A 144,179-nucleotide genomic window follows, 5' to 3' on the forward strand; every position below is an offset into this window, starting at 1 on the left:
TGGTTTTGCTGTTCTTGGAATATTCTCTCACCTCAGAGACTTTACTTGTGCTCTTTCTTCCTTATCCTTGCTTCTCCTCATCCAACTATCTACTGTTTCACTCCAGTACTTTCTACTTTCCACCTATTATCAGTTTAAAAATATATATACATCTCCTGTACCTTCTATTCAAAACAGCATTTCCTTATCACTGTTTTTCTTATCCTGAATTATGTTTCCTTTTACAGTACTTATAAATTTCTGACATTTCACATACATATACATTCACTTATTTTCACCCTTCATTGAAAGCTAACTCTATTAACCCAATTTTTAAATTTTCTCACAGCCAGAACCATGCTGCATAGATAAGTGCTGGGCATATACTAGGAGCTCAAATATATTTTACAAAAAGAAGAATTAATGAATATAGCCTCCTTTATGCCTCCCTCACCCCTTCTCCCACAGTCTTTCCTTCCTTTCTTCTGTTCTTTCCCTCTCTCATCATCAAAGGGCTTTAAATATTATTGTTAAAATAATTCTACTAAGACCATGAGTCAATTGGGGTTATTTGCTGATTACTAATAGTAAAACCCCTTTGAAGTTAAAAGAACATTGCCAGAAGGGAGGGAGTGTGGGGATGGATGGAAAAGATCAAGGGGAATATAGTCAATAATATTATGATGAGTGTGCCTTGTGACAGATGATTACCAGAATTTGTGGGCTGATCACATCATAAGACATAAAAATGTGAAATCACTATATTGTACACTTAAAATGAATATAACTAATATAATATTGTATAACAACTATACTTAAATAAAAAGTAAAATAAGTAAATAAACCAAGAAGAAGAAGAAGAAAAACATTGGTAGTAGAGCCCTATCTTGAAAGCATATGAAATTTTGTAAGGGAAGAGAAGCTATAAGGGAAAACTCTTTAACATTGCTGGAAAGACATCCGTATATCTATCAGTAGTTACTTATCTACTATACAAATATTTATATTATACTTTTATTTGTACTAATTTCTATACTTGGCCTGTAATCCTAATTTTAAAAATTAACCTTTGGTATTGGGCATTAAGAAATTTAACCTTTGGTATTGGGCATTAAGAAATTTAAGCAAATCCATTAAATCATATAATTCCTTAAAAAATCTTTAGGATATATATATATATATATATATATATATATATATTACTGACATTAGAATTATTTGTATAATTCCCTTATAGTAAATACCTATGAATAACAAATGATGTAATCTTTCTAGGCAGTTAAAGAATAAACTAATATCTGTAATGTAACTTTGCAAGTATATTTTTAAGATAACAATTCTACATGTCCCTCAATTTGAACACACTTTGAAGGTACAAAACTCAGGCTACCTGTTTGTGTCCTCTTCCCATTAAGCTTATTGCAATATTTCAGGTTCCTTGGTGTTTCAGATGAAGTCTGATACATCACATTGTATCTCTCACATTGGAAACATACTTTGATTATTGCTTACTTTACTCACCGTTGCCTTTTTCTCTCATACATCCTCTTCTTTCAGTTCATTTTTTTAAAGGAAAATGAAAAAGCTAAAAACTTTCATATTTGTCAAGTATAATTGTACTAGAGGCCCGATACATGAAATTCATGCAAGAGTAGGCCTTCACAGCCCCGGCTTCGTCCGGAAGGTCGTCTGGATGGTCGTTCTGCTGTTTGGCCTTTTGGTCGATTTGAATATTACACTTTTATTATTATAGATTTTCTCTTCAATGTTTACTTGGATATAAAGGCAGTTAATTATATCCATTAATTATATGACTTTTCCCTAAGAGTATTTTAGGACCATAACTACTTTTAGTTAAAGTTTAATTTCAGACCATCCTTTGTGGTTACTTTAGATCTCTGAGTTTGTAAGACCACCATGCAGGCCTTCCCTGAGCTTGTCAGGTTAGCATGTGGCCCCTTTCGTCCACAGGATTATGAAAAAGTATGTGTTGGTTTCAATGTAAAATCTACCAAAAATAAAATTTCAATCAGAAGTTTATTCATATACGTAATACAAACCAATATGTTTTTCCTATGAAAAATATATTAACCACACACCAAGAACTTAACATAAACTCTCTAAGCACTTGTTTTATTAATATTTATAATGTCTTAAAATGGCAAAGCATATATATGGACAGTAATGTCAAATTTCAAAGGGACAGCTCAAAGGTTTTAAGTGTTTTGTGTAGTACCTGATAGTTGGCATGCACTCAAATCAATTTACTAGCCAATGCATACATTTTCATCACTCATAAAGATTGATGCCAAGCCATGATTAAAATAAGGTATGCAGCCCTGGAAGCTTATAGAAGTTGACACACAACCCAGAGACAAGTCAATACTAATCGAGAGATTTAGGAGCATCGTATATTGTTACTGCCAAAAGAAGCCTCATTAACACAGATAAGAAACAAAGTAATGTGCTGTTATGATTGTGCTTAACAGACTACAGTCAAAAGGCTGAAGTAAAGGGAGTGGTAATTCAAATTGAACATATATATTTTTACCTAACTAAATAATTTTTTAGTTATTCTAGATATTGACCATTTCAGACAATGTAGGGAAGTAAAAAGAAATTAACATCTGCAACAAATAAAACAATTAGAAAGGTGTTTTTTTCTACTGGGAGTAAATATGACTGAGTTCACTCATTTTAACATCGTATATTGTTCATTGATTCATTTCTTTCAACTACCAGAAGATGATGGCATACAGGACAATTAAATTGAGGCCATGGCATGCTCTCTAGCTTGCTCAAGCCAGGTTTATATTAACAGGAATGAAATAAAAGAGACAAAGCAGCAAAAATGAAAGTAAGGACAACAGACACCACTAGGTTAATACAGTGATTCTGTGAACCACTGAGCTTCTGGGGCTATGTTCTAGTCAGACATCACACCCAAAGTTCCAGAGCAGTGATTTCCCGTGTGCCACAAGTACTTTTAAAACATGCAATACCTCAGTATTTAGTCGGGGGCACTGACTTCTTTCCCCTTAGATTGTCAAATAAAGAAATGACAACAGCCAACACAACAATAAATACAGGGTGTCCCCCAAAATGTATACTTATATGAATAATTATAAAGGCAGTGTTTACTAAAAAAAACATTTTATTTTCAAAATGTAATTAAATCTATAGACATTGTGTATACATTTCAGGGGAGAACCTGTATGTAGTTTACATAATAGAGTTGCATCTTATTGGTTACATTGCATAATAAGGGTGTGTTTGATTGGTTAATTCCTAGTACCAGAAATCCTTATATTCAAGTGTAGGCACCTGATTTTTTAAAAAGTCACTTTGGAGAAAAAAGAGTAGGTAATTACTTTTTTTTGGTAAATCAATTAAAATTATACCTTCATTCATCAGATCAGCAAAAAAATGTATTTTTGGGTGTGCCACCAAATGTTAGTAAGTAGTTTATGTGTGCCATGAGATGAAAGAGGTTCAAAATCATTGATCCAGAGGAATATCTAATCTAATAAAAGAGAAACATGCAAATTTACTGCACCTCTGCTACGCCAAAGCCACGCCCACCAGCCAATCAGAGCGATTAATGCAAATTAACCCAACCAAGATGGCGGCCAGCAGCCACGGAGCTGGAGCAAGCAGGAGGCTTGGTTGCCCCAGTGATGGAGGAAGCCAAGCTTCCCGCCTGCCCTGGCCAGCTGTAGCCTCCGCTCAAGGCGACAAAGTTTCAATTATAGAAGATAAATAAATCCCAGATACCTGCTTCCAGCCAGCCTCCACTGGGAGCTTGGGTGGCTGGGGGCTGTGGCCAGCCTGCAAACAGCCATCAGCCCCTCACCCAGGCTGGCTCGGCACTCCAGCAGGGACCCCCACCCTGAAGGGGGTGTGGCAAGTTTGAAAACAGCCCTCAGCCCCTCACCCAGGCTGGCCAGGCACCCCAGCGGGGCCCCCACCCTGATCCGGGACACACTTCAGGGCAAACCAGCCAGCCCCCACCCATGCACCAGGCCTCTATCCTATATAATAAAAGGGTAATATGCAAATTGACCCTACCAGCAGAACAACTGGGAATGACTGGTCACTATGACACACACTGACCACCAGGGGGCAGATACTCAGTCCAGGAGCTGCCCCCTGGTGGTCAGTGCACTCCCACAGGGGGAGCTCTGCTCAGCCACAAGCCAGGCTGACAGCTGCCAGTACAATGGTGGTGGTGGGAGCCTCTCCCGCCTCCTTAGCAGTGCTAAGGATGTCCGACTGCAGCTAGACCTGCTCCCTGCTGGCAAGTGGACATCCTCTGAGGGCTCCCAGGCTGCCAGAGGGAGGTCTGACTGAAAGCTTAGGCCCAATCCCCTGGGGAGTGGGCCTAAGCCAGCAGGTGGACATACCCTGAGGCATCCCAGACTGCAAGAGGGCACAGGCCAGGCTGAGGGACCCCCCCCCCACCCGAGTGCACAAATTTTTGTGCACCAGGTCTCTAGTCTTATATAATAAAAGCTTAATATGCAAATTGTCCCCTCAGGCAGTCATTCAACTGGGAGTTCAACCAGGAGACCGGGAGTTCTATCGCTTGCTATGATGTGCGCTGACTACTAGGTCAGCAGCGAGAAACATGGCAGGCATTGGTGACGTGGTGCTGACAGCAGGTGGTAGTGGAGGTGCTGCTGGCCCGGATGGGCCCTGATGAGAGCGAGACCGTGGTGGGATGGTGGAGCAGGTGAATGGGTGGCACCAGGCCACGGCGGGTATGAGCAGGGGTTTGATCACCCTGCCGATTGCCCCACAGATGGCAACCAGCAGCAGCAGTGGGGAGTGGGGCCACCACGTGGCTCTCAAACCCTGAGGGAGCAGGGTGGGGCACCCAGGCCAATCAATTGCCCCACAGATGAAATGGTGGAGCAGGTGAGAGGGCAGCACCAGGCCAAGGTGGGTGCCAGGCAGGGCTGTGGGGCTGCTGGGCTGTGAGGCTGGGGGCCTGAGCTGGGGCTGTGAGCCTGGGGGCACAAGCTGAGGCCTGATCCCAGTAGGCCAGCCGAAGGGACCCCACAAGTGCACAAATTCATGCACCAGGCCTCTAGTTTAACTAATAAACTAGTAGCATAATGCTTTTGGTTTAAGAGCTACTTAATGAGCACATAGAAGCAACTGAGTTTTCAATGTATTTTGGGTGCAGCATTTAATCTGCTCCAAAGCTGCTGGAGTGATAAGTGTGACAGAGTACATGTAGTTGTGGCAATGTGCTGCTGTTCAATTTAAATGGCATGGCCATGCATCTATGTCAACAGCTTGAGAGAGAGAGAGAGAGAGAGAGAGAGAGAGAGAGAGAATATTGGGAGAGGGAGATATTACTTATCCATCTCTCAGGAACCCATCCATTTCCAATCAGGCATAGCCGAGCTCCCAAGCTTGAGAACTGAACCTATAAACTTGGAGCTCTGCTACTCTTTAAAATAAATCCTGGAAGTGTTTCTCTGCCCTCTGGTTGCAGGAGAGGAGAGTTAAGAAAACCCTCTGGCTTTTCACACTTCACTTCCAATTGTTGATAAATTGCATGTCATTGTTTTTCTCCATTCTGAAATTTTTCCAGTAACAATCATGCAATTTCATATTCCTCACAACTACAACTTTCCAAAAATACTTCTCATATACCTAGACTAGTGTGCCTTTCAGTACATTCCATTCTTCTCATGTCTCAATAAAAATCTTCATCATTACAATTTACCAGGGACTTTTTATGCTCCATCCAGCCATGATAGCTAGCCAGTGTGAGATTCAGTCCCAAACACCATTCTTCAGAGTGCTTCCTCAGATCACTTCTGGCACCCACAGTCTTGGGTCAGTGTTTCTATAAATAAGACTCTGAGGTAAAGATTTGCATCCAGAAAGTTTATTGGATGTCTCTTGGTATCAAGAAATAATTGGCAATGATAGAAATAGAACTGAACAGAGTGAGAACACCATAATGTAGTACCAACAGAGATCTCAGACAATCTCACAGTAAACTCTGAACAACCTTCAGAATAGGCAGCCAGGCTGGGTTTATATAGCTCCATATGAACCAGTCTTCAGATGTTGGCAGCCCTAGGGTGTGATCACATCATGTAATGCAGCTCTCCCTCCGACTCCCAGAAGTGGGTCTCTCTGATCCCCCAATTAAGCTGAACATCATCATTAACTACAACTCCAGAAACTGGAAGAGTGAGTGTCTTGTACCTGAATTTGTGGAAGACAATGCAGCACACAAAAGTATATCATAGATTAATTTTCTTCTCTTTGTTTGTGTAATAAACAGCATTCATTGGACTGCATACATGGCTAGAAGGTGAATTGTAGTAGTCTTCCCTTATCTATGGGAGATACGTCCCAAGACCGCCCCCGCCCCCAGTGGATACCTATAACCACAGATAGTACAAAACACACACACACACACACACACACACACACACACATATATATATATATATATATATATATATATATATATATATGTTTTTCCTTTGCATAAATGCTATGATTAAGTTTCATTTATAAATTAGACATAGTAAGGACAATGAATAATAGTAAAATAGAATAATTATAACAATATACTATAATAAAAATTATATGAATGTGATTTCTTTCTCTTTCTCAAAACATCTTAATGTACTATACTCACCTTTCTTCTGGTGTTGATGTGAAATGATATAATGCCTATGTTATGAGTTGAAGTGAGGTAAAGGATGGAGGCATTATAAGGTAGAGTCAGGCTACTACTGACCTTCTAATTATATGGCAGAGGGAGGAGCACCTGCTTTGGGTAGTCCTAGATCATTCAGACATGAGGATGTTGAAGGTTGGATGTCAGGAGCAAATGATGATGGTTGGGAAAATTTAATATTTTCAGACCACAGTTGTCTGTAACTGAAAGCTCAAAAAGTAAAACCCCAGATAAGAGGAGACTAATGTATATTTTGAAAATGTGTGTGTGCTGGTGTAAAAAAAAAAAACCTGGTTATGGCTCTTCTTTTAGAAACTAAAAAAAAAACAAAACAAAAAAAAGTGGTAGGTATTTTCAAATCTTAAAGATTTTTATTTCTCACTAGAGGCCCGGTGCATGAATTTGTGCACCAGTGGGGTCCCTCAACCTGGCCTGTGGGATCAGGCCAAAACCAGCTCTCTGATATTCCCCGAGGGGTCCCAGATTGCAAGAGGGTTCAGGCCAGGCTGAGGAACCCCACCAGTGCAAGATCAGGGCCAGGGAGGGATGAGGGAGATTGGCCAGCCAGGGAGGGACCACAGGAGGGCTCCAGGGTGTGTCCGGCTTGTTTCGCTCAGTCCCGATGGACTGCACTCAGTCCTGATGGGCAAGCTAACTTACCAGTCAGAGCATCTACCCCCTGGTGGTTAGTGCATGTCATAGAGAGCAGTTGAGTGGCCTTAGCATATCTATAATAATAAAAGCATAATATGCTAATTAGACTGGACAGCCAAATGACCTTCCGGACATCCTTCCAGATCTCTGCAATTTCATTTGAAATGCAATATTATGCAGCATGTTATACCAGTAACACCCTTCTTGAAGGGTACAATAATATTTTTATTCCTACTACTATTATTTCTGCCACTACTGCTACTATTATTACTACTGTACTGCTATTACTCCTATTACTGCTACAACTGCTAAGTCTACTGCTACTACCACCTTTATGTCTGTGAGTAGATAAAAGACTGTAAATCTCTAATTCATTATACAAGGCTATGAATTTTCAATGTGATGGCTCAACATGGCTTATTTTCACTAGTGTGAATGGGAGGGAAGATGTTTTCATTTATTTGTTGGCTTTTGTATTTTATATAAATCAAATAAAAATACAGCAAGCTGTAAGCAGTATCATTGGCATGTTAAGTTGCTTCTTGATGGCTGATTAATATTTACCATCATATGATTCTGTACATCATATTTATTTACTGCAACATAGTTGTCCAGAGTTGTCCTAGACTTTACTACAATTGAGTTTTCAATTTTTATTGCTGCCTATGATACTAGCACTCCTAGCCTCATGATGCTGAGTACTTCTTTTTTAAATTCTAATTTTTTTCAACATCATAAAGAAAGAAAAATATTGTTGAACATCTGAAGGAGACATAGTGAGAAAATCCATGGGTCACATGCCTGTAATAGATTCAATCAAAATATCCATTATCCTGCAACTATTAAATGTATCTTTAGTATTATGCAAGGCTGTTTTCTATTCTATATCTTTTTTCAGAAACAGCATATGAATCCAAAAACAACCAAAACTATTTTAAGGGGAATATACCCTCTGCTTTAGAACTCTATATGTAAATATCCTAATGAGAAACCTCATATCACTAATAGTATCCTTTTTTGCAAAGCAAATGCATACATTTCCAAGATTTCTTATAAAATGCGAAATGTGTACACTTTCTATAAGTAAAATTCATCTTTTTGCTATTTTTATTTTTACCTTCAAACTAAGGACTGTGGAGCTTTTATTCTGGTTTCTACGTAAATTTTGTGAAATTATTTCTGGAAAGAGTCTGAGCGTCATTGCTCAGTTTCCTTTGTAAGGGAGTATGCTTTCCCAGGTAATGTTACCACAGTAGGGAAATTTCCCCAAGCCTTTAATATCCGTCATGATAGCAGTCCTCTAATATTTCTTAACCCATTTTTGTCAATAAATGTCTTCAAGTTCATAAAGATTGGCATGGCAGACTGTAAATTCAACCTTATACTGCAGCAACCTACTGAGTCATCCATCCAGTTTGCCAATAAATGCTCTCATTTTTAGGGCCACAATCATAATAGAACCTTTCAGGAAAAACACTGATTTACATTCTGTGCCTTGTGGTGAGCATTTTGATATCAAGAGCTCAGCTGACCATTAAGCAACCAGCCAAACATGAAAGAGTTTAGCCTTTAATCACTTATTGCCATGGCTAAAACTAGACAAAACTCCGACTACGACTGTCCCAATTCCATTTGACCTTATGGAATAATGCACTGGTTGAGGTTCAGATGGATGGATGGTGGTAGACATGGGGATGTCTCACTGTTGAGGGAAGCCCAAATCAAAATCTCCAAAAACTTAGTGGATCCTGAAGTATGAGGAAGAAGGTGTAGGAGTGGAAAACACTGGGTACTGAGTCAGAGTAGGAAACGTATCTTTTCGCTTTCTCCTTCCCTTCTCTCATGAGGGGGCCACAGAAGAGGTGCTTGAAGATTTCCACCTAAGACCTCAGATAAAGAGACCTAAGGATAAAACATACAAATTGGGCTAAGAAGACAAATCTGAAATGAATGGTCTTGATGGTAATTCCCCTTAGAAACTGCCATCCATCAGCTGTGCGGCAGATCCGGTGTGTGTATCCCGGGGTGGAGGGCTAGTTTTCCCCCATAAGGCCTGCCAGGGAAAGCATTTATAATTAGCTACGATCGGACCTGAAAAATCACACACGGAGTTTTAACCTGAAGCTAGATTCTCCACTTGGCATTTGAGTGTGCACATTCCTCACGTGTTTTTCAGTAATGTCCAATCGGCTTCCTTAAACCTGGGGTTCAATATTTATACTAACTTTTAAGACATCTTATGGCCACAACTATCCAGTGGCTCCGAGCATCTCCTTCAAGAAACTGCCTAGCCCTAGCCGGTTTAGCTCAGTGGATAGAGCATCAGCCTGCGGACTCAAGGGTCCCAGATTCGATTCCAGTCAAGGGCATGTACCTTGGTTGTGGGCACATCCCCAGTGGGGAGTGTGCAGGAGGCAGCTGATCAATGTTTCTCACTCATCGATGTTTCTAGCTCTCTATCCCTCTCCCTTCCTCTCTGTAAAAAATCAATAAAATATATTTTTTTAAAAAAGAAAAGAGAAACTGCCTAAGCAGTAGTTTCAGCAACTGTTTCTCAACTTCATAAAATAGACTGTTGTTTTACCATTTTGAAATATGAGTCAGATGCTCATTGCCATTCTTTGAAAGGCATCTCAGTATTTAATTTCAAACACATCATATATTCCACAGGGAATAATACCTATTACTTGCTCTCTGGTAACAATTTCAATAATTTATTGTGTTTTCTGTTTGTTGGCTATAAAAACCAACAGTAACAAAAAGAAAAGAAAGTATTTTATAAAATTAAAGGAAGATTCTAACCACAAGAACTTTATGAGTTTTATGGGGATGGCGGTCCTTGGATTTTAGCAACTAAAACTTCAATTTACCTTCCAGATAAGCTAGAAGAGTGACTCACTAGGTTTGTTCCCCAGTTTCTCACAGGAATAATTAAGTTGGTCTGTAATGTGTCATGAACTAAGTGAAGGTATGGATCTGTGCATGCAGAAATGAAAAGTTCCCACCATAAGGGCCTGTGTCAAAGATGTAGGACGAATACCTGAGCAAGCAAATGTGTCTCCACAGTTCTCAAACCTGAATCACAAGCTGTGATCTCTTCTCTGAGATCAAGATATAAATGCCTCATTAATTTTGGGTGTTTATATTTGTTTGCTTCACAACATGCCCCAAACTAAATTTTAATTTCTCATTGCTACCTCTCACCCATTTTTACCATCATCTTGTGGAAACCCCAAGCTGTTTACAGTCATGTCACATCTATTTTGCAGGTAATGACATGAAACATATAAATGTATTTGCCATTATTATCAAAATATTGCCAAAATAAGATTGATTGAAATGTCAAGTACATGACCCTGAAACCTGAGCCATACAGAAAAATATTGTGAACATTAAAATTAACTCATTAAAATTAAAGTGAACTCATGAAAATTAAAATATCAACTCCTAAAAAATGATTTTATAGTGGTTGGACTGTGTATTTAATCGCTGGTTATTTCAAACTGAAGTAATTACATACTTATCAATGAAGTATTTTTTTTAGAACGAGTGGAAGGGAGAGAGAGGAACATCGATGTGAGAGAGACACATTGATTGGTTGCTTCCTGCATGCACCCTAACCAGGGCTAGGAGCCTGCAACTGAGGTTCATGCCCTTGACCAGAATCGAACCTGGGAGCCTTCAGTCCACAGGCCAACGCTCTATCCACTGAGCAAAACCAGCTAAGAAGCAGTTAAATATTAATGTTATTTTTAATCCAACTAGAAGTTCTGGTCATGCTATATCTGGTTATTTAAAATCATCACTTAAAAATAAATAGTTTAAAATATGAAATAGATTCATATTATTAGGTAGGGAGGAATTTATATTTTTCTTTTTATAGCAGAAACTTTACAGAATACTCAAAAATTAAATAATGCTTGTTACTTCTGTGAAATAAAGTTCAGTATTATTATCAAAATAATACAGTTCCTCTTGAAGATATTTAGAAGGGACTCAGAAGAGCTACTTTGGAGTCAGTGGTAAATTGCACATCTCAAGACTGCTATTTTGAACATTAACCCCTTAGGAAATTATAGTGCTTATACTGTGTGTGTTTTTTGTTTGTTTTGTATCATTGACAAAGGATTTAAAAATAACCACTTTTGTCTATCTAAATTTTTATTTTAGGGAGATAATCAAATAACTGCCTTTGTCTGTTTGATTTTATCTTATAATAAAGATTGCATAAAGAATATGAAGCAGGAGCACAGGATTTTCAATAGATTTGGGTGCATAACTTGCAAATTTTACAAATGCTTAATAAAGGAAGAATTATGCAAATTCTAACATTTCTATCCCTCTCTCAATTCCTTTATTTTTACAGAGGGAAGGCCTATAAATACCTAAATGAGTTTCTTCTTCAGTCTTAATATATGAAGAAAATCTTTCTTTTTTTTTTTTTAATATATTTTTATTGATTTTTTCCAGAGAGAAAGGGAGAGAGATAGAGAGTCAGAAACATTGATGAGAGAGAAACATCAACCAGCTGCCTCCTGCACACCTCCCACTGGTGTTGTGCCCGCAACCAAGGTACATGCCCTTGACCGGAATCGAACCCGGGACCCTTCAGTCCACAGACCGATGCTCTCTCCACTGAGCCAAACCGGTCTTGGCAAGAAAATCTTTCTTTACAAATTTATTTATCTGTCCGAGTTAAGAGAACAAGAAAGTTCATAGGATTAGGAATAAAACCCAAAGTGAGCATAGGTATTCCCGTGGTTTTACATGTATACACACGTGAATTTTTAAAAAATATACATTATATTCTAACTAGAGACCCGATGGATGAAATTCATGCAAGAGTAGGCCTTCCTTCCCCTGGCTGCCGGCACCAGCTTCCCTCTGGCACCCAGGACCTGGGCTTCCCTGGCAGCCCTGGGCTTGGAAGGTTGTCTGGAAGGATGTCCGGTCTGATTAGCATATTATTCTTTTATTTTTATAGATGATCCTGTATTTTCAAGTGAATAAATTTAATTATTTAGATGTAAAAATATTACCTAATATGAAACTCTCACTTGCTTTCATTTTATATTCTGCGACCTTTAATTTAGTCATTAAATATGACCACTCTATATTTAACTGCTCAAAACTAGATCTTGTTTATTCTTTTATTATAACAGCTTTATTGAAATATAAGACATATTCTACAACATTTACCTATTTAAAGTGTACACGACAATGGATTTTAGTATATTTACAGTTATGCAACCATCAATACAATCGACATTAGAACATTTCAATCTCCCCAAGCAGAAACACTACATCAATTAGCAACATACCCATTGCCAAGTAATCTTTCTGTCTTCATAGATGTACCTATTCTGAACATATTATGCAAATAGAATTATGTAATATGTGAAATTTTTGAATAATGTTTTTCATAGCATTACATTTTCAAGGTTTATTCATGCTTTTGCATATATTTGCATTCTATTTATTTTTATTTTATATTTATACGCCACATTTATCCATTCATCAGTTGATGGGCACTGTGTTTGTACTATGTGAGTTAAAAGAAATTTGGTCATTCAGATGAGTAAACTATATTTCTCATATATTTTTGGTCTTTATACACAATTCCTAGCTCATATCTCCCAAAACCCTATAAATTTTCTAATTGTTGAGAGTGATAAAGGAGTCTTTGTTATGTAAATGAAGTGCCTTTTGTATCCGCCCTGAGGATAATGCTGTTGCCAGGAGAACCAACCATGTGATTAGAGGATTGGAATTTTCAATCCTAAAGGGCCTGTAGGTCAAATCAATCACCAAAGGCCAATGATTTGATCAATCATGATTATGTAGTAAAGTCTCCATAAAAATTCAAGAGGGCAGGTTTCCAAGACTTTCCTGGTTGGCAAACATGTAGAAATTGAGAGAGGTCATGGAATTTTCATACCCCTTCCCCATACTTTACCTTATGTATCTTTCCCATCTGGCTGTTTCTGAGTTGTACCCTTTTATAATAAACTGGTGATCTAGTTAAGTAAAATATTTCTCTAAAATTCTGTGTGCTGCTCTAGCAAATTAATCGAACCTGAGGAGGAGTTGCAGGAACATTAGTTTTATAGCTAGTTGGTCAGAAGTACAGGTAAAAACCTGGATGTATGAGTGGCATCCAACACCTAAGGAACCTTCAGTGAATAGTTCATCTGTTAACTACCTAGGCTTTCCACTGGTGTCTGAAGTGAGGTGGGGCGGGGGGGGGGGGGGCAGTCTTGTAGGACTAAGCCTTAACCTGTGGTATCTGATGCTCTCTTGGGTAGATAATGCTACAATAATTTGACTTCTTCAACACCCTGCTGGTGCCCAAGAATTATTTGTTGATGTGGGAGGAGCCCTCACACACTCAATTGGAATTGGGTCAAGAACCACAAAGAGGGGTGTTTCCACATTTGGCTGCTATGAATAACGCTGCTTTGAACATGTATGAACAAGTTTTTGTGTAGATATAGTTTTCATTTCTATTAAGTAAATAGCAAATTGCTGAGTTTTATGGTAACCCTATCTTTAACATTTGAAGGAATCACCAGATGATTTAATTAAGTGGTTGCATCAATTTACATTTGCATCAGCAGTGTATGAGGATTTCAATTTCTCCACATCCCATCAACACCTATTATTATCATCATTATTTTTATTACTGTTATTATTACCATCCTAGTGGGTGGGAAGTGCTCTCCTATTATAACTTTGATATGAATGTTACTGATGACCAAAGATGTTGTGTACATATTATATGCTTTTTGCCATTTATATTACCTTCTCTGGAGAATTGTCTACACACAATTTCTATATTTAATTGTTTTGTAATTTTGTCTTTTTAATTTAGGGTTGTAAGTGTTCCTTCCATATTCTGAATACAAGTCCTTATGAGATATATAATTTGTATGCTTCCATGCAGCCTCTTTTTCAGCCTTCTTTTATCAAACAGAAAATTGTAGAGAAAAATATTACATGATATACGTCAGCAACAATTATAGATTTATGTTGAAAATATTTCAATATATCAAGATATGTAAATGTATACAAGTTCAAATTATGTGTTCATAATATGTTTTGAATATTCAAAATTAGCAATTATGGATAACAATCAATAACATTGTTAACTAGACATTAAGGAAAGAGAAGAATGTATAATAATAACTAAATTGGTCTTAACTCTCTGTATCATCCCTTACCTTAGATAGTTGATAGTCAAATAAAATAAAAGTACAATCACTAGAGGAGGCTGGGGTAAAGTCAAAGGGGGAAAGAAAAGGAGACATATGTACTACTCTTTGTAATATTTTAAGCAATAAAACAAAATTTTTTAAAAAGTACAATCACAATAGCCATCAGTATTTGTTTGATATTCATTATAAATAAAAATATTCTAATAAATATAGGTAAATGATACTATTTAATGAATCCCATAGATAAGCAACATCATTTTCACTTTCTTTTTTTTATAGTGAATGTTATTTCTTTTTTTATATTTTATTTTTATATATATTTTTTTTTATTGATGTCAGAGAGGAAGGGACAAGGAGAGGGAGAGAGAGATAGAAACATCAGTGATGAGAGAAAACCATTGATCGGCTGCCTCCTGCACACACCCCCACCAGGGATCAAGTCTGCAACCAGGGTATGTGCCCTTGACCAGAATTGAACCTGGGACCCTTCAGTCTGCAGGTCAACGCTCTATCCACTAAGCCAAACCAGATAGAGCATTATCACTTTCATTATACAGAGAGGGAAAATGAAAGATCCTAGTCAATGCTCCACTGCCTGAAAGCAAGAGATAATATTCCAGAAGTTGAGAAATATTTCTCTACTCTTGGTTGCATAATAGACACTATTTGGAATCCAGATTAAGAAATCATTTGCAAAATATATTAAAGCCTATAAAATACATATTATACTTTTAGTATATCAATTATACATTGATGAACTTAATACTCTGAGTAAAATTCTACTGTATTTATTTGAGGGTGTCATTTTTGTAGATGACAGATCTACACCAGATTAATTTATTTATTAAATTAATTTGTTTGCCATACATAAAAATATGTATTCCTTAAACTCATAACATGCTGCATATATCTTTTTTATTTTGGCTGGTTTTCTTTAAAATGTCTAAGTTTAGGTAAGTAGTATTCCTAAATATAAATCATAGTATGATACTATGTTGCAATTTAGATTAAATTATCTATTAAAGACACAGAATGAGGTGTTTATTTCAATCTATTTTGTTAGATTTAAAAGAAAAAGACAATGAGAAAGGGATTCAAAGGTCACTATTTTAATCTAAGTTTCTTAAAACATTCAAAAGAGAGTCAGTTAAGTGATTTTCTTTAAAAATCCAATTTATTTTGAAAGTCTCTGCTTTCTGTGAATTTTAAAAACAGCTTAATTTTCACACTGTGTTGTCAGCCTTATTAGCTCATTGTGTTAAGATGCTAAGGAAATGTTATAAGGGAAATTATGTTCCAGATTCTTAAGCTATTTTTTAGGGAATCATAAATCATTCTCATTTTACTGATAAACAGTTTTGCATTAATGAAATATGTTTTCAACTTTGACCTGTTGTGGCCATTTTGATGAATGTCTTCTTATATATTATCTTAGTTTTGATGTACAAAATTATTTTCAATAGTTCACAGCTATTGATTAATAAACAACTGATTTAACCTACATAGTGAAATATATATTCTCATTTAAAAACAGAAAAATTTGCCCTAACCAGTTTGGCTCAGTGGATAGAGCGTCGGCCTGCGGACTGAGGGGTCCCAGGTTCGATTCTGGTCAAGGGCATGTACTTTGGTTGTGGGCACATCCCCAGGGGGTGGGTGTGCAGGAGGCAGCTGATTGATGTTTCTCTCTCATCAATGTTTCTAACTCTCTATCCCTCTCCCTTCCTGTCTGTAAAAGATCAATAAAATATATTTTTTAAAAATTAAAAAAAATAAAAACAGAAAATTTTCTTATTAATAATATTAAGTAACTAATTTCATATTTGTATTTTAGAAAACTATTTTCTTCTCTGATGGCCTTATTATATTTAATTATAAAAATTTCACAGTATTTAATATATTTAATTCATATCTATGCTTTTAGTCCTAAATATTTTATATTCCCTGATAAAATTAGCATAAAATGCAAAATAATTTGAAAATTATTTTATACTCAAATAAAAAATAGTACAATAACAACATTAAAAGTAAAACAGGTTATATTTCAAGTAAGTTGAAATAATGTTATACTATTACTTTTTCATACTTCAGTTGCACATGGAGAAAAGCTGAAAGTTGTTATTTTTCTAATTATATGTTAAGCAAACAGCAAATATTAGAAATATATAAGTATTATAAATAATTTTGAGCAAGTGCACTAGATCTACTTGCTTGACACCATAATAAAATCCAAGATATATTAGATATGTCTTGCTTTTATAAAGCTGAAACATCCTATATAATAAAGAGGTGATATGCAAATTGAACATCATGCCCTCGCACAAGATGGCCACCACAAGATGGCCGGCAGGGGAGGGTATTTAGGGTCAACTGGGCCTGCAGGGGAGGGAAGTTGGGGGGGACTGGGCTTGCAGGGGAGGGCAGTTAGGGGCAGCTAGGCCGGCAGGGGAGGGCAGTTAGGGGTGACCAAACCAGCAGGGGAGGACAGTTGGGGGCAATCGGGCCAGCAGGGGAGCAGTTAGGCATCCATCAGGCTGGCAGGGGAGTGGTTAGGGGGTGATCAGGCTGGCAGGCAGAAGTGTTTAGGGGAAATCAGGCAGGGAGGCAGGTCAGCAGTTGAGAGCTAGCAGTCCCGAATTGTGAGAGGGTGTCTGACTGCCAGTTTAGGCCCGATGATTGGCAGTGGGTCATCCCCCAAGGGTTCCCAGATTGGAGAAGGTGCAGGCTGGGCTGAGGGACCCCCCCACAGTACACAAATTTTGTGCACCGGGCCTCTAGTAATTATATAAAAATACCTCAATAAAATCTGTGTATTCTTTGATAGACTAGCCATATAATCATAATATACTTTTTTTCATATTTGTTAAGCATAAAATGTTATGAAAATCCCACTTAAACAGGGATTTTACTCTACAATTAAAAATAAGAGTAATTTTCTGAGTAGTCTTGGATATACATAGATATGAAGCTCATGGTCTTTGGTGGACATAGATAAGTGCATAATTATGAAACTGTGTAGTTAAAAATGGTATTAATTGATACAAAGAAAATGAAGATATTACAAATAAGTCAAGGTTAGCTGAATGGATAAGAAAACATGACCCATACATATGCTGTCTACGAAGCACTCACCTCAGAACAAAGGACTCACACAGAATGAAAGTAAAGAGATGGAAAAAAAATTTCTAGGCAAGTGGAAATGAAAAAAAAAGCTGGGGTAGCAATACTCATATCTGACAAAACAAACTTCAAAGTGAAGACCAAAACAAGAGATAATGAAGGCCACTTCATAATACTTAAGGAATCAATACAACAAGAGGATATTACTCTCGTAATTATTATTCTCAGTCTAGTGTGTGTTTTCTAACTTAAGGGAAGTCAACATTTTACAAATAAACCTCAACTACTTGCTTTTGCTTTTAGAAAAAAACAAATTTCTGAGGATTTTTTCACAAAAAAATCAGAAAAGTTGAGTCACAGCATTAGAAGCTAATGTAAACGCAGATGTAAAACAGCATATTTGTGTATCTACTTGTAAGTTGTAAGAATTAATTGTGTAAGAAAGACTGTTTGCAGTTATTGTAAATGCATCTGTGTAGGGAAAAACAGGATCTTGGTCACAGGGCAGGCTAGTAGGAACTGCTGCCACTTGAAAGCCCATGAGAAGGTTATTGGCTCAAATGTTCATGACGTAGTGATATGTAAAGAACGCAAAGATATCTTGATGAAGGCCTTGTATTTGTGTGGCAGAGTGAATAGAGAGACATCATGATGGTGAAGCTGACCTTTAGACTCATGTATTACACTGTACTCCAAAAAGGGAGGCCTTTTATAATCAAAAGGCATTTATGAGAAGCAAATTATGCAATGCAAACACACCTGGATTTTTTCTCTTTTGGTTGGCATGGAATCACAGTTGGGAAAACATTCACTCTTCTCCAGGATATGGCCAATAGCTCTTCAATCATTCCATGTCTTTTAATAAGAATATGGCTTAATTCTCCAACCAACCAATGAGAAAAATTGCAGGTGGGAAGGGCTTGAAGAACAAGAATGTACCAGGAAGCCTTGTATCAGTATTGGATAAGAAATGCTGAGGTCACCTCTGGACTAGTCTCACATATCTTAACCCCTGGGAGAAGCAAGTGGTTATAATTACTCTCATTCTCTCAAAGAGGGCTTTCCTTCCCAGTGTCTCTTTGTCTATAGCTCATTGGAGTCAGAGATTACTCTCTTACTGCATGAAAGAAAAATAGATGGCCAATCCACTAAAGTATTTTTAAAATCAATCAGAAAGTTGTTTATCCATTTGTCAAATATACATTTTCAATAATATTTATTATATTGATCTAAAGTGGTAGTATGATTCAGGCAAGCCTAGGTGTTTCTGCATATAACATCACTTTTTTCTTGCATAATGCTTATGGGGAGGGTACTGTTAGCACCTGGTTTTACAGATGAGCTAGGTAATCTCTAGATATTAAGTTGTTTAAAAACTACTTCCTCAATATGTTTTGTGTAAATTCATGCATTTCCATTTTAAACACAAGCTCTGGTAGTTACAAAACATTCTCTCTTTTCCTTTTTCTTGTACTTTTGGGTAATGTTTCACCATCTCCTGGAGATCAAAATGTGCAATATTCCCTAAGAAATTTTGATAGTCAAAACAAAATGTATTTATAATAACATGCCAAAATAATTCAGGGAAAAGACTGAGTGTGAAATTAAAATTCAATCCTTTGCTTTCTTGGCAAAATTACTTGAAACACTCTACATTACAGAACATTTAGGAATAGGGTAGTATACTTCATAACAAAATTATGTTTATCTGTACTAAATTTGCACATATGTATCACAATTTCTATTAATCGTTGTTTTCTCCCCTGCCAATATAAATTTATTTAAAAAGCAACACACAGACACTCACACTTAGCTATTTTTTAAACTATTACCTAGGCAAAATCTTTGCAGTTTTGCTATAAATTTATTTCCATGAAATCCAGTTTAAAAGTTAATACATAAATTCAAAATATTTTGTTTTCAAAATGAAACCTTTGAAACATTTCTATTGTTTCTTAATTACAGACATTTCAGTAAAATTAGAAGTCCTTTTTCAATTCTTTCTTATTCCCTAATTCAGTTCCTCTTAACAAAATGTGTACTTTTTGGCAGCTCAATTCTCAGCTACAAACCCACTGGACCTCTGATTTCTCATAAATTAACCTCTCTCCAGGCCTAAAATAATCACACATTTCCTCAATCTTTAAAATGTTTTTCTTTTACTTACTCACTCATTTGCAAATAGTCCTAATTTAATTTCACTTGAAATTTTCCTACTGTAGGCCTTGCTACGCAGAATGTCCTGACTATATCCAACTTGTAATATAGACATTCATAGCACGTTGCACTACTCATCTGACTCTTGGCAAATTAACAAATTAGTTTCATTGTTAAACCATATGCTCTCGAGATCAATTTATCTTGTGTTCTCCCTTTAATGTCATAAATTTAAAATCGTGTTAAGTATATAGTTAGTACCAACAATTATTCTAAAGAATATGTGTGACCATTTATGGACTCAGTACATGACAATTAATTGAAATCCATATAGATGGCATGAAAGTAGTAGCTAGAAAGATTAGATAGATAGATGATAGATAGATAAAATTTGGAACATAGTTGTTCAAGTAATTTGGATTCAGTAGCATAGTTATATCTATAATCTACATTGCATGATTTTTCTGATTTGCCTACATATTTAGATCTCCTAATATCCTATTTCTTCATTGATAATACAATATCTATTCCTTTTATAAATTTTTTTTCACCAAGATTTCAATTGGTCAATTCTTGTAAAATGCTTTACCAATATAAAGGTAAACTTTCAGTAACCATTAGCTAACGTCACCATATTCTGAGAAATCTAGATTTAATTTTCATAAACAAAGAAGCATGTGTCTCATATTTTATGAAAGTAATAGCATAGATAAAAATTTAACAAATGTGAAAAAATAATAAAGACAGAGGCTTAGATTATATGTAAACACATTGAGAAGATACTGGTAGCTTTTTTTTCTTCTGTTTTTGTTTTATTTTATCTGCTTTATTCCTTTTTCTCTCATTCTCCACTCTCATTTTCTTTTAAATAAATAAAAAAGTTGATTCTATATTAATAAGGAATAAACTATATGAATTCCTGTGATGGCATAGAGAGACCTCCGGCTGATACCTGTGATTGCTCCAGGTTTGATTACTCTCATGAAAAGAATGAAAGGAAGTTAATAAAGGAATCACTTTCACAGACATCCTATGGCTCTTGGGTTTGCATACGTAGCATAGCAGAAAATATAAAAGAAATTAGAGAGAGAACATTTCAAAATGTGGGTTGGCTTGGAAGGAAGCTAAAAGGAGTAAGGTAAGGAAGGTGTCACCTCAGCAGTTTGTTCCAGGCACATTTTATTTCCCAGTGATATGTAGGCTAAATCATAATTGTATGGTGTGCATACTGTAGCCAGCTTCTCTCCCTTGCTTTCTGTTTTTGTAGATAAATTATTTTCTTACATATTTAAAACATTAGTCAAAAGTATGAGCTGTTCAAATACAAGTTACCTGCTTATTTGTAAGTATGAGTACTATGAACTCCTTTTCAGTGGTTTAAGTCTCTTAAATGAACATTATAAGCCTAGAACAGTGATGGCGAACCTATGACATGCGTGTCAGAGGTGACACGTGAAGTCATTTTATTGGTTGATTTTTCTTTGTTAAATGGCATTTAAATATATAAAATAAATATCAAAAATACAAGTCTTTGTTTTACTATGGTTGCAAATATCAAAAAATTTCTATATGTGACATGGCACCAGAGTTAAGTTAGGGTTTTTCAAAATGCTGACACGCCAAGCTCAAAAGGTTCACCATCACTGGCCTAGAACATTGTGTATGCATGTATATGTGTGTTCGAAAAGCTCAGTATCTTGGATGAGCTGATAGATAACATTTGAGTATTAGAGTGATATATATAAAATAACTTCACAGTGTCAAATACAAGACATGATGTAAATGTCTTCAATTACATTGCTCTTTTTCAATTGGGATGAACAGCTCAAATTTATATTAAATTTTTAAAAAATAATTTCAAAAAACTGCTGCAAATATATTTATAACAATCAATAGTGTTCCTTACACAATGTATTACTTTAATCACATCTTTTAAAAAACCCACTTACTACGCTGCTGTAAAAAGAAGGAATTCTTACCTTTGCGACAGCATGGATAGAACTGGAGAGCATTACGCTAAGCGAAATAAGCCAGTCAGAGGAAGATAAATATCACATGCTCTCACTCAATTGTGGAATATATGAACAACATAAACTATGAACAAAAATAGAACCAGAGTCATAGAAGCATCTAACAGACTGTTCAACCTATGAGAGAAGGCATGGGATCAGGGGTAAGAGATCAACCAAAGAACTTGTATGCATGCATATGAGCATAACCAATGAACACCGGGGGGGTTGCCATGACCTGCACAGTGAGATTCAGGTTCTGAAGGAGGGGCCGACACACAAATGAGAATGCTATACCAGAAATATGAATTTGGAAGGCATGGGGGGCCAAGTAGAAACCTCTTTCTTGAAGAGGCACCACAAGACCCAGTCCTGTCTCCTTTTTATTCACTTCAAATACAGGCAGATCAAAGGTAAAGTTTGGTAAACAATGTAAGGACTATCAGGTCAGGAAATTGCCTCGAGCCATTGTGCCCACAGCCAGGCAGTTTTGTGCTGATATTCAGCCCTGCTGAATATCAAAGTCCATTGGCCTTCCAATGTCTCTTTTTGCACTTTTATGCTAACTGCTGTTTGCTTTATCCTCTGGCAGGGGGTGAGGACATGTGCTAGGCTGTGGGGGCGGCCAGGGAGAGGTCAATGGGGGAAAAAGGAGACTTATGTAATACTTTAAACAATAAAGAATTTATATTAAAAGAAAAACACTTAAAAAGCCATTTAATAGGTAACTTTAGTTCCACATATAATCAAGTTTCTTTATTATATTCCTACTAGTGTCCCAGTGCACAAAAATTTGTGCACTTGGGGGGCATCCCTCAGCCCATCCTGCCCCCTCTAACAGTCTGGGGGCCCTCACAGGATGTCCTACTGATGTCCCTGTGGGGAGCGGACCTAAGCCGCAGTCTGGCCTCCCTCTGTGGAAGGCAACTGACCCATCAGGTATATAGATACTTTCTGAAGGCAGCACAGACTCCTTCCTTATTTCTTTCCTCTGTGGTTGGAGAATAGGGGACTAAAAGGTAGAGACAGAACTGTGGCCGGGCCTGGGGCTCTTGTAGGCAGCAGAAAGAAGGAGAGGGCTGGGGAAAGTCTAGACATGGTTTTCTTCAATTGTCCTCCCTTCCTCCAGGCCCCTCACTCTGTTCTTTCCTTGTCATGGTGGACGCTTGGGACTCAGACTGACAGGAGCCCAGCAATGGTGGAGTTCAGCCCTCTCACTTCTCAGCTGAACATATAAACGCCTCACATTCCAAGTGGAGCTGTTTTCAAGTGGCTAAAGTGCTGGCAATTCATGCCTCCTGACCTTTCCCCTCTGAGGCTTCCACCATGGGTCAGTTGCAACCTTCACCGAGACACCGAAGCAACTCTGCCCTGGTACTTCTGCACCGGCCCCTGCACTCTTCCTTGAGGTCTCTGGGCCCACAGTCTGAGCTCAGGGAGGTCACCCAGAGCCCGTTGCCCCGGACAGGTGGGGCAGGGGGGCTAGCTTAAAGAGCTGGAGGAAGATGGCAGAGTAAGAGTTGGTATGAACCAGCACCTGCTTAGCCAGACTTCCTAAGCTCCCCACTGGGCCCAGGCCGGGCCCCTTCCCCACACCAGGAGGATCCCAATTGAGGTCCCCTCCCTGCACCCAGCGCTCTCCTCCCTGTTCTACCACTGTGGGAAGGGAGCAGCTCACCTGCTCTGGACCCTGCCAACCTGGCAGGCTGAGGCACAGGAGGTGCAGCCTAGGGTGCTGGTGGCTGCGAGCCTTTTCCCCCACCCTGAAGCATGGGGCGGGATTGCAGCAGCTCACAGCCATCCCTGGACACCATGCATGGAGAAACTGCTCTCCACTGGGCCACCATCCACCGTCCTGAAGGCAGCCCACGTTGTGCCAGCCCCTCATGCTGGTCAATCAGGGAGGGATGCGGGATGCAAAATTCCGCCTCTCTCTCTCTCTCTCTCTCTCTCTCTCTCTCTCAGTGGGCCCCGGGTCTCTGGTGGGTGGGTGAGGGCTCCGGCGAGGCAATCTGCACGGCTTGCATTCGCCCCAGCCCGCCCCCTGATCGCATTGGGACATGTCTCCTGCTGCATTCCCAAACCCCTGGGTGCCCCTGCCCAGCACTGCTCTCGGGCCTGGGTGGGGGTGAGGGACATGGAGCACCATCCTGAAGGCAGCCCTTACTGGCTTGGAATCACAGTGGTCAATCAGGGAGGGATGCGGGATGCAGATGGCCTCGCCTGAGCCCTCCCTTGCCCACCGGAAACATCCCAATGCAATCTGGGGGCGGGCGGGGGCTGGGGCAAGGCAAGCGGTGCCCATTGCCGCGCCGGAGCCCTTGCCCGCCCACCGGTGGGCAATCAAGGGCTCCGTCAAGGCATCTGCACTGCTTGCCTTCGCCCCAACCCATGCGCATTGGCACGTGTCTCTAGTGGGCAGGCGAGGGCTCCGGCGAGGCAATGGGCAACGCTTGCCTTGCCCCAGTCCCCACCTGCCCCCGGATCGCATTGGGATGGGTCTCTGGTGGGCAGGCTTGGGTTCCGCGTGGCGATCCGCACTGCTTGCCTTAGCCCCAGCCCACGTGCATTGGCACGTGTCTCCAGTGGGTGGGCAAGGGCTCTGGCGAGGCAATGGGCACTGCTTGCCTTGCCTCAGTCCCCACCCGCCCCCAGATCACATTGGGACGTGTCTCTGGCGGGCGGGCAAGGGCTCTGGCGAGGCAATGGGCACCGCTTGCCTTGCCCCAACCCTCGCCAGCACCGCCGGATCACAATGGGACATGTCTCCAGTGGGCAGGCGAGGGTTCGGGCGAGGCATCTGCACAGATTGCATTGCCCCAGCCCCCACCCGCCCCCCAGATCGCATTGGGACATGTCTGCAGTAGGCAGGCAGGGCTCCAGTGAGGCGATCAGCACTGCTTGCCTTCGCCCCAGCCCCCTCCGCCCCGTGTTGTATCTTTTCTCTGGTAGGCAGGCTAAGCGATTGGCACCACTTGCCTTGGCCCCAGCCCCCGCCCACGGATGGCACACGGGAGTGGACCCCTGTCTCTGGTAGGTGGGCCAAACGATCGGCACCCGCTTGCCTTGGCCCCAGCCCCCACCAGACCCAGATCGCACACGGGGGTGGGCCCTGTGTCTCCGGTGGGCGGGAGAGGGCTTCGGTGCAGTGATCAGCACTGCTTGCCTTGGCCCCAACCCCCGGCAAACCCCATGGCAAACGGGGGCCTGGATGGTGGCTTACGCTGTCCTACCCTGCCTTCAATATGCAAATTAGCCACCATCTTTGTTGGCGGTTAACAGCCAACTTGGCTGGCAGTTAATTTGCATATCGTCCTGATTAGCCAATGGGAAGGGTAGCGGTCGTACGCTAATTACCATTGGTCTCTTTTATTAGATTAGATATTATACTTATCCTTGACTTTGAGAGACAGTGAAAGGTGAGTGTTAGAAAAGTACTAAATTATTCTTTCTAATTGAATATTATCCAGGGCAAAGTTGTTAAATGTCAACCAACCTGTATATTTGGAAGTGAAATTAGTGAAAGAAGACTAGGATTAATTTATGTTTCACTTGTCTATTTCCCACTACCCTTTGCACACATGTATATATGGCAGTTATTTTAGTATGTCTTATTTATTAATCTGTATCTATAAATATATGATGAGCTCCCCAAGACTGCAATTGTCTATCATTCATTTTTGTAATTCAGTGCCTACTATATAAGTACTCAATAAATATTGCTTTTCCAACTAATAGCTTAATGTAAATTAGTCTGTTAAAATATTTAGTACATTTAAGATAATAAATTTGAAGATTTAAAGAGAATAATTTATTCTTATGTTTATAAGAGAACATTTCTGGATATTTCCTTTCAGTATTCTCTTCATGCTACTTCTGTTGAGAAATTCAGAAATTAAAGAATAACTGTGCCACACACCAACTGTGCTCATTTGATTCGATTCTGATAAGAAATGATGCATTGTGTAAAACATCTTTATCAGCATGAGGCTGTTTTTTACAATTTGGCTGTATTAAGAGTTGTTTCTTTTGAAATGGAAATGAACTCATTATTTATCAACTCTTGCGGAGTTGTACTTAATTCCCAAAAATACAACAATGATAATTTAAAGTACATTTTAAATCATGCTTATGAAACCATTTTCCTTTGTTTCATTTTAATATCTTAACTTGTATATTGCGTATTCATTTTGCTTTCATACACAATCTGTTTTAGATTTGAGAAGCAATAAAGATGATCAGGTTGAGAATGTTTCCAGGCATTGGATATGAATAAAACATTCATTAGATTATATGGATATCTAGTTATGCTTAAAATTTAGTGAGGAAAATAGGTCATTTACATAACATGTAAAGTAGTGAGACATAAATGTTATGCTTCATAACATAAGGCAATAGTTTTAATGGACTTAAAACAATGTATTACTTAAATTGCATCAGGTCAACATGGAATAATAAGTGTGGCTGGATTTATCTTCCTGCCTGAAATGAATACTCGAACAAAATATGTTACCACATTTTTTCATGACATTGGCCTCTGGTTAACAAAGGGCAGTGAAGCAAACAATGTCTTGAAAGAGTTTGCCGGCCATAGCACAGAAAGGAGCCCAGCAGAGTCAGATGAGAAGACACAGATGAGAGTCTGGGGTGACCAACGTGGCTGAAGGTCACAAGAGAATAATAAAAAAGAGGAATTTGCACAGAAGAGATTTTTACAGATGCAAAGATGGTCACCCTCAAGAATTCAGGAGAGTGCTAATGTGAGGAAATCACCTAAAACCAGGGGAAGACAACAAAAGTGATTGAAGAAATATCACCTTCACTTGCAAAAGACCCCGAACAGCAGCTATTCCTACAAGTTAAAGTAGAATGGAACATATTTCAAGTCACATGGTATAGAATATTTAGACCTAGCCAAGAATAATAAAACCTTCTCTGGTATTGCCTAACAAAGCTTAATAGCAAGCTGCAGTGGGGAAAAATAACTGTCATTGTCGATCTTGAATTTGGTTGTTTTTGTTGACATTCTGAAGCTGAAAGAAAGCGGCATCGTCAACAAAATATGTCTGAAGACCAACTATTGGCACAACATACCTCTGAAGCTGGCTAAGTACTGTAATGTTTGGGGATGTTTCAGACAGTTGTCTCTTAAAACAAATATCAGATCAGAGGTTTCTGCTTATAGTGAATGGTTAGTAAAACTTGGAGATGGCAAACTTGATAAGAGTTTTCATTTAAGAATGGTTATTATTGAAATCCCCCATGAAATGATTTGTAGCGGATCTATTATTGAAGCTGCCTTTGGAAATAGTATATCTATAGATAATATTAAAGATATATCTAAATGTCCAATTCTTTGTCCTAAAAATGAGCACATTCATAAATTAAATGAAGAAATTTTGGATATACTCGATGGAGATTTTTACACCTATTTGAGTGAGGATTCCATTGATTCAACAGATGATGACGAAAAGGAAAATTTTGCCATCAAATTTCTTAATAGTATTACTCCTTTGGGAATGCCATGTCATAAATTAAAATTGAAAGTAGGTGCAATCATCATGCTCTTGAGAAACCTTGATAGTAAATGGGGTCTTTGTAATGGTACTACATTTATTATCACAAGATTGCTACCTAACATAATCAAAGCTGAAGTATTAACAGGATCTACAGAAGGATAGGTTGTTCTGATTCCAAGAATTGATTTGTCCCCATCTGACACTGGCCTCCCATTTAAATTAATTTGAAGACAGTTTCCCATGATGCCAGCATTTGTGATGACTATTAATAAATCACAAGGACAAACTCTAGATAGAGTAGGAATATTCCTACTTGAACCCGTTTTCACACATGGTCAGTTATATGTTGCTTTCTCTTGAGTTGAAAGAGCATGGGATGTTAAAGTTAAAGTTGTAAATACTTCATCACAAGGGAAATTACTCAAGCACTCTGAAAGTGTTTTTACTCTTAATGTGGTATACAGGGAGATATTACAATAAGTTTAATCAATTTATCAGTCATTGTTTATATCAATGTTGTTTTTATATCTTGTTTTTATTGTTTTTATATCATGTTTTATTGTTTTTATATCATGTCTTTGTTCTTGTTATATCATGTTGTTATTGTTTATTTATTAATCAATTTATATATTATTTTTACATACATTTTACTAATTTTATTTCATCTCTGATGCTTCTATTACAGAGAAAGGGTGAATAGCAATATTAAAATATTTCTTCTAATTAATTTCTTTTCAATGTGCATGAATCTGTGCACTGGACAACTAGTATTTATGATAATACAAAAGCATCCAGTACACCATAAGGTAATATCCACAGTGGTTAGCATCTAATAAGAAACAACTAGTTAGACACACACACACACACACACACACACACACACACACATAAACACAAAACAAACAACAACAAAAACACAGAAAAAATACAACTCATAATGAGGATAAAAATTGATTTCTCAAAATTGACCACAACTGACACAGATGTTAGAATTATCCAACAAAGATATTAAGACAGTTTTCTAACTATATTTCATATGTTCAATAAGCTAGAAGAATAATTGTGTTCAAAGAAAGAGGAAAGTTGCCCTACCTGGTTTGGTTCAGTGGATAGAGTGTTGGCCTATGGGCCAAAGTGTCCTGGGTTTGATTCTGGTCAAGGGCACATACCTTGGCTGCAGACTCCTCTCTGCTCAGGCCCTGGTGGGGGCTTGTGCAGGAAGCAACGAAGCAATGTGTCTCTCTCATATTCATATTTCTCTTTGTCTTTTCCTCTTTCTTACACTCTCTCCAAAAATCAATGTAAAAATATCCTTGGATGAGGAAAGGAAGGAAAGAAAGAAAGAAAGAAAGAAGAAAGAAAGAAAGAAAGAAAGAAAGAAAGAAAGAAAGAAAGAAAGAAAGAAAGAAAGAAAGAAAGAAATTGGGCTTCTAGAAATAAGAATGACAATGTCTAAGATTAAAAAAAAAAAAGACGCTAGTTAGGCCCAGTTGGTTGAGCATCATCCTGTGCACTGAAAGGTTGCCAGTTTGATTCCAAGTCAGGGCACATGCCCAGAAGTGGGCTCCAATCACAGGGGCAAGGCCAATCAATGTTTCTCACACAGATCTCTCCCCGCTCCTTCTTCTCTCTATAAAATTGATAAAACCATGTTTTAAAAAAATACACTAGTTAGGATTAATGAAAGAGGACATTTAATGAACTTCAAACAAAGAAATAAAACTATTCAAAATGAAACACAAAGAGAAAAGAAGTTGAAAGAAAAATTATCAGGGAATCCATGAACTATGGAACAACTTTCGGAGGCTTAGTATATTTCAAATTTGAAAAAAAAAATAGTATAAAACTGCATGTCTAAGTAACTCAGAGAACTCCAACCATAAGAAACATGAGAAAAACTACCTAAAATCACTCCATAATCAAAACAGGTACTAAATTGAAGCAGGGGGAGATTATAGTCCAAGGCAAAAGGATTCATAATGCTTATCAATTCCAAGGCAGGTTGTAAGTACACTATTCCCGCTGAGCCAATTAGAGCAAAAGAATACTCTTAGCTATCTCATTCAGTTAGGATTCTCACTAAAAGGGTAAATTGCAAAAAATGCACAGACTTGTTTTCTTGGAAAAAATGATCCTGCTGATATACACATATTCACTAAAGACCCCACCTGAATAATCTTTTAAAAAGTAATGATTCTATATGAGTGAAATCTAATGAACAAAATGAACTAGTAAGCAAAATAGTGATAGACGCATAGAAAGCAGGCTTACAGCTGTGGAGGGAAGGAGGACTAGGTAGCAGGGGTGGAGGAATTGAGCAAAAATAAGAAAGAAAGAAAGAAAGAAAGAAAGAAAGAAAGAAAGAAAGAAAGAAAGAAAGAAAGAAAGAAAGAAAGAAAGAAAGAAAGAAAGAAAGAAAGAGAGACTCATGGACAGAGGCAACAGTGTGGTGACTGCTGGAAGAGGAGTAGGGTAAGGGGGGTGGAGAAAGAAAGTAGAGGAGGCTATGGGGTGATAAATAGTGAAGGATTGTTGCTGGTGAAAATGGGGGTTTTCTGTTGCCAGAAGAATTGGGGTTCTTGCAATGTCTTGAAGAAAAGCATTTTTGGTTACCCACAAGGGAGGATGAAGTCTGGTGGTAATATTTATTGATGTTGAGAAATCAAAAGAGTTCCCATCCCATGTTCCACCTCTGTCTGTCTTGCCATGGCAAATCAGGGTCAGAATAGAGCAAATGGCTTAGCCAGTGCGACTCAGTGGTTGAGCATGGGCCCATGCACCAAGAGGTCACCAGTTCAGTTTCCCACACATGCCCAGGTTGTGGGCTTGTTTCCCAAAACAGGGCATGAAGGAGGCAGCCAACTGATGCTTCTCTCTCATCTATGTTTCTCTCTCTCTCCCCTTCCCTTCCTTTCTCTCTAAAATCAATAAAAACATTTTAAGAAAAAAAAAGTAGAGCAAATGTCCAGAGATACTGTGCCATATTAAAGCTTAGTTCAGTCTAGCATTTGGCAAGCTTAACTTGCATTCCAGGCTGCAATCCATTGCTTTATTGCTATACCCAGGCTCCCGCCTGAAGTCTACATTTAGAGTCTGCATGGCCAATGGCCATATGGCTGCTTGGGTCACATGGCTACTAGAAAGAGAATAGGCTAGCACTGGGGGCAAGCATGGGTCAGGAGAGAGAGAGAGAGAGAGAGAGAGAAAGAGAGTGAGAGAGAGAGAGAGAGAGAGAGAGATCTTTGTATCCTGGGATTATAACCAGGAGCATTTTCAAAATAAACTTCCCAAGTTTCTGTGGGCTTCCAGTGGGGCCCATCCCCTAGCCAATGATCTTTTTCCCAGGTTAGACTGGCAGTCCTCTATGGTTAAGTTCCTCCCCCAAAGCCATTTGACTTTACTGAGCATATCTTTATCTCCCCATGCTCCCTCCCTTACACACAAATCCAGTACTGGAGACTGGAAGAGCGGGATAATAATCCCCCTGGAGGGACAATGCTGCAATTCCTTGGGGTGTGAAGCTAGAGCTCCAGGCTCAGTGTCCGCAACTGAATATGCTCAACAATGTCTGACTCCCTTGCTCTCTTTTTGTTAATAACTAGGTAACCCTGGTAGTGGACGGAGACTTGACTTGGGGTGGTGAACAAACAATACATGTACAGATGATGTGTTATAGAATCGTGCACCTGAAACTTGTATAATTTTGTTAACCAGTGTCACCCCAATCAATTCAATAAAAAGTAAAAAAATTATTTTAAAAATATGACTCTACACCCTCTGATGGCTCAGTTTATGGGCTGTTGACTACAGTTATCACTGCTGTGTAGCTTGTAGGCTGTGTTTAAACTTCTAGTTATTTTTTTCAGACACCCTGAGAGAAGTACTACCAATAACTTTAGTAGGATGTTGGATATAAAGTTACTGAATTCTATATTTCCAACAATCAAGATAGTACATCGCTAACACAGATTCCTGGGTTTGAAGAAAGTAGACTGTAATTTCTTTCTTTCAATAGTAAATATTGGCCAAAATTTCTAATTCCACGGCTTAGTATCCTCCTCTGAAATATCAAATGTCAATAGAAACAGAACTTATTTAAAGAAAGTGAAAACTGCTTTTTTTTTTTTCAAAGATGGTGAGTTATGACATTATAAGTAACTGCCTTCCAACATTAGGATGTTTATGACAAGGTCATGGTATCTTTCCAAGCAGATGAAGATTTGAGGGTAGGATACACATAATTGAGAGATTCATAGCATCCAGTTTATTTTTTTTATTCCTAAATTGTACTAGTGCTATACATATTTCTCAGCAACAATACACATGGTGGTTTTATCAGGCCTGGCCCATGTGTTCCAAATGTTCTGTGGGGATCTTAGGAGCTTGTCTTGCCCTACTTAGCAAGGCTGAGATAACATCCCTGCAGGCTCATCATCATATTAAAAAAAAAATAGCTATTAACTCAAATATGGGCAATAGAGGGAGCTGCATTCCAAGATGCCCCCCACAGCAAAATATCAGCTTGAAAAGAATACAAAGCACCACTGAGTGCACTCATTAAATAATGATCCTAATGGAACATCATATTCATCAACAAGCTCTGAGCATGCTTGCTTCACAAAGGATTACAGATATTGTAGCAGCTATGGAATTCAATCTTTCTAAAGGTGGCTACGGTGGGGAATATACATACTTGAGAGGTAGGCCCAATAAATAACTTTATGATGAATTTGTGCCAAGCCTAAAAGTTATAGCAGAATGTCACTAGATGTTGTAAACTTTAGCATTGTTCTCTAATCTTCCAGGTATTACAGACTAAAAGGGAATTTACTTTTCCCCATGGTGCTTTTGTTGAAGGTTGAAAAGAAATGAGTGGTACGAATTGGGGAGCATAGAAAAGCAGTGTTATATAATGGCATCTGAATGCCAGTGCCTTCAATAGCTCTACCACACCATCTAAAACACAGTTATCTCCAAAACTCAGATGGAATCCAGAATTTACTAAACAATGGCTTCTATTCATCCTCTCTGTTTGGAAAATGTTAGATACATGTAAAAATGTTTCTTTTGGGAATGAATAAAGAATATGATGCACAGATTTCAATTCTTGTTGGTTTATTGAGCATTTAGAATTTTTATCACAGCTATTTGTTACAGTAAATGGCGTCTGAATTTACTCACCAAATGAAATTAAAACCAGATCTATGTAAACAACTATTCCTGAGATGAAAATATGTATTTGAAAGCTGACTTGAAGCCCATTTTAGTACAACACTTATGCAGTGATAAAAAGAAGTAAATATATCCTTAGAAAAATTACACATTGAATTAAGTGTCCCCATTAACATAGGATGATGAAGAGAAAAAGAATAATAAGCTGGTTTTAAAAAAATGTTTGAAGGTCTGTAAAAAGAATGTTAGAAGGATATTTTGTGAGGTGAGATTAACTGAAGTCAGAGGATGAACTGAGAAGGAAAGAGTTATATTGGCTAAATACACAAATAATATTCAGAATTATAGCAGTAAAAACACAAAGAATTAGGGAACATGAGGCAACAAAAATAAAAGAGGTAAAATGTTTAAAATGACATAAATAATATGTATGGAATTAAATAATTTCTGGACAACACTTAACCACTCTTCAACTGTTAAGAAAATGATGGAAAGTAATTTAAATTAAGAAAATTCTCAAATGAGTATCCCTGAAGATTAGTAAAATTTACTTTAAAATTTAGATAATTTTTTAAATTGCTGATGGAAGAATTTGAATGAGACCAGACTGAAGACAGGAACTGAGGGACCAAACACTAATAAGAGAAATAAATTCTACTTAGGAGAACTTAAAACCTACATCTACCCCATTTGGGGTTGTAAATAAGTCATAACACAGACTTACATTTCCTGAAGTCCACTACACAATAAGACCTAGGTTACATTTACAGAAAGATCTACCCTGGTACATGAAAATTTACAAGTGAAAATGATACCGGAACAGGGAACTGTGGTTATTCCCAGGATCGTGTCTCACGGAGTCAAAGAATGCAATCGAGGACCAGAATAATCAAACAAGAGATATAGGATTTATTCAAGAAGATACAGACTCCTGGCTCAGAGAGGGGGCCCAAGAGAGGATTGCCACTGAAGCTCACATGTCAAAGGGTTTTATCTGCTATGGATCCACGCTTTGTCTACCCATATTACTCTCTTATGGCTCCTTCTATCTTTCTTGTCTAGCAACAATTTCAAAATCCACCCTGTGCTCCCCTCCTTCTTTTCTCTTCCTCCCCTCTCTTGCAAGATTCTGTGCTTGCAAGATAAGCATTCTTGTCTCCTGACATCCCGTTTTCTGAAAGATAAATATTCCTGAGGTTTTGGCTAGCTCCAGTGGTCACCTTTGCACTTCCTCCTTCCTGAGCCCCTCTCCTATCTACCTACTTGCTTCTAACGCCTCTCAGATGGAGTGTGGGCTCACAGACTGAAGGATCATGGTTTGATTCCATCAAGGGCATGTACCTCGGTTATAGACTCCATCCTGGCCCTAGTTAGGGTGAGTGTAGGAGGCAACCAATCGATGTGTCTCTCTCACATTGAGGTTTCTTTCTCTCTGTCTCTCCTCCTCCCTTCCACTCTCTAAGAATCAATGAAAAAAAAAAAAAAAAGCATCCTCAAGTTTTAAATAAAAATTAAATTATATTAAATAAAAATTTGGTATTCAGTTTCTTGGGAACATGGATTACAACAGAATTTGTATTGAGTGGTAAACTAAGGTTGGGTTGGACATCTTTGCAAACCTTTTCATAAACCCTTTGACGTATGCACAATTTTTCCAATTTTACAGAGTAAAAAAGTAGTTAAGTAATATTTGAGTGAACAGTAATGCTGCCATGCTTAATTTATACTGGGCAACTAAGGCTGTGTGGAACACCTTTATAATGGCTTCATGGTGTAATCTAATAGTTGACATCCTGAGGGATCAAATCTACAACAGTTAGAATTGATAACATTTTTAAATAAAAAGCATGGAGTTAAACATATTATGAATAGTAATCTTTTTAATTTATTTTTTCTCTTTATTTAAATTTTCTTTTTCCATCACCACTTATGTCCCCTATACCCTCTTCTACCTTGAGAGTAACATTTTTTTAGATTAAAAATGTAACAAATGAAATGCTTTCTCTCTCAGGTGGCTGGCCTATAGGCTAATAGCTCTTGCTGTAGATATGCTAATTAACTAGAGGAATACTGCTTGAGGCTTGAGCAGCCTTCTTGCGAGCAAAGAAGTGGTAAAATATGCACAAAATAAAGATTCATAGGAGTCTCCATAACTGGACTCTGATCAGTAGGAGTCAATGGACCAACTGGGAATAAACGGATTGAGAAATTTTGCACTTTCTTGAATCCCTTTTAATGCCTTCCTGTCTGTGGCCAGCACTTACCACCCACCCCCCCCGCCCCCTTCCCTTAATAATGAAAGATGTCTCAAGTCCAGACTGTCTTATGATGAATTTGAGAATTGGTCCTCCCATGTTCTTTAGGTAGGCCTTCTCAATCAATAAAGTTTTTCCTTGCTCCAAACTTTGATCTATTGGGTATTGGCCTTTCTTTTGAAGCATCAGCCACAAGTTCCTTGGGCCTGTAACAAAAATAGAAATGCAAACACATTCAAATCCATTTTTGGTTACCTATACTATTATTTCCTAAAAGATTCATAAAACCCATTAACATTCTTGCCTTTGAGATGATGTGATGTTGTATTGGTATGGCATGGGGCTCTCTATTATGTCATTTTATAATATTTTGTACTATTTTCTGTTACTAGATGCATATATCATTGTAATTTATTCACTCAAAAGGGATGCTGGGTGGCACCCAAAAAAGCCAAGGAAGCCTCAACACGATACTTGGTTTAAAGATCTTGTTGCAAAACAAGAAAGAATTTGAGAGCATGACAGAAATATTTAGCAAAACACAGTAAATTTATTAAAGCAATAGTAGGCACTCAAGAAGTGAGAGGGGCCCAACCGGCATGGCTCAGTGGCTGAGCATTAACCTATAAACCAGGAGGTCACAGTTCGATCCCCAATGTGAGGCATGCATGAGGCAGCTGGTCAATGATTCTCTCTCATCATTGATGTTTCTATCTCTATCTCTTTCTCTCCCTTCCCCTCTGAAAACAAGTAAAAAGATAAAACTTAAAAAAAGGAGAAGTGAGAGCAGATGACCTCGGAGAGCAAGATGCTCTGATGAGATCAGGGTGGAAGGTTTTTATTAAACGTGGAAAAGGTGGATAGGGTGATCCGCTGCTTCTGACGAAGATGGGATAACTGCAGAAACAGCTCATCTTTGTCCCTCCTCTCCAGCTGTCTCTTTCTTTCTTTCTTTCTTTCTTTCTTTCTTTCTTTCTTTCTTTCTTTCTTTCTTTCTTTCTTTCTTTCTTTCTTTCTTTCTTTCTTTCTTTCTTTCTTTCTTCTCTCTCTCTCTCTCTCTCTCTCTCTCTCTCTCTCTCTCTCTCTCTCTTTCTTTCTTTCTTTCTTCCTTTCTTTCTTTTCTCAATTACAGAAAATCGGGGAGGGGACAATGAGGGAAGAGGCGGTCTGTGAAGGTTGCATCTATAATCTTCCAGTCAAGAGAGAAAAGGGGAGAGGTAGAGAAAAGTTTGAGGCCTTTGTTCCCTATTCTAACTATCCAGCCTCAAAAGTATGTTGTAAAATGTTGATTAATTTAACAAAGTATTCACTTCATTATCTTATATTAAAATATAAAGACATGAAAGTAAGAAAATATGAATAATTCAAAATACATTTCTTATTTTTATATAATTTTTATTCCAAAAGCCATTAGATTTATTCCTCTCAGATTTTAAGAATAACTCATAGTGAACACACTTGCAATTCTCATATAAAACAATGGCTGATAAAAACTTTCTAGATGATATTTCTATGTGTGCTGCCAGCACATAACCTGGAAGAGCATTGGTGTCATTTATTTGAAAAGTCTTTCAAGTCCTTGACATAAACGGGTCAGGAGCAGTGAGAATAAATTACATGATAGAGGATATTCAATGGCCATCTGAAACCATGTTATAAAAGTTGCTAGTGGGGTTTTTTTTTTTCTTTTTTATGTTGACTAACAGATACAAAAATATACCCTTCATATTTTGAAGAAGCAAAACTATCATAATTGAAATTTTAACCTATTGACATTGAGCAAGACAAAAAGGCTTTTTATTTTAGTTGATACCAATAAAAGTCTCAATCAGTTTAGATTATAATTATTTGAAGACCAATGCATAAAAAATGCAGTTTTTTATTTCAACTTCATTAAATCCTACTATACCTCAACCTCCCATATGTGGATACCAGAAATGCTTTTTTCTTTTTTTAAATTTTTTTATTGATTAAGTTATTACATATGTGTCCTTATCCCCACGTTACCCCCTACCCGCCCCCCACTCATGCCCTCGCCCCCTGTTGTCTGTATCCATTGGTTAGGCCTATATGCTTGCATACAAGTCCTTTGGTTGATCTCTTCCCCTTACCCCCACCCTCCCCTACCTTCCCTCTGAGGTTTGACTGTCTGATCAATGCTTCTCTGTCTCTGGATCTGTTTTTGCTCATCAGTTTATGTTGTTCATTATATTCCATAAATGAGTGAGATCATGTGGTGTTTATTTTTCTCTGACTGGCTTATTTCACTTAGCAGAAATGCTTTTTTCATGCCTTCATAAAAGGACCCCATTTCCACCAGCAACAAGTTGAATGCCATTGAGATGGCATTCAATATGCTTGAACATTTTTACTTGTTTTATTCTATTGAATACTCGTTCTAAACTTAACTCCAATATATATCAACTGTCCTGTCTCTCTTCAAATAGATGACAGATAGAAAGATGATTGATGATAGATGATAGATAGATAGATAGATAGATAGATAGATAGATAGATAGATAGATGATAGATAGAAGATAGGTAGATGATAGATGATAGATGATAGATAGATAGATAGATAGATAGATAGATAGATAGATAGATATAAATATATAGAATCTCACTCAACACTGAAAGAGCCCACCTCAAATTTTATTTTGTTGCCTTATGCTTTCCATATATCTTACCTAATTCCTTTAAAACAAAACAAACAAACAAAAAAAACCCCACTTTTTCTCAAGGAGCTTATTATAGTCAAATTATATCTTATTCCTTAATCCCAACAAATCCATTCTAACTTTACATAATTTCTCAAATCAACCTATGCACTTAATCATTTTCCTTTCATTATTGTAACTATCACATTTGAGTGCATATTCCCATCTTTCCCAGATTCACAAAATTTCTGTATTCCACTCTCTCTTTCCTTTATCATTAAGGTATCCATATATGATGATATTCACCATTTTAGCAGTTCAATTTACCTCATATATTTGTATGTTTTCTGCCTAAATAATCACTCTTTCTCTCCAACTAGAGTATTCCCAGGATTTTTGGAGTCCTACCTTACATTGTGAGCTTAACCTATGTGATCTTGGTAGTATCTGCCTTCTAACTGGGTTATGAGTAATATCAGTAAACTTTTAAAAAGCTGATAGTAACTATCATTTTAATAAGCCTGTGCACATCTTTTGATACATTGCCTAAATAATATACCACAGCAAAGCAAAAAATGTGCTTCTTTTCATTGTTTACACTTTAAGGATCACAGGCTTCTCTGCTCTATGTTCATTTCACATCTTTATATCGCCTACAAAAATGCTTCAGAAAACAGAAAATGGTCAAAAGTACTTTTCTTGCAAAGGAACATAACCATTTTGATTTCTGCACATGGCTTTTCTAGCACACATATGACTTTATGACACTTATTTATTTGTTTTTTCTTCTTTTTTTCTTTCTTTCTTTATTGATTAAGGTGTTACATAGGTGTCCTTATCCCCCCATCCCCCCACTGTCCCCCCACCCTCCCATGGCATTTATTTTTTTACATACCTTTGTCCACCTTGATTGTAAGCAACCTAAGACCTTTAGATGACTATTAAACAAATCTAAAAAAAAAACAAAAAACTGAAATTCTTTCATGGCATTATACATTTTCTCTGTATCCCATTCTTCTGGTGGCTTTTATTCCTAGCTTTACTAAGATACCACAGGCCCAGTGCATGAAATTCATGCATGGGTAGGGTCCCTAGGCCTGGCCAGTGGTCAGGGCCAATCAGGTTCCCCGCCTCCCTGCCTCCTCTTTCCCTCACTCCCTCTGCATCCCGCCACTGCAGTTGGTCACTCACCATGTTCCGTGCTGCCCCCTGGTGGTCAGAACATGTCATAGCGAGCAATCAAACTCCTGGTCTCCTGGCCAAACTCCCGAGAGGACACTTTGCATATAAGCCTTTTATATATATAGATACTTTACATGAAATATTGTGCAACTTTAAAGTGACTTGATAAACATGTGTTGTGACTTGATCACCAAAAAAATATTAGTTAACACACCTATCACTTCATATAATTGCCATTTTTGGCATGTAAATTGAGAACATTAAGATCTACTCTCAGCAACTTTCAAATATATAATAAGATATTGTTAACTATAGTTCCCATGTTGTGCATTAGATTGCCAGAAATTATTCATCTTATATGAAGTTTGTACCGTTTGGCCAGTTTCACTCCATTTTCTCCATCCCATAGGCCCCACCAATCTACTTTCTGTTTCTATGAATATGACCTTTTTAGGGGTCTCATATAAGTGATATGATACAGTATTTGCCTTTCTCTGTCTGACTTATTTTACTTCACATAATGACCTTTAGTTCCATGCATCCCACAAATGGCAAACTTTCCTCTTTTTTTATGGCTGAATAATTGTTTTAAGTATTTCCATAACGTTTTTTATAGTGGCTGTACCAATTTACATTTTCACAAACAGTGCACAAGGGTTCTCTTTTCTTCACATCCACACCAACACTTGTCATCTCTTGTCTTTTTAGTGACACTCATTTTAACAGGTGTGAAGTGATATCTCATTGTGGTTTTGATTAGCATTTCTTTGATAATTAGTTATGTTGAGCAACTTTTCATGTAACCCTTGGCCATTTGTGTGTTTTCTTTGGAAAAATGTCTATTCAGACTATCTGCTGGTAGAGTTAATGATGCTCCCACCAATCTAGCTATCTGAGGACCCATCCTATCTATGCTTAAGCTTAACATAAAATAGAGGTGCTGCTTATGGTATTAATAAGAAATATGAACTATTTTATTTGCTAGAAAGTACATTAAACAACACAAATTATCTCGAATATATAACACTAATTTATTGGATGGCCTGCCTGTGCATTCTTTTTAAATATATTTTTATTGATTTCAGAGAGGAAGGAAGAGGGAGAGAGATAGAAACATCAATGATGAGAGAGACACATTGATTGGTTGCCTCCTGAATGCACCCCAACCAGGGCCAAGGATGGAACCTGCAATGTAGGGGATCAAGCCTGCAACCTAGGTGTGTGCCCTTGACCAAAATCAAACCTGAGACCCTTCAGTCCACAGGCCTACACTCTATCCACTGAGCCAAACCAGCCAGGGCTGCCTGTGCATTTTGTAGTTCATACATCTATTTCAGTGAACCATTCCCCAAACATACAACACTAGGTCTCTGACACAGAACAAATTTTGTTTACAGATGAATTTAATATCTCTCTCTCTCTCTCTCTCTCTCTCTATATATATATATATATATATATAAAATCCTAATATGCAAATAGACTGAACAGTGGAACAACCGAACAACTGGTCACTATGATGTGTGCTGACCACCAGGGGGCACGTGAGGAACATGGCGGGTGTCGGCCGCAGTGGGATGGTGGAGCAGGTGAGCGGGGCGCCAAACCAAGATGAGGTGCCAGTTGCTGTCATCAGGACAAGCCTCTGGTGGTTACTGAGAATTCTTTGCTCCCGCAGGCCACGGTTCCGCCTGGTGCTCACACCTGCTGCCAGTGCTGGCCCCACTTGCACCCACTGCTGGAGCCTGGCACCGGTCCAAATCGCTCTGCGCCATCAGTGGGTGCAAGCGGCGGCTGCTGGCCCTGATCGTGCCTGCTCCTGAGGGGCAATCGGGGCAGCAGCCGCTGCTCGCACCCACTGACGGAGCCAGCCCTGCTCGCACCTGCTGCTGGTGCTGGCCCTAATCACTCCACACCATCAGTGGGTGCGAGCTGGGCCAGCGCCATCAGTGCGTGAGAGTGGTGGCAGTGGGAGTGGGGCTGCCGACAGAGAGGGGACTGGGTGCTGTGGCAGGAGGGGCCAGGTTGGGTCTTGGAGGATAGGCCAAGACCTAACACTGGGCCCACTGCATCCTCGCAGCCCACAGTTCCTTTCATGTTGCACGAATTCGTGCATTGGACCCCTAGTTTTAAAATAAAACACAATTTTGCCTTGAGGGAAGCCTGGAAAGAATACTTTGATTTTGTTTTATTTATCATATGGACAGTGGAAATACTTCCTTGGTCCTGAAAGTTCGTAGTCTATGTGTTTGAATGTCTAGGATTCATGACTTTTATATTTAACTTTGCTTTAAAACCATGCAGAGCACCTAATTTATTTTTTAATGTGACTTGCAATAAACCTTAATATTTTAAGAAAAACGATCTTAAATATAATAATGTTACATTCAATAAATATTAATATCTCAAGAAAAACTATTTAAAATATGATAATGTTACATGCAATAAACACTAATTATTCAAGAAAAATTATCTTATAATATTACATGCAATAAACATTAATATTTCTAGAATAAAAGGATTTTAAGTATAATCATACTATCAAAACTGTACTAATATAGTACGATATCACAAAAGTTATAGGAAATATTAAAAATCTGCAAATAACAGGATTACTTCTATTATATTCTAGTATATTTTTCTCCCTCTGGCTCTATTTTTATTCATCAGTTTATGTTGATAATTATATTCCACAAATGAGTGAAATCATGTGATATTTATCTTTCTCTGATTGGTTTATTTCACTTAACATGATGATTAAAGTCTATTTTGTCAGATATTAGTATTGCTACTCCAGCTTTTTTTTTTCTTTTCCATTTGCATGGAAAATTTTTTTCCATCCCTTCACTTTCATCCTGTGTGTGTCTTTTGTTTTGAGGTGGGTCTCTTGTAGACAGCATATAGTTGGGTCATGTTTTTGTATCCATTCAGCTACCCTAACCTTTTGATTGGAGCATTTAATCCATTTACATTTAGGGTTATTATTGAGAGATACTTATTTATAGCCATTTTAATTTTGTATGGCTAGGTTTATCTCTCTGTTTCTTCTTCTCAGCAATCCCTTCTAGCAATTCCTTTAGCATTTCTTGTAATGCTGGCTTGGTGGTGATGAACTCCTTTAGTTTTGTTTTTTTGTCTAGGAAGCTCTTTATTTGATTGTCTATTTTGAATGATAACCTTGCTGGATATAGTAATCTTGGTCTCAGATCCTTGCTTTACATTACCTTGAGTATTTCATGCCATTCTCTTCTGGCCTGTAGAGTTTCTGATGAGAAATCAGGTGTCAGCCTTATGGGAATTCCTTTGTAGGTAACAGTTTTCTTTTCTCTTGCTGCCTTTAGGATTCTTTCTTTGTCTTCAATTTTTGGCATTTTAATTATGATGTGTCTGGGCATAGGTCTTCTTGTTTGGGGTGCTCTGTGCCTCCTGAACTTGTGTGACTTTTTCCTTTACCAGGTTAAGGAAGTTTTTCACCATTATTTCTTCAAACACCTTCTCTATTCCTTTCTCCCTTTCTGCCTCTTCTGTCACACCTACTATTCTAATATTGTTATATTTCACATTGTCCCACAGTTCCCTTAAGCTCTCCTCCTGTTTTTTAATTGTTTTTTTTTTCTTTTTGTTATCTAATTGAGTGATATTTTCAACTCTGATTTCTAATTCACTGATTTGATCTTCAACTTCCCATATCTGCTGTGTATTCTTTCCAATGTGTTCTTTGTGTTATGTCATTCTTTATCTCAGACTGTTTTTTTTTCATAGTTACTATATCTTTTTTCATACTGTTGAGCATTTTTAACATCATTACTCTGAACTCTGTTTCAGATAAATTTCTTATCTCTGCTTCACTTATCTCTTCTTCTGGAGAATTCTCCAGTTCTTTCATTTGAGGGTTGTTTCTTTGTCTCCTCATTTTTGTTGTCTGTTTGGGTTTGTGACTTTGTTTTAGGTAGATCCTCTATCCCTCTCAATCTCTAGTGCAGAACAGTGTCAAAGGCTGTTTCTGACTAATTAGATCAGGCAAGGACTCAAAGCCTCCGGAGACTGCCTCTGTCTACAGACTGATAGGATTCCAACTTTAATTGCCCCTAGGCAATTGTCCTCAGGTGTGGTGAGAGTTTTTTCAACAGGGTGGGGCAATTGCTTCTGCCTGGAGGCTAATTGTTACTTTTAATCTCTTAAATGGCCTTAGGGCAAGGTGATTTCCAATAGGGTGTGTTGACTGTCTTCCCCCCCAGGCAAGGCAGACGTCTGTGTGGGAAAGATGTCTTTTGCTATTGTCTATGTATTTGTGAGGGAATGACTGTGTGAGGGAATGACTCAGCCCAGGAAACTTGGGGTGTCTACCTTCTGAGCTCTATCCCCTGCGTCCCCAGTCCTGGGTTCTGCTCTCACAGCTGTAGTCCACTTCACCTTCCCTCTGCCAGAGCACAAGGTGGGTGGCTCCACAGGGAATTTTTGTGCACTGGCGCTTTAAGAGGGAGCCCAAACTTTCAGCTGCCACTCCCTGGCAGACAGCACCCCTTTGCTTTTCACAGCTAGATGTTATGTGGGTACCCTCCTCAGTTTGGTGTTCTCTGCTGGGGAGCCCAGCTTCCAGATTAGATCCCAGAGTTCTCAGTGACACTCCCCCACAGTTGAGATATCTCTCCAGGACTTCAGTTGCCATCTGTGGGTGCCCGGCCAGCCCTTTCATGTCCCCGCCTCTCCTACCAGTCTCTATGTGGTCTCCACATTTGGTCCTTGGGTATCAGGGTTCTCTCCTATGAGTTTTCCATTGATTATTCAGTCAGCCGTTCCATATTTTAGTTGTAATTCCAGCTTGCTCCTGGGAGCATGTCTGTACAGCATCCTCCTAACTCTACCGCCATTTTTAATCCCATGGAGAGCATTTTCTATATTTAACTTTGGGTTTCCAGAAAATGCCACACTGACAGTGCTGCCTAACTGCCACTTTAAACGGAAAATCCCAAGACTGATAAACCTTTGAAACTAACTCCAGAATTGGAAAGAAAGAGTATTTTCCATTTATACCATTGTATTATCACTAAAACAACAAAATGTCACATTCAAATGAAGTAATTTAATAATTACTTATTGAATACTGAATATATGTCAACTATTCTATTAGGTATACAAATATCAACAGATACAATTTGTATTTTCAAGTAGTTCAAGTTCTTCCAAGTTATATAGATATGTAAACAATTGTAAAGTAATGTGAAAGTGCTTCATTAATTGCATTAGCAAAGTTTTATTTAAAAACCTAGGGGAATCTGTCTCTTGGCCTTATATAAATTATTAAGTCTAGTGAGTGATCTATTTTTTAATTTTTTTCACAAAAAAATGGGTTATATGATGATTTTTAACAAATTGACCCAAAGTATGGCACTTAAAATGGCATATTTAGGGATTGTATAAATGTATTACTTTTCTGTATGCAAATTAGTGGTTATTTTATATCCACTAATTTTGTATCCACTATACAATCATTACAATTATAGGAAATGTTTGAATATTCAGTTTGGTTTTTTGTATCTTCTTTCATAAGGACTAGTCTCTGAGTGCCCAGGTTAATTAACTAATCACTGCATTGTCAACTCTGTATTATTCTCTCTGCTGTATCCTATCACTGATTTGTTCTGGGTTAAGATTTATATTTGGAATTGAGAGCCAAGGCTGGAACATGCTGAACGAACAGAGTGTTCTATTTCTGTATGCAATGATAGATGTTGCTCTTGCCCAGAAGACAACACTTTGCACTACTCCCAATTTGTAAATTGTTCCACTTGCTTGGCATAATAAGTATACTGATGTATTTACTTCTCTACCAAGGCCATGCTGTTCAATTCCTCCCTGCTAGCCAAATATACCACAAATCATAACTTTCTCATCAATAGGAAGACTAAGTGTGATCTCTTTCATATGTACCTGCTGTTATTTTAAGTTACAGTATTTTTAAAATTCAAGATTAGGAAAAGACTTGTTGTGCTCTTTCACTTATATCAATGACTTAGTCATAACGCAGCAAACATCCTGACAAAATAATTGTGTACAATCAAAGTACAATCTGTGGAAATGATTTAATGTTTATATAACTATGGCTCCTTTTCAAAATGAACTTTCATTTCTTAACTTTATTTTTTACACTTCAAATTTTAAACAGTGCATATTTTGGCTTCACATATTACAAAATGAAATGAGTCAAAATTATATTCAGCTATGGTACCACATATGACTTTGCTTCCTTTTATCACATTTTCTTGTTTGTTTTCTTTAATGAGCATGGATTGATTTTACAGTTCCCTCTAAAGGAGCATGCTTCAAGGGAACAATGTTTGGAAGTTCAGTGCCAAGTGTTATTGGTTTCCCTTATTCTATAACATAACCAGAGTTACACACAGTACTTACCATCTAAGTTAGGGGTGCCAAACTATGACCCATTGGCTCTATTCAGCCTATTGCCTCATTTTGTAAAACAAGTTTCTTTGTAGCCATGGTCATACACTTATAGTATAATGTTTGTGGATGTTTTAGCACTATAATGGCAGGCTTGAGTTTAGTTACCTCTGAGTTTAATGGCCAACAAAGCCAAAATATTTACTTGCATGGAATTTACTGAAAATGTTTGATGACTTTGATCAAAGTCAGAGTCAAAAATTAGAGTTGTTTCTGGTGTCCTGCTGTGTGTGTGTGTGTGTGTGTGTGTGTGTGTTTATTTTTTTGGAATTCTTTGAATTATTTCTGCTCTTATTATTCCTAGGGTTGTTAGAAAAATCAAATGAATTAAATAAGCTAATATTTGCAAGTAATTAAAGAATACATAGGTCATTGAAAGAGCCATATAAATGTTGTTAATAAAAAATGCAAACTAACTTAGTATGTACACTAACTCAAAGGATGTCAGATCCATTGATGTCTGTTTAACCAAAATGTGGATGCTAACAGTCTTTGGATATTCATTATAAAGATCAAGACTAACTTTGGCTAAATTTGGCAATTCATGAGAAAGCAAAAATGTCTGTGTGTTTTTTAAGATAATTAATAATTCATTTAAACAAAAGAAAAAAAGACTTGTGACTGATTTTCAATTATAAACTTACTAGAGGCCCAGTGCATGAAATTCGGCTGCTGGCCACTGGCTGCCGGCTGCCGGCCAAGCCTTCCTGCCAGCCATGGGGAGAGACCAGGGGAGGTTGGCCGGCTGTGGGAGGTTGGCTGTGGAAGCTCACTGACCACCAGGGGGCAGCTCCTGCATTGAGCACCTGCCCCATGGTGGTCAGTGCGCATCATAGCGACCTGTCTTTCTGGTCGTTCCAGTAGTTCTGGGGTTCCAGTTGCTTAGGCTGATATAGATAGATAGAGATAGAGATAGAGATAGAGATAGAGATAGAGATAGAGATAGAGATAGAGGTAGAGATAGAGATAGATAGAGAGAGAGAGATTCTAGAGGAAATAGTACCTGTTTTTGCTAACTAGTCTGTAGCTAGAGGACAACAATAGGCTAATTTTGAATATCCCTTTAGCTGATAATTGAATATGTTACAGCAATTTAGTTGGTTGCTTTGAAGTATTACTCTTGATTACATCGTATTCAACAAAAGTAATTTTTTGATGTTATAATGCTGCAGTTACACAAAAATAAATATTTTAGACTTCAGAAAAATTTGAAAAGTTTGTGAATAATATTTATTCTTCACAATGTCTGTTCCTCTTACTAAGAGTAGAGTATCTCTAGTCACATAGTTCTATCCAAAGTAATTTAAAAATGACTGTGTTTGGTTTTAGGTGCTCATTTGTGTTAGTGATGACATTTTGATCAGTGAATATAGGATTCTTTTGCATACTTCTGTTCCCTCACATTCTTTCTACACTATTTTTTTTTTTTTGGAAGGCAGTTAGGCAAAATTTACCTTTGCACTCATAAAATCTCTTATTCTCTTTCTGTTGTTTAGTGTGAGTGTACATTAAAGTGAACAGATTGCTAAAACATCTATGCAAAATTTTGATTGCTTGATTATGAATCTGCTATATGTAGTTTTACAGCATTTAGAGGAATATAGATCAAATATGTAAAAAATGTGATAAATAATTAACATTTTCATTATGTATCAATGGATTTAAAGATGGTACACTATAGCCCGGCCGGAGTGGCTCAGTGGTTGAGCATCGACCTATGAACCAGGAGGTCATGTTTTGGTTCCCAGTCAGAGGGCACAAGCCCGGGTTGCGGGCTCCATCCCCAGTAGGGAGAGTGCCGGAGGCAGCTGATCAATGATTCTCTGTCATCATTGATGTTTCTATCTCTCTCTCCTTCTCCCTTCCTCTCTGAAATCAATACAAATAAAACACATTTTTTAAAAAGATGGTATGCTATAAAGCCGCATGCATGTTTCTCATCCTCCTTCAATCAGTGCTTCAATCACTGGGTTATCAGGGTCATTTATTCTCATCTGATGGCAACAGCAGATATAATAAGGGGATAAGACCATGTTACAAATACATGTTAAGCCTCTAATGGCATAATATCTTATGGAGCAGCGTAAGTCATGTGGATGAATCAGGTCCAGAACTGGGTAAATAGATTCCATTAATCATGATGCAATGACTAGTCACATGGAGTGTCAATGTGGTAGGGAAGCACTCTCCCCATCTTGGTGATGGAGAGTACAGGATTGAATATTTTTGAAACATAATTTAATCTGTACAGTGTATTCTTTTTGTTGTTGTTGTTGTTGTTAATCCTCACCCAAGGATATTTTTTTCCATTGATTTTTAGAAAGAATGGAAAGGAGGGGGAGAGAGAGAAAGCAAGAAACATCGATGTGAGAGAGACACACCAATTGGTTGCCTACCGAAAGCTCCCTGACCAGGGCCAGGGATTGAGCCTGCAACCTAGTTATGTGCCCTTGATCAGAATCTAATCAGGGACCCTTCAATCTGCAGGCCTGATTCTCTATCCACTGAGTAAAACCAGCTAAGGCTGCACAGTGTCTTCTACTCAAATCAATTTAGTCACAGCTTTAATATTCCTTTATTACAAGTAGTGCCAGAAGCATCACTAAGGAAACATAAGATTCTGCGGAGAGTAAGCATTTGTTTTAGAATCAGACTGAAAAAAAAAATTATTTTAGACACAGAAATTGCTAATATTGCAGCCTTAAACAAGTCCCTTACATTTTCTGTACTTTTCTTATGTTTAAATTAATAGAAATTTACTTCATGGGGTTGATGTTCAATATGACCAGATATAGATGTAAATATAGACATGTTCAGAGTAGTTTTTAGGCCTTGGTTCTTGAGTTCAGCTAAGAAAGAACACAGAGCCAGGAACTCTAATGCAAGCAGTTTATTTAGAAAGTCACAGAGGTGGAAGAAGGGAGCCAGCTGGGGCTGGGTAGACTCATGAAACAAGTTACAGAGGCAAAAAGGGGGCTTTGGAACTCAGGGAAAGAAAGCAAAGATAATTCACTTGAGGGAAGAAGATGGGAAAAGGTGCAGGAGCGCCTAAAGAAAGAAGAAGGGAGAGTTGTGGGCATGCTCTAAGCAAGAGAGTATGTTGGGCCCTTTGTCTTAAGGACTTTTATCTGTTTTCCAAAGGCAGGAGTTTTAGGGGAGTTCTCAGAGGAGTATCCAATAGAATATTCATCAGCTTTCCAGGTGTGTTCTTTCAGAGTCATGGTCTCTGCTGATTAGTGGGCGCTAGGGTAGGGGATCATTAGTCATTGCATCTGGTCATGATGTCAGACACAGCATCATTTCCTCTGGTTCTGCTGCTTTAGTGGGCCTGGAGCTGAAACACAACTGGAGCCTAGATGTGACATCTAGTTTGACCAAAACTCTGTCTCTATGGTCAACAGACACAGGGCTTTTGTCCTAAGATGGATTGATGCAGGCCAGAACGTCATTGGCCTGGAGACTTATTCCTTAAAGGGATGGTCATGCAAGGCCTTGTATGGGATTCATATGAGGCTATTCTCTTGTTCCTCCTATAAGTGAAACCAAAATGCGGGGTTTGAGTCCGAGTTCCTTGTCTCGCAAAACCGAAGAATGGATTCACAGACGAAAAAAGGTAAACGGAGACAAAGTTTATTGAGAAAAGCCAGTCCTGGAAAAGGTATAGCTGGGATTCCAGGAGCAGGCCAGTGTCTAGAGCTTCCTTTCCATGTTACAGTCGAGTATTAAAGTCTATTACTCTATGTGGAGAGCCCCACATGGCCATAAGACATGTGGGTGCAGGGGAGCATGTCTCCTGCCATCAACTCAACAATCTAACATGCCAGGGAGAGAGCGAGGGCAAGAGGAAGTGCACATTTTTTAATTTAGGGGATAGCTACAGCTTTGCTAGCTCTTGGTTGGTCTTTTCAAAGAATTCTGTCTTAGCAACATCCTTGGGATTGGTTATCTACAAGCTGTCTGTCTTAGTAACATTCATATATGTTAAAGCTCATGTCTCTCACGTGCTGCGCTCCCTTCCTTCCCCACCCAGTTAGGGTGCCTTAGTAACTCCACCTAGTTGGGTTCCCTGGTTTTATTCATGACCCGCCCTCCCCTCCCCCCATGGTCCCAGTCCCTCTGTCTCTTCATTATCCTCTATCTCCTCATAACGGGGCCTAAATTACATGACTAGCAATATGAAAGGTCAGGGGGATCTAAACTGCATGATTAGCAACATGCTAGGAGAGGAAAGGTTAAAAACTGGTTTTCCCAGTTTTGCCCATTGCTAGGGACCCAGAAATTTCCACTGTGGTTACATTCCTTACCTGGGAACCACCGCCATCAGATGACAATAATGGGAAAACCAACCTCATGTTCATTTCCGAGTCTTACACCCACCCCTAAGGGCTCTTTATAAGCCATTCATAAAGCCCCCTCTGAGACGAATGGAATAGAATAGAGAACCCAGAAATCGACCCAAGCCACTATGCTCAATTAATATTTGACAAAGGAGGCAAGAACATACAATGGAGTCAAGACAGTCTCTTCAATAAATGGTTTTGGGAAAATTGGACAGATACATGCAAAAAAATGAAACTAGACCACCAACTTACACCATAGACAAAAATAAACCCAAAATGAATAAAGGACTTAAACATAACACAGGAAACCATAAAAATACTAGAGGAATCCACAGGCAACAAAATCTCAGACATATGCCAAAGCAATATCTTCACCGATACAACTCCTAGGGCAATGGAAACTAAAGAGAAAATAAACAAATGGGACTACATCAAAACAAAAAGCTTCTGTACAGCAAAGGAAACCATCAACAAAACAATAAGAAAGCCCACTGCATGGGAGAACATATTTGCCAATGCTATCACCCATAAGGGTTTAATCTCCAACATTTACAGGGGACTCATACAACTTAACAAAAGGAAGATAAACAACCCAATGAAAAATGGGCAATGGACCTAAATAGATACTTTTCAAAAGAGGACATAAGGAAGGCCAAGAGACATATGAAAACATGCTCAAAGTCACTAATCATCCGAGAGTTGCAAATCAAAACGACAATGCATTACCATCTCACCCCGTGAGAATGGCTATCATCAACAAATCAACAAATGACAAGTGCTGGCAAGCATGTGGAGAAAAAGGAACCCTCGTGCACTGCTGGTGGGAATGCAGACTGGTGCAGCCAGTGTGGAGAACAGTATGGAGTTTCCTCAAAAAACTAAAAATGGAACTCCCATTTAACCCAGTGATCCCACTTCTGGGAATATATCCCAAGAAGCTAGAAACACCAGTCAGAAAGGATATATGCACCCCTATGTTCATAGCAGCACAATTTACCATAGCTAAGATTTGGAAACAGACTAAGTGCCCATCAGCAGATGAGTAGATTAGAAAACTGGTACATCTACACGATGGAATACAATGCTGTGGTAAGAAGGAAGGAATTCTTACCATTTGCAACAGCATGGATGAAACTGGAGAGCATTATGCTAAGTGAAATAAGCCAGTCAGAGAAAGATAATTATCACATTATCTCACTCATTTGTGGAATATAATGAACAATATAAACTGATGAACAAAAACAGATCCAGAGACAGAGAACCATCGATCAGACCATCAAACCTCAGAGGGAAGGTAGGGGAGGGTGGGGGTAAGGGGAAGAGATCAACCAAAGGACTTGTATGCATGCATATAAGCCCAACCAATGGACACAGACAACAGGGGGGGTGAGGGCATGAGAGTTTGAGTCTCAATGTTGGCATTAAAATGAAATTAAATGTATTGACTTCATCTACATAGATAATGTGTTTATTATTTTATTAGAAACTCATTTTTTATCATTGTAATTATTTAAATGAATTTCATTATTAATATTTAAAATTAGTTAAATGCATAAATAACTTAAATACTATTTTCATTGTTTTAAAAAATGATTTTTAACATTAGTTTGAATGAATATAAATTTTTATAAATTTTTTATGAAATATAAAATTCATGATAGAGTAAAATGATTTAGTCACTTTGCTAATTTTTTAAATTAAATTTTTGGGGTGACATTGGTCAACATGAACATATAGGTTTCAGGTGTGGGCTTCTATGTTACAAGATCTGTATATCGCACTGTGTGTCCACCACCCAAAGTCAAATCTTCTCCTGTCACCATATATTAGGACCCCCTTCATTCCCTTCTTCCCTCTGGCAACCATCAAACTGCTTTTTGTGTTCATGAGTTTCAGTTTTACATCCTACATATGAGAGAAATCATATAGTTCTTAGCTTTTTCTGACCTACTTATTTCACTTAGCATGATATCCTCAAGGCTTCTCCATGGTATTGCTAATGGCAGTATTTCATCCTTTCTTATGGCTGAGTAGTATTCCACTGCATATATGTATCACACCTTATTTGTCCAGTCCTCTACTATAGGACACTTTGGTTGTTTCCATCTCTTGGCCACCATGAATAATGCTGCAATGAATATAGGGGTACACATATCTTTGTGAATACATGTTTTTATGTTTTTCGGATATATTCCCAGGAGAGGGATCTTGTTACTTTAATAAAAACAAAAACATATTAAGTAAAAAAACTTTTTAATTTGGATGTGAACCACATTTGTCATTGAATGATGGGGTACATCTGCACTTGAACATAAATGGCTTTAATGTGCTATGATAGCCCCATGGCTATGTGTTGCCAAATAGTTGTAGAAATTTAATTTTTTTTGAGTGAAGAAACAATTACTATTAAAATCTCTTGCTGGTTGAAAGGAAATATAGCCTTACAAATGTTAAATAGAACTTCCCAAAAAGAAGAAATATCTTCTTTGTTGATAATTTCTCTACAGAAAATTGTGCTATTGTATAAGAAATCAATATATTTAGTCAAGAAACTGGGACACCTCTGACTAACTTTGCATGTGGCCCCCATTATAATTGCATTTTTTGTGGTAAGGATGGAAATCTTCTTTCTTCCTCTCATCCACTGATACAATTTAAGAAAAAAGAAGTCACAGGGAAAGAATCATCACAAATAACTATAAATAAATGTTCTAATGTTTTGAGAAAAACTAAGGAAATATAAGAAACGCTACAAACATGTCTTAATTGCATTGTATAATCTTTCAGAAAAGTGCTCCTTGAAAGCCATTTTAATCTGACCTAAAAGATTGTCTCACTTATGTTAGTCTTTTTTTAAATCACATAATCAAATATCTGTAAACACATGAATCCTTCATCTATTATAATTCAATTTAAGGAAACTATCAGTCAAAATTGAGATTAGACTTCTGTAAGATTTACACCATTTAAATATTTCTGACTAAGCACTGAAGTGGAAAACATCCTATAGATTTACACAGAGGTTGACAATCTCTGATCCTACCTTTGATAACAATAGCAGTCATCATTTTTTTTCCAAATCAAGACGTTGAGAATTCAGCTAAGCTACTCCATGGTATTGCTGCCTGCACATCCATTTGGTTTGATCAAGCTGTTTGCAGGGAATTTAAAGTAAAATTAACCACCTCATATAAATGAACTCTTTAGACAGCAGCCCACACAGTCACAGCAGATGTAAGTCCCTCATAAGACTTCTCCAACAACCCATGTAATCAAGTCTCTTCTGTTTCCAAATGCCTTCCCTTTATGTGCCACTTAAGAAGACCTCTGTGGGGCTTCCCCAAACCCCATTCTTTTGGTTTAAATTTTCAATCTGGACCCAGCTCAGAGTGCACTGATGAACCTAACAAATGCATGTGTCCCAGGTCCTCACTGTCTGCACTCTATCCTGACCTTCCCCTATGGCTCCTTGAGGCATATGACAGGTACTTCCTCCAGCAACCATGAGAATAAACCTCTCATTTTCAATTTTATTTTATTTTTTTGTGTGGTCTGTTATTGAACCGCGACTCGCCATTCGACATTCTGTGCTCCACTTAATAAGTGTTAATTTGGCAGACTCATAACAAGGTGTGAATAAATATCGTGTACTCTGACTGCTTGAATGAGAAATCAATTCTAGTGCAAACTAAATAAGAAAGAATTGTTTCATGATAAAAATATTAATAAGCACGCAGTATTCAGTAGAGCAATAAAAGCACCTCAGTAAGTATCACAGTATTTCTAAACCTTCCTGTTGCCTTTAATTTGAAAGTGTTTATTGCATGTTGGATTTCTGTTCCTGCCTTGAAGATATACACTCACATTCATTTCTAAGGTAAAATAAATTTTCCCTTATAATACTTCCTAAAAAATAGTTGTCTCCCTCACTATCCATAAAAATGTACTGCTGACTTGTGATTAAAGATGACAGATTAAACATACTCATTTATATCATGTTCCTCTAAAACTCCACTAAAGTGATTTTTTAAAGATAATAAACCTGGAAGAAAAATAAAAAAAGAAGAGAAGAAAATAAGCAGAAAAAAAATGTTTGGAGGTTCAAGAGCAGATGCAGGGATGGTCACTAAATTAGCGGCCCTGAAAACGCTGCCTACTATATTGGCAGTTGGAAAAGTCAATGGACTGCTTGATTTATACCGCACAGGAATTTGCTGTATCAGGTATTTCAGCAGAATTCCACACTAGATGTTCTTTCTCCTATTGCAGTTTTGCCAGACAGTTTCTGCCAAGATTATGAATTAGGATAGGTTTGTGTCTCCAGAGTTCTAATCAACCCAAGATAAACCATAAAGTAAGAGGTAAACATGTACTCCTGGTTCAACAACCCAAACAATCAATATGACAACAATAAAAACACAAAAATTCCTGAAAAACACCGAGGGAGACAAAGACGACTAGTGAAAGGCCAAGGCAGCAGCTGAGGTAGACAATAAGGTGACATTAAGCGGTAAAGTTGTAGAAAATTTTCAAAATTCACCCATTTTCTTCTTCTTCTTTTTTTTTTTTTCCTCTTTTGGAATGACTACTGAGTGTCTATGGAGTTTGCAGAAATAGCCTTGACCACTGATGCTGCAGCAGGTGGTGTCCACTGGATAAATATCAAAGTAATATAAAATCACTGGGAAGTGAGTAATAAGAGAAAAAAAGTGCAAACTAGCATTCCGGTATTAGATACTCACTGTTTAACTCTAAAACCTAGGAAGGTATGCTGTAAAGTAATGAGCTCCTTTGCTTCCGATACAACTTCTTCCTAAGAGTTAAAAGTGAAACACTTATCATTCGGGCTACTTTGTGGAAAAGGCAGACAGGGTGGCCAGCCCAGCAGAAGTCATTATCTGAATCTTTTTCATTTGGACTTAGGATAGCATGAAGCAGAGAGCAGGCAGAGCTGTCATAGAAAGCAATTTCACTCAGATAGTGAAGTGGGGAGCCAAGGACAATGAAGACAAGCAGAAGGACCCATGTTTTGCCAGGTTATCTTTTATTTGTATTAAAAACCTTTATTTAATGTAAACATTTTCATGGAAGTCTATCAAATATACGAAAGAAAAGAAAAAAAAAAGAAACGTGTGGGTAAAATACTGAATTTAGCAGAAGGGGTAATAAAAATCATTTTGTGTTTCTACAAGATGGCTTTCTTGTAAGTGTTTATTACACACCATACCTCTCCCCAAAATAGCACATCATCACAATGTACTTAGAAATGTTTATGTTTTCTAGAAGTTTACAATTTTTAATGATATGAGGAAGGTTCCTTCATAATTTCATGTAAGAAATCCACTGCTTTTGGACAACACTAATAAAATATCACCATCTATTACAATAAAATAAATATATAATATTTACACACATTTTGTTGTATGCATAGTATTTTTCACTACATTTGATTTTTATGATATAAAAATAACCATTTATTAAAATAATATTTATTATATAAAATATAAAGTAATTTATTTACTTATATTTAGTAAATAAATTAAAATATATTTCTAGGATACTAAGATTTCTTGAGTGGTACAAAAGACAAAAATATATTATTATTATTTTTTGTTGTTAATCCTCACCCAAGGATATTTTTTCCATTGATTTTTAGAGACAGTGGAAGAGAGGTAGGAGGGGGAGAGAGAGAGAAATTTCGAGGTGAGAGAGACACATTGATTGATTGTCTCCTGCACACATGGGCGACTGACCCTGTAATCCAGGTGCACGCCCTTGACCAGCAATCAAATCCGCAGCGACCCTTAAGTTCATGGCTGACACTAACTACTGAGAAAACTGGCCAGGGCCGAAAATACTAGTATATTATTATGTAACTAGAGGCCCGGTGCACAGATTCATGCACTTTGAAAGAAGATTAATTAGAAGAAATATTTTAGAGGTCGGGGAGAGACCACGAGAGATTGGCCGGCCTGGGAAGGACAGCGGAAGGTTGGCTCCAGGGCATGTCTGGCCTGTCTCGCTCAGAACTGATTGGCCAGACCCCAGCAGCAAGCTAACCTACTGGTCAGAGCATCTGCCCCTTGGTGCTCAGTGCGTGTCATATAGACTAATCAAACAGTGGAACAGTCAGAGGGACAATTAACATATTAGGCTTTTATATATATAGATAAGCAACTATAATCTCTTCTAATTCATAATTTTCAATATTGAAATTATAAACTTAAACCTATGGGCATCATTGTAAATATTTCATGTGACTATTTCAGGATATTAGGTGCTTGAGATGTACTTTTTATTTATTTTAATTAGAGTAGTACTTTATATTTGAAATGGCCATTTGAATGATTTAAATGTTAGAAAATGATAATTACATTTCTAATAGTATGCATAATATAAATACCTGCATACGATGCTAAAGTAGGTTGTGATAAACATAAAATAAAATATGCCTTTATACCATCATACAATTATTTATTAAATGACCCACATTATTAGAAATTCCAAAATGGTCGATCAGATAACTTATAATACGTACATTAAGTTAAAAATCACTTAAGGCCTAGGACACCAACTGTGTAAAAACAGAATGCTTTTATGCCAGATGCTTGTAAACACTGTCATAATTCAAAGACATGAAACAGTTACAACCATTCCTCTGATCTATGTAAAAAGTTCTTCTGTCTTTAGGCAAATGGTGAGAAAATAAATGATTCCTTCAAAGCATTTTCTAATTAGCTATGTGGAAACACACATTTGTAGTCAGTGTATTACATACACATTGGTTTGAAAAAGGGAACTAATTAGTACCATGTAATATACAGCAGCATTTCTCTCATTTTCAATAACTGAAGTTTTAAGGGCCTTAAGAAATGAAGATAATCTAATTTTTAAAAATAAATAAAAAGCTCAGTTTTAATTAGAAATTGAAATAGCTTTAAGGGCTCACTAAGCAATGAATTCTAAATTCTTCTTATTTAGACAAATTTAATATGTAAGTGTGAATAATAAATCTACTATATGATATCTTTTTTGTTCTTTTACTTTTCCAATGTAAGGAAATGTAACAGCTTTGTAAAAATGGTATTAAAAGTCTTCCACTAAATATTTTCTTGACTGCAACAAAATTTGATCAATTAAAATACATCTATTTTCAACTATGTGCATGGTGTCTTTTTTTTTCACAAGCCTAGGAAATATTGTTGTTGTTGTTTTTATTTTAACTTATTGTTGAAAGTATTACAGATGTCCCATTTGTTTGTTTGTTTGTTTTCCATTGACCCCCTCTACCCTGTACCCACCCTTCCCAGGCCTTCACCACTCTGTTGTCTGTGTCCACGGGTTATGCACAAAATATATTATTAATACCTGATACAAGTCCTTAGTTAATCATTCCCCTCTCCCCTCCACTCCCCCTCGGTCCCTCTGAAATTCGTCAGTCTGTTCATGCTTCTATGACTCTGGATCTATCATGTGATGCTTGTCTTTCTCTGACTGACTTATTTCGCTTAGCATGATACTTTCCAGGTCCCTCCATGCTGTCTCAGAGGGCAGGAGGCATTATAAAGCACGGAGAAAATATAGCATTGTTTCCATCAACAAATGCACAGAAAGGGAGCCAAATACCACGCCTTCAATTTCTAAAAGAAGCAAAGTATTATGATTTGACATATACAAATCCAGTCTCACTCCACACTAAAGAAGCAACACCCTCCACACATTCACACATGCTGATTGGAGAGAACCTGAAACTCAAATGTTTAAATAGCTTGCCAAAGTCATATAGCTACTTTGCATTACAATAGAATTTGGATGAACCTAGGTTTCTCAAACTGCAAAAGCACATTCTCACTATGACTGCTAGATTGCCACTTTGTAGTACCTTGAATTACCATAACAAGTAAATATATATACTCTAGTAAAAGAGATAAAATATACATCTATGAAATAGAACATGCTAGCAGTTCAGACCCAGGTATCATTGACATAGGTGTGCACATGTGTGTGTGTGTTTTTTTCTATTACAAATATATATATGTTTTAACTCTGTCAGAAAACAAAGTTAAAATTAGCTTACATGACCTACTATCATCAGACATGATAAAGAAAATTTTAGATATTTGAAAGTTTACAAAAGGTTAATTGAAATAATATTATTATAATTAGCCTTAAGCAATTTAAGACTAGAAGGAATTATACAAGCTATAGAATTGAAATATAGTGTGAGCTTTGAAGTATGTGTTGGCATAATTATGTGGAAATTTTTCTCCTATGTGATGAACAGAAAGAATAACATAGAATCTATTCAAAGGCAATGATTTTTCTTCACTAGTTTGATACCTTAAGGTTTAAAGAATCAGGAGAAAATCATCTAAAAACCTACATGTAGAGATATCAAGTTAAGGTTTTAATGCCATTTAAGTGACTAACATAAAAAAAACTCTGCACTGTAGGTACTGAACATAATTATAGAGCATAGCTAAGAGAATATAATTTTGGAAAATTTAGTTTTCTGTGAAGAACTTCTAATATTTTGTATTGTTTTGTTTTGTGTGTGTGTGTGTGTGTGAGAGAGAGAGAGAGAGAGAGAGAAAGAGAGAATTATTTACACATGGATTATTTTTCTTATTCAATCTCTTCAGTACATATCAAAATACAATTACCAACAAATAAAATAAGATTAAATTAAAGTGCAACTGGAGCAGAATCATTTCTAGTGACTAATTATACATATAACACCATACAAAGCAAGGAATCAATGATGTCCACTTGCCAGCAGGGAGCAAGCCTAAGCTGCAGTCGGACATCCTTAGCACTGTTGAGGAGGCAGGAGAGGCTCCCACCACCACTGCTGTACTGGCAGCTGTTAGCCTGGCTTGTGGCTGAGCAGAGCTCCCCCCTGTGGTAGCACACTGACCACCAGGGGACAGCTCCTGCATTGAGCATCTCCCCCCTGGTGGTCAGTGTGTGTCATAGTGACCAGTGATTCCCAGTCTTTCTGCTGTTAGGGTCAGTTTGCATATTACCCTTTTACTATATAGGATAGAGGCCTGATGCACGGGTGGGGGCTGGCTGGTTTGCCCTGAAGGGTGTCCCGGATCAGGGTGGGGTCCCGCTGGAGTGCCTGGCCAGCCTGGGTGAGGGGCTGGGGGGCGTTTGCAGGCTGGCCAAGCCCCCCGGAGATGGAAGCTCCCAGCCTCTCCTTTCTTTCTTTTTTTTCTTTTTTTATTCTGGGATTTATTTATCTTCTATAATTGAAACTTTGTTGCCTTCAGTGGAGCTCAGCGCCGGCCAGGAAGTTTGGCTTCCTCCATCACTGGAGCAACAAAGCCTCCTGCTGGCTTCAGCTCCTTGGCTGCCGGCTGCCATCTTGGTTGGGTTAATTTGCATATAGTTGCTCTGATTGGCTGGTAGGCATGGCTTAAGGCATAGTGAAGGTACGGTCAATTTGCATGTTTGTCTTTTATTAGATTAGATGACAGATCTTGTTGCTTACCTGTTAATCAAATATGTAATAGACCTATCATAGGATACATCATAGTAAAAATAGTTGGAAAATTTTTTAATTAAAAATGTAAAATAGTAGGTAGTTATCTTTTAAAAATCTACTCACCTGCCCAGCTAGTGTGGCTATGTGGTTGAGCATGAACCAAGGTTGTTGGCTCAATCCCCAGTGGAGGTGTGCAGGAGGCAGCCAATTGATCATTCTCTCTCATCATTAATGTTTCTATCTCTATCTCCCTCTCCCTCTCCCTTCCTCTCTCTGAAATCAATAAAACATATTTTTTTAAAATCTACTCACTTTTCCATGTATTATAATTTCTTATTAGCATCTCTTCTCTAAATTAAATTGATTTCAGAGAGGAAGGAAGAGGGAGAGAAAGAAACATCAAGACATCAATGAGCCCTAGCCAATCTAGCTCAGTGTATAGAGCGTTGGCCTCTGGACTGAAGGGTCCCAGGTTTGATTCCAGTCAAGGGCACATGCCTGGGTTTCTATCTTTCTTACCCTCTCCCTTTCTTGCTGAAATCAATAAAAATATTTTTTTTAAAAAATTATGAGAGAGAATCTCAATCAGGTGCCTCCTGCATGCTCCCGACTGGAGATGGACCCAGCAACCTGGACATGTGCCTTGACCAGGAATTGAACCATGACATCTTGGTTCACAGGTCAATGTTCAACCACTGGGCCACACCAGCTGAGATTGAATAGTTTTCTAAATTTTCTCTACATCCCTTTGTGGCCTAAATAAGTGACTTAAAGAAATTATATGAAATTAACATTTTAGTGTTCATAAAATTCTATTGGAACACAGTCATGCAAAAATGGACAGCCACTTTAGAAGACAGTTTGGAAGTTTCTTATAAAACTAGGGAAACTTTCTCTGACTGACTTATTTCACTTAGCATAATGCTCTCCAGGTCCATCCATGCTGTTGCAAATGGTAGGAGTTCCTTCCTTTTTACAGCAGCATAGTCATCCATTGTGTAGCTGTACCACAGTTTTTTAATCCACTCATCTGCTGATCTCACTCATTTGTGGAATATAATGAACAACATAAACTGATGAACAAAAACAGATCCAGAGACAAAGAAGCATTGATCAGACCATCAAACCTTAGAGGGAAAGTAGGGGATGGTGGGGGGAAAGGGGAGAGATCAACCAAAGGACTTGCATGCATGCATATAAGCATAACCAATGGACACAGACTCCAGGGGGGTGAGGGCATGAGTGGGGGGGGGGGGGGGGGGGGCAAGGGGCAAAGGGGTGATAAGGACACATATGTAATACCTTAATCAATAAAGAAAATAAAAAAATAAAAAAATCTAGGGAAACTTATCATACAATCCAGAAATCACACTCCTTGGTATTGACTAAAAGGAACTGAAAACATGTCCACACAAAAACCTGAACACAGGTGTTTATGGAAGCTTTACTCATAATTGCCAAAACACAGAAGCAACTAAGATATCCTTCAGTAGATGAATAGGTAAACTGTGGTACACCCAGAGAGGCCACAAAAAGTCATGGAATAAACTTAAATGTATATTGCTAAGTGAAAAAAGCCAAACTGAGAAGGCTACATGCTGTATAATTCCAACTATTTGACATTCTAGAAATGGTAGAACTAGGGAGATAATAAAAACATCCATACCTTTCAGGAATTACAGGAGAGGGAGGGAGAAATGAATGAAGCACAAAAAAATTTTAAGGCTGTGAACTTATCTATATATATAAAAGCCTAAGTGAGTTATGACTGAATCCTATCTAACAATAGACAAACATGGTAATTGACCATGCCTCCGCTACACTTCCCATTGGCTAGTCAGCAGGATATGCAAATTAACTGCCAACAAATATGGCGGCCAGCAGCCACGCAGCTGAAGCGAACATGAGGCTTGCTTACTCCAGTGATGGAGGAAGCCAAGGTTCCCTGCCTGCTGCCGCCTGCTCTAAGCTCTGAAAGCAACAGCTCCAAAAGCAACAAAGTTTCAATTATAGAAGCTAAACAAACCCCAGATACCTGCTTTCAGCCAGCCACGGCCTCAGAGCTGGAGCCGGGCCGCAGAGCTGGAGCCGGCTCTCAGCTCCAGTGACAGCTATAGAAGGTAAATAAATCCCAGAATAAAAAAAAAAGAAAAAAAGGAGAGGCTGGGAGCTTCAGTTGCCCGCCAGCCTGAAAACGGCCCTCAGCCCCTCACCCAGACTGGCCAGGCACCCCAGTGGGGACCCCCACCCTGGTCCGGGACACCCTTCATGGCAAACCAGTCAGCCCCCACCAGTGCACCAGGCCTCTATCCTATATAGTAAAAGGGTAATATGCAAATTGACCCTAACAGCAGAAAGACTGGGAATCACTGGTCACTATGACACACACTGACCACCAGGGGGAAGATGCTCAATGCAGGAGCTGCCCTCTGGTGGTTACTGTGCTCTCACAGGGGGGAGCTGTGCTCAGCCACAAGCCAGGCGACGGCTGCCAGACAGTGGCGGTGGTGGGAGCCTCTCCTGCCTCCTCAGCAGCGCTAAGGATGTCCAACTGCAGCTTAGGCCTGCTCCCCGCTGGCAAGTGGACATCCCCCGAGGGCTGCCAGGCTGCCAGAGGGATGTCTGATTGCCATCTTAGGCCCAATCCCCCGGGGAGCAGGCCTAAGCCAGCAAGTGGTCACCCCCGAGGGGTCCCAGACTGTGAGAGGGCACAGGCTCGGCTGAAAGACCCCCTACCCCCCGAGTGCACAAATTTTTGTGCACTGGGCCTCTAGTAGATATATATAAAAGCCTAAGTGACTGTTATGACCGAATGACCAGAACGACCGGAACGTCGTTACTCAACCAGTCGCTATGACTCTCACTGACCAAGAAGGGGAAGATGTTCAACAAAGGAGCTACCCCCTGATGGTCAGTGCACTCCCACAGCCAACCTCCTGTGGTCAGCCAACCTTCCGTTGCCCTCCCTGCTGCCCGCTACCCCCCCATATAGACCCCGATTGGGGGGCCAGCCAGCCAACCTCCCGGGGTCCCTCCCCCCAGCTGGCTGGCCAACCAATAGACCTCAATTGATGGCCAGGCCAAGGAACCCCACCTGTGCATGAATTTGTGCACCAGGCCTCTAGTTCTATATAATAATATAATGGTGCATATATGTCATTATATATGAGTAAAAACTCATATAATTTACATCACCAAGAGTATCAATGTAGGTTAGTCCATTATAAAAAAAAGGTACCACCGTGGCATAGGATGTCAATAGTGGGAGATATTGTGCATGTGTGGGAAAAGGGGATGTATGGGAGCTCTCTATACCTGCTACTCAATTTTGCTGTTACCTAAAACTTATTTTAAAATGATAGTTTATTAATAATTTTTAAAATGTTGTGACAGATGGCAAGGCCTGCAAAGTTGATAATGTGTATTGTTCGGTTTATTAAGAAAAAAAATGTTTACTAATACCTGATTTAGAATAGCATATACAGGGTAGGGCAAAAGTAGGTTTACAGTTGTGAGTACATGAAACAGATACTTTATTCTTATATTATTAAGTGTTAATTATTGTATTATTTTCCATATAAATAACTATAAACCTACTTTTGCCCCACCTTGTATAGTCTTTCTAAACCATGAGTTTCATCATGGCATACCCTGTTTAAAATCCTATGCTTATACTGATTATTTTTAAGACTATTTCCCACAACAGATGTTTCTCTTGTTCAGCAATGCCGTTGGCCATGACACTTGCTATTCTCATAACCCCCATTTTATTCTTGCTTGGCATTCTTAAACTTCATATGTAAATACACTTCTTCTAAAAGGACTTCCATGACATTCTTCCCCCAAATGTACCTTTGTCTAAGTTAAACACAAAAATATAATCTCTTAAACCTTAATTTTTATTTTTTGGTACTAAGTCAATTAAAAGTATATCATTTATTTTGATTATTTGTTCAATGCTTGAAAAAATTAACTATAGCATAAACTCTATGTAGTAAAGGAACTATTATAAAACTAAATATTATTCTAGTAAAATACCTCACATATAATAGGCAAAATATAATTATTTTTGAATAAACAAATTAGCTTCCTGAAAGTAAATGCTGATAAATTTGATCCCTTACTTCTGTCCTGATGTGGTCTGTTAGATCCCTTGGTCACTTAATTTAATATAGTCCTTGTGCCTCTTTTCCATACTTTTTATTCTTTTATTTTTGTTCCTTACTCTACTGGATGCACCTTATATAAATGAACATATTTAATAATCATCAGATCTTTGCCAAGAGTCTGACATATATTAGGCTCTCAATAAATCTTCACTGAATAATTAAATCATTATTTTAATTTCCCTGCCTACTCTCTCTAACTCTGAAAAATGCATTATATATATTTTGTCCTTCACAGAGCTAACACAGTGCTAAAAAATTTAAATAAATGTTCAATAAGTACTTGTCAGTCATTAAAAATAGTTTTTATGTTTCTGTTCATCTCAAATTAAGGCATTTCCCATACTTTCTAGTCAGGAAAATATTTTCATAGGGTAATACAACCATTCTTGCCATTTCTTTAGTATTAAAATCTTCAACTCTTTTAGCTGTCTATGCAATACTTTCCTTTTTTAAAAAAAAATTAATGATTGATTGATTTTTAGAGAGAAAAAGGAAGGGAGAGAGAAACATCAATTTGTTGTTCCACTTATTTTTTTAAATAATTCTTTATTGTTGAAAATATTACATATGCCCCCTTCCCCCCCCCCCCCCCCCCCCCCCCCCGCCGTTCCTGTCTTTTACCACCCTATTGTCTGTGTCCATGGATTATGCATATATGCATACAAGGTTTTTGGTTGATTACCTCCAACCCACCCACCCTTCCCCCCCCCTTCCCTCTGAGATTCCCCCACTCTTTTCCATGCTTCCATGTCTCTGGATCTACTCTGTTCATCAGTTTATTTTATTACTTAGATTTTACATATGAGTGAGATCATGTGTTCCACTTATTTTGCATTCATTGGTTGATTCTTATATGTGTACTGACCGGATATTGAACCTGAAACCTTGTTCTATCAGGACAATTCTCTAACCAACTGAACTACCTGTCCAGGGCTTCTCCTTTTTTAAATTGCCCTACTCAATTCAGGTTTATCAAACCTCATAAAATATTTGTCTTCATAATGACTCTGAACCTTAGTATATCATGCTTGCTTTATTAACATCTCCTTCTAAACTGTTTTTCTGATTCCAATAATTCTTGTACACATCAACCAATATAATATTATAGGACAAATATTTCCCAAGCAAAAAATATTAAATTTCTATTGTCTAAAAATTACCTAAATTAAAATACATCCACAAGTTGACCTTACATGCTGATCTGCAGCTTGATAGAATTATTCATATACTTTATCCTCTGGATCTAATAAACTCATTTTTTAAATCATAAATACCATTTTATCTTACAAGACCCTTGTATTTTCTCAATTTCTGCTCTTCTTGATGGTTTCCAAATATAAAATTAAAATATTTTATTCCAATTAACATTCTTATTCAGGTCCTTCAGACATAGTGCATTTATTTTACAGGCTTTCTAGTAACAATTTAACCCAAAATTATTTTGCCCCTGCCAAATATGCCTTCTTGTAATCAATTTTTTTCTTTCAGAATCCATTTGAAGTTTAAAAGCTCATGATTCCATAGGAAAGGCAAAGCTTTCATCAATTATCAAGCAATAGAGATGAAAAGTGATAGATAAGTGGCAAGAGCTTTAGAGCAGTAAGTGCTTTGGAATTTTTAAAAGTCGGTACTAAAATGTGCTGCTTTGTGCTTAAGCCTTTGTCATTCACAAAGATTTTAAGTATTTTAATGACAGGTGAGAAATTAAGCAAATTACCATATGTGCCCAAATATAAAGATTTCATTGATCCAATAAATTAAAAAATAAAATAATTATTCTACCCACCTATCACACAGAAACAATTTTTTTTTTTTACAATGGAGAGTAACTGAAAAAAAATATCTCTGAAATCATTATACAAAAAAAATTAAATTAATAAGAAAAGAATAACAATATAAAATATCAAAAAGTAACTTTAAATAGAATTGACTTGTTTTGACAGAAACCATTGTAGCAGAGCTTTCCTTAGACAAATCTAATAGGCAGTTAGACAGACATGAGCAGTGTAGGAACAAAAGGTGACCCAAGTGAGAAGCCCTGGGTGTCTAGCAAAAGGCAAAACTAGGATGGGACCTCCCCCACCAGGGTGACATTTTCATCCCTAGCATATTGCTGGTCATATAGTTTAAACATCCTGATCTTTTGTATTGATGGTCAGGCAGTTCAGACCGCCCCCTGACCTTTCCTCCCCTGGCATGTCACTAGTCATGTGGTAGACCCCTTAGTGGAGGAAGAAGGGGGGCCAGAGAATAGCTTCATATGTGTCCCTTACAAGACCGTGCACAGCCACTCTCTTAAGTATTAAACCCTCAAGACAATGAGGTTCTGGCCCGAATCAAATAATCTCAAGAACAAAGCCTCCGATCTGTTGACCACAGAGACGGAGTTTTAGTCAAGCTAGAGATAACAATTGTGTTTCTGTTTCAGGACCAGTAAAGCATCAAGGCCAGGTGGGTCAAGGCCAAGGCTGACATCAAGACCAGCTGTAGTGACTAATGACCCCCTCCTCTGGCTCAGGACCCTGAAAGGACACACTTGAAAATTGAGGAGTATTCTATTGAGATCCTCCCCTGAGACCTCCCATAAAATCCCCACTTTTAGGAAACAGATAAAATCTTAAAACAAAGGCCTCAGTGTGGCTCTCTCTCTGGAGCATGCCCGAGCCTTTCCCTCTCTGCTCCCCCCAGGCCAGTTTCCTTTGCTACTCTTTCTCCCTTCTTTTGCCTGAGTACCTTATTTCTTGAGTCTAGTCAGCCCAACTGGCTCACTTCTTCCACGGCTTACTTCTCCTACCCCCTTGACTTTCTAAACAAACTTTCACTTGTATTTGAGTTCCTGGGCTCTGAATTCTTTTCTTAGCTGAACCGAAGAACCAAGGTCTAGCATCTGGTGCTGCTCCCAGTTAACACAACCACCCCATTTCCTACCGCATTCTCATTTCATAAGATAAAGTGAGTAATCATCAGATAAACTTAAAAATATTCAAAATAATTCATACAACAGAGAAAATAAATAAAACGCATTTTATCATGAATCAAAAACTTTGATATATTCATTCAGAGAATCAAATGAAAAGGACATGTTTGACTTTTAAAGCAAAACAATTATTCAGAGGAATACTCAAGTCAAACAATAATCTTTGTATTTTGAGTGAACAAAGTTAATAATGAGATACAGAAATTGGAAACTTACATAAAAACAAATCTCATATTTTACGTATTGCTCTACAACAAAGTGTTGGCCATTTCTAAAATAGTGTGTCAAATATTTTGAAAGCCTAAAAACTCAGAGGAATTTCTCTGACAGAAGAGATAAAAGTTGATAAGAAAATATCGGCTTGTTTTCCGGGTGATGACCATCTGTCTTTTTCCTGACATCTCCTTTGTCTGCAACATAGCCTTCATCACCCTTTCTCTTGGTAGAAGAAATAAAACCAACTTGAGTAAAAAATATTAGATATCACATTTTAAAATACATAGCCATTGCAGCATTATATTCATGTAAGTGGATGAAAATATTACTGAAGAAAGCCTTTTATTAGTTACTCCTACTGACTCATATTAACAAATATTTGCTAATCTTTATAAACACACTATACTTTACACTCTTTGCCTATAATATCCCCTTCATTTAAAATGTCACCGAAACCAGTTTGGCTCAGTGGATAGAGCGTTGGCCTGCGGACTGAAAGGTCCCGGGTTCGATTCCGGTCAAGGGCATGTACCTGGGTTGCGGGCACATCCCCAGTAGGAGATGTGCAGGAGGCGGCTGATCGATGTTTCTCTCCCATCGATGTTTCTAGCTCTCTATCTCTCTCCCTTCCTCTCTGTAAAAAATCAATAAAATATATTAAAAAAAATATAAATAAATAAATAAATAAATAAATAAATAAAATGTCAAAACCTATCACTTCTGATAAACTGTGTGACAAATATCCTTAAGGGTTCAGTTTATTTAAGAATTACTTAAAAATCAAATTATAGTGTATCTTCTTTAAAATATTTTATATGTTTTTATTGATTTCAGAAAGAGGAAGGGAGAGGAAGAGAGAGATAAAAACATCAATGAGAGAGAATCATCAATCAGCTGCCTCCTGCATGTCCCCTACTGGGGATTGAGCCCGAAACCTAGGCATGTGCCCTGACTGGGAATCGAACCATGACCTCCTGGTTCATAGGACAATGCTCAGCCACTGAGCCACACTGGCTGGGCTGAGTGATTTTTATTTGGGTGGAAGTAAATCCCTGTGTTTCAAAAGCCCCATTTTCCTCAGTCCAGTCATAGAAGTGTAGCTGGAGTTTCAGTAAAACTAAAAGCAAAGCCATGCCCAGAGTTTCTGTTCGTGCAGGAGCAGAGTCCAGTACTGCATTAGGCTAGTGGTAGCCCATTAGTTCATTGTGTGTTCATTGTGGGGGTCTGCATGGCCGTGGGCCATGTGGGTGAATGCAAGGAAGCAGGAGCAAAAGAACCCCACAAGCCCAGAGTCACATGTCTCCCAAGAGAGCTTAGAGCACACAAGAGTGAACCGCTTTGTTTAGGAGGTTAGGTATTCCAAATTTTCACAAACCTGCAGGGGCCATGCCCATTCCTGCTAACACCTTTATCCCCAGGTGTGATTGACAGCAAGCGCCTTCACTAGTCTCCCAACTTTACTGGGTATGAGTCTATTTTCCCCCTGTCCAGTGTCCTTCCCCCAGTGTTTTGCAAGGTACATGCCTATAATGTGTGGCCTTCCCTTTGCTCCTTTCCTATTATTTTGTCTTTTTTTTAATGTTTTTGTTGATTTCAGAGAGAGGAAGGGAGGGAAAGAAAGATGAGAGAGAGAGAGAGAGAGAGAGAGAGAGAGAGAGACATCAATCTCTTCCTCTCTCTAAAAGTCAATAAAAACATTTTTTTAAAAGAAGCAAGTACAGGGAATCATTGATCAGACCATCAAACCTCAGAGGGAAGGCAGAGGAGGGTGGGGGAAGGGGGAGAGATCAATCAAAGGACTTATATGCATGCATATAAGCCTAACCAATGGACACAGACACAGGGCATGGGGGGGGGGCGGGCAATGAGGGGATAAGGACACATATGTAATACCTTAATCAATAAAGAAAAATAAATAAATTTAGAAGAAGAAGGAGGAAGAGGGAGAGGAGGAGGAGGAAGAGGGAGAGGAGGAAGAGGAGGAAGAGGAGGAAGAGGAGGAAGAAGAAAAAGAAGGAAGGAAGGAAGGAAGGAAGGAAAGAAGGAAGGAAGGAAGGAAGGAAGGAAGGAAGGAAGGAAGGAAGGAAGGAAGGAAGGAAGGAAGGAAGGAAGGAAGGAAGGAAGAAAGGAAGAACCTGTGAATGGAACAAGATCTTATTAAGAGTAAATCTCGGGGCGGCTCCTCGGTGGGTGGCAGCGGTGGCCGGAGGGGTTCCTCCGGGCCCTGTTAATGTAGGGCCCGGCCCAGGGAGGATGGCGCCCTACGGTGCTGACCGGTCATGTCGGAGGTGACCGGGAGTCCGCTGCAGCGCTGGGGCGCCAGTTTTAGGAGAGGCGCAGACTTCGACGCCGGGGGCCAGCTGATGGAGGCAATAGAGGAGTATCAGATATTAGCAAGACATCTACAGAAAGAGGCCCAAGCTCAACACAATAATTCTGAATTCACAGAAGATCTAAAGAAAACCATAGGCAAAACTGCAACATGCTTGGAATTACGAAGTGCAGCTTTACAGTCCACACAGTCCCAAGAAGAATTTAAACTGGATGGACCGGAAGCAGCTAGAACCAATCCTAAAGAATTCCCATAATAAAGAATCACCTTACCTATAATAAAGAATTCCCATTTGACGTGCAGCCTGTCCCCTTAAGAAGAATTTTAGCACCTGGTGAAGAAGAGAATTTGGAATTTGAAGAAGATGAAGAAGAGGGTGGTGCTGGATCGGGTCTCCTGATTCCTTTCCTGCTAGAGTTCCCGGTACTTTATTACCAAGGTTGTAAAGGATCCGAAGGGCACAATTTAACTCCTGTGCAAGATACCCCTGTGGCTTCAAGAAAAGAAGATACAGCCCTAACCGGTTTGGCTCAGTGGATAGAGTCAGCCTGCGGACCAAAGGGTACCAGGTACGATTCCAGTCAAGGGCATTTACCTTGGTTGTGGGCACATCCCCAGTAGGGGGTGTGCAGGAGGCAGCTGATTGATGTTTCTGTCTCATCAATGTTTCTAACTCTCTATCCCTCTCCCTTCCTCTCTGTAAAAAATCAATAAAATATGTTTTTTTAAAAAAAAGAAAGAAAAGAAGATACATATGTTCCTTTTAATGTGGACATTGAGCTCCAGAAGCATGTTGAAAAATTAACCAAAGGGGCAGCTATCTTCTTTGAATTCAAACACTACAAGCCTAAAAAAATGTTCTTCAGTACCAAGTGTTTCGCTTTCATGGAGATGGATGAAATTAAACCTGGGCCCACTGTAGTAGAACTATACACGAAACCCACTGATTTTAAAAGAAAGAAATTGCAATTATTGACCAAGAAACCACTTTATCTTCATCTACATCAAACTTCGCACAAGGAATGACCCTGACATGAATAACCTGGAACTTCTGTGAATTTTACCACTCACTAGAAACATCGTAGCTCTGCGTAGAATCATCTCCCTTCAGCAGGCAGTGCCAGGCCAGTGGGCCCGAGGGAGTCGACTGCAAAGCTGTAGCACAGAACCTACATCCAGCACGTCACTGACATGTAAGAGTCCTTTGGATACAAGCTTATTGTAGGTTTTGAAACATGTTTTTACTTTTCTATTGATTGTGCAGTAAATATTCTCTTTTCTAATTGACCACTACTGCCCTGCTTCCTGGGACAACACTGTTGTGGGTGGGATGTGCTCATCTTCAACCTTATTACAGCAATAAGAATGTACTAGAGTTTACACATCTGTTCCCTTCTGCTCCACTATGCTCTTTTGGTTTTTTGAGTAAATGTCAAACTTTGGGCCGGTGTGGGTAGGATAGTATCAAACTGCTTTGGAGAGTTTGGACCAGGTATGCTGTCCCAGAGGTAAATTTCTAGGCTGCTCCTCGAAGGTGGCCTAAGTTCACCGGATTTCGTCCTTTTCCTGCTCAGAGTGTGCCTTGGCCAGGTCGGTATCCATATGGGGGTGTTCCCAGGTTGTAGCTGTGATTTTTCCAGATGTCAAGATTGTTTCTGAAAGTGAGCATATTTTTAGTCATGTTGATTTGCTGTTCTTCTACATCACATTGTTATTCTTTCTGATAGTGATTCTAGGGTTAACGCGGAACCATCTCAGAATAATTACCAATTTTTAGATGGGTTAATAATGTCTTCTAAGTCATGTAATCTAAAAATAATTTGAGTCAGATGCTAACTAGATACTGCAGGAATAACTGCTGTTTTCTGACAATTGATTGTGAAACCTGGAAAATTGCATACCTCTTATAGCAATGATTATGCGAGATTTGGAGATACTCTGTGTTGTTTTTTTTACATAGGTAGATAGGCTTGCCATTTATTTCCTGTTTAGATATATCACCATTTATCCATATGTAAATATGCAGGTCATTAGCTTGTTATTATCTGACTATTTACATTATTTTTTACTTAATGGGGCATAAATAATACTTTCATGCTATACACGAGGCACCTATTTGATACACAGAACATTAAATCTGGGGTGGGCTTTCTGTGGGTTAGATGTAGAGCCCACATATGAAATATCACTACTTTCAATGACCAGTGCTGGCACGAGGGGAATGTGGTGCAGTACTTGGCCTGTTTTTAAACTAGTGTAATAACCTGTCATACTGTTCAGTATGTTTGCTTTTTAAAATAAGTAACCACAATTAAGTTGTCCTAGCCCTTGCACTTCAAGAGATCTAGTCTTTCAGTTGCCTGTTGGGTCAATTCCATTTACTGAGATGGATGTCAGAAACTTTAGGAGCCTGAAAGAATTCTCAGCCAGATTTAGTCTGGTCTCTCATCTTGATTAGATTAATTTCAAAATGGTTCCGTCCACAATAGCTGGAGGGGATGAGGAATTGCCTTAAATAACTTTGTTGTTCACTCAACTCTTAGACTGTGAGTTGTCAGCCCCCCAGACTGTAAGCTCCTCAAGGGGCAAGAACCACACTTTCTCCATGTCATGTAAACGGAGGTGTGGGACAGCACTCTGTACCCTGATGTAATTATGATAACTGATTTCCTTTTATTTGATGTCACTGACAAGACCTAAAAAATTCTCCCTCAAAAGACCTACTATTAAAATGTAGCAAAACTGAAAATAAAAAAAGAAGAAATCTCATTCTACATTGTCTCCTATTTTCGTTTTGTTTTATTTTTGCTTTGTGGAAATCTAGAACTAGGAATACAAACAGATAAAAACCAAAAATATACAACAAAATACACTGAGATCCATAAAAATAAAGCAAAAATTAGTATATTTATTGAATCAAATCCATGATAGTTAAATTCAGTTAATTATGTTATCACAAGTTTATTGATTTGTATTAATTGTAATAGTCTGTATACACTTTTGTTTAATGGGCTTAAACATTTAGTGAATCAACAATCTTAGGCATGATTATAATAAACTCCTTAGACATTTAACATTTTTCAAATATATTTAAATACTGGAGAAACTTATGTTTGTTTTTTTTATCATGCATGAGGTATACAAATACTTAAAGAATGATCTGTTGTCTTATTTAAAGAAGTTTATTTTTCCATTTGACAAATCGATGTTTTCTTTCTACCTAAGTCAGCACCCCCTTTTTTCTTCTGAGCTAAGTATTTCTTACCCAGTTCAACACCACCAAAATCTTTCCTAAATACTCCCAGAAACAGAATTAAACACTCTTTCCTCAATGCCTTGGTGACACATTATTTTATACCACTGGTTTATGTCAGCTATCACACTAAATTACAGCTGTGTCATTTACTTATTATTTATTTATTTATTTATTTATTTATCTATCTTTTTCTTTTTTTTTTATCCACACCCAAGGATGTGTTTATTCATTTTAGAGACAGTGGGAAGCAGAGAAAGAAAGAGGGACATTGATGTGTGAGGGAAACATCAGTATCTTGACTCCCATATGTTCCCCAACGGGGGATTAAACCTACAATCTAGGTATGTGCCCTGACCAGGAATTGAATCTGCAATCTTTTTTTTATTTTTTGTTGTATGGGATGATGTTCCAACCAACTGGATCACCCAGCCAGGACTGAATCATCGCTTTTAATCTCCTCATAAATCAGGCAACATCTTGAAATCAAAAGTATTATATTCTTATCATAATTATAAATTATTAGAAAATTCCTAACTCATAAAAGGTGTTCTATAAATATTAATTAAAAGAATGTTTAAAGTGCTTTAATATATTAATAGTTCTGTTGAATTCTTTCAGGTTATTACTCAACACGAAACCATTTCAGCTTGAAAATAAAGAAATGCAATATATTTATTAATAGACATTTTTGTAACCTAAAAGCTAAAACAAAACAAATAAAATAGGCCTAAAAAATGACAATCAATTGTACTGTGACATATAAGTTACTTATTAAATAACTTTGTTCAAAAGATCACTGTAGATCATCTAAAATTAAGACAATTTCTAGTTTTTATCCCTCATATATTTTCATATATTTTCATATATTGTATCTGATGAATGACCCACATTCCAGATAAATCAAAACTACAAAATAGGGGTTGAAACTATCAGATCCTTATTCATAGATGATAATTTTTCCATAACAAAATAACCACTTTTGATGTAATTATGATATCTAATTTTCTTTGTCATAGATGATCTAGGGCCGATGTGAATAAAAGCAAAAAGGTGTGGTAATAACTATCGCTGCATAGTCTAGTTAGTGATGTCATGAATGGCCTCTGTGTAAAAGAGGCTACCAAGGGTCTTTGCAGTAACAACATATATTCTCAGAATGTTCTTGAAGAGTTGCTTTATAAATATATCTTACTAGAGGCCCGGTACACAGATTTCATGTACTGGGAGTGGGGGGGTTCCCTCAGCCCAGCCTGTGCCCTCTCACAGTCCGGGAGCCCTTGGGGGATGTCTGACTAATGGCTTAGGCCTGCTCCCCAGGGCCTAAGCTGGCAGTCGGACATCCTTAGCACTGCAGCAGAGGCAAAAAAGGCTCCTGCCACCACTGCTGCTCTCGTCAGCCATGAGCCTGGCTCAGGGCTTCTGGGTGAGTGGCGCTCCCCCTGTGAGAGCACACTGACCACTAGGAGCAGCTCCTACATTGAGCATCTGGCCCCTGGTGATCAATGCGCCTCATAGCAACCAGTCGTTCTGTCATTTGATAGATTTGCATATTAGCCTTTTATTATATAGGATAAAGTAGACTGTAATTTTTATGTTGTATACATTCACCCTACATTGAGTTCTAATCATTAATATAACATAGATGCACAAATAGAGCACAGAGATTCATATTTCTGTTACTATAAAAGTTTAATGGCAAATTCACCCAAGCGATTTATTCCAATACTAGAGGCCTGTTGCATGAAGAGATTTGTGCAATAGGCCTTCCATTCCCCTGGCTCCTGGCACCAGTTTTCCTCTGGCACCCGGGACGCAGGCCTTCGCTCCGGCCAGAGCCTTCAGTCTTCATGGCTCCAGACGGAGCCTTCAGTCTTCGCTCTGCCGCTTTGCCCCTATGTATGCAAATTAACCACCATCTTTGTTGGGTTAATTTGCATAGTCTCCTGATTGGCTGGTGAGCATAGCGGAGGAATGGTTAATTTACATGTTTGTCTATTATTATGTAAGATATAGCCAATCAAAGTATTCTTATAAAAATTCTATTTAACCACACAATATAATATAAAACAAACTATCAATTAAAATAATTATTGATTAAAATTTGTATTATTCAGGTATTGTATTATCACAAGAATATATTTAAAATTTTGCAGTATGCTTTTTGCCCTCTAAATGCTTCTTTATAATGATTTTTGTTTTATGTATAATGAATAAATTTAGCACACAGTGTGTGTGTGTGTGTGTGTATGTGTGCAACTAATGAGATAAACATTTGAGAACTGAAATGAAAATATTTTTGTTTACCATAGCTGAAGTGTTTTATCATTTTTGAAACTACATTACAAATCTCTCTTTACAGAAAATAAATACCTACAATGTCAGTTTTTGCAATGTTGATAGTGTTTTTCTAATTAGTCAAGTTAATCTTTTTATGATACTGGAAGTGACACCAGAGATATGTCTTCTTTATATTTAATCAGTCAATAAGACAACCTGGGGTTTTTATGTCAGAAAAATGTCAATTTAGTTAAATGTAACATTCTTTTAAATGAGCATTGAAAGATGCATAATGAGGGTACTACTAATGATGTGATGATATATTTGAAGCATTTCAGAGATCCTCTTAAAGGCAAATGATAATGAGTTTAATACTGGAAAGCAAGTGACAACTTCTCAATTAAGTATTTGATACAAAAAGTAAATGTCCTGCTAACTGTAATAGACAAATAAAAAAAATTATCTGGAGACATAATGGGTATTAACATTTTAATATCTAAGACCATTAAAAGGAAAATAATGCTGAAGCTTAGACATTTTAGAAAAATTGAAAGATATTTGATAGAGAAAGGTCATTTAAGTATTAAAAACTAACAAAAATCTAGAATGCATAATAAAATTATACTGGCATACATGTATGTCTGTATATGCACACTCCCTAGGTGAAAATAATTAAATTTTGTAAATATCAGAGCACATTTACAAGAATTAATAATCTCTTTCTTTACTAAAATATGCAATTTCAACAGAAAATTTGCAAGCAATGTTGTCCTGTTTTGAGTATTCCAAGGATGAATCAGGCCCTACCCTGTTTGGCTCAGTGGATAGAGTGTTGGCCTGTGGACTAACGGGTCCCAGCTTCAATTCCCGTCAAGGGTACATGCCTGGGTTGCAGGCTCAATCCCCAGTAGGGGGCATGCAGGAGGCAACTGATCAATGATTCTTTCTCATCATTGATGTTTCTATCTCTCTCTCCTTCTCCCTTCCTCTCTGAAATCAATAAAAATATATTTTTTAAAAAGTGATGAAGCAGGCCAAGTTCTTAAGCAGAACTAGGTGCTTAACATATCATATTTAAAAATTATTATGATTCAATATAAAAATACCACTTAGATGTGATTAAAATGTAGAGATAGTCTAATAGTGTAGAAAATTGGGGGAGGAGTTTCATGAATAAATGACAGATAACTAACACTGCTCGTTTGTCAGCTCTTGAGAAACAAGGTTGAAAATGTTTATACAGGTGGTGATGTTAAAGGATCACAGACATTTATGCAGCTGTAAAAAAGAAGGATCTCTTATCCTTTGAGACAACATGAGAGGACCTGAGAGTATTATGCTAAGTAAAATAAGCCAGTCAGAGAAAGACAAGTATCACATTATCTCACTTATATATGGAATCTAATAAACAAAATAAACAGTTGAACAAAATAGATCCAGAGACACTGAAGCATGCAACAGACTGACAAATTTAGAGGGTCAGGGAGTGGGGAGGGGAAGTGCGGGAAGAGATTAACCAAAGAATTTACATGGATATATGCATAATCCATGGACAGACAATAGTGTGGTGAAGGCCTGGAGAGTGGGCGGGAGAGACGTGGAGGAGGCCAATAGAGAAAAAAAAAAAGGGAACATCTGTAATACCTTTAACAATAAAGATAAATTTTAAAAACTAATAAAATTAAATGTTAGGGTGAAGCATAGTACATGAAACATTGGCAAAGCTGAAGTTGTGTGTTAAGGGATCACAAAAATGAAAGGTTTCATATTTCATATGCCATACCAAATAATATTATCATATAGTCAATGAGGTGTCTTAGAAGATTTTAAATAGAAGACTTGTATGAACAGATTTGCATATTGGATATATTAGCACTTTATGAATATTTGTCAGAGGCTATTAGAATAATATGGCAATATCATGGCAAAAGCAGAAAAGGATGGCTCTAACTGATGCTTAACATACAACATGTAAATTAATTTGTGGAAAGAATTGGTGAAAAAGATATTCAAGAAGGGTAGCCAACTTGGGAACCAATTGATCATGGTAAATGAAAGAGTAGAATTTAAGGATGACTATGATTACATTTGATCTTTCAAGACAATCTGGATAAATAAGCATTTCATCACTCCAGCTTTTCTCTAAGACTTGTGACCAATGAATGGGTACCCCAGGAATAAAATTTGAGTATATTTATTTTATTCTCCCTACTACCCATTGGTTTTACATTTTTTAAAGCAGCTGAATAGCCCCAGTGGCCTGGCTCAGTGGTTGAGCATCCACCTATGAGCCAGGAGGTCATGGTTTGATTCCCGGTCAGGGCACATGCCCAGGTTGCAGACTCAAACCCCAGTGTAGGACTTGCAGGAGGCAGCCAATCAATGATTCTCTCTCATCATTGATGTTTCTATCTCTCTCCCTCTTCCTTCCTCTCTGAAATCAATAAAAACAGACTTTTAAAAAGCAGCAGAGTAACTTAACTAAAATAAATTGTAAGTCACTTGAAGATATAAATTATTGTGCAAACTCTTCCCTTTGAAGCAAAATGTGAGGAGACTGGCTTTAAATCATGTTTCTCCTTCTTGCCCATAATCCTTTCAGATGGTTCTACAGAGCTTTGTGTCAAAATGTAAAGTAAGTAAAAAACTGTGAACTGCATCACACATATATTTTACACACACTGTTTCATATATATGTAAATATATCAAACATAAATGAAATATGCATACACATACATATAAATATTTGTATGTGTATACACATATACATACATACCCACATTCACATGGTTCAATGCTTCTTCTAAATTAAGGTATGCATATACATATGTGTGTATGTGTGTGTATACATATGCACACATGAATATATTTCATCTCTGCATGGATGAAGGAATATATATTTATTGATCTGTATATATCTATACTGTATCTGCATCTATATTTATCTATATACAAAAATCTAAGATAAGCATATGTATATATATATTTATATGTCCTCCAAATTTTTAAAAGTAAATATTCTCTGTCTTGGGTTAAATTACCTCTAAGTCCACAAAATATAAGAATTAGATCATTCATGTGTTTACAGTCAATCTAAAATCATATTTCAGTTCAAATCTTCTAAAGAATGGATCAATTACTCTCCTATTCAGTAAGACATGGCATCATCTCATTTCACTGTTAAGTATCTGGAGTTATGTATGTTTACTCAGCTCTGTTAAGATATAACATATTCAAAATATAAAATGTAAATACTCACTCATACACTCATCCATACTTTGGGTAAGTGATATAATGACACAACATTTCTATATAGAGAATACTGTTTCTTCATTATTATCTCAACTGTCTATTATTAACTTTAATGTATATAATTATAAGAAATTAATTCAGCTTAGCATGATTTTATAGGACCACTCAGAAGAATTAAAATATGATTGTTCTGTCAGCTCAATCAAGCACCAGGTATCTAGCATCTACACAGAATTAATCGGAGCAGGAATCATTTTATTAGATTTTATGTACATATACCAGCTAACTCAATTAAGTCAGTTTTTTTAATCTATGTGCCAACACTTTTAAAATATGCTTAGAAAATCATTTTTCTGAGAATAAGTTCAGCCTGAATTTTCAAGATATGATTGAGAAATGTACTAAAAATAGTTGGAAACACTCATTAACCAGAAAAAAATATTAACAAGCAAACATCTTAGCCATTGTTATTACCAGCCATTAAATGAGAAAAGTGACTGCATTTTTTTAAAAAAATTGTTTTGTATGATTGATAAGATTAAATTCACAGGGGATATCATATCTGTCTATTCCAAACATGAGCATAGCAATACTTGGTAAATGTAGTGAGGGAAGTAAACATATTATCTTTTTTTTTTTAAAGAAGAAATTACTTAATTAATATGATGACCATATTCATTAAACATATTTGATTTTTAGATTGTAATCTTGCTTTAAAAATCATCACTAAACAGTGTGGTTTGTTCACTTCATGTAAAATAAAATAGAACAGTGCAGCAACTGAAAGCAGAAAAATCATGAAAGTAAAAGAAAACCTGTTTAAATGTCAGAAGCCAGCTGCTGCTTTGTGTTTGCTTATGAAAAAGGTGTATAATTTAACATACATAAGTATACAAAAAATGGAATGCCTTTTATGTAATCTAATGCTGCCTTTATGAGATATACTTGTTTTATAATTCAATTAAATTTTTTATAAAATAATATTAGCTTTCTGCTAGTAATTGATAGTATAGTTGCTACTTAAATAAATAGGTTCAAATTTATAGATAATTTCTAAGTAACATCCAATTTATTTTTCACAGTTTTATTACTTGTTGAGGGCATAGCAATAATTTGGTCATCTATAAGCCAGAAAACTTTCATTAGAACCAGACCATGCTGGCACTCTGATCTTGCACTTTTTCAAACTAGGGCCTAGTCTCTTTGATACTTTATTTCAATGAAGATGGCTACAAACCCTTACAGGCTCAATTGTTTCTTTCTACTAAATTTAATTTAGCAGCACACAAAAAGCTACTGTTCCAGGCTGGCATAGCTCAGTGGTTGAGCATTGACCTATGAACCAGGAGCTCATGGCTCAATTCCCAGTTGGGGCACATGCCTGGGTTGCAGGCTCAATCCCCAGTAGAAGCATGTAGGAGGCAGATAATTAATGATTCTCTCTCATCATTGATGTTTCTACCTCCCTCTCTCTTACTCTCTGAAATCAACAAAAATATATTTTCTGAAAAGCTACTGTGATTGCCTGATAAACAATAAAGTATGTAGATATTGAATTATATATAGAGAATATATATATATATATATATATATATTTATTTATTTATTTAAACAAAACCCAGAATGCAAAAGAGTGATCACTGTCTACATATCAAAATTTTGGGGAATCATAATAGATATATATTAATACATTCTACTTTTATATTATAGTATAATGTATACATATATAAAAAAATCTCATAATGTGAGTAGCATTCCCTTCCCACAATTCTTTGTTCAAAAATGAGTAATCCTAACATTCAGTTAGGAACAAAATCAGAATGGAATAATTTTGTTTCTTTTCTTTTTAACATGTTATGAAGTCAAGTCATGAATTCAGTTTACCATATCAACTTTAAAAGCTTTTGAAAAATATAATCCATTAGGAAAGCTATCAAGTCATTAATATTTTCATGCAAAAATAAAATCATGTCATTTAATATACAACAAGCATTAGAGAATATCATGTATCATGTATAACAATTTGGACCACTTTATACACTAGCCAAAACTGAAAATGTTCAGTGAAGTTGGCTCCATTTCCCAGCTTCCATACATCGCAAAGTCTACCTAGTGATCACATTAAACTATTGCATTCTACTAGTATTTCTGAAATATCCAATATTGTGTTTATTTACTTTCTCCTCTGAATACCAGGCAAACAAATTCTAATTTGCATGGAGTTTTTTTTTCCCCAGGGGCACAGACTTTGATGTCTTTTTACAATAATATTTCATGCAATTAATAATCAGTTGCTAATAAAAATTAACTTGAGTTATCTACAATTTTAATATCCTACATCCTTGTCACAATAATTATTCTATAAGTTTTAATCAAAGCTTGTATAATTTTGTATTTCTATGGATTCTCATTGTGTGACTGCACACATAATATGAATTAACACTAATGTGTTACTTCCTAAATATGTCCTCAAATATATCTTTTGCTCTGTAAGGGGCTTTCACTCTTATCTTGATATTTAGATTTATGTTTCACAATAAGGAAAATAAATAGATATCCAAGGTTTTAAAGAGAAATGACCAACACATCAATGTCAGATTTAGTTACAGATAAAAATAAAAGCATTCCAGATATTATCACTTTTTATTAGATTAAATCCATTTACATAGCAAGACATAAGGTCAATATAATTCTACCAATTAGCTATATATTAGAAATAAATAATTAAAATATATTTTGAAGATCCCATTCACAATATCATTTAAAAAGGCATAGGAATAAAGTTAAGACAAAATGTGCAAAAGCTATATAATGGAACATATTAAATATTGCAATCACATTTAAAGAAGTCCTGAATACTGAGATTATGGGTTGGAGAACTAAATATTGTTATGATTGCAATCTTCTCAAAGTTTTTCTGTAGATGTAGTACAATACTATCAATATCCTAATAAGTATTTTGGATAAATTAAAAGGTTTACTTTAAGATTTATATAAAATGGTAAATGACCTAAAAAACAATTTGAAAATGAAAATCAAATTTGATTTGTACATATTGATTTCAAGAATTTTTATAAAGCTACAGTAATTGAGGCAGTGTGGTGTTGGCATAAGGACAGACACATAAATCAATGAAATGGACTAGGGCATCCAAAAAGAGGCCTTTTGGGCAGGCCAGAAGGGGTCAATGGGGGGAAAAAAGGAGACATATGTAATACTTTCAACAATAAAGACTTTAAAAAAAAAGAGGACCTGACTTAAGTGGCCTACTGATTTTCAAAAAAGTCTCCAAAATCTATACTAAAAAAAGGGTAATATGCTAATTAGACTGGACATCTTCCAGACATCTTCTGGACATCCTTCCAGACAAAGCCATGGTGGCAAGGGCAGAGGCAGAGGCAGTTAGGGGCGATCAGGCTGGCAGGGGGGAGCAGTTAGGGGGTGATCAGGCTGGCAGAAGAGGGCAGTTAGGGGCAATCAGGCTAGCAGGAGAGCAGTTAGGGAGCAATCAGACTGGCAGGGGAGCAGTTAGGGGCATCAGGCCGGCAGGCAGAGGTGGTTAGGGGAGAGCAGGCAGGCAGGCAGACGAACGGTTAGGAGCCAGCAGTCCTGGATTGCAAGAGGGATGTCTGACTGCCAGTTTAGGCCCCATCCTGCAGTCAGACATCCCTGAGGGGTCCTGGATTAGAGAGGGTGCAGGCCGGGCTGAGGGACCCCCTGTGCATGAATTTCATGCACCGGGACTCTACAAATTATATGGAGGAAAATGTTTTGTGTAGAAGTATGAGCTCCTACAGTCCCAAAAATTTTAGTTATGTAGATCTGAATTGAGGGTTACAAATCTGGACTTTACGCTTCCTTTTTTAGGGGAGGGGGAAAAATTTGAGGTCAAAGCAATAACCTTATTAAGAGACTTACGCAAGCATGGCATTAAAGAGAAATGGACAGTATATAAGACCTCATGATTATATCTCATTCCACCCCAAAAACAACAAAGACATTCACAAATATACTCACACTAGATGTGTCTGAGGCAGTTTGGGAATCTCCACAGGATGATTGTAGAAACTGAGCCTCAACTGTTTCACTATTCTAACTTTTCATCTTCCTTAGACCATCTCTTATCCTGTCTCTAGTCTACACTTTTCCCATTACAGTTTACTCTCTACATATCAACTCTTATCTAGATTAGTAAATCAGTCTCCTTCCACATCTAAACCAATTTGCAAAAGTATTTCAGATCATGCTACTCTCCTCAAAATTCTTCAAAAGTTATTGTCTCACTCAAGCTAAAACACAAAGTCCTCACTTTGAAGAGGCCATACTCCCTGGCCAAGGTCTGCCCTACTCCCTGCTTCTAAAACCCTACCAAATTCTCTCTCCTTCAACCCTACTAACATTTCTGTTATTCCTCCAATTTTTACAGGATGTTACATTTGTTATTCCCTATGAAATGTTCTTCCTGTAATCACTGGGGAAGATATGGATGCAAGGAATACACAAATATTTCTTAAGTTTCTCTCAGATATGCCTTCCCTGATCCACCCTATCCTATCTAATATAGAGGGAATATACAAATTGACCGTCATGCCATAACAAGCCTTAACGAGCAATCAGCAGGGACCTGAGGCTGTGTGGCACTGGGATGGGGCAGGGAACCTGAGGCTGCACCCCACGCCTGGTGGGGCTTGACAGGGGACCTCAGGCCTGCCCCCCGCGGGGTGGAGCTTGACTGGGGACCTCAGGCCACATCCTCCGCCTGGTGGAGCTTGACATGGGACCTCAGGCCATGCCCCCTGCTGGGTGGAGCTTGACAGGGGACCTCAGGCCATGCCCCCTGCCCAGAAGGGCTTGACAGGAGGACCTTAGGCCACAACCCTGCCCTGATACCAGGCCAGGGGACCTCAGGATGTGCTCCCTGCCCAGCAAGGCTTGACAGGGCACCTCATGCCGCGTCCCCCACCCAGTGGTGCTTTACGGGGGACCTCAAGGCACGGCTCCCACCCCGGCCCAGGCCGGGGGACCTCAGGCTGCACCCTCCACCTGGTGGGGCTTGATCAGGGACCTCAAGGTTCACCCCTATCCTGGTGCTTGGCCAGGGGACCTCAGGTTGTGCCCCCCGCCCTGACCTTGGGCTGGGGGACTTCAGGCCATGCCCCCTGCCCTGGAGTTGGGCTGGGGCGCCTCAGGCCATGCCCCCTGCCCCAGCGCTGGCCCGGGGAATGTCAGGCCATGCTCCCCGCCCAGCGAGGCTTGACGGTTGACCGCAGGCCGTGCCCTTCTCCCTGGGCTGGGGGACCTGAGGCTGTGCCTCTCGCCCTGGCACCAGGCCAGAGGACCTCAGACCATGCCCCCCACCCCAGCACCAGGATGGGGAACCTGAGGCTGCACCCCCTGTCTGGCACTGGGCCAGGGGACCTGAAGCTGCACCCCCCGCCCAGCGGGGCTTGACAAAGGTGGGGCTGGCAGGGTCTGGATCTCGCTCATTGGGGGTGGGGCCGGCCAGGTCTGGGTCTGTGCGATTTCGAGGCACACGTGAGTGGGCGGGACTATGGGTCCCATGGCACACCTCAGACTCTGACAGGAGGAAGATTTTCATATACATTTTACTAATTTTCTTTCATCTCTGACACTTCTATTATAGAGAAAAGGCAAATAGCAATATTAAAATATTTCCTCTAATTAATTCCCTTTTAATATGCACAAATTGTGTGCACTGGGCCACTAGTCTATCTAATAATAGGATAATATGCAAATTAGTTGAGATGCCATCATAGTGACCATACATCAGGGACCTGAGGCTGCATGGCACCTGGCCTGGGCAGGGAACCTTAGGCTGTGCCCCACCTCCCCAGCTCGGCAGGGCTTGACGGGAGACCTCAGGCCATGTCCCCAACCCTCGCACTGGGCCGAGGGACCTCAGTTCATGCCCCCAACCCCAGCGCCGGGCCAAGGGACCTCAGGCCGTGTCCCCCGCCCAGTGGGGCTTAATGGGGGACCTCAGGCTATGCTCCCTTCCTGGCACTGGGCCGTAGGACCTCAGGCCACGGCCCCGACCCCAATGCCAGGCTGGGCGACCTGAGGTTGTGCTGAGGGACCTGAGTTCTGCACCCCTCATCAGCGGGGTTTGACAGGGTCATGAAGCAGCACCCCCCGTCTGGCTGGGCTTTATGGGGGACCTGAGGCTGTGCCCCCTGCCCAGCACCAGGCTGGGGGACCTGAGGCTGCACTTCCCACCCAGAGGGCCTTGACGGTGGTGGGGCTGGCCAGGGCTGGGTCTCCTGCGATTTCGAAGCATGTGCGGGTGGGCAGTGACTTGACTCTGTGTCCTGCGGCACACCCCAGACTCTGACAGGAGGGATATTTTCATATACATTTTACTAATTTTCTTTCATCTCTGACACTTCTATTATAGAGAAAGGGCAAATAGCAATATTAAAATATTTCCTCTAATTAATTCCCTTTTAATGTGCATGAATTTTATGCACCAGACCACCAGTCTATAATAATAAAAGTGCAATATGCTAATTAGACCGGATGTCCTTCCGGACAAAGCCATAGCTGGTGGGGCCGCAGCAGAGGTGTCTCCTTATTCAAAAAGCATTAAGAATTTCAAGACAGTGAAAGCAGTGCATTAAGCTAAACACAAGGTCCTTCTGAATGTGGAGCCATGTGGACAGCATAAGTCACATGTTTCTGAAACCACCCCTGGTTTCATCATCACCCATTCTTTTTACTTTCTAACTTCTTCGTTTACTTTGGTCACATTCACATCACTTAATGGTACTTGGCATGTCATTTATATGGTTATTATCAATTTCTCTCCAGTTGTAGGTACCCAAAAAATGGGATTTTTTTTCCCCACTGCCACACTCATAGCACTCTGAGTGGTTCATGGAAGTAGTGGACAATCAGAAAATACTTGTAGACTGCATAATGTATAAAAATAAAAATAAAAACTTCTTAACAATATATTTGCATCACTATGGCTCCCTACACTAGTGTTACCAGGGAAAATTCAAGATAGAAGGATATATTTTTAAAGGAGTAATGATAATTTAATGTAAAACAAAGTAGCTTATCTTTCATGATAAACTCTGGTTAAAACAATATTTTAATAATAAATTAGCTGAAATGGTTTTATTTGAAAGGTTTGTCTCACTTTAGATAAAATTCTGAAATTACGCATTGTTATAAATGATTTAAAATGTCTTCTACTGACATTCAAATTTAAAGTTTTAGGCTAGGCTTTGTTTTAACATTAAAAATTAAAAGATGTGAATACTGCAATAGAGTGTGAAGTGACACATTTAATTCCCATCAGATTCCAATCTTACAGATCATAGCTGTAGGGCATTTTTAATAACTTTGCCTGAATACAACTCTTCTGTTGCTTTTAGTCTTTGTGAAAGTTTTTAATTTCACAAGAAAGTACACCTTTTAATAGTAAAGTGAGTAGGCTATATGATCTCTATCAATCCCTTAGGTAATACATTTCTCCAAGTTTCTGAATAATTATGACCTTGGAGATGATGAGAAAACTAACAAAATCTATGGGGTTTTAAAGCTTTTAAAATCTTGTACCCTTGCTCTGGTCAGATGTCACCATGGCAAATCTGCTTGTGGTGTGAATGACAATTAGACATGTTGTACATCAGGAGAGTGATGTTCTGCATTACACTGTTGCAAGTACCAATGATATAAGAGCATAATAATAGCCCATTCTTATGTTCGTTTTATCACAAATATGAATGAAGTAAATAAATATTTATGTATTAAATTTAAATTTCTGATATGTATATCCTAATATCTATAGAAAATTTTAAGGATCAGAAAGGTACAAAAAAGAGTTATACACATATCCACATATACATATACATATATCTGTACATATACATAAACATATACATATACATATACAAGTGTCTGTATATACATAAAGCAAAATAAATGTTTCAAAATTTCTATTTGCTGTTATAAATATCATTCTGTCTTATTTTTGCAATATTAATTATCAACAATGCTCTGTGAAACGATTTTTTCTGATAAATAATAGTTCTCCTTTATTGATATTTCAGTATGCTTCCAATAACTACTTATGTCATTTTAATTATTTAGATATATTAGTTTATGATAAGACTTAATGTCTATTTAAAATGTCAACATATCTTAATCTCCCTTATTTTTCCATAAAGACTAGATATATGGTCCCAATAGCTCTGAGTGAGATAAGAAAGACAAATGCTTTCTCATCACTTCTTCCTTCTTCTTGCTCCTCAGTTGTTCTGAAAGAAGAAAAGTGTTTGTTTATTCCTTATTTTCCTAACATAGTCTATAATCATCGATTGATTTGCAGCTTCTCTGCATAGGGACTTGGTGTTCTCGGAATGACAGGCCTACAAAATTCAACCCTCCCCAAAGGGTGCACTGAAAAGTTCCAGCAGGTCTGAGGAGGCTCTCAGGCACATGAGCTAGTTAGTGTACATGTGCATTGATAGTGTCAGCCACTTACTGACCTGCATGGTCACTTACACTGCCTTTGGATCCAGGCTCTCCTACCCTGGTGTGTAACCCATTCTGTAACCAGAGGCACAACACTGGAAGCCTCAGGCAAGGTCATCAGAAACGAATTAACCTGCACTGGTGTCCTAAACTCTCGGGAAAACTCTGTGTCTCTCACTCACCAAACATTTGCAGTGTAGGCAGCTCCACTAGGACTCTCTCTCCGATCAGCTCCTTTGTCCTCCTTATTTCTCCATACTTCAGCATTTTTTCAGACCAATGATCTTCCCCAGCAGCACCTTGTTTACTGTTAGAGGCCGCGTGGCATGTTTCATTACATGCAATTGAGAATGAAAGAAACTAAACATTGAATCCCTTCCTGAGGGTGAGGATAATGATAAGAGATCATTTCTACTACATACTTTCCACAAATCCTTATCACAAAAAGGTTGCCCACCCCTGCTATAGACTGATAGAAACAAAAGTTAAGTTCTTAAGACATATTTCTTTTTTAATGTGTAGATACTTTTCTCTCCTTTTTTTAATATATTTTTATTGTTGTCAGAGTGGAATGAAGAGGGAGAGATAGAAACATCAATGATGAGAGAGTCATTGATCAGCTGCCTCCTGCATGCCCCACACTGGGGATTGAGCCCACAACCCAGGGATGTGTCCTGATCGGGAATTAAACCGTGACCTCCTGGTGCACAGGTCGATGCTCAACCACTGGGCCATGCTGGCTGGGTCTAAGACATATTTCTGATCACAAAAACATCACTAAACATCTAAATAAGGACCCAAGACACATAGTAGTAAGTACTGAAATAAATGTGAGCTTTACTCACATTTAAGAAAGGTTAATAAAAACAAGGAACAATTAATTTCCAAACTTCTTATTCCAGTTCCAAGTTGGGAGTGCCTAGAGTTTCCCTGCTGATCAGGGTGCAAGGTGGGAACCAGCCCTGGACAGACCAACCTTCCTGCACAGGGTGCTCTCAGACACCTATACTCACACTGGGACCACTTCACCTACCATGCACATCTTTGGGAGGAAACTGGAGGACCTGGAGAAACCCACACAGATATAGGGAGAATGTGCAAACTGTACACACACAGTGGCTCTGTCTGGGAATCAATCTTTTTTCTCATCAATTTTACAACAAAATAATGTTTATTCAGAGACCTGCTGTATTATACTATGTCCTTATGTTAATGTTACAAATAATAATTTCATTGGCTTGTTTTCTACAAATTTCAGAAGTATTGCAAATATTTATTTTTAAATATCTGTATAGAAAATTATTATTCGTCATCAATTACTCATGAAGAATTTCCCATTTAAAAATTTGAATGTTTCTCTAAATATACTAAGGCCCAGAAAAATATGTACTTGAATGTTCTTCTTCTTCTTTTTTTTTTTTTTGGAATCCTATATATTTTATTATTTTCCATTGAACGATGCCTCCTTAATAAGAAAGTATGGCACATTTAGAATTTTGTTGTTCACTTCTACACACATGATATCTAAGTCAGTAATCTATTGCCATAATGTGCTGCATAACAAACAATCCCCAAGCATCAGTGGTCTATTACAAGAAGTTTTGCTCATATATGAACTACCCTAGGGCGACTGGGGTTTTCAGAGTGTGTGCACATTACCATGGCCTATGATTAAAAACAATGGAAAACTTCAATAATTCAAGTCAAGAAAGTCTACTAATGACCTAGATACTTCAATATCTTCTTCTTGGTTGTGTTTCTCTTTGGAGAATCCTGCATTAAATGTTCATGTTTGGGCAAATTTCATATTGTACTTCCTTTTTTAATGTTTCCTTCTTCAAGCATCAACCCATCTTAAATCCCTATAATTGATATGCTTGAAGACTGTATTTTTACATTTTTGTTCACTCTTTATGTAGCTGCTGAAATTAGTTTAGATGCATTTGACAAACCTTTTTCTCCACACATTTACTGTTATATAATGAAACATTGATTAAATTAAATCCAGAATTATTTATTTTCAGACATTGATAAAGAAAAATAATTCTTATATTATCTATATCAGTAACTTATTAGACTTGATTTAAAATGTTTGTCTTTTTCTCTAATGTTAGTTACAGTTAAGTATATACTTAATCACTCTACACACAGAAATGAGTGTTTGTGTATGCGTGTGTATGAAATGCATGATTTTCTTTCTCTGAAAATCAGCCAGCATAGAAGTACTATTTAACAAAAACTTTTATTATAGTTTTCTGTTTATCTAAATTTTTTAATTACACTGAGTCCTTTCTTATATTTTGTTCCTACTTATTTTCTCAGAGAATAAATTAAAGAAATCCTTTTTATTTTAAAATTATTTTATGATTGCCTCTTAATCTTAACTCTTGTTTTTTATAATGTCAAGAAAAAAGGATGAAAAAACCTTCCTTTCAATTTTACAGTGGTTGACTATAGAATTTATAATAATTACCAACATTTTATAATTTATTACATATAATTTTATTTTCAGACATGAAATAGATTGCATAATTAGTAAATTATCTGTATGCATGTGTATCAGTCAGGGTTACATCAGAGAAATAGAACCAGTAGTCTATTTTATTAGACTCATTTATTTTTCTTTCATGCATAATAGGTCCTTAACTTCAACTGCTAAAGTTTTTTTCTCTTTGGTTTTCTTTATCAAGTTGAATATAATTATTGCAATCAAATAAAAAATCTGGAGCAAAAACATCTTGTAATAACAACAGTTAATATGATACTTCGGCCTGGATTTTTCTGATCATGCAAAATATTTAATTAAAATTGAATTATAATACTTTTTCAATTTGTACTCATTAACTAACCAAAATATTAAATGACATATTTCACTAAACTTTTACATTTTTATTCTACATTCATGATAAGTTTAAAAATAAATAACTTCAAATTTTAATTTCCAAACGAATCCTCTGTTTGCACATTATAAGATAAGCACTTTCAGAAATGTCTTCAGAGAAAACCTAAAGAATTTTAACCACAATTATAGACTCTAGTATTTTGTGTAATCATTGATTCAACTAAACTCTCAGCATAATTTTGAAATGGGTGATTTAATTCCCTTCAATTATCATCCATTTGGTAAAGTTTTATAATTTTATTTTTATTTGCCTTTTACCCATGCATTATAGGAATAATCCCTTAGCGAATATGACCTAGTTAATTAAAATCATCAGGGATTAATATAAATATTTCATTTAAATTCTGATTATTTAAAGGCTCATTAGAAAGTCCTGTTTGTTTCCATGATCTGGGGGGAGGAGGAGAATCTAAAACAGAAAACATATTAATATAATCTATAAATTATTTACAATAATTGATTAAGTTATATTTTCTTTCTGTAATCATGTTTAGCATTACTTTTATAGAATGAAGAATATGTAAATAAAATTTACATATATAAATGCATATAAGTTTATTAATGATTAACAAATGCTGTTTGATTGTAAAAGCATTTGTTACAGTAAAACAATCTTTGAATAAACAACTCAGTTAATGACTATTTTCACTTAGGTAACTATATGATTTTAATTTTCATCTTTTATTTTCAAATAATTATTTTAATTTCACTCAACAAAAAGTGAGCCTACACATTTTAATGTTAATGGATCTATAGATCTCATGACTTAACATTTTAAGTGGAAATATGTAAAAATGTAAAAACAGAGGGGAAACCAAGGTGGCAGCTAGGTAAATGCCAGTACTCAGATCTTCCCACAACCACATCAACATTACAACTAAAATACAGAACACCATCATTCAGAACTTCCTAAATTAAAATCTGGCTGAATGGAATGAGCTAGAGCATTAAAGAAGAAAGCACATTGAGAGTGGTAGGAGGGGTGGAGACATGGAACGGGCTAGTCCAACACCCACATTGGCGTATTTTTAATCAGGAGGGATATCTTGGCTGAGGAGGTCTCCTGTGAGAAGAAACAGGTCCAGCCCCACACCAGATTCCCAGCCCAGGGCTCAAGTGCCTGGAAGAGAAGTCCCCATAACTATGAGCTGTAAAAACCAGTGAGGATTGTGGCTGAGTGACATGGAGGGAGCTGGAGACCCAGACAATTCCTCTTAAAGGGCCAGAGCACAGACGTACTCCTGAGTTCCAGCACTGGGGCAGCAGCTTGGGGGGAATTTGGGGCATACAGGGAGGAGCTGAGTTGTCTGGCATTGGGACAGGAACTCAGGAGCAGCTTTCTTCTAGATCAGGGTGCTGGGACTTCCCCCCACAGAACTGACTCATGGTGGCCATATCTGAGTCTCCATCAACCTGGCCCGTAGGATTCACCCTATAAAAATACGAAAGCACCCTTATTCTGCCTGCCTATCTTTATCCAATGGTCCTGGATAATTTTCTTTGTAATGCCTGTCATTACCTAAAATAACCTTAACAATTATTGGCTTATTGGCTTCCAACTAAAAGAGAAGTTTGACAATTGCTATTTCCTTACTTAGTTATCTTACATTTTTATCTTCTGTCCCTAAAATAGTTCCTGACAAGTGATAGGAGCTCTTTAAATATTGGTAAAATTAATTAGTATAAAATACATATATGCTTTGATCTTCAGTTTTATGTGTCAACTCATCTAGGTTGGAGTACCCAATTATTCAATCAAGCACTAATACCAGTGTTCTGTAGAGGTATTTTGTACATGTGATTGACAGCTAAAATCAGTTGATTTTACAGAAAGGGAGATTACACTGAATAATCTCGATGGGCACGATCCATCAGTTTAAATGCCATAACTGCAGTATTGAGGTTTCCTGGGAGAAGAAATTCCACATTGATCTGTAATCTCACCTCCTGTCTCATCTCCTTTCTACTTTCAGCCTGCCATTTTTGGTGATCTGCCATGTTATTCAGAATTACTTATCCAGCAAAATCACATAAGCCAATTCCTTGAAATAAGTCTCTCTCTCTCTCTCACTCTCTCTCATAAAATAAAATGCCATTTTAAAAATTAAATTCTGTTATTTTTACTCTCTGAGCATAATATCTCTAGGTAAAGAATAAGAGAAAACATGAAAAAAGATATTGAGGTATCTATACTAATAATAGAAGAATATGCAAGTTGTCTGGGATGCTTTCACAGTAACAGTAATGACTGAACAGCAGGCTGATTGGGGCGACAAGGCTGGCAGGTAGGTTAGTGAGGGACGACCAAACAACTGAACAGCAGGCTGCGAGGGGCAACCAGGCCGGCAGGGGAGGCAGTTGGGACAACCAGGTCAGTCGGGGGGGGGGGCAGTTGGGGGCTACCAGGCCGGCAGGGGGGGGGCAGTTAGGGGCAATCAGGCTGGCAGGCAGAGGTGGTTAGGTGTGATCAGGCTGGCAGGGTGGGGCAGTTAGGGGTGATCGGCAGGCAGGCAGGTGAGCAGTTAGGAGCCAGCAGTCCAGGATTGTGAGAGGGATGTCTGACTGCCAGTTTAGGCCCAATCCCCGGGATCAGGCCTAAACTGGCAGTCGGAGATCCCTCAAAGGATCCTGGATTGGAGAGGGTGCCAGCTGGGCTGAGGGGACCACCACCCCCTGCACAAATTTTGTGCACCACGCCTCTAGTATTGTTAATAACAGATTGTGATTATACACATTACACTATAAATGAGCCTTTTCTATTACCCACAATACAGATCAATGATTCAACTCAAATTAAAATTTATTAATACAAAATCATAAAGAAAATTAGAATATAATTTATGATTAGTAAAAACAAAAATATATACTAAAACACAGAATTCAGCAAAATCAGTGTTCAGAGAAAAATTTATAGCTGCAAATGCCTCTATTATATTAGAATAAAGGTCTAAATCAGAGGCCAACCTTTCAATTTCTAGCTTAGAAAACTGAAAAAATAAAAGGTAACACAAAGCAACATAGGATTTAATGGAGTTGAAATAATTTGAAAAGATTAAAAAAAAACATTGAGTGCTAATATTCTTAGAAATTAAATAAAATGCAGAATTGGTGTGTCTAGTGGTAATTTACGTATGACTCTTGTGCTCATAATTATTCATTATGTGACCATAGATTGCCAGATGCAGACAACATTAAATTTGTATACAGTGTTTGGTGACTGACTTGCTAGAGCTTTCCTCTAGCCTCCAATGAAGAATTTCAGAGTGTCATCCTTCCGTCGCTGACTGTTGCCACCAAGACAGACCAAATGCTGAGAGCTGGACATTCTAAACATTTAGGAATATCATTTATTAGCAAATCATACATTCAAAATAAAAACATTAATTATATAATCAACATCCCAGACTAAGCCATTTGGTGGGAGCTTTGCTGAGGTCAGCATCCTGTCCAATATCTTTTTTCTAAGAAGTTGAGAAGGTAATTCCAAATTACTAGAGACACTACAATTAAAATCTTCCTTAGCTGGTGCTGAGAAGAATGGCTCTGCTCAAATAATGCCCCATGTCTCAAACAAAACTTTGTTAGTAAAATATCCAATAACATAAGGTCTGAGAGGCTTAAAGATATGGCAGATTTAAAATAAAAAGCACTTACGAATATTTTGTTTTTAAAGTACTTATGATGTGTACATGAAATCGGCTCATTCAGGATGAAAATATCACAAGTAGTTTAAAATTTGTAATAGAATAATTTATGTAGAAGCATTTTAAGTTGAATTCTTACAATGTTTATTTTTAACATATTGAAATATCCAAAGAGATTTAACATTTCCCTTATTGGTAAGGTTCTTTTATTAGCACTATGTAATACTCAGGAGGTTTTGTTTATTAAGTCATAAAACTGAAATACTTAAAATAGAATTGAGTTATGAATGGATTTATGTGTTTTAAGATATTTAATTAGCTCAGTATTTAAATGGGATTAACTACACTTAAGGCATTTTAAACTTAATGATTAAATAATTTTAGGTTTATAAAAGATAAATAAGTTTGCAAACTTAATTTTGAAAAAACAAAAAAGCCTAAGTTTTCCACTGCCCTGTGATGTTTTAGCTTAGAGAAGGAAAACTATCTTGTGCCATCCCCTAAATATTATGATTCCCTTTCTCCTTATCATAGCACTGAAAGTCACAGATCACTGTTGTTCTAATCCAGAAAAGCAATTCTAAGAGACTGACGACCAAGGCAAATATTAGTAAGTAGTAAAGTCTTATTCTAGACTCTGTGGTTTCGATAGTTGTGTTTTTCTACAATTTTGAGAGTATTTAACATTTTTGCCTCATCTGGGAAGTAGAAATCCTGATAAAGCCTGAAAAATAATTAAATGCTCTGAAAACTGACATATAAATATAGAAGAACAAGAGAGAGCAAATCAAAGTTAATGGGCTTTCAAATTCAGAATTCCTTTTCAAATAATCAATGAGAACATGATACACCTGAGGACAAGGGAGAGTTTATCCAATAAAAAGTTAAAACAAATCAAACTGATAGAAGGATAACTAATTTTAGGCTCTTTCCAAAATATGTTGTTGCTTTCATCAGGAAGGATTGGAAAATTTAGCATTCCAAAATTCTAATAAAGGATACCTTACACTATCCAGCAATGATCTTGTTGGGACTCAAATTTATCTTTGATTGTGTTTGTATCTCTAAACCTAAATGATTCCTTTTTTTGTGGCAGTCACAAAATTGAGCTTTTGATAGTTACTGGAGCAAATCTATGCCAAATAGATTTCCTTTTCTTACTTTTCCCTTCCTTCTGAATTAGTCAAGGAATTCTAACTATGATACATCATTCAGCTTAAAAAAAAAAAAAGACACTCTCTGCTCATTTTCCTTATTTCTGATTAAAAGTTTTAAAAGTAATTTTCACCAGTGAATTTTCTCAGCCATAATATTCTGTTGTTTTGGACTTATGTCATCTTTTGATTCCCAGTCTATCCACATAGCATCTCCCTCTCCTTTGAAGCAGTAGATCATGATTTTTTTTAATGTGATTATTCCTCCTTCAATCAAATTATAGTGTACTAGTGACTCGGTGCACGGATTCATGCACATTGAAAGGAAATTAATTAGAAGGTGGCCAGTGGGGCAGGACTGGGCGAGATGGGCTGGATACGCCCTGGAGACAACTTCCTGCAGTCCTTCCCCAGCCGGCTGCACCTGGGATGGCGCCGTGGCTCAAAGGGCATCTGCGAAGTGAGCAGGGTCCCTTCAGCAGGTGGGATCCCTCAGCCTTGCCTGCAGGGATCAAGCCGAAACCAGCTCTTCGACATCCCCCGAGGGGTCCCAGAGTGTAAGAGGGCACTCTGCAAAGTTGCTGTCATACAGGGTGTGGAATGCAAATGCAAGTGTGCAGTAAACCAGATTCAGGGTCGACAGAGTCCCAGCAACAACATAACCCATGGCCGAAGGTGGAATCGCGTGGCCCAGCAAGGAATTGGGCTACCTCCTCTCTGGTTTTGACATATGTCACCCGAGAACCACCACTGCCAAGTCACTGCAGCTCTGCAGCTCCTGCATTGAGCGTCTGCCCCCTGGTGGTCAGTGCGCGTCATAGTGACCAGTCGGACGAACACTTAGCATATTAGCCTTTTATATACAGTGAGGCCTTGACTTACGAGTGTCCCAACTAATGAGTTTTTCGAGATACGAGCCGTCTCGGCAGATTTTTTGCTTTGAGTTGTGAGCTAAAATTCGGGTTACAAGCCAGCTTCAGATACCCCACCGCTAGTTGGCACAGCAAAAGTCACAGTGAACGCCACAACATCAGCCCAGCATCACGTGTCATTGTAATGGTGAAAATTGATTTGACATAAGAGTAATTTGAGTTACGAGCTCCATCACAGAACAAATTAAACTTGTAAGTCAAGACCCCACTGTATATAGATATACTTCACTGAAAAATCTGTGAAGACATATTATTGTTCTTCCAGATTAAAATCACTTATACTTTTTTCCATCTTTACCAGACTACTGGAGTAATAAAGATGAGAAATGGTTTCTAAAATCCATTTGACCAAAATATTTGTCAAAGTAAACATTAAGTGACTTAAAAAAAAATTCCCTTTATTCTATTGATCTGTAATGTCCCCAAACAGAAATACAGCAATAAATTAATAAGTAAACAATAATCTTGGAATTCCTACAAATTTGGAATAGAAAGCAGCATAGATTACTCTCATCCAAACTATCATGCTAAATAATTATCAATGCATGTCCCTTTGGGCAATGTTTAATGCTATTGCAAAATGATATGAGTTGCCCCCTTATGACTTAAGCCTCTATGAGTTAAGCTCTTGTAACTCAGTCCATAACCTTTCTCAGACACAACCAACAATCTCTGAAATCAGCTATTCAAATTAACATTTTTTTAGATTGCAGAACAACAAATGGACCCTTCTCCAGATTAAGACATTTTTCTTGATTGAAGTTGTAAGGACCCTACCAGGTTCTCCTGACCATCTATGCCACAATAGAATGCCAAGACCTTAGAGCAGGGGTGGGCAAACTTTTTGACTCGAGGGCCACAATGGGTTCTTAAACTGGACCGGAGGGCCGGAACAAAAGCATGGATGGAGTGTTTGTGTGAACTAATATAAATTCAAAGTAAACATCATTACATAAAAGGGTACGGTCTTTTTTTTTTTTTTTTAGTTTTATTCATTTCAAACGGGCCGGATCCGGCCCGCAGGCCATAGTTTGCCCACGGCTGCCTTAGAGTCTAAAAAAATCCATCATACTACATAAAATTATCTGAACCAGGCAACAACTCAAAAGACTGATCTCTGTTGTATCTGATTATGATGCAACCCTATAAATATAAACATGGTCAAAGAAACAGCATGAGTTTGAACTCTTAAGGCAAAATCAGAAATCATCACAAAGGAAGGTGACTTATTTGAGAGAGGGTCCAGCTTTGGGGGGGTGAATTTGAAAGTAATCTTTTGCACTTAAAAGTGACTAAATGTCTTTCAACCACTTTTAAGCACAATAAGATGTACAATAAACCACTCATAAAATTATATGAAATGCAAGTCAATTTTTAGCTTAATACCTTTGCAATTATGTAGCCAGAATGAAACAGATTAGAAATAAACAAAACAGTATATAACCAAATGACAATTTTATAGTCAATTTTTATTTAAAAATGTCTTCTAGACACTAGAAATTTGAGTAAAATAATTATTTTTGTTAGATAAAATGATAAACTGCATATATGTAAATATATATTTGTATATATGTATTAATGCAAAAACATACATATTTACTTATATATGTATGTGTAGACTATGTGTACATAGATTTATATATACAAGCATATAGATATACTTATATATGCATATATATTTATTATTTGCTCATATGTTCATATTTTCTTCTTTTTTGTTGTTTAGATTGTTTCTCTCATGATGTAGAATAAACCTTTTGTCCTTGCACAAAAACTATTATCCTCATTTCAAATAGTTTTTTTCCTAAATACTTCAAGAGACCTCTGAATGGCCCAAGAAAATCTTGACTCGTACAAATATACAAATATTGCCTCATCAAGTTTATATATTATATCTCCCAGGTTCATTGTTCCCTGTTAGTCTCATTCTGCTTTATTATTTTTCATTTTGATGCAAACCCCCAAAAATCATTAAGTAAAATTTTAGAAATCTTGTAATTCTGAGGATTTCTTTTTTTTTTTTTTTTTTTTTTTTCTTAACCAACAACCATTTATTTAAATTATTTTAAAATTATCTTACTGAACTCAGTACTAGATCACTTTAAGAGCAAGATTCCTAGCGGAATAGTCACTTGAATAGCACTCAGTTACGGTAAATAAAAAGAGAAACAGAATTTCCCTGTCACTTTACGCTGTGAAGCATGAAGTGGTTGTAACAGGCAAAGTGTCAGAACTGAAATTTGTGAGTCTCCGATTGGTAAAGACAGAGTACTGTATTTTTCCGAATATGTTCTGCGCCCCCCACCCCACCCCCGGAGCATTGTACCTTCTACAATTTCTGTGGGAGAGGATGACAACGCATCATCGCTAATACTATATTTATTCTACTGCTCCAAAGGACGTTGTGTTAGGCTATCACAGCCGTGACACAGCTTTCCCCCCATCCAAGGACGTCCTGCGCCCCACAGGCCAAATGCTCTGGGGAAGACCGCAGCAGCGGTCCATGTGACCACCTGTCCCTGGCTGCAAGCGGGCAGCTCCGCACGGATGCTCAGCAATTCCTAGATCCCTTTGGAGGAGTTCCCCCATTAGGACGTGACCCGGCTCCACCACCGAGGCCGGGGCTGCTCAGTTCGGCCACCAGGGTCTCGAGAGGCCGAGGTCCCCCAAGTCCGCGTGGGACAGCTACAGCGTGGCAGGTCCTGCTTAGGGGGCCTTGGCCTCCTTCCCTTGCCAAGAGGCCAGGAGCCCCGGGATGGGGACGCTATAACCAATGCCGGCATCCTGGGGCTCCTGCGCCGGCTCAGCTCCTTAAATGTCACCCCGGGGCTCACCAAAAAGCGCGTCGAGCTGGTGCCCTGGTCCACTGCCCTGACCAACGGCCCCAAAACTGCTTTCTTCGCGGCTGCCATGAAACCAGCTTCGGGTCTGCGGGAGGTCGCGACTGGTTTCCCGGGTGACGGTGGCCAGCAGAGGAGGCGCAGAACCCAGTCCCGAGAGCGAGGCGGCGTGTGACCGCAAATCCGGATTTCTTCAAATTTGGAAAATAATATGCTGCTGTAAATTTCTAGTATGTTTAACACCATTAATTACTACATTTAATCCTTAAGTTTTGTTTTGGAACAAATTTCTTTCACCTAAACAGTGCAATGCCATCAATAACAAGTAAAAAGTTAACCCCAGGGTTTAAAGTCCCATACTAGACATAGAACGACTGTGCACTTACTTTCAGGTTGTGAGAATGCACCCCTGCTATATTTAATGTTACAGCAACTGATCTATTTGACCAGGGCATTCATTACACACGGGACAAAACTCTTCTAAATTCCTCATCCTATAAATTGAATTAACATAGTTTGAGTTTCCTCTTACCAAACAATGGTACTTCTACCTTTGTAATGCTCTCAATGCAATAGCTATACCAGTAACAGTTGTATACTAGGGGCCTAGTGCACAAATTCGTGCATCTTGAAAGGAACTGTGGGCCGTGAGGCTGTGGTGGGCACAGGGGCAGGTCGGGCCCATCCTCTGCACCCTCTCCTGGTCCCTCCCACGGTGGCCCTGGTTCCCTGTCTGCCTGCAGCCCCACTCCCACTGCCACCCCCACACACTGACAGCGCTGGCCCTGCTCGAATACCCTGATGGCATGGAGCAATTGGGGATAGCACCAGCAGAGGGTGTGAGCAGCAGCTGCTGCCCCGATCACCCCTCAGGAGCAGAGGGAGGTGGAAAAGCCTTCAGGGTCGATCTGAGCCAGCAGCCACCGCTCACACTTGCTGACAGTGCTGAGCAATCAGGACCAGCGCCAGGCACTGGCAGCAGGTGTGAGCAGTGGCTCCAGGGCCAGCTGCAGGTGCAAGCTCCGGGCAGGCCCGCAGCACACGGGAGCAAAGAATTTTCAGTAACCACCAGAGGCTCGCCCCAGTGACAGTTACCGGCGCCCTGCCTTGGTCTGGTGCCCCAGTTCACCTGCTCCACCATGCTGCCGTGGCCAATGCCTGCCATGTTACGTGCATGCCCCCTAGTGGTCAGTGCATGTCCTAGCAACCGGTTGTTCTGTTGATCAGTTGTTCCAATGTTCAGTCATTTGCATATTAGCCTTTTATTATATACGATTGCTAGGAAAATCAGTTTCAGTCAGTATATACTAAACCAAATACCCATTTACTATTCATAACTACTATAATCCCAGATTTGCCTTTCCAACACAATAATAACTATAACAACTGACTTTTGGACCTGGGACTGACCTGGCTCTGGAGCAAAGCCCTGGAACTGCTGAAGCATTGATTGTGTGAACTATATCATAGGCGATTCCAGCATGACTCCATTTACAGTAAGTGCCCCTATAGAAAATGTTTTCTCAGATAAGCAGTACTTGCTACTGTTGAAATAGAATGTTAGTCCCAATTGGTGTTGCTCTTGCCCAGGTGCCACGCTGGCAAACCAATTTTTTTTTCTTATAAATGTTCTGCTTTACCAGAAATGCATATATTCCACCAGAGATCTCAAACATCAAATTAACTGTTGCCTCTATTTAGATGGCCTTGAACAACAGGGGTTTAAACTGTGTAGATCCACTTGCTCGTATAATATTTTCAATAAATAAAGCTGGCCTTTGTACCCGTGTTTTGCATTCTCAGGTTTTGCTTCAGCAGATCCAACCAATGGCATATTTAATGGTATATTTTTCACACAACTCCAGTTTTCCAACTGGGGACTCCCAACTGCGATTCCCAATTAAAGATGGAAAATACTGTTTTCAGTCCCTGGGCCATTACAGTTCAGTTTTGAAGGAGTCAAAAGTTATACACAGATTTTTTTTACTGTTTGTGGGTTGGTGAAGGTCAGTGCCTCTAAACAATTCCTTGTTTACAGTCAATTGTACTTATTTCTTTATTTTTTCTTACTTTAACTAAAGTTGGTGATATGACACCAGTCAATAAGATAGTTTCTACTTTTCTCTTTCTTCTTTTACATTCTTTATCTATAAAAGCTTTCTGCCTCCCCTATTTTGTTGTTCTCTTCATGAAGTGTAAATAAATTTTTTATGACTAAATTGTCTTCTTTAATAATTTCTTAACAGTTTTTGGTGAGGAGTAATGGAACCTGAAACTGATTGCTAAAGGCAACAAGGTGCAAAGAGCTAATAAAAAAAATTAAAGACAGCCTTACCTGGTTTGACTCAGTGGATAGAGCATTGGCCTGCAGACCAAAAGGTCCCGGGTTCGATTCCAGTCAAAGGCATGTACCTTGGTTGAAGGCTCCTCCCTAGTTGGGGCTCATGCAGGAGGCAACCAATCAATGTGTTTCTCTCACATCAATGTTTCTCTCTGTCTTTCTTCTCTCTTCCACTCTCTTTAAAAATCAGTGGAAAAATATCCTCAGGTGAGGGTTAACAAACGAAAAACTAAAGACATAAGAGTTACCCAAAACAAGAGTGTGATATATAATATATAGAGTATCATTCCATCTGCAAATAGTGACAGTTTTACTTCTTGCTTTTCATTTTGGACCCCTTTTATTTATTTTTTTCTTGTTCAATTGCTCTGACTAGAACTTCCAATAATGTGCTGAGTAACAGTGGCGAGAGTGGGCATCTTTGTTTTGTTTCTGATCTTAGAAGAAAAGCTGTCAGCTCTTTGCCATTGAATGTGATGTTGGCTATGAGTTGTCATATATGGCCTTTATTATGTTGAGTTACATTCTCTCTATATCCACTTTGCTGAGATGAACAGAGGACCATTGTCCTTTTATTTTTTTTGTCAAAAGAGAGCTTATGAAATTCCAGTTTTTAGAAAGCCTTTACAAAAATGTTAGTGTTTCTGTACCACAGGATTTCAATGATACAACTTTGATTCCAGTGATCACAGAGTGAAAAATACTCCAGTGGAAACATTTCTTCTTGCATCATCAAGCATAAAATGTTTAAGGCCAAATCAAAAGGTTGCTCTGTCCTCTCATACTCTGGAATTACTATTTCCATTACTTTTCTATATCTTTCTAAATCTCTTTGATTATTAGATTTGGTAAATTTAGTTTCACTTCAGTTCTTACAATGATTTTTATAGTTGTCACAATGATATTTTGACAGAAAGATGTTCAAATTCCCCATGGATATGTAGCATTCTGGATGATAATGCCAATGCAGAGCAATGATTCGCCAGGTGTGAGGGCTCTTCAGTTTTCACAGATTTTTATAGATCCTTGAAAACCCCTCCTTTCTGACAGTTTTGACTATTCCAGCTATTTGTCAATGTGACTGCCAGGCATAAGCAACATATGAACATTTGCTGAATGTTTACAGCAATACTGGTTGGATAGAGTAACGATTATATATGCTAGAAGCATTCAGAAGACCCAGATTTCAAACCTGTCAGATACTTAATTCCACAACTATGCATATATATTTTTGTTCTATTTGCAACTAAAGACTACCTTATACAATTTTATTTCATCAAAGTGCATTATTTTATTCTGCCTTCAGAAATCAAGGTGTTTTGGTATTCACTATGGTGTTCCAGAAGTGATTAGTTATGCCCTAATATTAGGATTTACAGACTAGCTGATCTCTGAGTCTGGTTATTAAATGTGCTCTTATATTTGCATCATTGTATTGAAAGCTCACATTTTATTATCCTTTACAATTACTAAAGTTAGCCTTTCATTGTTCAACTTGTTTTTCAAGTATGTTTTGTTAATTTTTATAGCTCATTCATTTTTGCTATAAAGGAGTCAAGTATCCTATATATTAAAAGAGTAATATGGAAATCGACCAAACAGCCAAACAGTGGAATGACCATCCAATGACCATCTGGGACCATGCTATGACATCCACTGGTGCCAGGCCAGCCAAGGCAGGTGTCATGCGATGGGTGGGGAGCCCAGCCATCGCCCCATGATTGCCCCACAGAAGGAGGCCCAGGCCACCAAGGCAGGCTGCGGTGGATGGACGGAGCCTCCCTCTATGAGGGAGGCTGTGGTGGATGGACGGAGCCTCCCTCTATGAGGGAAACCTGGTCCTGGGTGCCAGTGGCTGGAGGGAAGCCTGGGGCCCAGGTGCCGGTGGCCGGAGGGAAGCCTGGGTCCCAGGTGCCAGAGGGAAGTCAGTGCTGGCAGCCAGGGGAAAGAAGGCCTACTCTTGCATGAATTTCATGCATTGGGCCTCTAGTCTATATATATAAAAGCCTAAGTGACTGAACAACTGTTTGACCGGTCACTATGATGCGCACTGACCACCAGGGGGCAGACACTCAATGTTAGGAGCTGCCCCCTGGTGGTCAGTGTGCTCCCACAGCAGGACCACCACTCAGCTGACTGACGGGCGCCAGACACTGGGCTCGCAGCTGGCGAGCATAGCTGCAGCGTCACGAACCTCTCCTGCCTCCGCGGCAGCACACTACCAGGTGAAGCAGGCACAGCGGGGCCAGGATGAGCGGGAGCGGCACAGCACCTGGCCCAGGCTCGGGCTCCTCCCCAGCCACCTGCTACTTAGCACACTACTACATCCCTCAGAGGATGTCAGACTGCCGTTTTTGGCCAATCCCCACAGTCCAGGCTGAGGGCCCACACCAGTGCATGAATCCATGCACTGGGCCTCTAGGTACTCCATAAGTCCTTAGCTTGTTTGTACTAAAGTTAATACTTGCATGTAGTAATGCAACTGTCTATAACTGCTATCACAGTATTAGTTCCATCATATGATTATTTCATTCTTCATTTTACAATGAGGGTGATGTTTATAAAACTTAAGGATTCTCTCCAAAGATCATAAATAGCCCTGATGATAACATAATAAAGACCCAAAAAAAGGCTTTAAAGGACCATTAAGATCTGAACCTCTCCTACATTTGGAAATGTGTAACACATATCTTACTCCCCTACTACTAACCCTTTGAAATGTAATTCCTAAAGGAATTTTAGTTGTAAACATATTTTCAATATTTGGAATTTATTCTGGCCTTTACATTTCCCAACAACATGGACCATGTCACTTTTGTTTTTTGATAACATAGCATGCATTTTTCATAGTAGGTGAGGTAGGCAGCATAATGACTCTCCAAAAATGTCCACATCTTCAGGATGTTTTAATATGTTACCTCACATGTCAAAATGAATTATGCAAATGTGCTTACATTTATGATTTTGAGATGGAGCAATTATTTTGGAATATGTGGATGGGCTCAATGTAATCACACAGGTCCTTCTAAGAGGGGGACAGGTAATCAGAGTAAGAGAAGAAAATTTGAAAAGAGAGTAGGGGTCATTTTCTATTGCTAGAAAGGAACCACCCTCTAGAAGCCAAGGCAAGAAATGGATTCTCTCCGAGAGACTCCAGAAATGAGCACAACCTGCCCATTCCTTGATTTAAGCCTAGTGAAATCCATTTTTTAAGGAATCTGACTTCAAAATGTTTAGATAATAAATCTGTGCTGTTTTAAGACACTACATTTTTGGTAATTTGTTCAGCAATAAAACAAAAATCATATAATAGATTTTCAACAAATTTTTGTTAAGTGATATATTAATTCTATAAATATTTTTTAGCATGTCTGAGTACAACAACTTTGAATTACAAGGCTAAGAAATTTCAAAGATGAAAAACCATTGACTATACAATATAATTTGACTTTAAATTCTTATATTTCAGTTTGTTTTAAAGACATTTTTTCATTTAAAATATTCTAAAATAAAAAGTCATATTTTATAAAATTGTCATTCAGTAATATACTTGAAGTACATAAAATTGTTAAGTGTAAATTATATTTATTATTATTTTATATAATAAATTATTAAATACCATATGAACTGTGACTACTTACCTCACATATTTATATCTTAGTGATTTATTGGATACTTTGATTATTCCAATTTTATCTGTAATAAACATAGAACTATAACAGTATTAGACTCACTTCCATATAAAAATGTTTTGTATTTACTATAAAGATTATAAATAATATCAGAAGCAGTTTTGAGCCATTTATCATGATTAATTTTGACACAATTGCGAAAAGTTTAACATTTGAGCCATAAAACCAAGCATCTGTCAGAAAAGGAGAAAAACAAATCAATACAGATATTTATAAATATGAACTAATTTGAGTTACTAGGTTGGAAAGCGAATATTAACATACTTTAATTTACTCTGAACAAATATTTTATAAGATAAAACTTCATAACTTTGCTTGCAAATCTTAAAGCACTGAAAATACTTTTCATTTTGACTTTATCTTTCCAGCTAATTTAATGTGTTAACAATTAAGAAAATCCTCCAGTTGTTAGAGAGAAATCCACATTATCATTATTTATTTTGACTCAATAAAATTGTGTAAAAATTTTTAGGTTTCAATAGTAGGAGGATTGCTTGTTTGTATTTTTATTGAATTTTGAGCTCTGTCTCTAATCTTGCATTTCTTTACTAATTAATGTAAGTTTCCAAAGGAGAAAGATAGCATGATATACTTTCATTTAGTTAGTCATATAACTATTTTAAGAATAGTTATGTTCAAATGGTTTCTGAATCTATTTAAGACATTTCTGTATGAAAAACTATCTAGCAGATTTCATGGAGTTCAGATCTTGGTTAAACTATATGCTTGCTGCTTCACATCGGTATATACAGGATATTGATTATGTCAGAAGTGAGACTAAAAAGAGTAAGACCATGATTTTATATGCCTAATTTCTAGGCATTACATTTGTGATAATGGATAGTACCTAACTATGCCTTCTATTACCATTGGCTGGAAGAGGTAAAAATAATGTGTGCTCAGCAATCATTTAATACATAACCTGCTCAAGTGAGGGAAAGAATTAGGCCTATCAATATTCACCATTTTCATATTAAGTCAATTCTTTACAGGAATCATATATATGAGATTATAAATATGCAATGATGCTAACTTGAGTTATACATACCAATCTTCATTTTATAGATTCACATGGGACTATGGCAATTTCCTGGCGATAAAGACAAATAATAAGTGCTTCAAGATTATAAAATTGCTCCTACTTTGAATGTGAAATATGTATGTGATTATTTGTGACAATGGTTGAGAGCAATAACAGATTTTTTAAAATGTTGTTAACAGCACTTGAAGATCCTTGCTTATATTATTTGTTATAAATAAAGATGACATGTTTTCTGGGAAGACAGACTAACATTAGACATTACACTCTCTGATTTAAACTTAAAGTGTATTTAATTCTGGAATCTTAAAAGAGAGAATTGAAATAAAAACACTTCATTCCAATGTTTATTGGTGTTTCAGAAATCACTTTTTTAGATTCCATAATTTCTCACTTTAAAATCATGCTAAAGTCTCCCTCTTAAATCTCTCTAAGATCTGTACCATCAGAAGTACTGAAAAAAATTAAGGAAGATATAGCTTATGATTAATTTGACTCTTTTATTAAATGCATTATTTAAGTATAAATAAATTGTCATGAAAGAAACCATTTTCACATTTTTGTTAGTTATAAAAATTGCTATTTGTGGAGAATGGATGGCAAAGCATGCAATGGCCTATTCACTGATTATTACAGTATTAAATATAGAAAGAAAATTTAAAAATTATGTGCTTAAGCTCCATATTTAAATCCAAGAGAGGTAAATGTGGAATAATGAATCATGCTATGATCCCTGAGAATTTTCTGAGTTATTCAATTAGATAGGTGGTACAAAAACATTTGACAGGTGACTCAAATAAAAAATTGTGAGACACAGTTACTGTAGACTTGAAAAGGTCAAACATCGAATGAAAAGTAAATCTCCCCACCCCAGTCACATTATCTCTGTGCTTTCAAAATAGTGCTAAAAATTAGAAAATGGTATCCTAATTTGTATTATTCATCTGAACAATTACAGGTTTTAAAAATAAAATTTTTATGTCATAAACAAAAATAACATTGCATAAATTAGTAGTTATGTTTTTTTGTGTGTTTTGTTGTTATTGTTTTTACATTCTTTTCACGTTAAAATGAAATATCAAGCCTAATAGCTCTTTAAACCGGTTAGCATGCAGCATTAACAAAAACTAATGGAAGAACATACCTATTATTGTTATTATATGCCCTAGGGGGCCTAGTGCCCAAATCCGTACACCTTGAAAGGAACTGTGGGCCGCGAGGCTACTGTTCAAGGCTACTGGGCACAAGGGTGGGTCTGGGCCAATCCTCCATGCCCCTCCTGGCCCCTCCTGCCACAGCCCCCGGTCCCATCTGCCAGCAGCCCTGCTCCCGATGCCACCGCTCCCACGCCTTGACAGCAGTGGCCCCACTCGCACCCACTGATGGCGCTGAGTGATCGAGCCCGGCATCAGGCTCCAGCAGTGGGTGTGAACAGTGGTTCTGGAGCCAGCTGTGGGTGCAAGCGGTGGCTTTACTGCCGGCAGCAGGTGCAAGCGGGGCCATCACTGGCAGTGGGTGCGAGAGGCAGCTGCTGGCCCCAATCACCTCTCAGGAGCAGGGGGAGATGGAAAAGCCCTGAAGGGCTATTGGAGCCTGCAGCTGCTGCTCACACCCGCAGACAGTGCTGCGCGATCAGGGCAGACACCGGGTGCAAGCGGTGGCCCTGGCGTCAGCAGCGGGTGTGAGTGAGGCCAGCGCTGGCAGCAGGTGCGGGTACCGGCAGCAGATGTGAGCAGCCAGCAGGACCACAGCGCATGGAAGCAAAGAATTTTCAGTAGCCACCAGAGGCTCGCCCCAATGACAGCAACCAGCGCCCTGCCTTGGTCTGTCATTGCTGCTCACCTGCTCCACCATCCCGCTGCAGCCAATGCCTGCCATGTTCCATGCTCTTCCACCTGCTGTCAATGCCCACCATCTTCCTCGTGCGCCCCCTGGTGGTCAGTGCACATCATAGCAACTGGCTATTTGTTCAGTTGTTCTGCCCTTTGGTCTATTTGCATATTAGGGATATATATATATATATATATATATATATATATATATATACACACACACACACACACACATTTTATTGAAATACCTCAATTTTGTATAAATAAAAAAGAAAACACCTTCTGTTCATTTATTATTCAAAAACTGTCCCTCAACCATGTTATGGTTGATGCCCATGTCTACTTCAGCACTGGATAGTAGTTGTGCTACCTAGCTCATCCAGTTTCCCATATTTTTTCTGTTACTTTGGGCAATTTGAATACACTTATTTGCCTTAAAAAAATTTTTTTGAACCCAGAAATCGACCCAAACCACTATGCTCAATTAATATTTGACAAAGGAGGCAAGAACATACAATGGAGTCAAGACAGTCTCTTCAATAAATGGTGTTGCGTAAATTGGACAGATACATGCAAAAAAATGAAACTAGATCACCAACTTACACCATACACAAAAATAAACCCAAAATGGATAAAGGACTTAAACATAACACAGGAAACCATAAAAATATTAGAGGAATCCATAGGCAGCAAAATCTCAGACATATGCCAAAGCAATATGTTCATCGATACAGCTCCTAGAGCAATAGAAACTAAAGAGAAAATAAACAAATGGGACTACATCAAAATAAAAACCTTCTATACAGCAAAAGAAACCATCAACAAAACAACAAGAAAGCCCACTGCATGGGAGAACATATTTGCCAATGCTATCACCCATAAGGGTTTAATCTCCAACATTTACAGGGGACTCATACAACTTAACAAAAGGAAGATAAACAACCCAATTAAAAATGGGCAACTAAACTAAATAGATACTTTTTGAAAGAGGACATAAGGAAGGCGAAGGGACATATGAAAACATGCTCAAAGTCACTAATTATCTGAGAGATGCAAATCAAAAAGACAATGCGGTACCATCTCACATCTGTTAGAATGGCTATCATCAACAAATCAACAAATGACAAGTGCTGGCGAGCATGTGGAGAAAAAGGGACCCTCTTGCATTGCTGGTGGGAATGCAGACTGATGCAGCCACTGTGGAGAACAGTATGGAGTTTCCTCAAAAAACTAAAAATGAAACTCCTATTTCACCCAGTGATCCCACTTCTAAGAATACATCCCAAGAAACTAGAAACACCAATCAGAAAGAATATATGCACCCCTATGTTCATAGCAGCACAATTTATCATAGCTAAGATTTGAAAACAGACTAAGTGCCCATCAGCAGATGAGTGGATTAGAAAACTGTGGTACATCTACACAATGGAATACTACGCTGCAGTAATAAAGAAGGAATTCTTACCATTTGCAACAGCATGGATGGAAATGGAGAGCATTATTCTAAGTGAAATAAGCCAGCCAGAAAAAGATAAATATCACATGATCTCACTCATTTGTGGAATATAATGAACAAAAACAGATCCAAAGACAGAGAAGCATCGATCAGACCATCAAACCTCAGAGGGAAGGTAGGGGAGGTTGGGGGTAAGGGGGAGAGGTCAACCAAAGGACTTGTATGCATGCATATAAGCCTAACCAATGGACACAGACACCAGGGAGGTGAGGGCATAAGTGGGGAACTCGGGGGGGGGGGGGAGGCAATGGGGGGATAAGGACACATATGTGATTCCTTAATCAATAAAAGAGAAAAAAATTTATTTCACATCTAATTCAAAACGCATCTTTTCTCTGGCTCAGTAAAGGCTAGAGTTGTGACTAGGAGACTGAGAAAAAGGTGGGGTTATCGTCTGGCCCTTTCTAAAAATGGGATTTCTAAGAAAAGAGATGGGGGAAAATGTAAAGTCTTCTTAACTGCTAGAAAATGTTGTTAATTTGTGTAGCTGTTATCTATTAGTTGTGACTATTTCTCCTACTAATGACTGCAACAACCTGAGTCATGGAAAACTCCAATGCTGCCTCATTATGAGGTGCACCGAGTATAATTTTTAGCATCCTGTGGGAACATCATATTACTTATTTTTATAACAGGCTTTTGTTCCTTTTCCAGGTCTAGTCATCTCCTGCCACATATAATCTGTTTTCTCTCCCTGGCTAAAAAAGAAGACTTCCCACAGAGAGGAGTTGATAGCAAAGTTTCTTAACCCTTATTACAATCCAAGGCCTTTTGGCATGAGAAGAAGCTATAAACAGGCTTCAACCTTGTGGGTTTTCTTTCCTCCACATCCCCACGTCATTATGTTTTCTTAGGTCTCAGTGACTCTCCAACTGGAAAGGCCCTCCTCTCAATGAGCCCTGCAGAAGTTAAGCTGACCGTAAAGCTGGCATTCATATGAACTTAGAAGGTAGTCTATTTATTAAGAGAGTTGACTCTCTGATTTGATTTTTAGCAACAGTTTAAACTCCAAGGGAAAATTATGACTTGGTACCTTGTCATTTAAAACCAATAGCTATCAGGCAGAATAAAAGAGATTGGTTAGAATATTACTTTAATTTTTCTAGCCCAGATATGTCACACGTAGAGTTATATTTTTGAAGAATCATGAGTGGTGCCTTTGATGAAAGGAGATTTCATCTTGCTATGCCAATTTTTAGGTATCTTTACTCTAAAAATGTTTAAATATATATGCTTTGTTTTATTTCAAATTTTGGTTCTAGATTACTGGAGTATATAAATTTTTTATTGATTTTAGAGAGAAAGGAAAGAAAAGAGAGTGAGAGAGAAACATCAATTTGCTGTTCCACTTATTGATGCATTCATTGGTTGATTCTTGCATGTGCCACGACTAGGGATCAAACCCACAACTTTGGCTCTAACCAATTGAGTTACCCATCTAAGGCCTGCTATATGAAATTTTGAAATATGTAATAATGTGAACACTGACACTCCAAGAGTTTTATTTTTATGTTTTTAATTTTAAAATTATTTTTATTTTTCTATTATCATTGAAATACAATATTATATTAGTTTCCATTGTACACCCCAGTGATTAGGCATTACATAACTTACTAAATGATAATCCTAATAAATCTTGCATGCATCTGACAACATACATAATTATTAGAGTACTAGAGGCCCGGTGCACATTTGTGCACTGGGGGGTTGCTCAGCCTGGCCTACACCCTCTCGCAGTCCAGGACCCCTCGGGGGATATCTGACTGCCGGCTTAGGCCTGCTCCCCACATTAAGCCAGCAGTTGGACATCCCCCGAGAGGTCTTTAGCGCTACTACAAAGGTGGGAGAGGCTCCCGCCACTGTTGCTGCACTTGCCAGCCATGAGCCCAGCTTTTGGCTCAGTGGCACTCCCTCTGTGGGAGCACACTGACCACCAGGGGCAGCTCCTGTGTTGAGCGTCTGCCCCCTAGCGGTCAGTGCACATCATAGCAACCAGTCATTCTGCTGTTCAGTCAATTTGCATATTAGGGTTTTATTATATAGTATTATTGACCATATTCCCTATGTTGTACTTGACATTCCCATTACTATTCTATAACAACTAATTTGTATTTCTTAATATCCTCACCTTTTTCCACCCATCTTCTAACCCTCCTCCCATCAAAATGTTCTCTGTAACTATAAATCTGTTTCTGTTCTGCCTGCTTATTTTCTTTTTTAGATTCAATTTTTGATAGCTATGTATTTATTGCCATTTATTATTTATATAGGGTATCCCCCTAAAAATGTACACATTAACAGCTCAGCTCAATTTTGAAAATTAAATGTATTTTAATAAACAGTGCCTTTATAATTAGTCAAAGTGTGTGTATACATTTTGATGGAAACACTCTATATTTTTTAATCTTTTTTTCTTCTTCTTAAAGAAAACTCTTTAACATTTCATATAATATTGGTTTGCTGGTAGTGAGCTCCTTTCACTTTTCTTGTCTGGGAAACTCTTTTATATGTCGTTTAATTCTAAATAATAACTTTGCTGGGTAGAGAAATCTTGGTTTTAGGTCCTTGCTTTTAATCAGTTTAGATATTTCTTGCCATTCCCTTCTGGTCTGCAAAATTTCTGTTGAGAAGTCAGTTGACAATCTTATGCAGGTAACTATCTGCTTTTCTCTTGCTGTTTTAAAGATGCGCTCTTTGTCTTTAACCTTTTGCATTTTAATTATGTGTCTTGGTGAGGGCCTCTTTGGGTTCATCTTGTTTGGGATTGTCTGTGCTTCCTGGGCTTGTATATCTATTTCATCACCAAGTTAGGGAAGTTTTCTGTCATTAGTTTTTCAAACAGGTTTTCAATTTTTTGCTCTCTCTTCTCCTTCTGGAACCCCAATGTTGTGAATGTTGGTACACTTAAAGTTGTCCCACAGGCTTTGTTCATTGGTGTTCTAATTGAATATTTTTTGCTTCCTTATATTCTAAGTCACTGATTTAATTCTCAGTTTCATCTACTCTACTGTTGATTCCCTATAAATTATTCTTCATTTCAATTAGTTTATCCTTCATTTCTGACTAGTCCTTCTTCATGCTGTTGAAGTTCTCACTAAGTTCATTGAACATCCTTGTAACCAACCAGTGTTTTGAATTCTGCATCTAATAGATTGCTTGTCTCCATTTTGTCTAGTTCTTTTTCTAGAGTGTTTTTTTGTTTGTTTGTTCATTTGTTTGTTTTTTCTTCTTTCATTGGGGATGTGTTTCTTTGTCTCCTCATTTTGGCAGCCTCCCTCTGTTTATTTCTATGTATTAGCTAGAGTTGCTATGTCTCTGGGCTTGGTAAAGTGGCATAATAAAGTAGGTGTCATGTAGGGTCCAGTGGCACAACCTCTCTTATCGTCACAGCTGGATACTTGAGGTGTGTGCCCTCATGCCCAATATGAGCAGGGCAAGAGCTGGAGGGACAGCTTTCTCCCAGATAGAAGTTCTGGAAGAGCCATTGTTAATTTGATGAGCCCTCCTCCCCCAGAGCCTGCAGGCAGGCACCATATCTGAGACTCCATTATCCTGACTCACACTGTTCACCCTGCCCTGGTGATTCCCTGAGGCCCCACCCCACCCAACTTTTAGGTTAAGCCAACCTGTTTCTGGTGGCTTTTCCATATGATGGTTCATCTATGCTCATGCTTCATATTTTCCTAAAATCTCTCAAATAAGCAACATCTGGCCTCAGCCTGCCCTGTACTTCTCCTAAGTGGCCTTAGGTCTGGCACTAGCAGTAGCCCACCTTGGTCCCCAGCTTGACTTCACCTATGCACCTCCAACCCCAGCACAACTAAGAGCCATCTGCAGATTGCTTTGTAGCTCATGTTGAGTGGCCCCTGGGCAGAGCACAGACAGCAGCTGACCTTAGCCTGAACTTTCTGGGAGGCCCCAGAGACAGTGCACACAGTGGACAGCTTCAGACCACATTGAGGCATCACCAGCCAACCACCTCCACGAGCCACACACACAAGGGGTGAACTTTACAGGCACCAGTGCCCCACTGAAGTAAGTCCTGCTCTGTCGGTGCTCAGTGGTCACAGCAAATCCTTGCAAGTGATCGGCCTGGGGATAAATCCCTCCCATTAATTCACCAACAGCAATCAAGGTTCAACTACAAGAGGAGAGTGTACACATTCCCAAGAGTTTTAGTGTATAGTTTACTGAACTAGATCATCCCTCTTTCATTTTTCCTTCAAATGTTATGCCAGGATATTTTTCTGACAACTTTTACTTAGGATAGTTGGTCTTTTTTTGCTTTTTTTTTTTTATACCAGCTATATTCTTAGTGATTTGAAAATATCTACAGCCTACACCCACATGCTGGGCCAGACTAATTAAGGCCTTTGTTCCCTCAAGTTTATCATTTATGCTCCACTTGTTAACACTTCTGCTTCAGGTGTTAAAAAAAACCCACAAAACTACCAGTGTAATGATTCATTATTATTAATTTATATCATAACTATATCAATGTAAAACTCCCCTTTTTGCTGTAGGCTATTTGTTAATTTCACAGCAAAGTATAAATTTGTCTCAGAAGTAAAGGCAATAAAGAGTTGTAGTTGGTCTCAGAAGATTAATAAATCTGTTACATCATATTTCAAATTCAACTGGGTATGGAAGCAATTAAAAGCATTAATTTGTATGTGATCAGAATTGAGAGTAATAAATTAAAAAGTGGCTGATTTAGAGGATTTTTCATTATTGTTCATGCATGATTTCATTTAGGAACTTAATATTACGAATAATTTTTATGTGCCAATTATTTTCTACATTTACAGAATTCCACTGGAGTATTTGCTTTTAAGTAATATATTTTAGATCCATAGTAGACCCTAAATTGGTGTCATTTTTCTTTCTTTCTTTTTTATATATTTATTGATTTTATACAGAAAGAGAGAGATTGGTGTCCTACTTATTTATGTAGTTATTGGTTAATTGTTGTATGTGCCATAACCAGGAATCAAGCCCACAACCTTTGTATATCAGGAGGATGCTCTAACCAACTGACCTACTCTTGCTTTTTTTTTGTACATTTTCATAGTACAAAAGATAGGTTTTATTTAATTTAAATTTGTTCCTCTCATAAGCAACAATTCAAACCATTCTTTCTAATCACCCAGAATTAATTTCTAAGGGAAGAAATTGATTAATTAAATCTACACAGTTCATTCTGTTCCTGTCAGTAAATTTCAGCATTAATTAATTTTTGTATTTCAATTTATCATTGATTTTTATATTTTACTTTATGTTATTAGTTTATTCCTCTTTTATTCTTATTTACTACTACTTTATTTTGTTCGATAAGCCCTCTAATCTCACTAAATTGTTCCTTTTATCCCTCCACTTAAGGTCACTGCACATCCACATTAAAATACTTTCACTAAATTAACTGAAATATCAGCATTATTTATTACATGGAAGGCAGACAAATAAAATATAATCTGCATATTGGATCACTGTTAAAAATTTCAATTTACATAAAAATTTTGTTACAGATTTTGAATATATATGGGAATCAGCCATTACATTTCAACCAGTGGAAGTTTAAAGGCACATACTTGTAAATAATGTTTTCTATAGATAAAGCAGTTATTGTAAAATTTTTAATTCTTTAAAAAAATTTTAAGTTAGTCTACATTCCTCTGAGTTATCCAGAGAAACAGAATTAATAGAATAAATATCCTTTTGAGATATATATATATATATAGAGAGAGAGAGAGAGAGAGAGAAAGAGAGAGAGAGAGAGAGAGAGAGAATATGCTAATTAGACCAGACGACATTCTGGACAAAGCCGGGCTGCAAGGGAAGCCTGGGTCCCAGGTGCCAGAGGAAAGTGCTGGCAGCTGGGGGAAGGAAGGCCTACTCTTGCACAAATTTCGTGCATCGGGCCTCTAATATATATCTATGTCTATATCTATATCTATATCTATATCTATATCTATATCTATACCTATATCTATATCTATATCTATATATACATATATATGTATACATATATACATATATATACAGATATATCCTATTAAAATATATTACATATATTACATATATTCTATATCTATGCTTGTATCTAGCTAGCTAGCTATCATCTATCTGCCTATGGAGAAAGAGAGAGAGATTGATTGATTTTAGGGAATTGGCTCCCTTAATTATGGGGACTAAATCCAAAACTAGTAGGCCAAGCCAGCTGGCTAAAAATTCAGCTATGAGTTGATGTTTTAGTGTTGGATCCATAATTCACAGTGCAGACTAGATAGGCTGGCAATTCAAGCAGGGTTTTTATGTTAAGTCTTGATTTCAAAGTTTTCACTCTTAAAAAGTTTAATTGACTGGATTACGTCCGCCATTATGGAAGGTAACCTGTTTTACTCAAAGTCTCCTGATTTGCATATTAATTACATCTAAAAATATCTTCACAGCAACATCTAAACTTGATTTGGCCAAAAAACTGGGTACTCTATCTAGCCAAGTGGACACCTAAAATTAAGCATCACACAGTCCCTGTAGTTATTTATATGATTCCTCCATACAGCTACTGAGCAAAGCAATTTTGAAGCTGTGTCATATTTTCAAATTCTCACTCCAACTCTAAATCTCATTTAAAATATGTGCTCCCATTTTTTCAGTTTCAGAAGAGCCAGGTTCTCCCTCAAAGCCTTTTAGTTCTCATTCACACCACCAGATATTGCTTTCCTCTTTAATATCTTCATGGCCCTGGAAAGGTTTTTTGATTGTTCTTTTCCAGATCAGTCTAGAGCAGGGGTGGGAAACCTCTGGCCCAAGGCCCATATAAGGCGTGTGAAATCATTTGGTCTGGCCCTGCCAAGGCATTAGGGGTGAGTTCATTAAATGTTTGACCCAATATGTTTGGCTAATTTTTAAGTTGATAATTTTGTATGGCCTACTATATAAATATCCAAATGGCCCTTGACAGAAAAAAAGGTTTCCCAACCCTGGTCTAGGGCCCAGATCTTCACCACACATTGGGCTCTTATATTACACTAGAGGCCCGGTGCAAAAAAATTGTGCACTCGGGTGGGGGAGGGGGGTCCCCCAGCCCGGCCTGTGCCCTCTCGCAGTCTGGGACCCCTTGGGAGATAATGACCTGCTGGCTTAGGCCTGCTCCCGGGTGGCAGAGGGCAGGCCCAATCCCTAAGTGCAGCCCCTGGTCAGGCTCAGAGCAGGGCCGATTGGGGAGTTGGGGCGCCGCCCCCTGTCATGCACAGAGCAGGGTGGATTGGGAGGTTGGGATGCCACCCTCAGTCACGCTCAGGGTAGGGCCGATCGGGGGGCTGGGGCACCGCCCCCTATCACACTCAAGGCAGGGTCAATGGGGAGGTTGCGGCGCCACCCCCTGTGACGCACAGAGCAGGGCCAATCAGGGGGTTGGGGCGCTGCCCCCTGTCACTCACAGAGCAAGGCCCATCAGGGGGGTTGGGGCTCCGTACCCTGTCACACACAGAGCAGGGTCGATCAGGAGGTTGGGGAGCTCCCCCGTCACGCACAGAGCAGGGCCGATCAGGGGGTTGAGGAGCTCCCCCCTGTCACTCACAGAGTAGGGCCGATAGGGGAGTTGGGGCACCGCCCCCTGTCACACACAGAGCAGGGCGGATCAGGGGGTTGGGGCGCTGCACCCTGTCACACTCAGGGCAGGGCCAATGGGGTGGTTATGGCTCTACCCTGTCACACACAGAGCAAGACCCATGGAGGGGGGTTGGGGCGCCACCCTCTATCACCCACAGAGCAGGGCCGATCAGGGAGTTGGGGCGCCGCCACTGTCACACTCAGGGCAGGGCCGATGGAGAGGTTATGGCTCTACCCTGTCACACACAGAGCAGGGCCCATGGGGGGGGGGGGGTTTGGGACCCCACACCCTGTCACACACAGAGCAGGGCCGATCAGGGGGTTGGTGCGCTGCACCCTGTCAAACACAGAGCCGCAGGGTGATCAGGGGGTCGGGGAGCTCCCCCCTGTCACACACAGAGCCCCAGGGCAATCAGGGGATTGGGGAGCTCCCCCCTATCAGGCACAGAGCAGGGATGATCAGGGGGTTGGGGCACCTTCCCCTGTCATGAACAGAGCAGGGCGGATAGGGAGGTTGTGGCCCTGCCCCCTGTCACTCACAGAGTGGCAGGGCGATCAAGGGGTTTGGGCGCTGCCCCCTGTCACGCTGATCCCGGTGCTGGGAGGCATATTACCCTTTTACTATATAGAATAGAGGCCTGGTGCATGGGTGGGGGCCGGCTGGTTTGCCCTGAAGGGTGTCCTGGATCAGGGTGGGGGTCCCCACTGGGGTGCCTGGCCAGTCTGTGTGAGGGGGTGAGGGCTGTTTTCCGGTTGGCGAGTGACTGAAGCTTCCAAGGGTGACTGAAGCTCCCAACCGCTCCTTGTTTTCTTTTTTTTTTAATTCTGGGCCAGCTTTAGCTCTGAGGCCTCGCTGCTGAAAACATCGATACAATGTTGCGGTCTGGGGCTGACTGAAAGCCGGTTTCTGGGGTTTTGTTTAGCTTCTATATTTGCAACATAGTACGTAGTTGCTTAGAGTTGCAGCTGAGAGGCCGGCAAGTGAGGCAGGGAACGTTGGAATCCGCCGTCACTGGAGCAAGCAAGCTCCCTGCTCGCTTCAGTGCATGGCTGCCGGCCGCCATCTTGGCTGACAGTTAATTTGCATAAGGATATGCTGATTAGCCAATGGGAAGGGTAGCGGTCGTACGCTAATTACCATGTTTCTCTTTTATTAGTGTAGATTGTTAGACTTTTTTTTATTTTATAGTCCCATACTCTGAATTACAAATATTTACAAGTTTTAATACCTGAGCCCTTGAACATTTGATCCTAGAATTCCTAAATGTAGAAATTTTAGCTTCAGTCCCTAGAAATTTTACATTGCAGTTTCCTACCATGGAATCCAGTAGAACACATCCATGTGGCAAAGACTGATGAATTTATTAAGCTGAAGATTTTGACATTTAAAATATATACCTTTAAAAAAAACAATCTTATATATTAGCCATAATTTTAAGTCAAGTTAAGGTGCAGTTTGGTTTAATCAACATAAGAATTTAATAACTGTTACTTGAGATTCACTACACATCTAACTTGTGGCTCAAAGGAAGAAATTCAAATACAGAACATTATGCAGTGTGTGTTGGTTCTTATTGATTATGTTTTATAAGTTATTACAAAAAAAGACATGTGCTCAAAAATAACTGATTTGGAAAGAGAAGAGAGTGGTAACAGAAAAGGCTTAAAATTTTGGAATTTTACCATTGTAAAAAATCTTAAAGGACAGATTTCCATTTAAACTCAGTCTACATGCTCCCTTGGCTCCGACTGCCATTACCCTCCCCCTTCCATTCCTCACAGTCATCATAAGGAAAAGTCTATTATTTTCTTCCCTGAAGTATCTAGTCTCAAGCCTGGTTGATCCCTAGGACCAAATTAACATGTATATCCATGTAATTTATTAACATGTATATCCATGTAATTTATTAACATGTATATCCATGTCTTTAATAACATATATATCTATGTCATTTATTATACAGAGTTGGAATTGATCCTGGATTACACTGGTCATCTTGATATAGATTCCCTATGCAGGGAACTGCTGGAATCCGCTATGGTCTTTTGTTTCATATAACCCCTCTAACCATCACTCATATAACCCCTATAAGTCACTCATTTATTGAATCACTTACTATATGTAGGGGAATTTACTAGGGTTCTGGTACGTGTAAGTGGATATTGAGGGCATCAAAATAATTGTGCTAATGGTCCATGCCCTTGCGAGTGTGATTTATACCGCTTTCCTTCTCTGAAAGTTGTTATATTTATAACCAAGGAGTGTTATGTGTACTAGATCTTACTAGAAGATTTAAGAAAATCCATAACATATTAAATATTGCAAGTATAAATTTTTTAAAAATAAACTAAGTCTTCCTAACCAGTTTGGCTCAGTGGATAGAGCATCAGCCTGCGGACTGAAAGGTCCCAGGTTCGATTCTGGTCAAGGGCATGTACCTTGGTTGCGGGCACATCCCCAGTAGGGGGTGTGCAGGAGGCAACTGATCAATGTTTCTCTCTCATCGATGTTTCTAACTCTCTATTCCTCTCTGTAAAAAGTCAATAAAATATATTTAAAAGTAAAAAATAAACGAAGTATTCAGCAACAGTTAGATTAGGGGCATAGCCTTCACAACTATTGTTAACAATTTTAAACACATAGGACCACATAGCAAATACCAGATGAAGTAGGAATATTTTTCACAAATCCTTTTAATCCCAAGATATCTCTCCTTTTACACACACAAAAAAAAGAGAGAGAGAAAAGCAATAATATAGCAGATATGAAAGTATATTGACAAAATTGGGATTACTCTCACGTAGAATTAATGGCAAACAAATCAAATACAACAAGCCTACTAAACTTTTGAGATAGTAGTGCTAATAGCTCAAAGAAACAATAAACTTAAACTAAAAGAATCCAGGTTTAAAATGATCCTTGCATGCCTATCTTTATTTGGAGAATGCAAATGGCAAAATCCACCTTGAAGGGTAGAGCACCAATTCACAGGCATTAAACGGATTAACAAATATGCCCAAATACGCCTGTAAGGTTACTCTGTTATGAATTTACTCACTTTTTTTTTCATTTACCCTTTCTATAGATACAGCTCATACCTATATTTTTAAGTCTATCATATGATTTTCTTGCTATGCAATCATCTACGATCTCTTAAATTGACCTATTTCTCTTCACAACATTCCTAGAGAACTCTTCCTAAAGCTATTGCAATGTTTAGTACATTACCTCATTATTGTTTAACAATGTTCTGTGTGAGTATACTGTAAGCGCCTTTGCATACTCAGTGCCTGATTTCTAGTAAGTATTTTTCCAATAAATGAATGCAACCAATAATTATTCTTCCAAAATTACACTTCAGATTTTGTTTTCTAAACCAAGGACTATTCTTTCTGTATTAATGGCATCTAAATTTTGGAAGAGGTATGAGGCAAGATGTTTCAGCTGTTGTAGTCTTTGTGCTAAGTGTTAATTGTATAATTAACTCAGTTTTAGGAAGTGAATGTTTTAATAGAAAATATATTATTTTTAAAACATTTTTTTAATTGATTTCAGAGAGGACGGGAGAGGGAGAGAGAGAGAGAGAGATAGAAACATCAATGATGAGAAAGAATCATTGATCAGCTGCATCCTGCATGCCTTCTACTGGGGATGGAGCCTGCAACCTGGGCATGTATCCTTGGCCAGAATCGAACCTGGAACCTTTACAATCCATAGGCCGACACTCTATCCACTGAGCCAAACTGGCTAGAGCAGAAAATATATTCTTAAAGAAGAAAACAACTTGTCTAATGAAAGAGCATGAGCATCGAAAAATAGCATAGCTATTTAGCCCTAGCCAGTTTTTCTCAGTGGATAGAGTGTCAGCCTGAAAACTGAAGAGTCATGGGTTTGATTCTGGTCAAGGGCACATGCCTGGGTTGCAGGCTCGATCCCTCGTAGGGGGTGTGCAGGAGGCAGCCAATCAATGATTCTCTGTCATCATTGATGTTTCTATCTTTCTCCCTCTCCCTTCCTCTCTGAAATCAATACAGATATATTAAAAAGAAAAATAACATAGCAACCTACATATGTAAAACCCTAATATGCAAATTGACTGAACGGTGGAACAACTAAACAACCAGTAGCTATGATGTGTGCTGACCACCAGGGGGCGCATGTGGAACATGGCAGACATGGGCAGCAGACGGCAGAGTGCAGAACATGGCAAGCATTGGCCGCAGTGGGATGGTGGAGCAGGTGAACAGGGGTGCCAGACCAAGGTGGGGTACTGGTCGCTGTCATTGGACCAAGCCTCTGGTGGTTATTGAAAATTCTTTGCTCCCGTACACCACATCCTGCCTGGTGCTTGCACCTGCTGCCAACACCAGTCCTGATCACTTGGCGCCATCAGCAGGTGCAAGCAGCAGCTGCAGGCCCCGATCACCCCTCAGGGCTTCTCCACCTCCCCTTGCTCCTGAAGGATGATTGGGACCAACAGCCACCTCTCACACCCGCTGCTGGTGCCTGGCACCAGTCCTGATCACTCGGCATCGGCCCCGCTTGCAACCCCTGCTGGCGCTGGCCCCAATCACTCCACGCTGTCAGTGTGGGGGAGCTGTGGAGGCAGGAACTGGGCTGCAGGCAAACAGGGGACCGGGGGCCACAGTGGGAGGGGCCAGGTGGGGGCACAGAGGATGGGCCGAGACCCACCCCTGTGCCCACCTCAGCCTCTCGGCCCACAGTTCCTTTCAAAGTGCACAAATTCATGCATTGGGCCCCTAGTTTAATTATAAAGAACTATTTCATGCCATAGTAAATGCCAACAATTAGAGCTACATTTAATATGACAATTCTCTCTTAACTTTACCAATGACCTAAATGGTAAAGACTTCAGATAGAAAGCCTGTTAAAATTAATTAGCAAGTAGTGATAAAATGTCATGAAAACATTATTTTTAGCTTAACGAAGTCCCACTTTTCTGCTATCGCATTGTGTTAGAAAAGATTTTTTTCAAGAAAAACACAACAGCCGGCCGGTGTGGCTCAGTGGTTGAGGTTGACCCATGAACCAGGAGGTCACGGGTTCGATTCCCAGTTGGGGCACATGCCCAGGTTGTGGGCTCGGTTCATAATGGGGGGCATTCAGGTGGTAGCCAATCATTGGTTCTCTCTCATCATTGATGTTTCTCTCTCTCTCTCCCTCTCCCTTCCTCTCTCTGAAGTCAATAAAAACATTTTAAAAATATAAAAAAGAAAAGCACAACATTAGGGAGAGGATTCAGCTAAACTTACAATGTTCATCATATGGTTAGAATACTTCAAATTCATTTTTAGCTATTGGAACCTTTAATATTTAAAGGTAAAAAATCAGTTTTAAGAAAATAAAACAGGGTTCAATGGATTATTTTGCCCTGTTTTTGAAAGTATAGAAAATGTCACTAAAACACATTACCTGAAACATCTACTTAAAAATGCCAGTAGTTTCTTCAATGAAAGGCCATCTGCTAAATTCATGGCTCCAATGTACAGCCACTAATTCCATCATAACTATTCTGCTAATGCTAATATTCAAGAAACAAACTAACAAATGTAACATCCACATTTGAACATTTGTGTGTGTTTCTTGTATATTTTATTTCTTCCTAATTCTTAGTAAAATATTACATCTTCTACTTTCTTATTAAATTAAAATATTTTAAAAGTTATTAAGTTTCTTGATAGCCAGTTAGCCTGGAGGTGAATTCACCCCCAGTATTGCCGACAACAATCAAGGCTTAACTACAACAAGACTGCGCACAAAGACCACAAGGGGGTGCACCAAGAAAGCATAAAAATGCGGAGACAAAGAAACATGACAGAAATGGAGGATATAGAGCTAAAAAACGCACTTTTAAGGGCTTTCAATAATTTTCTAGAAACTGCGGATAAACTTGATGAGAGCCTCAAGAAAACTAATGAGACCCTCGATGTTGTGATAAAGAACCAACTAGAAATTAAGCATTCACTGACTGAAATAAAGAATATTATACAGACACCCAACAGCAGACCAGAGGATTGCAAGAATCAAGTCAAAGATTTGAAATACGAAGAAGCAAAAAACACCCAACCAGAAAAGCAAAATGAAAAAAGAACCCAAAAATACGAAGATAGTGTAAGGAGCCTCTGGGACAGCTTCAAGCATACAAACATCAGAATTATAGGAGTGCCAGAAGATGAGAGAGAGCAAGATACTGAAAACCTATTTGAAGAAATAATGACAGAAAACTTCCCCCACCTGGTGAAAGAAATAGACTTACAAGTCCAGGAAGTGCATAGAACCCCAAACAAAAGGAATCCAAAGAGGACCACACCAAGACACATCATAATTAAAATGCCAAGAGCAAAAGACAAAGAGAGAATCTTAAAAGCAGCAAGAGAAAAAAAGTCAGTTACCTACAAGGGAATACCCATACGACTGTCAGCTGACTTCTCAACAGAAACTTTGCAGGCCAGAAGGGAGTGGCAAGAAATATTCAAAGTGATGAATGCCAAGAACCTACAACCAAGATTACTTTACCCAGCAAAGCTCTCATGTAGAATCGAAGGTCAGATCGAGAGCTTCACAGATAAGAAAAAGCTAAAGGAGTTCATCACCATCAAACCAGTATTATATGAAATGCTGAAAGGTGTCCTTTAAGAAGAGGAAGAAGAAGAAAAAAGGTAAAGATACAAATTATAAATAACAAATACACATCTATCAACAAGTGAATCTGAAAATCAAGTGAGTAATATGATGAACAGAATGAACTGGTGATTATAATAGAATCAGGGGCATAGAAAGGGAGTGGACTGACTATTCTTAGGGGGGAAAGGGGTGAGGGGGATGCGGGAAGAGACTGGACAAAAATCGTGCACCTATGGATGAGGACAGTGGGTGGGGAGTGAGGGCAGAGGGTGGGGCGGGAACTGAGAGGAGGGGAGTTATGGGGGGAAAAAAGAGGAACAAATGTAATAATCTGAACAATAAAGATTAAAAAATATATATATAAAAGTTATTAAGTTTCTTTTAAATTTCTTTTAAATTATTGGGGTGACATTGGTTAATAATCATACAGAGTTCAATTCTATGATACAACATCTGTATATTGAAGTGTGTGTTTACCATCCAAAGTCAGATCTTCTGCCACCGTATTTTGACCCCCTTTATCCTATACTACCCTCCACACCCCTTCCCTCTGGTAACCACCATTTTGTTGTCTATGTCTAAGTTTTTTATTGTTTTTCTTGTTTGTTCATTTGTCACTTTCAGTTTTATATCCCATGGAGCGAAATCACATGATTCTAGACTTTTTCTGTCTGACTTATTTTGCTTAGCATGATATTCTCAACATCTATCCAGGTTGTTACAAATGGTAGGTAAAGGAGATTAGGAACCTGGGCTTATGAGACAGAGAGAAGGTTATTGATTCACATGGATGATAATAGTTAAAAGGTCAGAAAATGTTTAAATGAATTTGAAATTTATTAATTTAATTATTTCAAATGTGCTTGTGGTTGCTAAACAATGTAAATGTACTTAATGCCTCTGAACTGGACATTTAAAAAGCTTTAAGATAGCAAATATTTATGTTATATATTAAAATACAATCTAAAATTATACTTGCAAAGGGCCACCACTCAATAAGACCTTTTATAAATGTACTAGAGGCCCGGTGCACAAAAATTTGTGCACTTGGGGGGGAGAGGGGGTCCCTCAGCCCATCCTGTGCCCTCTCGCAGTCTGGGACCCCTCAGGAGATAATGACCTGCTGGCTTAGGCCTGCTCCTGGGTGGCAGAGGGCAGGCCCAATCCCTAGGTGCAGCCCCTGGTCGGGCTCAGAGCAGGGCCAATTGGGGAGTTGGGGCGCCACCCCCTGTCATGCACAGAGCAGGGCGGATGGGGAGGTTGTGATGCCACCCCTAGTCAAGCTCAGGGTAGGGCCGATTGGGGGGTTGGGGCACCGCCCTCTGTCACACTCAAGGCAGGGTCGATAGGGAAGTTGCGGCGCCACCCCCTGCCAGGCACAGAGCAGGGCCGATCAGGGGGTTGGGGCGCTGCCCCCTGCCATGCACAGAGCAGGGCCGATCAGGGGGTTGGGGCGCTGCCCCCTGTCACACACAGAGCAGGGCCCATCAGGGGTTTGGGGAGCTCCCCCTTGTCATGCACAGAGCAGGGTCAATCAGGGGTTTTGGGAGCTCCCTCTGTCATGCACAGAGCAGGGCTGATCAGGGGTTTTGGGAGCTCCCCCCTGTCATGCACAGAGCAGGGCTGATCAGGGGGTTGGGGAGCTGCCCCCTGTCACACACAGAGCAGGGCCAATCAGGGGGTTGAGGAGCTCCCCCCTGTCACGCACAGAGTAGGGCCAATAGGGGAGCTGGGGCACCACCCCCTGTCACATACAGAGCAGGGCCCATGGGGGGTGGGGGGTAGTTGAGGCGCCACACCCTGTCACACTCAGGGCAGGGCCAATGGGGAGGTATGGCTCTACCCCGTCTCACATAGAGCAGGGCCCGTGGGGGGGTTGGGGCGCGCCACTGTCACACACACAGCCGCAGGGCAATCAGGGTTGGGGCGCCGCCCTCTATCACCCACAGAGCCGCAGGGCAATCGGGGTTGGGGCGCTGCCCTCTATCACCCACAGAGCAGGGCTGATCAGGGGGTTGGGGCCCCGCCCCCTGTCACACACAGAGCCGCAGGGCAATCAGGGCATTTGGGCGTTGCCCCTTGTCACGCTGATCCCGGTGCCGGGAGGCCTCGAGGCTCCGCTGATCCCGCCCGGCAGGGTCACAGATCCGGGTCCCAGACCGCAGACAGCCTTGCCTGCTGCCGCCTGCCTTCAGTGTGCAAATTAGCTGCCATCTTGTTGCTTCAGGGTGGGGGTCCCCACTGGGGTGCCTGGCCAGTCTGGGTGAGGGGCTGAGGGCTGTTTTCAGGCTGGCGGGCAACTGAAGCTCCAAACCTCTCCTTTTTTTCTTTTCTTTTTATTCTGGCATTTATTTACCTTCTATGGCTGTCACTGGAGCTGAGAGCTGGCTTTCTCTCTGAGGCTCGGCTGAAAGCAGGTTTCTGGCCTTTGTTTTCTGTATTCGAAACAATGTTGCGACTCCAGCTCTGAGATCCCGGCTGACTGACAGGAGCTTTCTGGAGTTTTGTTTATCTTCTGTAAATGTTACTATGTTTCCAACTGAAGCTCAGAGGCCGGCGGGGAACGTTGGAGTCCACAGCAAGCAAGCCTCCTGTTAGCTTCCAGCTGCCTGGCTGCCGGCCGCCATCTTGGCTGACAGTTAATTTGCATAAGGATACGCTGATTAGCCAATGGGAAGGGTAGTGGTCGTACGCCAATTACCATGGTTCTCTTTTATTAGTGTAGATGGGGGGGGGGGGAGTAATTTAAACTTAGCAAAGTACCTGTTTTATTATTATTTACTAGAGGCCCAGTGCTCAAAATTCATGCATGGGGGTGGGGATGCTGTCCCTCAGCCTGGCCTGCACCCTCTTGCAATCCAGGACCCCTCAAGGGATTTCCGACTGCCGGTTTAGGCCTGAGCCTCCGGGATCTGGCCTAAACCGGCAATCGGACATCTCTCTCACAATCTGGAACCACTGGCTCCTAACTGCTCACCTGCCTGCCTGCCTGATCACTCCTAACCACTCTGCTTGCCTGCCTCATCGCCCCTAACCACTTGCCTGCCTGTCTCATTGTCCCTAACTGCTTACCTGCCTGCCCCATCTACTCTGCCTGCCTGATCACCCCTAACTGCTCTCCTGCCTACTTGTTCACCCCTAGCCACCTCTGTCTTGGCCCCCACCACAATGGCTTCATCCAGAAGGACGTCCAGAATGACGTCCAAGAGGTCGTTCGGCTGTCCAGTCTAATTCGCATATTACACTTTTATTATTATAGATGTGATTTTCAAGGTGATTAAAAAAAATTAATGCCCTTGTGGGGGTGTTTAGAAGCACTGAAGAGCTTCTGAAATTAGTTCTCAGAATTCAGTATTATAATATTTTTTAATTCTACTTTAAGCAAATAAGATAAGGAGGAGAAACATTTTATAACTGAATCATTTCCATTGAACTGATAGGAGGGGCTCAGTGGGATTCAGGAAAAGTAATTCCTAAATTTTAGGATTTTAATAATAAATATCATGGGCACACCTGAATCAAATTTTTTGATTCTAAGAGAAGCTATGAAAATACCATGAATTGTATGAGGCAAGAGTGGATTCTTTTTTAATTCTTGAATAGAAAACTTAATAGTATTGGGAGAAAGGGGGTCAGTGATAAGCATAATATATTTACCTTCTAAGTGCTTAATTTTGAAATGAATTGACAGCCTTTTCATCTTTCTCAATATGTTCTGGAAGATGATACTTTGTTTATCTGACCTTATTTTTTTTAATAAGTTAACAGTATACTAAATTTTCTGAGAGAAAAACTGCTAGCTGAAAATAGCACTGTAGAAAGCAACCAGCCAGGTTGTGTCATGATGACTTACAGCCATACATCTATACCACTGCTGTTTCCCTACAATCACGGCGATGAATTACAGTAATACATTCAATCCTGATAAATGATCTACTCAGCTTCTGCTTAAATTAAACTGACGGCAATCCAGAGGAGTGCAGCCACCTATTAACGCGGGGTCCACCATTCCTTGTCTCTATCCTGGTGAATTATGGAATGGTAGTCCTAGCTTTATGCATTGATTAACATTGCTGCTACAGCTTCTTCACAGATCAATGTTCAAGTGGAATGAAAAGTAGGTTCAAACATTCTGCTGCCACATTTAATGCTGTCATCATAAAATAAATGTGTAGTGTTTAAAATCAAATCTAATAAATAACTCTAGACATAGCCATGCTGCAAAATATTAATCACTAATTTCTTTTACCATTACTATCTTTTTATTCTACCACTATGAAGAAAATATCCACAAATGTCAGCACAGATACCTAAGGAGTTATGACTGCCTTTTTTCATAACATTTCTTTGCTTTTTCCCTCAGAGTCTAAGAAATAGTCTTAGGTTGGATGTTTTTGCACATTCCCTATCAGTTTAAAAGCTGCCTGTTGTATTTAATTTTTGTTGGAATGCTTGAAACACACCTCCATGTCTGTATATAGATATAGATATAGATATAGATATATAGATATAGATATAGATATAGATATAGATATAGATATAGATATAGATATAGATATAGATATTGAGATATCTATATCTCAAACACAGTTATATCTTGAAAAAATGTTATATTTTTCAAATATAAGATACATACACTTCATCATATTTTCATTTTGTCCTTGACTTGCCAAAAGCTTAGAACTAAATGAAGTTCTTAAACATTTAACAACAAAAGTGAAGATTTTTTGCATAAACATTTTCCACTTCTCTGTAGTTAGTGCATTTTTACATATTTACCTCAAAGTCACCTCAAACTCATAAAAGAGCATCTATATATATAAAAGCCTAAGCAAGCATTTACGACCTAGGCAACCAGACGACTGGCCAGTAGCTATGATGCAAACTGACCACCAGGGGGCAGGTGCTCAATGCAGGAGCTGCCCCCTGGTGGTCAGTGCACTCCCACAGCCAACCTCCCCAGCCGGCCAACCTCCTGCAGTCCCTCCCTGCCAGCCGGCTGGCTGGCCTCGGCCTGGATGGGCCCTGATCGCCGGCCAGACCAAGGGACCCCACCCATGCACAAATTCGTGCACTGGGCCTCTAGTGTGGACATAAAGATATTGTAACTGTATAAATCATAAATAGCTTTTGTGAAAAATTCATCATTTCTACATAGGAAAAGATTACTTATGATTAAAAATATATTAATATATTACTACAATAATAATATATCTTAATATCAGCAATTGTTTTCCTGTAATGTACATCATTTATTCCAAATTATTTTTTCTTTTTTAATTTTTTTTAAGATATATTTTTATTGATTTCAGAGAGGAAGGGAGAGGGAGAGAAAAAAACATCAATGATGAGAGAGAGTCATTAATCGGCTGCCTTCTGTACGCCCCCCTACTGAGGATCGAGCTTGCAACCTGGGCATGTGCCCTTGACTGGAATCGAACCCAGGACTTTCAGTCCGCAGGCTGCCACTCTATCCACTGAGCCAGACCAGCTGGGGCCCAAATTATTTTTTCTAAGAGCTTTCAATATGACTGTATTATCAGAGGGGAAAGCTCCTTGTCCTCATCAGTTGCTGATGGAAGCGGGCTCCTGGGGTGCCACTGAAATAAGAATTTCCGGAGGCCCCCACAGGAGGATGAGGTATTTTGGAAAGCTTTATTTCTGTGGAATGAAACCACTGAGTTTCCAAGGTACCTTCTCCTGCTGTTCTGCCAAAAAAAGTCCCATTTCACTTTCAGCAAAGCTAAGTTCAAAGTCAATGTCAAGTTTCCACTCCGTGTGGGAGCGTAGATCCAGCCCAGCATCAGGCTTGCTTAGTTTGTGTTCCCCTCTGCAGTCCATCAGTCCATTGCATGTGGGGTCTGCACAGCCACATAGAGGCAACACGGGCAGGAGTGAAGCCAAAGGAACCAGAGAGCCAAGAGAGAGAGAGAGAAACTCCTGTTTGGGAGATTATGTAGTCCCAAATTTTCACAGGTTTATAGTGGCCCCGAGCCTTCTGGGCAATGATCTCTATTCCTAGATTTGACTGGCAGCAAGCACCTTCCCAATGTCACCCCATTCACTGTGCATGTGCCTATCTTCCCCTTTGTTCAGTCCTTCCCCCTGTAATCTGCAGGGGGTGGGCCAGTGGTCCCTGGGGAGTGCAAAATGGCAGTTCTGGAGATAGAGTTAGAAGTCTAGAGGCGACCTTGGAGCAACTAATTAGTACACAGAAACATACCTGCATGAGGACATCTGGATAGAGAAAATAGAACAAAATTGAACTTTAAAAAAATCCTTGAGTATCTCAATTATTATTAGCTAATTTTAAATTTATTTTTATGTAATGTAGTCTTAATGATATATTTTATTTTTAGTGCAAGACATTTCACAACATGAAAAAAATAATGCAAATATGATTATATTCTGGCTAGTACCTTATTATAATACAACTAGAGGCCCGGTGCACAAAAATTTGTGCACTTGGGGGGGAAGGGGGGGTCCCTCAGCCTGGCCTGTGCCCTCTCGCAGTCTGGGACCCCTCAGGAGATAACGACCTACTGGATTAGGCCTGCTCCCAGGTGGCAGAGGGCAGGCCCAATCCCTAGGTGCAGCCCCTGGTCGGGCTCAAAGCAGGGCTGATTGGAGAGTTCGGGCGCCGCCCCCTGTCATGCACAGGGCAGGGAGGATCGAGAGGTTGCGATGCCACCCTCAGTCATGCTCAGGGTAGGGCTGATTGGGGGGGTTGGGGCACCGCCCCCTATTACACTCAAGGCAGGGTCAATGGGGAGGTTGCGGCGCCACCCCCTGTCACGCACAGAGCAGGGCCAATCAGGGGGTTGGGGCGCTGCCCCTGTCATTCACAGAGCAGGGCCAATCAGGGGGTTGGGGCTCCGTACCCTGTCACTCACAGAGCAGGGCTGATAGGGGAGTTGGGGCACTGCCCCCTGTCACACACAGAGCAGGGCGGATCAGGGCGTTGGGGTGCTGCACCCTGTCACACTCAGGGCAGGGCCAATTGGGAGGTTATGGCTCTACCCTGTCAAACACAGAGCAAGGCCCGTGGAGGGGGGTTGGGGCACCACCCTCTATCACCCACAGAGCAGGGCCTATCAGGGGGATGGGGCGCCACCGCTGTCACACTTGGGGCAGGGCTGATGGAGAGGTTATGGCTCTACCCTGTCACACACAGAGTAGGGCCTGTGGGGGGGGGGGGGGGGTTGGGGCATCGCAACCTGTCACACACAGAGCAAGGCCCATGGGGGCGGGGGGGGGGGAGGTTGGGGCGCCACACCCTGTCACACACAGAGCAGGGCCGATCAGGTGATTGGGGAGCTCCCCCCTATCAGGCACAGAGCAGGGCCCGTGGGGAGGGTGGGTTGGGGTGCCGCACCCTGTCAAGCACAGAGCCCCAGGTCAATCAGGGGATTGGGGAGCTCCCCCCTATCAGGCACAGAGCAGAGCTGATCAGGGGGTTGGGGCTCCTTTCCCTGTCACGAACAGAGCAGGGCGGATAGGGAGGTTGTGGCCCCGCCCCCTGTCACACACAGAGCTGCAGGGCGATCAGGGGGTTTGGGCGCTGCCCTCTGTCACACTGATCCCAGTGCCGGGAGCCTCGCTGCTCCGCTGATCCCGGTGCCGGGAGGCATATTACCCTTTTACTATATAGAATAGAGGCCTGGTGCATGGGTGGGGGCCAGCTGGTTTGCCCTGAAGGGTGTCTTGGATCAGGGTGGGGGTCCCCACTGGGGTGCCTGGCCAGTCTGGGTGAGGGGCTGAGGGCTGTTTTCCTGGTGGTGAGTGACTAAAGCTGGCAACTGCTCCTTGTTTTCTTCTTCTTTTTTTTTTTATTCTGGGCCAGCTTTAGCTCTGAGGCCTCGCTGCTGAAAACATGGATACAATGTTTCGGTCCGGCTGGGTTTCAGTCCGCTGGTTTCTGGAGTTTTGTTTATCTTCTTATTTGCAACATAGTACATATTTGCTTAGAGTTGCAACTCAGAGGCCTGCAGCGCAGGCAGGGAACGTTGCAGTCCTCCTTCACTGCAGCAAGCAAGCCTCATGCTCGCTTCCAGCTGCCTGGCTGCCGGCCGCCATCTTGGCTGACAGTTAATTTGCATATACTCACTGATTAGCCAATGAAAAGGGTAGTGGTCGTACGCTAATTACCATGTTTTTCTTTTATTAGTGTAGATTATCATTTAAAACTGGATTTAAAAATTTTGTGAAAGTACTAAAATGTTTACATTTAATTTAAGACAGACTGTTTAAAATCACTAAGTTCACTTTTATACTATAGATTTTATGAAAAATAGATATGCAGAGTATATTTCCCAGTGGTTTTAGTCATTATTACATAATTAAACCACTTAGTGATATATATTGAAAATTACTCTTGTCACTTTTTTAGAAAACTTTTTATATAAAATACTGATATTACAGGGGAATTATACACAATAAATTCCTGTAGTTATATTACAATGTTATGGATTTTTCTTATCATAATACATTAAGAATAATTTTAATTAAGCAAGAACATAATCTTCTTTTATGAATGATAATATTTTCTGCATATATTGTTTATTTTAAAGTGAATTTTGGTTGCATATCATAAATGTGAATGCAGCAAAGATATATTAGTAAGATGATAAGATTAATTTCTGTATAGAATGAGGAAATAGAAGAGAAGAAAGAAACATAGAGGGAGGGCTGGCCAATATACACAAATTTAAAGTCTAATTTACAAATAGAAAAAACTTTTCAGGAAACTGTGTATATGTTTGATTCTGCTATTCAATGCATGTTTAAAATCCAGACACAGGTTACAAGTTAACTTGGAAACTTCTTACTTACCAAAAAATGAAACCCCAAAATCAGTTGCCCTGGTTTTCTTGTTTTGTTTTATTTTGTTTTTCTTTCTATTGCCTTTTTTGGAAATTAATAAGATTCATATCTAGCCCTAGCTGGTTTGGCTAGTGGATAGAGTGTCAGCCTGCGGACTGAAGGGTTATGGGTTCCACTCCGGTTGAGGGCACATGCCTGGGTTGGGGGCTCAATCCCTAGTGTGGGGCATGAGGAGGCAGCCAATGATTCTCTCTCATCATTGATGTTTCTATCTCTGTCTCCCTCTTCCTTCTCTCTGAAATCAATAAAAATATATTTTAAAAAGATTTGTATCTAATATAAAAATCTTATCCAAACATACTTTAAAAAAAAATCTTTTCTGATGAATAATGTAATACCCTCAGATGCTCTGCACCTCACATAATATTGCTCTTTTTATTCTTAATTACCAAATTAAGTAAAATCTTGCACAGGTGTTCATTGGAAATTTTATGAAAGCAAGAAGCACTTCAGGAATGGCAGTGTAAAAATCATAAAAATCTGTGCCTCTATAGAAGTGATGAGAATACTGGCAAAAATTATCAAAATCAACCTTTTCATACCTCTGGAAATTAGCTAAGTGTTGCAACAATGCAGGGGGTATTTATTCAAGAAAAAAAAATGTTTAAATCTATGCCAGAACAGTGAGCTTTTGACACTATCACTTGTCTGATTGTCATCTTTCCACAAACCCAATGTAGTCTTGAAAACTAACATCCTCAAAAGTACAGTAGTTATGGAATGAGTAGGGTAAAGCCACAGAAGTTGGAAAAATGGGTGTGGAGCTACTTTAAAATTTCCTTCCCACAGAATTTTCACCAGCTAACTTGTCTGGCATTGCTCTAAAACAGTGGTTCTCAACCTGTGTGTCGAGACCCCTTTGGGGGTCGAACGACCCTTTTACAGGGGTCATCTAAGACCATCGGAAAACACATATATAATTACATATTGTTTTTGTGATTAATCACTATGCTTTAACTATGCTCAATTTGTAACAATGAAATTGGGGGTTACCACAACATGAGGAACTGTATTAAAGGGTCGCGGCATTAGAAAGGTTGAGAACCATTGCTCTAAAAGGTTCATTTTTAGGCTTGTCTTTATTTGAACTGACTTAGAGCTATTATATGCCAAGAGCCAATTGCTAGGGCATCAATTTTTTAACAATGCAGTTACTGAAGTAGCAACATCACTGAGGATAATAAAAAGTTGAGCTAATAAAAATTAAAAGTAAAACTAAAAGCTTCAAAATATTTCTAGAAATCTACAAGAACATTTGTATGTGCAGGGTTGCATGCATGGCTAGAAAGTTCTAAGACCCTCAGTGTCACGATAAGCTGACTAATTCAATTTTAGCAATGAATTCATAGAACACTACTACTGCAGATAACCTGAATCTATAATATGGTATGTTCACAATAACCAAGGTTGTTCTATTCAGATTTCCTATTTCTTCATGATTCAATCTTGGTAGTTGTATGTTTCTAGAAATTAATTCTTCTCCAGTTGTCTAATTTATTGTCATATTTTTGTGGTATCAGTAGTAACATCTCTTTCATTTCTGATTTTATTTATTTGAGTTCTCTTTTTATTTGATGATAATAGCTAAAGTTTTCTTTTTTGTTCATTTGTCTTTGCAAAGAACCAACTGTTAGTTTCACTGATTTCTATTGTCTTAAAGTCTCTATTTTATCAATTTCTCCTCTAATCTTATTTTCTTTCTTACACTAACTTGGAGCTGTTTGATCTTTTTTTAGTTTCTTAAGGATAACATTAGGTTGCTTATTTAATACTTTTCTTTTTTCTTGGGCTAGCCATTTATTACTATGAACTTCTCTCTGAGAATTCCTTTTGCTGCATCCCATAAATTTTGACATTACATATTTATTTTCATTTGTCTCAAGGTATTTCTTTTTTATTTCTCCTTTGACTCATTGGTTTTTCAGTAGCATATTGCTTAATCTCCACACATTTGTGCATATTTCAATTTTCTTTGTGTAATTAATTTTTAGGTCTTTTTGTTTGTTTGTTTTAAATATATATCTTATTGATTTCAGAGAAGGAGAAGGAGAGATAGAAGCATTAGTGATGAGAGAGAATCATTGATCGGCTGCTTCCTGCACCTGCCACCGGGGATTGAGCCTGCAATCTAGGCCTGTGCCCTAACTGGCAATCAAACCGTGACCTCCTGGTTCATAGGTGGATGCTCAACTATCTGAGACACACCAGCCAGGCTTAATTTTTATATTAAAATTGTGGTCAGAAATGATACTTGGTATGATTTCAATCTTTTTATGTTTATTAACACTTGTTTTGTGGCCTATCATGTGCTCTATCCTGGAAAATATCCCATGTGAACTTGAGAAAAATGTGTATTCTGTTGCTTTGAATGGAATGGTCTGTAAATATTGAAGTCTGATTTTCTAATGTGTTGTTTAGGGCAGATGTTTCTTTATTGATTTTCCATTTGGATGACATATCCATTGATATAAGTGGAATAATAAAGTCCCCTATTATTATTATTTAAATTTATATTAAATTTAGCTCTTTTAACTATATAGAATATTTATGTAGCTCATAATATATGCCAATTATTTTCATACTTCTGCTTATGTTTATTTTCCCAAGATATCAATTATGGTTAGTCATTTTTATAGCTAATGTAACTTGTCAACATGACATTTTAAAGTAGGTTATTGATAAATATGTACTTTGTAAAAAATAAAATTACTTGACTATCATTCCTATGAAAAACTAAATTTAGAATGTATTAGCCTCTTAGATAAGTTACATAAGAATTATTATCCTTTGAATAAGCAAATAAGTATAAATATATTATCAAATTTGTCTCCGAAAAAAGGTTTTAATAAACATGTAATTATTTTATAAAATCAGACTAAGAACTCTCTATTAGATCATTGGCTTGATTCAACAGCATCGATGGGACTCGTAGTGATGGAATCTATCAAAATGTCATATCCTCTTTGTTTAAATATTCAGGGGATAAAGGCATAAGTAATAAATCTACTTAAATGTCAAATATTATAAAATTCACACTATTATAAATAACAATAATAGAGGGATAATCTTATATGCAGTTTCTCTTTTAGCATAGAATATATTAAAATATTGATTATCTTCTGACTACATTCAGATATGTTTATAGTGTCATAATAAACTTTAAAAGATTTGGGTTATGTGACCTGTCAGTATATGGATAATAGAGTTTCTTAAAATTTTTATCTCAAACAAACTGGAAATGTATAAGTGGCTTTTAACAACACATCTACATTCTGTTTACTAGCGTGTTTGGGGGTTTGTGTGTTTACACATAACCTCTCCATCCAAATGCATCCATTTAGAACATTTAATACTTCATTTCAAAAATTTTGATATGTGTTATATGGTTATAAGTTCTAATGACATATAAACAAGCTGAAGGATATATATTTTATTGAAACTGTTCTATTATCCACTACACAGTTAAAATTGGCTGCTTTGGAAGATATAAAGTTCCCTGTCATTGGAGGTATTCAAATAAATAACTAGAAGGAAGCTCCGCACACCTGTAGAATAGAGTAAAAGAGAGAAGGAGCTTTTGTACCAAACTGAGTTTTAATTTCCTCAAAACAAGAACATAATGTGAATTTATATGAAATTCATATTCCATGGCTCTGATAAACAGGCCATACCTATGTATTTCCTTACAGTTTTCTATCCATGTCATAACATTTCTCTTAGGAATCCAAGCAGTAAATCATTTATTTTGGCAATGACTTTTTTTTCTAATTGTTATTTTTGTTTAAATGTTATGACCCTTTTCGATTAATCAGGGGTGGGATACCTTTTTTCTGCCAAGGGTCTTTTGGGTATTTGTAACATCATTCACAGTCCATACAAAATCATCAATTTAAAAATTAGCCTGCTATATTTGGTCAAACATTTAATTAACTCACCCCTCATGCCTTGGCAAGGCCAGACCAAATGGTTTTTCTGGCTTTATACGGCCCCCAAGCCAGACGTTCCCACCCTTGGATTAAATGCTCATTAAATACAAAATCCATTATATTCTCCCTAAATCTTTATTCAAGGCTTTACACAGCATATGCTTTCAATAAACATTATTTGTAGTTATATATATGCACCATTAATGAAATATCTAGCAACAAATGGACATTTTCATTGACTTAGAAAATTCAGATAAATTATATCAAACTATACAAACCTAGATTGTGGTATGAATATTTTATGCCATTTATATTCTGCTTCAATTTAATTTATGCTATGTCTCAAAATTTGCATTTTGTATTTCTGTAATAATTCAGGAATGCACAACAATGTAATCAGTACATCTAGTTAAAAGAACAGTGTTTTTTTGCAAATATGCTTTTGAATCTATGGGTAAAATCATGTGTTAGTGATTTCCTAATAGGGAAAGCATAATTTTATTTCATGCATGACATCAGATTTGTTCTAAAATTATCTATAAACTACTAGATCAAATCAGAGCAAAGTGATATGTAATCTCTGTATAATACTGAAAAGCCTGAGAGTTACATGATAAAATGAAGATAATTCAAAAATAGTTCAGAATGAACCACTCTTACCAAAACAGATTAGAATAAAGTGTTATCAAGTAGGTGGAAAGAATTGAAAAATCTGGATTTAATGATAGAATAAAGATAATTCCTAAAGTGGTTAAGAGAGAAATGAAAGTCTAAGCTAAACTGATGTAGTATCTTTCCTCAGTTAACTGATTAACTTAGAGAGAGAAAATGACTATTGAGAGTTTAATTGAATGGAGTTGAGATGATTTATAGTTCAAAGAATATTGAAAATGTAAACTGATGAACAAAAATAGAGCCAGAGACATAGAAGCATCAAACAGACCGTCCAACCTAAAAGGGAAGGAAGGGAAGGAGGGATTAGAGATCAACCAAAGGACTTGTATGCATGCATATGAGCATAACCAATGGACACAGACAGTAGGGGAGTTAGGGCATGTGCTGGGGGGTGGGAGCAGCCTGGGAGATGTCAATGGGGGAAAAAGAAGACATATAATACTTCAAACAATAAAGAATTTAAAAATACAAAACAACAATAAAACAAAACAAAAAAATATTGAAAATTATCTTTTATAAATTAAAATATTTTAAATTTAAAGTTATCTTTTTAGAAAATGTTACAACAAACATGGATATTATTTAAATGCCTTTAAAATAAAAAACTTGGTTAATATATGTGCATACATTTATATCATCATATTCTATATGTGAAGTCTTGATTTAAAAAGTACTCATTTGTAAAGGGACCATTTTATGACAAAGTGGTCATTAAGGCAAATTTTTAGCTCTATGTTTTGTCATTTGGAAGCAAGACAATCAAAAAGAGCTTTAAAGTGAGTAGATATATTTTATTGTTGATATATTAAATTAAATTTTTTATGGCCAGAAGATGATTTCTGGAATTAATTAAATATGTCGACAAAAGAAAGCACTTTCTAGAGCTGACTCAGAAAGAACTATTTAGTCTAAATGAATGAATCAAAAATGTCCGCAACACAAATAAAAAGGTAATTTGTTAGACATTCCCCTAAATCCATGCTTGAAATATAACTGAAAGAATCAATGTTTTTCTTAGTTTTTCCTAATTCAATTACTCATTCCTTTAAATCACTATGATTACATTATAGTATTCTGATTGAGTGTAGTAAATTCATTTTCTCAAGAAAAAAAAAATCTACCTAAAAAGGGAATTTAAAGAATTAGACTGCAAATTATATTATCCAATTAGGTTTATATTTCCACTGTAGTAAATCTTGCTCTCAATTCCCAGTGCAGCAGATAATTTCAAGGTTATGTTAAATACATAGCAGCTGGAGGTTGCCAAATAAATGTGTTGAATGAGTGTATTTTAGTGAAGTATGTACTATCTTTTTTGACATGCATGTAATGATGACACATTTTTTGGCAGCTGGGTTCCCCAGGGCAGAATGAAGTTGTAATAGAGGACAAAACATCCTGCTTATATATGTAATGCCATAAAATAGCATATATATTTGATGAGAAGAGTCTCATTTGGATGACTGACTTTAGCTGAGGTCATATTTCATAATTCATATTAGTGAAATATTTTTCAATATCCTGAGTTGAATTCAAAATACCAAAATAGACACATCTAACTAAATTATCTCTTGTAAACAAAACCAAATTTTACTTAGCATATCATAAAATTGTCTTAGCAAAGCATTTTATAAATTAAAAGATAAAAATGATTCTAATAATTTTAATTTTTCCAACCACAAGTATATAATAAATTATACAGAGTTTGGTGCTTTGGCCTTTTATTTATAATCTGATTTTGAATTAATGAGGACATTTTGTGCAAAATACTAGTTAGAAATTATAGCTTTTTCTCCTCCCAAAATAACTTATAGTAGGCCACTGATTTTGCATGATGATTTTTATTAATAAATATTATGTGTTATACAAAATAAGATTCAAAGCATGGAGGCATGGAACAGACTGACATACCTCAATGTGGAGTTGGGGAAATGAGAAGAGATATACCAAAAAACATATATACTTATATGCATAGCCCATGGACATGGGCAATAGGGTAGTGAAGACCTGGGAGAATGTGTAGGGGCTAGGAGGAGGAAATAAAGGGGGAGGGGATAGGAGATATCTGTAACACTATCAGTAATAAAAAATATATTTAATATATTATATGTTATAATTATCAAATCTATATTGTAAAATATATTTCTATCTATATCTGGCTTTGTATTTTTACTCATCATAACTCTCTTTAATCTGCATCAGTACAATGTGGATTTACATTAATATTTGATAATGTTTAATTTTACTTTAGAAGAAGAAAAAGTAAACTATTGGATTGATGAAATTAGTAAGATGTTTTGATATACATAATGACTATGTCATTAGATTTAAAAATATAGGTAGAATTTACAAAATGTTTTAAATATGGATCCTAACATACGAAGCATTATAGAAATAGGTAAGATGCGTTGAGTAGATGATAAAAGATTCAGGGAGAATAACCCTAATTCTAAAAGAAATAATAATAATAATTTTAAAAAGATTAACATTTTTAAAGGTAATGATGTTAAATGAGAGAAAGAGAAAGACTGTGAAAACCAAACACAAATAACATTGCTGTGAAAATATTAACTCTCAGAAATAGCACTTGGTATTGGGGGGAAAGCAAATAATTAAAACAATGTGGTGTTTTCAGAGATGATAACTTGAGCTTTATAATTTTTTTAAGACAAATTTACTTATTTATAACTTTGGTGATACATATATATAATTGCATCTAGTTATAAAGTACTATCATATTAGCATATTATTGTACACAGTATTTTACTAAATGTTTAACTATACTTTATATATGAGACTATTAACTTTTTATTTCTAATATTGATAGTTTCAACATTTCTCTAGTTTTATTCTTCAATCTTATTTAAATGTTTTGTTAGAATATTTTTAAATTTATTTCTTAGATTTAAAATTTGATTTTTCTCTTTTGGATTCTTAATTTGTTTTTATTACCTCCTTCCTATAAAGATACTATTTATTTTAGTTCAATTATTATTTTATTTTTATTTAATAACAACATTTTATAACTCAGACCCTCTCCTCCGAATACTGATTTGTTTTTCTTTTGTTTGATGTTTTTATATTTAAGCTCTTTATTGATGCAATAATTATTTAGAAAATTGTTGCATTATATTAGGGAGAATATGTTAACATTTTATTATGAATTAATTGCATTGTGATCAGATAATATGGTCATAATTGGCAATTCTGAGAGTGCACACTATTATCTACCTTTTAAACTATCTGCACTTTAGCTGAAAGAAGTCTTATCACCCATATCATATTTCTTCTTGAGAATCCCACACTTAATAACTAGTTTTGGAGTACCAAGAGCAGGCCATCCTGGTCCAATCAGGACAGCTCTGAAAGATAAACCATTCTTTCTTCAGAACTCCCTTAAAGAAAAGCCAAGGCTGTCCTTGGCCTTGCAACTCTGGTTATTTTTTTCCTCTTCCCATCCTGCTTCGTTCACTTTTTTTTCCAAGTGTTCATACCACAAAAAATCTACACAATAAAGAACAACAACATGCATGCTGAAATCCATCTAAAAATCAATTTCCAAGTAACCCACTCTATAATAGCTGCTACTGGAAGCCATCTGAGGAAGAAAGCCATAATATGGGATCCCTGGCATTCTAACAATGAGGGCCCATCAATAATAGTAGGTATAGCACACATAGTTTCTACACAAGAGGCAGTACAACTACTGAAACTTACAGTTTTTATAACAACAAATACTGTTGGAAAAATTCATTAATTTGTGTGATAAATCAAGTATTTGAGAAATCTGGAGGATAGAACAAATATAAAAATGAGTAATTGATGCCTATTGCAAAGATCAACTGAACTCTGGAAAAATGTTATGGATCTCAGAAAGGGATGAATTGCTAACTAATGCTAAGTGTGTAACCAGGTAACTCCTGGGCAATTTGCAATGATGCTTTAATTCCTGTCAATAAAAAGGCAAAAAAATTTACAAAACCCTGAGGATCAAACCCAGAATTTAATAGACAAAATAGCCAAACTTCAAAATGTATAAAACTTCCAACCAGGGAAGGACCATGCTCAGGACCTTGTTACAAAAGAATGGGACATTGACACGAAATATGTTGGCAGATCTGGTTGATGTTCCACAAACTATGAATCACCAGGTTTTCCTGAGCCCACTGAACCTGCAAAAAGTGGCCCAGTTCTCACTAATAAGAGCTAGTATTTCCTCCTTCTTTAGAGCAGATACAACAATTTCTTCTCTCCTAGAAGATACCATGCTCCTTTGCTTCTAGATTCTTCCTTTATGCTCTCTCCTGAGAAAAATGTCTGTGACTAAGATGGTCAATTTAACCCAATCAGGGATGTGCTAAGCATAATAAGGAAAAAGGACTTAAAAACTCAAGAGTTGTAAGGTATAGCTGGCATGCCCTAGCAAGAGCCAGGAAAAACATTTGCGTTTGATCAGGTGGATAAAGCATTATAATGGATAGTTTACCAAACTGGAAGAACTCATCTAGGACACATGCTTTGAAATTCTGGAAAGAACTCCAGGAGAGATTGTGCCAAGTTATTGCTAAGATATCTCCTAGATGCATTGAACATGTGATATCCAGTACTAAATATGGTGGATACACCTGAGTTTTTGTGACAGTGGAAGAAAAATTTTAAAAGCTCAGAGAAGTAGACATGCTGTAGTAGATATATTTTGTAAAACTGAAAAATACAACAAATGATTATGTTCCATGAGAAGAACCAAAAGATACATGATTTACCAAGACAAAGGAGAATGCATAGGTGAGAAAACATGGTTGCTTTCCTCTATAAACAAAGGATGGTGATATAGGAAGTCCTTAAGGAGCTAAGCTCAATGGCAGCTATCAGGGTATTGGGTTTACCAAACTTACAAGTAAATACACTTGTCGTCTATGACAGTTTCTTGGAAGCTAGCAGAGGACAAAAGTCTCCTAGATCAGAGACAAATGTATATGTACTTACCAAAAAAAGCAGTAGTCAGTAACACTGAAGTTATTGGCAAGGAGAGGGAAGGTGGCTCATTGAAAGGAATATGACCTCACTTCTCAGTCTGCCAGCTACATAAACAATCCTGAGAAATGCCCAGGATTACCAAGTAGTCAGGCCCTTGCAATATTGGCATATTTAACAATATGTATAGGAATGCAAGGGGCCCACCCTGGGCTGCTTCCAAATAATCAATAAAATGGTAAAGCTCCCTTAAAATAGCAGCCAAGTGTGTACTAGTAAAATGACCTTAATAAGTGGTAAGTGGCAAGGTTAAGACATCAGGTAGGGCCGAAACCGGTTTGGCTCAGTGGATAGAGCGTCGGCCTGCAGACTGAAAGGTCCCAGGTTCAATTCCGGTCAAGGGCATGTACCTGGGTTGCGGGCACATCCCCAGTAGGAGATGTGCAGGAGGCAGCTGATCGATGTTTCTCTCTCATCGAGGTTTCTAACTCTATCTCTCTCCCTTCCTCTCTGTAAAAAAATCAATAAACTATATTAAAAAAAAAAAAAAAGACATCAGGTAGGGAGGGGCCTGACCCTCAGAGATTTATAGACAATTAAAAGCTGTCTAAAATGAAGTATCCCAGCTGGACGGGTGGCTCAGTGGTTGAGAACCGAACTATGAACCAGGGGATCAAGGTTCGATTCCCTGTCAGGGCACATGCCTGGATTACAGGCTCAATCCCCTGTGGTTGGTGTGTAGGAGGCAGCCTATCAATAATTCTCTCTCATCATTAATGTTTCTATCTCTCTCTCCCTCTCCCTTCCTCTCTGAGATCAATAATATATATAATGGAGTAGCCCTATTTCTACTAGGTCCTTCTTGTTCTACTAAAATGTCAAGATAACAAATAAGCATAACTGTGGAAATTAGGAAGACAGAGAATTATTAAGGAACCTTGTGATTTGAAGAATGACTGCAGTGGGTCCCTGGTTTTCTTGTCTCTCGTGTTTCTTGGACTGGCCATTGAAGAAAACCACAGCCAGAAACTAAAACAAACTGGGAAAAAAAAATCCATCAAAAACCTTACTCTCTGGCTAGAGAACTGGAAAAAGGGTGGCCTACCAGAACAGAAAATCTTTCAGGCAATATCTACTATACCCCAGCCAAACAACAATACAAAAACCACCCTCCTGCTGCCCTCATGTTTAAACATGGAAGATTGAGCTCCATCCCACTCCTCATGGATGAATCAGATGTTAGAATTATCTGACTAGGATTTTAAAGCAGCCATCACAAAATTATTTTAGTAAAAAAATTATTATTCTCTTAAAGAAAATAAAAAAGAGGAAACCTTGGAAGAAAACATCAAAATTATAGAGAAAGAACCAAATCCAAAAATACAATGACATTCAGAGCAACAATAAAAATTAATGGGCTTAATCTATAATAATAAAACCACAATATGCTAATTAACCAGACGTCCTTCCAGGCGACCTTCCAGATGAAGTCAGGGCTTCGAGGGAAGTCCAGGTCCTGGGTGCCAGAAGGAAGCCTGTGCCAGCAGCAGGGGGAAGGAAGGCCTACTCTTGCACAAATTTTGTGCATCGGGCCTCTAGTAATATAATAAAAATGACAGAGTACAGAATTGGTAGAATCAATGAATTTGAAATCAGATCAATTAAATATACCCAATCAGAGCAGAGAGAATAGACCTGAGCAACAATAACAAAAGAGATAGCATTCCTAAAATTGAAATCCCAAATGACAAGGAGAAGGAATGTGTGGCTGAAAATGTTTTCAAAGAAATACTGGTTTCTAAGTGAAATAAGCCAGTCAGTGAAAGAAAAATACCACATGATCTCACTCATTTATGGATAATAACGAACATTATAACTTGAAAAACAAAAAGATAGATACAGAGGCAGAGAAGCATCTAACAGACTGTCAAATTACAGTGGAAGGCTGGGGAGGATTGGTTGGAGAGAGGTAGAAGATCAACTGAAGGACTTGTATGCATGCATATAAGCATAACCAATGGATGCAAGACAGTCGAGGGGGTGGGTGAGGGCATGTGCAGGGGGGGACAGGAGGCTGGGGGAAGGTTAATGGGGGGGAAAAAAACAAAAAAATGATACATATGTACTACTATTTGTAATACTTTAAACAATAAAAAAAAATTTTAAAGAAATACTGGTTTAAAGTCCTCAAATTTGGTGAAATATGTAAACCTGCAGATGTAAGAACATGAATCTCAAATAAGATAAACCTAAATAAACTCATGCCAGACACAACATAATTAAATGTCTAAATGCTAATAACAAAAAACAATCTTGGAAGAAGTAAGAGAGAAATGATACATTATAGGGAAAATAACATTTCAGATACAGTGAATTTTTCATATGAAATCATACAGGTCAGAAAGAAATATCCTTGAATGCTTCAAGTGGAGAAAGAAAGGAAACATTGACTGTGAGTTCTATTGTCTGGCAAAACTGTCCTTCAGGAATGAAAACAAAATAACATTCTCAGGTTAAACAAAACTGAGAAAAGTTGTCACTAACAAGGCTACCCTTTCTATAAACAGAAAGGAAATGATAATAGAAGGCTTGAAATTCCAGGAAAGTAAGAGAACGTTGAAGTCTGCAAAAATAAAGGTAATTATAATAGACTATTCTTTACAAGAGTTTTCAAAATCATATTTGGTGATTGAAGTAAAAATAACAACATCTGATTTTGTATCAAATGTATGCCAAAAAGATTCTTAAAATAATTATATTATAAACTATAGGCCTGTTGCATGAAATTTGTGCACTGGAGAAGGGAGTGTCCCTCAGCTCAGCCTGTACCCTCTCCAATCTGGGACCCCTAGGGAGGATGTCCGACTACTGGTTTATGCCCGATGGATGTCCGACTGCCGGTTTAGGCCCTATCCCTGTGGGCCTAAACTGGCAGTCGGACATCCCTCTCACAATCCGAGACTGCTGGCTTCCAACCACTCACCTGCCTGCCAACCTGATCACCCCCTAACCACTCCCCTGCCAGCCTTATTGATGCCTAACTGCTTCCCTGCCAGCCCAATCGCCCCCAACTGCCTTCCCCTGCCAGCCAGGTCACCCCTAACTGCCCTCCCCTGCAGGCCTGGTCCCCCCCAACTACCCTCCCCTGTTGGCCCGGTCACCCCTAACTGCCCTCCCCTGCCAGCCCAGTCACCCCAACTGCCCTCTCCTGCTGGCCTGGTTGCCCCCAACTGCCCTCCCCTGCTGGCCATCTTGTGGTTGTGGGAGCTGCTATCTTTGAGGGCATGGCAGTCAATTAGCATATTCACTCCTTATTGGCTGTGGGCGTTGCCATCTTTGAGGGTGGGGTGGTTAATTAGCATATTCCCTCCTTACTGGCTGTGGGTGCCACCATCTTTGCGATGGCGTGAGGGTCAGTTAGCATATTCCCTCTTTATTAGATAGGATTGGGGACAGTAGAGGTACCTAATAGAAGTAAGATTTTGACATTTACTTTAACTGGAGGAACATAAAAGAATACTAATACCAGTAAACTATATTGTAATACCTAGAACAACCACTAAAAAAAAATTATACAAAGCAAGATACTATAAAAACATTAATAAATCAAGAAAGAAACCTAAATAATTCCAAGTGCCTCAATGTCTTAGACCAAGAGAACTAATATAACAA

General features: G+C 38.5%; 1 pseudogene; it reads left to right on the forward strand.

Moving 5' to 3' along the window:
* Positions 1 to 68,557: 68,557 nt before the first annotated feature.
* On the forward strand, positions 68,558 to 69,636 carry LOC139004978 (axin interactor, dorsalization-associated protein-like; annotated as a pseudogene).
* The last annotated feature ends 74,543 nt before the right edge of the window (positions 69,637 to 144,179 follow it).

The sequence above is a fragment of the Myotis yumanensis genome, unplaced genomic scaffold (genome assembly GCF_028538775.1).
Source record: "Myotis yumanensis isolate MYYU_CA2020_CCGP unplaced genomic scaffold, mMyoYum1.0.hap1 SCAF_3, whole genome shotgun sequence".
Taxonomy (NCBI): Eukaryota; Metazoa; Chordata; class Mammalia; order Chiroptera; family Vespertilionidae; genus Myotis; species Myotis yumanensis.